Source organism: Acomys russatus, chromosome 2, assembly GCF_903995435.1.
Source record: "Acomys russatus chromosome 2, mAcoRus1.1, whole genome shotgun sequence".
Taxonomy (NCBI): Eukaryota; Metazoa; Chordata; class Mammalia; order Rodentia; family Muridae; genus Acomys; species Acomys russatus.
Genome location: NC_067138.1, coordinates 56,134,674 through 56,278,852, shown reverse-complemented (window position 1 = coordinate 56,278,852; position 144,179 = coordinate 56,134,674). Strand labels below are relative to the sequence as shown.

General features: G+C 43.0%; 1 pseudogene; it reads right to left on the bottom strand.

Moving 5' to 3' along the window:
* Positions 1-59,624: 59,624 nt before the first annotated feature.
* On the bottom strand, positions 59,625-60,032 carry LOC127206927 (transmembrane protein 216-like; annotated as a pseudogene).
* Between the last annotated feature and the right edge of the window lie 84,147 nt (positions 60,033-144,179).

The window sequence follows — 144,179 nt, the reverse complement described above, 5'->3', positions numbered from 1 at the left end:
GGTCCAGAGGGTCCTAGAAACCTACAAGAAGAACATTATGAGGGGAGGATTTGGACCCAGGAGTTCTGTCAAACATTGGCATCAGCCAAGGACGATATGTGCAGTAAACTTCGAACCCTGAACCAGATCTAACTAATGGACAGGACAGTCTCCACAGTTAAGTGGAGAGTGAAGAGTGGGGACTGACTTTCCTACGAACTCGGGTGCACCATATTTGACCATGTCCCCTTGATGGGGAGACCTGGTGGCCCTCAGAGGAAGGATAGCAGGCTACTAAGAAGAGACTTGATACCCTATGAGCATATACAGGGGGAGGAGGTTCCCCCCCCAGTCACAGTCATAGGGGAGGAGAGTAGGGGGTAAGCGGGAGGGAGGGAGGAATGGGAGGATACAAGGGATGGGATAACAATTGAGATGTAATATGAATGAATTAATAAAAAAGATATTTAAAAAAAAGAAATCAGCATCGGACATGAAGAAGACAAGATTTTCATAGCTAAGGGGTAGGGGTCTTCCAGATGGGAGATTTGGCAGGCAAAATAGGCAGAGTTATAGGAGCATGGATAAGCATAACAAGTTAGTCATAATGACCTCGTGGAACATGTGTTAAAGGTGATCATAACAACAGGTAGTCATAACAATGTGGTTGCAGATGGTCATATAACCCTTGAAACAAAGCTTGCAAGATGGTTATAAACCACTTTTCAAAACAAAGACACGATTGCCGTTCCTGGAACAGGCAGCACAGAACTCTTTGTAGTTAAAGGTACAGGTGGGGCACAGCCTAATCCTTTAGAAACAGTGGTTTAATCATAAACAGGAATGAGCCTAGTTTGTCCTTATTACAAGATGGCTTTCAAGTGTAAGATGGAGGCGGGCTGGTTCTTCACGGGCAATAGAAACCAGACAAGCAGTGAGACATGCCAGACCAGGTTCCTCTGTGGAGCTGTTGAAGTTCCAGCCCGAGGCTGGGGGTGTGGATCAGTTGGTGCTTGCTTAGTGTGCATGAAGCCCTCGGTTTGAATTCCAGCAGGGCACAAGCCAGCATGATGGTGAATGCCTGTAATCTAGTATTCAGGAGGTACATGCAGGAGAATCTTCCAGGCCAGCCTGGGCTGAATAAAACTCTATCTTGAAAAGAAAGAAAAAAAGACCAGAAAAGTTACATTCTCCCACAGTGGAAAAAGGAAGTCTTTGTTCCTTCAGATCTCTACCATGATAATTATGAAATTATAAGGGAACTGAGATAAAGCAACCTTTGCTGCTTACTTGGAGAAGTGAGAAGCCAATGCCAGAGAAGGAGCTAGGCTTGTATCCACTTCCTGCATCATTGGGCAATTGTCTTTGGACATGCAGAATGTCAGAAGAAGCATAACAGCAAAGTGAAGGAGCCAACTGCATTGGTCTGGTGTCCAAGGAACACTGTACTTGGAGGATAAAATTGCCCCTGTGTCCCAACAGTTCAGGCAAGGGAACCTAGCAGATAATACTTGGAATTCAACAGAAGAGTGAGCTGGACCAGATCTGGACAATAAACCGTTTGCTTATTTTATTTTATACGTATGAGTGTTTTGGCCTGTGCGAATGTGTGTGCGTCCTGCTCCTCCCTGGTGCCTGTGGAGTCCAGAAGAATATAGCATATCCTGTGGAATGGTTGGGCTCAGTCATGTGGGTTCTGGGAACTGAACTTGGATCTTCTGGGGGAAACAAAGCGTTCTTAACTGCTGGCCTATCTCTCCAGCCCAAGAGCTAAGCATTTAAAAATGACGTCTAATTTTGTCTTTTTGCTTCAGTTGTGTGCTTGCTTGTTTTAGCTCTGCTGAGGAGATGAGGAGGTAAATAACCACCTCTCGTGTTCTAAACAGCATCTGTGTAGATGACACAGAGGGCCATCATCCAGGTACCTAGCATTTGGAACTAGCTACGTCATACTTCGTTCTTGATGAAAGCCAAGAACCACTGTAAAAAGTAATTTGTGTCTAGCTCTTGGGGCAGGGAAATATTTGCGTGATGACAAAGTCAAATTCTAAATTTTACCTAGCACTGTTTCCTGATACTGTTTATAAGGAAACTCACGTGACTTTTAGTAACTCCAGCTTCTCCAGAGCATAGCAACAAGCCAGCCATTTGTCATTAAGCAGAGTCACACATCATTGCTTAATTTGGAGGAAAGCAAAGACAGGTCAAGGGTTATTTATTTCATCAGCGTCACAATCACAGAAATCACTGTGGCTAAAAAATGATCTATAATAACCCTGCCATTTATACTTTCCTCTTGCTTCCAAATTGCCATGTTTAAATGTTTGTGCATGAGCACGCATGCAGGTCTCTCTCTCTCTCTCTCTCTCTCTCTCTCTCTCTCTCTCTCTCTCTGTGTGTGTGTGTGTTTGTAAACTGCTTTTTCTTTTTGGTTTTTTGAGACAGGGTTTCTCTGTGTAGCCTTGGCTCTCCTGGACTCACTTTGTAGGCCAGGCTGGCCTTGAATTACAGCAATCCACCTGCCTCTGCCTCCCAAGTGCTGGGATTAAAAGCGTGCGCCACCACGCCCTGCTTGTAAACTGCTTTTTAAAAAAACATTTTATTAAAAAACTGCTGTTTTTTTTAAACATTCTTCCTTCTGCTTGTATCACTTTTAATCTTTCCCATTTTCTATTAATCAAAATGGGTGCCCAAAAGGTAGTGAGCAGGCTACTAACCCAGAAGAAAGCAACAAACAAAAATAAACATACATTATGAAGATGAATGGAAGGTCCTCCTACCCCAGAAATCAAGAAACCCAGCATTTGGGACTCAATGCTAGGACACTTATGTAGCATGTGAAAGGTTTGGGGCTCCATTCCTAGACTCCAAAACTAACAAAGAAAAGAAAAGAAAAAAGAGACAAACTCTCAACCACATTCAATCAAATGAAACAGCAAGAGCTGTAGATTACAAACCACAGTGAAGGAAAGATGAACTCTAGTCTAATGGCTTGACAGAGGAAACCAAGCATCAAGAATTTCAAGATGTGTCAGTTGACAGCAGAAGGTGCAGCACTTGACGGGTGCAATAGCTAATAGAGCTTACCTGGTGGTCACTGCTCCAGTCATTTCACATATATTCATGTATTTCACTCTCAAAACACTACTAGTAGACATAACCATTGTTATCCCCAGTTTTCAGATGAAGAAACAGGCACAGAATGGCACTGGTACTATACACGGAGATGGGTTGCCGGTCCTCCCTCAGAGGACTTTGTATTCAGCTGCCTCCACTCCTTCACCTTCAGGACAGAGGCAAAGCATAAATGTCCAGTCACCTTAGGCCACCATAGGTCAGTTCGGGTGGGGGTAAGTCACACAGACCTCCCTGTGCATTAGGAGACCCTTTGATGACCCTGCCTGGTATTTCACCTAGGCCTTGGCTATGGTTTCCTCAAGACTCTTGATTGTAGTGGGAAGTGTCTCCCTCCTCGGGAAACCTTCCCATGCAAACAGGATGACTGCTTTCTTCAGCTTCCTCTTGCTCCCTTCCTCCGTCCACAGGTATTCACTACTAAGGAATATTTCCACTCCAAACTCTATCTCAACATCTCCTTCTCCAGAAGCCTCCCATCCCAGTCCCAGTCATGACCATAGGGATTGCTAAAAGCAGGAAATGCTACAAATGGGCATTTCAGAACCAGACTGCAGCTCTCTCCCTCAACATAAACATTCTTATCACTAGTCAAGGGACTCTGAGGGCGGAAATAGTTAAATGTGCCAAGTGATAAGCTGGGTGCTTTCTCTGTGAAGGGGACTCTATCAACACCCTTAGCCTACCATTGAAGTACCCCGTCCCTAGACTTCAACTTAGAAGTACTGATAAAGCAGAATAGCATTTTCCTATTATAAAACAAAGTGGGAGGGATGTCATTTTTGCTAGTTTGTTTGGGGGAATGGAAGTACCGAATAGGTTCAGAGTAGGCCATTGAAGATGCCAGAAGTGCCAGTGAAATGGGAGGGGCTATAGCTAGTTTCAGTCTAAATTGCCTCCTCCCCCCCAAAAGAGGAGTTTAAGAAGGATAGTAAACATTCACTGTAAGTGCTTCATATTGTAGTGACGTACTCCCCTCTCTTTGCTTTTGTGATGGTTTGAACAATATTTGATTTGAATGTTTGGTCATTAGGGAGTGGCCTATTAGGAAGTGTGGCCCTGTTGGAGGAAGTATGTCACTAGGGATGGGTGAGCTTTGAGGCTTCTTTTCTTTTTCTTTCTTTCTTTTTTTGTTTTTTGTTTTTGTTTGTTTTTTGCTTTTTGTTTTGAGACAGGGTTTGTCTGTGTAACCTTGGTTGCCCTGGAATCTCTTTATAGACCAGGCTGGCCTCGAACTCATAGTGATCCACTTGCCTCTGCCTCCTGAGTGCTGGGATTAAAGGCTGGGCCTTGAGGTGTTTGATGCTCAAGTCAGGCCCAGTGTCTCTCTCTTCCTGTTGCCTGTAGATCCAGATGTAGAGCTCTCAGCTCCTTCTCCAGTACCATGTCTGCCTGCACACTGCCATGCTTCCCGCCATGATAACAATGGAGGAAACCTCTGAACTGTAAGCCAGACCCAATTGAATGTTCTCCTTGACAAGAATTGCCGTGGTCGCGGTGTGTCTCCACACAGCAATAGGAATCCTAATTAAGACACCCTTCCCAGCCTTTCACTCAAGACTGGCCTATATGGGCTTCATTTACTGTGTTCAACTCACAGAAGGCTGCCTGAGCAGAGAATAGGGGAAGGCAGAGCGAACCTTCTGGTGCCACGTGATAACCCTCTCAAAATTCTTCTGATTCCCACAGAGGTGGAAGCCACTGGACACAAAAAGACCCAGAGTAGCCAAGCCAGTCCTGAATAATAGTACTGCTGGAGGAATCACCATTCTTGGTTTCAAGTTATATTTCAGAGCTACAGTAATTAAAAAAAAAAAAAAAAAAAAAAAGCATAGCAGGGCAAGGTGGCACACACCTGTATTCCAGGACTTAGGGAGACCGAGGCAGGTGGATCCCTGTGAGTTCAAGTGATAGTACATTTGAAGTTAATAAGTTGACTGGACTGAGACATTGCTCAGTGCTTGCCACATGTGTGTATATGTTGCTTAAATGCATATATTGAGTTTGCTTGTTGTTTGTTTGTTTGTTTGTTTGTTGAGACAGAGTCTCTCTGTGTTAACCTTGGCTGTCCTGAATTCACTTTGTAGACCAGGCTGGCCTCGAACTCACAGCAATCCGCCTGCCTCTGCCTCCTGAGTGCTGGGATTAAAGGTGTGTGCTACCAGGCCTGGATCATATATAGATTTTAAAGTGCTTACATGGTCTCCATAACCAGATTTACCACATCCTCCTCCATGGTCTAGCCTGGTGAGTACCCCACCATCTGATACTTGTTTTTCTGCAACCTGCCAGATCTAGATTAGGTCCCACAACCAGTGCACCGACCTAGTCTGGCAACCTCTAGGCTTCCACAGGATTCCAGTCCTTTGCCCCAGCCTAGTCCCACCCCAGTCTCTTGTGCTATAGTCATTATCTAGACTTCTGGCAGGATCTGCTTTACCTGCATCCACCCATGGTACCCTTTGCATCCCCTCAGCTGGTAAGTAGCCCTGACCTCTTCGCTCACACCTTTTTCTTAATCTACCAAATGTAGCCTGGGCCTCAGTGCTTCTGCAGGATTCCAAATGCCTTGCTCCAGCCTAGTCCCATCCCTTCCCCTGTGCCGTAGCCATCATCCAGACTTCTGCCAGGATCTGCCTGGCCTCACAGCCAATCCACTAGCCTAATCTGGCCTTCCCTGCCTTCCCTGCCCTCTTCTGGAGTGCAAGCACACATGCAGGCATGACGTTGTATACATAATAAATAAATAAATCTTTTTTAAAAAGATGGCTATCCTAAAGTATTATATCCAGCAAAACTATCTGCCATGATTGAAGGAGAAAGAAAAATATTTCCATGACTACGGTGGTTTGAATAGGAATGCCCCTCCCCCAGAATCATGTGTTTGAATGCTTGGCCCATAGGGAGTGGCACTGTTAGGAGGTGTAGCCTTGTTGGAGTAGGTGTGACCTTGTTGGAGGAAGTATGTCTCTGTGGAGGTGGGTATTGAGATATTATATGTTCAAGCTACACCCAATGTGGCACACAGTCTCTCCCTGCTGCCTGCGGATCAAGCTGTAGAACTTTCAACTCCTTCTCCAGCACCATGTCTGCCTGCATGCTGCCATGTTTCTTACCATGATGATAACAGACTAAACCTCTGAAACTATAAGCTAGTACCAAATAAATGTTTTTCTTTTTAAGAGTCGCCATGGTTGTGGTGTCTCTTCACAGCAATAAAACCCTAACTAAGAAAATGACATAAACAGCCTAAAACATTTATATCTAACAAAGCAAATCTAAGAAAAGCAGGAAACATTATTTCATACTGAAGAGAGGACTGAGCATAATGGAGACACTGTAGAAAGAAACATAAAGCCATAATTATTAAATGCAAAGTACTACTGAGAATACAATAAACAACACCAAAGACTGCCACTATCACACACATGTCAATAATAACTTTAAACATCAATGACTTCATTCTCTAATCAAAATCCACAGACTGACTATCTTATGGTTTCCATTATGGAAACTCTTTTAAAAATTTATCTATATTTTATGTAAACTAGTGTTTTGCCTGCATGCATGCTATGTGAGAGTATCAGATCTTGGAGTTACAAACCACTGTGAGCTGCCATGCAGTGCTAGAATATGAACCCAGGTCCTCTGGAAGAGCAGCCAGTGCCCTTAATGGCTGAGACATCTCTCCAGCCCCGACCATGGTAACTCTTGTAAAGCAAAACATTTCATTGTGGCTGGCTTACAAGTTCAGAGGAAGAGACTGCCACGCTGGGCCTGGCTTGAGCATCTGAGACCTCAAAGCCCACCCTCTAGTGACACACTTCCTCCAACAAGGTCACACCTCCTAATAGTGCCACTCCCTCTGAGCCCGTGGGGGCTGTTTTCTTTCAAACCACCACATTTCACTCCTTGCCTCACATAGGCTTGTAGCCAAATCATGATGCAAAATGCATGTTGTCCAACTTGAAGTTTCTGTAGTCTATAGCAGCCTCAACCCTGTAAAAGTCCAGAGTCTGTTCTGAGATTCATGATGATCTTTTAACTGTAGTCACCACTAAAACAAAAAGCACGTCGCAAACACTCAACATACAATGTCACAAGATCTGCGTCACCATTCTAAAAGGGAGGCAAGGGAGCACAGTGAGAAAATGCTGGATCAAAGCAAGACCTAAAACCAGTTGGGCAAACTCCAAACTGCATCTCCATGTCTGATGTCTTTAGGTCACTCTTTAGCTCTTCAACTCCCTTCAGCTCTGTTGACTGCAACACACTTCTTTCTTTTCGGCTGGTTCCACTCCATGTTAACAGCTTTCCTCAGCAGGTTTCCCATGATTCTGGCATCTCCCATATCTCGGGGGGGGGGGGGCTCCTAGACAGTCCAGGTTTCACCTTCACAACTTCTCATAATGGCCTCTTTAAGTCTCCTTGAAGGGACACTCCTGCCACATGCCTGGCCTCAGTGTCGTTCCTTAGTCACAGAGCGAAGAGTCCATCACTTCTTTCTTATATCCTTGATTCTAAAGCCAGAACCACTTGGCTGAAGCTGCCAAATTCTGATTTAATGGCCTGGCACCTGTCCCTTCTTGTTCAAATACATTTTCACCAGATTTCTCTTCACTTCCTAAGTCCTGTTCTTTTTCACAAGTCTGAAGCTTAGCTGGATGGAATCTTGCCCTGAGCTCACCACTCTCTTTATTCCATTTAGCATCAGACTTTTCTTTAATCTGTTTCTCTCCTTGAACCAAGGACTTAGCTCCATTTCACTTTCTGGTGCCCCTTCCTAGTCAACTCACATCCCAGAAAGAAGCCAAAAATCCCCTTCTGTAGAAAGAAGAATTATTCTTTCTGTATTAATCAATACAGTAAGTTATTAAAGCAGCAGTTTTCTTTAACCAGTTAGGTCCCTAATGAGTGACCCAGAGAGACTATGATTTATTTTTAAGCTGTAAGCACTATGCTGGGCACAATCTGAGCTGCTCTAATCCTAGAACCTTTAAAACCCACATAAAAGCCAGTCATTGCCAATCTGAGGACTCCCAGGGCGGCTTCTGCTCCATCGGTCTGTTCCTACAGCCACGTGCTCAGCGCCGTCTTCTTTCTTCCAACTCGTTTCTCTCTCCTTCTCCCTTCCTACTGCTCTGATGTTTTCTTTCTCCTCTCTAATCTCTAATCTGGGCACCTAAAACTCTGCCTACCTCTCTTCTAAGTCATAGGCTTCAGCATCTTCATTTAGCCAATTACGGAAAATTGGGGAACATTCCTTATCATCACATGGTTACAGGAGGTAGTTCAACATTCATAACAATGCTTATGACAAGGTGGTAACCAGATCTCAAGGCACTGAAATCAGCATTTGAGAACACAGTTGGACCATCCTCCGACACTCTTCTTCTCCATGTTGTCTTTTTTTAAAAATTTATTTACTTTTATTTTACATGCATTGGTGTTTTGCCTACATATATATCTGTGTGAGAGTGTCAGATCTTTAGAGTTACAGACAGTTGTGAGCTGCCATGTGGGTGCTGGGATTTCAACCAGGGCCCTTTGGAAGAACAGTCAGTGCCCTTAACCACTGAGCTATCTCTTCAACCCCCTCCACACTGTCTTAAAAACCCTTCTCTCCATGTCCGTTCTTTCTGTTTAATCCTGTCAGGTGGTTTCTCGCTCTGCCTCTTGACCTAGGGTTGACTTTATTTAGCTCTTGGATTGAAGGTGTGTGCTAGCACTGAGCCACAACACAAGGACATGTTTATAGTAAACAGAAAGCTCTTGGGTTAAAGGTCTGTGTTAGGGCTGAGCCACACCAAACAAGAAGCAGGATTTTATAGCTCATATCTTGGGGCTTACAATGGGATCAAATATCCTGCAGTAGCCCTCTCCAAATGAAGTTTTCTGAATTTAGCCCAGGTACCACTCCTAACTGTTGGGTTTCATATGGATACCATGAAGTTATTATCTTTTCGAAGTGACAGAGGTTGGAGGCATCTCTCTGCACCCTTACTGTGATGGAAATCAGTGGGAAAGGAACTTCAAAACCATTGGGTGCCTGCCGCTTTCATCCTGTGCTCCCGACAGTTGAGTGCTCACTTTCCCGTGTTCACTGACACTGTGATAGCAAAGGCAACAATCTACAAATGGAGTCGAGAGCCTTTTTGGTGGCCCCAGACCCACCCACCCCCATGCGGCAGGCTATCTCCTGATTAACACTTACCGTTTTATTTGTGAAGGTTAGTTCCCTGCGAGCCCGCGTCCCCCACCCCCACAACTCAACAATAAGCTAGGGACATCTGAGAAAAGAGACTTTAAATTGAGAAGATTCCCCTGTGGTGTTTTGAGCAGGTATGGCCTCACAGATTCACATGTCTAAATGCTTAGCTATAGGGAGTGGCACTAGTAGAGGGTGTGGCCTTATTGGAATAGTTGTGGCCTTGTTGCAGGAAGTGTGTTAATGTAGAAGCGGGCTTTGAGATATATGTATTTTTAAGGATTTATTTATTTATTATGTATACAACATTTTACGTGCATGTACAACTGCACACCAGAAGAGGGCACCAGATCTCATTATAGATTGTTGTGAGCCACCATGTGGTTGCTGGGAATTGAACACCGGTCCTTTGGAAGAGCAGGAAGTGCTCTCAACCTCTGAGCCATCTGTCCAGCCCAAGCTTTGAGGTCTTATACGCTCATGCTACACCCAGGGAAGCTCAAGTCAGTCTCTTCCTGCTGCTTGTGGATCAAGATGCAGAGCTCTCAGCTCGTTCTTTAGCACCAGCTCTGCCTGCGTGCTGCCATGTGCTTGGCATGACGATAATGGACTAAACCTATGAACTGTGAGCCGGCCCCAATGAAATGCTTTCCTTTGTAAGAGCTGCCACGGTCATGGTGTCTCTTTACAGCAATAAAACCCTAACTACCACTCCCCATCAAATGACCCATAGGCAAATATGTGGGGCATTTCTTGTTTAATGGTTGATGAGGGAGGGCCCAGTTATCTGTGGGTGGAGTCATCCCGGCACTTGGTCCTGGGTTGTATATAAAACAAACAAACAAACAAACAAACAGCCCTGTAAGCCTGTAAGCAGCATTCCTCTTTAGTCTCTGCTTCTGTTCCTGCCTCCCTCTAATACGGACTGCGCCTGGGACATGCAAACCAGACAAACCATTTCATCCTAAGTTGCTTTCAGTCGTGGTGTTTATCACAGCAATAGAAACCTGGCCAGGACATTACCGTGCCTTTCATACCCAGCCAATCAGAGCCCACTTGAGCCTATTTCTCTGGTGATTTACTTTCATTCCACTCTGGCCTGCCATCCATCCTCACTAATGCCTTGCGGACAGCTCCCACTATTGAGTCATCATTCCCAGGAAATAAAATTCTCTTTGCTTCACTCACCCTTAGTGGTCCATTCACTTTTTTTGTCTTGGTCATGAGCTAAGAACCTGGCAGAGAAGGAAGAAAAACTGCAACGTCTTTGGCAGATATTCTGGGTGGTTATTAGAATTCTAATTTCCAGGCTGTGAAAAAAACAAAAACAAAAACCAACAACTTTAAATACCTCTTATTTTCCTGGGTTTAATCTAAGTAGCAATGGCTGCTGCTTAATGCTTCCATGTGGCATTAAGCATCAGAACCTTAGGATCCGAAGGGAGGCGATGATGTCCTAATTTTGCAAGTTGTTAAGCCTCTTTCCTTAAACCCCAAGCCAAGTATTTATTTATCCATACACTCATTCATTCTTTTTTTTTTTCATTTTCAATGTTCTTTTTAATGTCTCATTCAAATTGTGAGTTCATGAGAATTCCTTAGTTACAACTCAATTAGAACATGTCAATCAATGAGGGTGTAGCTTATGTTGTCCTGGGCTGTCTGGCACTCACTATGTAATAGGCCAGACTGGCTTCAAATTTAAAGCAAGTGTTAGAATTGCAGGCATGCACCACTGTGCCTAACTGTACAGCTAACTTTGTGGTACAGACTTTAAACATCTTAATTAATGTAGACATCCTTTCAATATACACTTTGGTGATGATGTCCTATTACAGGCCCCGTTTTTTTAAAAATCAAACATTTTTTTAATCTTTTACATATACATGTATATTATTACACATATATACAATAAACTACCTACAGCAAGAAGAATTACGACACAATCAGGAATTATATAAATGTTGCATTCACAGTGTTTTGGCTGTTTGTATTTGACAGCCTTGAAGAAAACATCTTTCCTACCTTGGTGTGTCTAAAATTCTGAACGTAAATCAGTATTCATCACATCACATCTTGTCATTATCAACTTAAAACACCCATCTAGACCTAAAAACATCTTAACCCCTAAAAAACTAAGCTTCATTGTAAAACTAAGCTACCTGGTCTTCAACTCCATCAGACTCGAGAAGGAATAAACTGGATTACCTGAGTATGCCAGGAGTGCAGGTTAGTAGCTTTCCAAATGAGAAGATGACAGAGACAGTTTGCTACCTGGAGAGTCACCCAAAACTCTCTATAATGTTGGAGCATCACCTCAGCCTGGCCACCGAACTTAGCTCATTCACTCTTCCATTCACGAGCTTTATGGTGCACTTGCTATGACTCAGTCACAGCGCATGATAAACAAGGCATGGCAGAACCTATGGAGAAGACAAACGCATGAATGTATAAATTCTCAAAGTAGAAGGTGTTGTTACAATGGCATGAACAAAATACAAGCACATAGAGAACCAAGCAAGTAATCGTGCCTAGAAGAGCTAGCAAGTAACCAGCTGGGTGGATCTTGAGTGACAGGTAGGGCTTTTGTGTTTGGTTGTGTGTTGTCTGGCATTATGGGGACAATAGCACAGGCCCTTGTGAGCAGGGTGAGATCTGGGAGTCTCAGTTCATATCTCTTGGAAGTAACCTTATTTTAAAAAGTGTCAAGTAGGGGCTGGAGAGATGGCTCAGAGGTTAAGGAGCACTGGATGCTCTTCCAAAAGTCCTGAGTTCAATTCCCAGCAACCACATGGTGGGTCACAACCACCTATAATGAGATATGGTGCCCTCTTCTGGCCTGCAGGAATACATGCAGGCAGGACATTGTATACATTAAAAAAAAAAAAAAAGTGTCAACAAAGAGGCAGAACGACCCTACCTAACTTCTCATTTTCCTACAGTTAAGAGAATTAGATCCACGGGTGGAGAACAGAGTAGTTTTTCTGTAGGGTATATGAATGTTCAGTCTTAAAAGTCAGTGCAGCTTTTAAGACTTACTTTAAAGACACTATGTTTAGCGCCTAAGTTTACCCCAACATGTATATAGTATCAGAGTACAATTCCCAAAGGTTGTTTTGAGGCAGGGTTCCACATCTTGTTCATGTTGGTCTGGACTCCACCATCTCTCACTCTGAACTTTAAAAAAAAAATATTTATTTATTTATTATGTATACAGTGCTCTGCCTGCACACCCACACACCAGATGGGGGCATTAGATCACGTTATAGATGGTTGTGAGTCACCATGTGGTTGCTGGGAATTGAACTCAGGACCTCTGGGAAGAGCAGTCAGTGCTCTTAACCTCTGAGCCATCTCTCCAGCCCCATCTGAACTTCTTAGTGATCTTCCTGCCTCAGCTTCCCCAGTACCGGAGTGACAGCAATGAGCCACCATGTCCAGCACCCAAAGAGTCTCTTTAAAAAGCAGGTTTATGAGTTAATAAGGAAAAAAATAGATACCAAAAATGCAAATGATAAGCTAACCCATTGGGAACACTCAAAGACTGCTGTAAAATGTCTCCTAAAGAACCATGTGTAGTAAGCTTGGTTGCCAGGTTCTGTTGGGAGGCTTAGTAGGGGGTCTTTAGGTCCCTGGAGTGTGCCTCGGATGGGCCTGGTGTGGTCCTATCCCAGACGTCCCCCTTTTCCTTCTTGGGTATATTAGTTGCTTGTCTTGTTGCTGCGACAATTATGACAAATGTTCAACAGAACTTAGGGAAGGGAGGGTTTGTTTTGATTCATTGTTCTCAGGGTGCAGCCAATCATGTGGGGAAGACACTGCTTCTGGATCAAGAGGCACATTGCTTCACAGTCAGGAAGCGGAAATCAATGGAATCCTTGTGTTCAGCTCAATGTCTCCCTCCAATTCACTCTGACTGAGCTTCTTGCCTAGGAAGATACCATATTTAGGTTCTTCAACCTTAATTAACCTAATTTAAATAATTCATTACAAACATGTCCACAGAGTTATCTCAATGGTGATCCTAAATCTCACCAAGTTGACAGCTCAAGATCATCTGGTGGCGTGCTCCGTGCTTGCTGCTTCAGTCTCTGTGATGAGCCCATATGCACTCTGCTTAGCCATACGCACTCTGTGGGCCATGTCCTCCTGGTGTCCTTCGTCCCCTCTGACTCCTACAATCTTTCTGCCTCTTCTTCCACAGGATTCCCTGAACTTCAAGGGGGAGGGACCCGATGGATACCTCCGATTTAAACTCCACATAATGTCTGGCTGTGGGTTTTTGGATCCACTCCCATCTGCTGTCAAGGAAAGTCTCTCTGATGACAACTGGACAGCGAACCAATTTATGAGTGTAGCAGAATATTATTAGGAAACTTTTTATTGATTTTTTTTTTTTTTTTTTTAGACCAGTTATGTTTGGTTCTGCCCTTGGTCTCTGGGCTATCCAGTCTCCACTTCCTGCCATGCAAACTGTCAGGCATGGGCTCCCTCTTGTGGAGTGGCCTCAAGTTAAATCAGACATTGGTTGGCCACCCCCACCCACAAGTTCTGTGTCTTGTAGGCAGGGCAGATTGTTGGTCAAAGGTTTTGTGGCTGGGTTGTTTCTTTTTCGGTAGCCTGCAGAGTACCTTTTTGCACCGAAGAGACTAGAATATAGGAGTGAAGGCTGGCACGCAGGCACCAGATCAACTTATGTTGGTGAGCTGTGAAGATGTCCTCAGCAATGGGGCACCGTTGTCAGTTTGCAGAGAGCAACCCTCTGCTTTAGTGTCAGCCTGGCTTGTTTGGGGGAATCTCCACTGGACCTCCTTGGCCAGCAAGTCAACTGAATGCAACCCTTGCCTGGCTACAAGAGATGGCCAGTTGAGACTCCTCATTCTCCATTACTATGAGTCCTCACTAGGATCATCTTCACAGATTCCAGGACAATTCCACTCAACTAGGTTTGCACACCACAACTGGTGTAGGATATTTGATCATACTGCGACTCCTGAGCTCGTGTACTGGAAAGAATCCGTCTCTGGGTGTGGTGTGGCTCAGGCCTAGAACACACACCTTTAATCAAAGAGCTAAATAAAGTCAACCATAGGTCGAGAGGCAGAGCAAGTATCTCTCCAGCCGAAAGGGAGAGGACATAAGCAAACAGAAAGAAGGGACATTGAGTTGAGGGTATTTAGGACAGTGTGGAGAAGGAGGGCTCTGGTACATGAGCTGAGTAGGAAAGGCTTTTTCTTTTTTTGTGAGCTGAGTAGGAAGGTCAGCTGGGTGCTTTCTCTGCTTCTCTGAGCCAGCAGGTTTTCACCCCAGGCAGCATCTGGCTCCTGAGTTTTTATTGGTAAAATTGAATAATTGGGATTTTCTTTCTTTATTACAACATGCAACCCCGCCCCACCATGACCTCCAATTCCAGTCATTTCTCCCTGCACTCTTTCCTTCCATCCTGATCACTGCTACCAAAACAGCACTTTTCTTTCTTTCTTTCTTTCTTTCTTTCTTTCTTTCTTTCTTTCTTTCTTTCTTTCCTTCTGGTTTTTGAGACAGGGTTTCTCTATGTAGCCTTGGCTGTCCTGGACTCACTTTGTAGACCAGGCTGGCCTCGAATTCACATCAATCCACCTGCTTCTGCCTCCCAAGTGCTGGGATTACAGGAGTGTGCCACCCTGCATTTGTTTTTCTTTAAAAAAAAAAAAAAGCCATATATTTCAGCTCTTATATATATTACAAAACAGCCATGAAGGAAGAAGTAAACCTTTTTTTTTTTTTGTTATCTTTTTAATCTGACAGTGAGCAGGCTATCAGCTGATGAGGCCTGTTGACTTTGTACCTTCAGAAATGTAAGATAAAACAGCCTTCCTTAAGTACTTCAATACAGCAGTAAAAAACCAGATTAACACAGTCCCCTCCCTCCATTTCCAGAGCCAGCTGGATAACATTGTCAAATCACCTCCTGCCCTCATCTGGAACTTTACAAATAGTTCCGTGATATTTTACATTATGGCCACCTGGATAATCCATGCTGTCTCCCCTTAGCCTCAATGTCATGGATGACCTTTGCAATTCTTCTTTGCGATATATGTCCAGGTTTCAGGGGTAACCCTGGGAATCTATTATTCTACCTTCCACAGAATCAATGTATGGGTACATAACACATATTTCTTTATCTAAATAGATTTATTGAAATTCTTCACTTACTTGGGTACCTCTGATTCCAATTCATTCTACATCTGTTTTACTACGTCGAATTCCCTTCTGTAACAGTGGAAACTTGCCTTCCATTCTCTCCGGTACACTGCTTATTGGATTATTCTCCTGATACGTTGAAGGGTATCCCCCTGCTCTGCCTGGACTATGGTTTCTCACACCTGGCCACCCTTTGTGGGGATCCTCCCTCAGCCTACTTGGATCATGGCACTTTGATCCAGGCTGCCCTGCAGAAGCACGGTCCTACCCTTCTGGCTCTGACCCCAACACTGAGAAGCCCTCTATGTGGACTCCCCCTCATTCCACTAAAGCCCCGACATTAGCCCTGGACTACTATGGCTCTCTCTAGTAGATGCACATGTTACCTTATCACACTCCATCGAATGGTTTTAGGGTCTAAGCTCTTGGGATAGAAAAGAGAAGAAAGAAAAGCCCCAAAGGTAAGAAGACAATTTAGATGGTTCTTTCCCTCCACCCGTGGCTTCTGAGGACCGAATTCAGGTCATCAGATTCAGCAGCAGTGGGTTCCTTTACCCACTCACCTATCTCCCCAGCCTAATTACAAAAAAAAAAAAAAAAAATCAATTTTTTGAGACTTGGTCTCATTTAGTGTAGGATAGCCTCAGATTTGCTATGTAGCTGAGGATAGCCTTGAACTTCTGACCCTATTCTCTACCTCCCAAGCACTGGGATTACAGGCTTACACTACCATGCCTGGTTTCCCAGGTGACAGTGTAAGGAGGGAGAAAAGGCAGAGAAACTTTAATGCAGAAAGGGAAGTGAGGAGCGCCAAGGTACTGAGATGGGAGCTGAGAAGGATGCAGCTGAGGACGTGAGGCGACTGTGATTTTGCTCTTGTGCCTGTTTGCATGTTTGGGGAGCCCACTCCTAATTCCCTGGGCTGAAAATAATGCCTCCAGCCCGGTGCTCACCGAACTGTTTATGCTATGGAGCCATCCTTTAGTTCTAGTCGTTTGTATGCAGACTAATGACACAGATTCATAGATGAGGATATGAACTAAATTTTAATCCCCCCCAAGACCATTGAATGGAAGTGTCTTAGATGCTCTTACTATAGAAAAAGCTCGGGGGCTGGAGAGATGGCCCAGAGGTTAAGAGCACTGACTGCTCTTCCAGAGGTCCTGAGTTCAATTCCCAGCAACCACATGGTGGCTCACAACCATCTATAATGAGATCTGATGCCCTCTTCTGGAGTGCAGGTGTACATGCAGGCAGAACACTGTATAAATAATAAATAAATATTTTTTAAAAAGAAAAGAAAGCTGGGAGGTGGTGGTGCATGCCTTTAATCCCAGCACTCGGGAGGCAGAGGCAGACGGATCACTGTGAGTTCGAGGCCAGCCTGGTCTACAAAGTGAGTCCAGCACAGCCAAGGCTACACAGAGAAGCTTGTCTTGAAAAACAAAAAAACAAAACAAAACGAAAAAAAGAAAAGAAATAGCTCATCACATTTACCCTAACAAACAAAAAAACCCAGTGTCGATTGCATTTGTTCTTTGACAGTTTCAGGCATGTATAACGTGTATTCTGATCATTATGACACACCCTCTCTAATCTTCCTCCCTGCTCTATCACCACCCCATCTCCCCACAAGTCTCTTTTCCACATGTATGAGGTGCTGCTGTTTTTGAGATGCATGAAGCTTAGCCAGGGTGTGTGACCGTGGCTTTGGGACTAGTCACTGGAACCTGGTAGGATCCTCTGTGGGTACTCTCACCTGAGAACAGGCACTGCCCTTTCCAGGAGTGGTCCATCGGGGAGGCATAGCATCCTGGAAGCCCCTGCACAATCTGTAATGGACTGTCGTTGGCTTCTTGTGTGGTCATGGCTGCTGTGATGTCACGACTGCATTGGCTGTGCCATGTCCAGAAGACAGGCAATTGCCCTTTTAATCTCTCCTTCATGCTCAATGTCCTTAAACTGCTTATTCGATTTATCTATCTACTGAGAAGGGTATCTTAAAATAGACCAAAGCTTCTTCTTTTCTTTTCTTTTTATTTTATTTATTTATTTATTTGTTTGTTTATTTATTTATTTATTTATTTTTACACTAGTCAAGTGCAGTAGTAAGAAGGGGGGAAACTGTAGAACAGGAGTTCAATCGGTAACTGACAGTTAACAATCAATTGTGCTAACTCACTACCTTTGGACCAGCCAGCTTCTTCTTTTCTTCGAGAGTGGGAAACATGGCTTAGGTCTTCTGTCTTCACTCTGCACCCAGAGTCACTAGGTGGTCCAGCCATGACTGCTGGGGCTGTTTCTGGGTAGGAGCAAGTTTAGCATGTCTACTCTATAGCTATGTAAAAACAGAAGCCTATCGATTCTATTCTGAACATCTTCCTTGGACTCCTGGTGACTTTGGGAAAATCTTTAAACGCCCGTGTTCAGTCTACCATCTGCCACACATAGGTTATGCTCTTCATCTGCTTACCTGAGGGGGATATTGTAATGCTTGGTTAGTGAACAGGGTCTTCTAGCCAGAATGAGATAAAAGAGAGCGAGCTCATGAGCCCAGAGAGCTCTTTCAATCAGAGGTGATCTTTTCCTTCAGGAATGAGCTATGCTCACTGTGCTGGTTTTTATCTGTCTCTCTGTTGGTCTTATTCATTGGATATGTCACTATTTATATCTATTATTAATTACATCCTTAATAATATGTTTGGATTAAAAATGCTGAAGTCATTTATGGCACCAGATGTGTGTGTGTGTGTGTGTGTGTGTGTGTGTGTGTGTGTGTGTACCTCCTGTGTGCCTCAAACTCTACAAGTTGGAGTGGAAAAACCCAAGTAAAACCAGATTATGGCAAAGTCAGACAATGGGAAAGCACCATGAGCCAGTTTGTGCTTCTCCTGCTACCCTGATGATTACTTGTTTAAGTGGTGACTTTTCACCATAAATTGTGAGAGAGATGAGTAGTTTTGTGTCTGTGATGGATATATCTTAGTTTTTTTTAAAAGGAAAGATGTCACATTGTCTGACTTGTTACAGACAGCAGTCCTACTAAAGTCATGATATTTTACTTAATGAGTTTTCACACAGGGCTCCTAACTGAAAAGGACATTAACTTTGTACTGTCAAGAACATATTACACATTACACAAAGTCATTACCATTTGATTGTGTCCCATATAGGTAATTTAAATAAGATTATCCATGAACTCAAGAGATAACTAAAAATGTTTTCTTCTTATTCTTGGAAAAACCCACATTTATGCACACAGGATGCAATGTACACTATACTGGTAAATTGTCATGTGCTGTTTACATTTATTGAAATCAGATTCTGGGAGCAAAAAGTATTGTCCTGTCTCCTTCAAACCCTCCTGTCTTGGGCCATGTTAGCACCTTCCCCACTGCCCCCCCTCCCGCCCCCCAGCTTTGTAACATAAAGAGTGAACAGCAAATAGCCCAGGAGCATGGTCCCTCTGAGAGCAGGTAGAGGTCACTGCTGTTTGCCCTGTGGTAGGAAAAAGCCTGCAGTGGGAAGAGCAGGTGGGAGTTCCCATGGGGAACTCAGAAAAGCGCAGGCAGGAGCTTTAGCTGATGCCCTTAACTTCCCCGGACAGGTTTTGTAGGGCGGGATGTCTGTAAGCCCCCGGTTTATTACATTACTTTTGTTGCTTTCTCATTCGCAGTCCGCCAGTCTTCCTGCCGGCCGTTGTGTCTGCTCAATTTGATGATGTTTTTGCCGTCTGTCAGCTATGGATCTCTAGCCACTTCTTGATATTTATTCTTTTAGTTTTGTTTGCTATATAAATCATAAGCTCGGTCCCTCAGAAGCACCGCACAGCTGTCCGAGAGTGCTCTCTGGATCTTGGGGGGCGGGGGACACACAGATGGAGCTCTTTCCCTCAAGCATCCTCAGATGCCCATGCCTTCGGTGGTGGCGCCATTATCTGTGAGCTTGGAACAGCAGGAAGACTTCATGTTTTTTTCATCAGTCAGAGCTGTCATCTAAGTGTAAAAGGCCAAGGGGAAAAATGCAAAGCACAAAATAAAACAACACAGAGTGGTAAGTAAAGCAGCTCTGTTTCCAGTTGTTGGCTTTGGTTCTGGGAAGGGCTTCCGGTTGACAGCTGTAGGAAGACTTTGGGATTATATTCCACATACACAAACCACATGAAATTTCTATTACCACTCCAGTTGTAGCTATCATTAGCATATAGAACTTTCGGTCTCCTGCTGTTCTGAAGGTGGCTCTGGACATGAGTATGCCATGAAAGCATATCTTGGGACTGTTGGCTTGCGGGGGTGGGGAGTGGGGGGGTGGGGCGGAGGGGGGGTGGGGATGACGACTCTGGCATGCCCTTTGCAGTTCTGTAGCTATTGACACGTGTAGAGGACAATAGGGCTCCCGCTTGGGCTTCCTTTTCTAGGCTGTTATTAACTATATCAAAATCTAAGGGAACAGCCAGACAGATGAAACAGAGATTGCGAGATACAGCCTTCCCTTCAGGCAAAGCTTACTGCAAACCTTGCAAACAATCACAGAGTAATATGAATATATGGACGAACTTAGACTCCAAGGAATTGAAAATGAAAACCAAATGCCTATTAAAAAATCCTGACTTTGTGCTCCAAACTCTCTTACTCCCTGCACACTGTCCAGTTGTTGGTCTCTGCGGAAATTTCCATCTACTGCAAGAAGCTGCCTCTCTATTGAGGCACTGATCTGTAGGCACAGCAGGATGTAGTCATTTTATTACTACATTCCTTTAGCAGAATAATGCAGTAGTTTCCTCCTAGACCTATGACATAGTCAGTTTCTGGTTCTTGGACATCTTGGGATGGCCTTCAATCCAATCAAAACATAACTGGTTACTCACATTACATCATCAGACCCTCAAGGCTCAAGGATTTATGTCAAAGAGGAAGCGGAAAGCTTGTAAGAGTTAGAGGTGGTAGATGACTCCGAGGAAACAGCATCTTTCAGACACAGCAGGACTGATGCACGTATGAACACACAGAGCCTAAGACAGCAAGCACAGACCTACGCAGGTTTAAACCAGACAAAAAGTTTCAGTACTGAGAAGGAGGAATGACTATAAAGTCCCACTCAAACCAAGACATTATTTGCAATTGATACATGCTGAGAGAGAGAGAGGAAAAAAAAAATTTAATTTTCTTCAACGTAGTGACGCTGTGTGTGTATATCAACCACCTTCCAGGGCAGGCCCCATTCAGGGGAATTGCTGGCCAACACAATTAACTCCATAATTTTCAAACTCTGTGGGTTTTTTCCCTCCAAGACAGGGTTTCTCTGTGTAGCCTTGGCTGTCTTGGAAACACTCTGTAGACCAGGCTGATCTTGAACTCAAGGAGACCCTCTTGCCTCTCCCTCCCGAGTGCTGGGATTAAAGGTGTGAGCCACCACTGCCCAGCCTGAACTCTGTGGTTTTTGTTTGTTTTTTACTTGGGTTTGGCTCAGTATTCTTTGTTTGTTTGTTTTGATTTTGTTTTTGTTTTTGTTTTTGGGAACACAGAGAGAAAACAAGCATGAAGTTGGGTGGGTAGGGACTTAGGGAGGATCTGAAGGAGCTGAGTGAGGAGAAAGCATGATCAAAATACATTGTATGAAACAATTTAAATGAAAAAAGAATTGGAAAAGAAAAGAATTCCGACTTGTTAAGTGTATCTGGAGCCGTACTATGGATAAAAGTGTTGTCAAATGTGTGCTGTAAGTGGCTGTGCTTTTACAGTGTAGAAGAACAAAGTAACAAAACAGAACCTACCTTAGCTACAACCAGGAAAACATTTCAAAACAAAGACTTGAGGGATACGACACCCTACACTGTTCTATGGAAGTTTTGGGTTGATCCTTTTTTTTAAACAAAAAAAGTGTTTTTAATTGTTTCTCTGTATGTCTCTCCAGCCCTTGAGTTGACACACACACACACACACACACACACACACACACACACACACACACACACACACATATATATATATATATATATATATATATATATATATGCAGTATAACTTTATCTTTCCTCAGTTCTGAATGTTGCAAGAGAAGTAGATAGGAGTTAGAGGATTCTAAGACTAAGAAATATACCTATGCCTTGTTCTTTTGAGGCTACAACCAAGGATATGGATGTAGGCCAGCATCACAAATATCCAAACAATGAGCAGAGCCCCTGGAGATTTTGTGCATTTGTCTCTAAATTGAGGCAGGGATGGAGGGAGGTCTCCTTTCTGAGGGCTGCAAATATAAATGAAGGCAAGTGAGCTGGAGGGAGTGACTGGAAAGCCCAGGCAAGTAGAAGGAAGTCAGCACTGAAAGCTGGTTTTCCTGCATATTCTTTATTCTGGAGTGGCCCTAACTGTGTCATGAAAAATCAATTCCAGCTTTTCCTTAGGAAGCTGTTCCAGAGTTTTTCCTCAGTGATAATCAACAGATCTGCTGTCATTACCAGGACATAATGGAGTGCTTAGTTGAAGCGACACTAAAATATAGTTCAGTGCTAGTGAATCATTGGCGGGGTTTGGCCATCAGTTCAAAAAAGGAGGGAAGGGAGGGAGGGAGGAAGGGAGGAAGAAAGGGAGAAAGGGAGGAAGAAAGGGAGAAAGGGAGGAAGGAAGGGAGAAAGGGAGAGAGGGAGGAAAGAAGAGAGGAAGGGAGAGAGGGAGGAAGGGAGGGATGGAGGGAGGGAGGAAGGGAGGGATGGAGGGAGGGAAACTCTTTCTTACTCAGCATGATACACAGGAAGGAGAGACTCTGGTCTTCCTAATTGGAAAAACCACAGTTTTATTTTACCGGCTGCATGAACTCTATCACCCTTATGCCTGAATGTAAATTTTGTGAGTTTCTGCTCATTGATGAACCAGCACACAGTGGTCACACAGTGGTCACTCAGCGAGGACATAAATGGTTGGCATCAGTTGTATTTTCTGAGCCTAGCTTGTTCCGTATTAAAAAGAGAAGTTAACTTCAGTGCCTCAGAAGGTCATCCATCGCGAAGACACTGGAAGCTATGACGAGGTACCTGAGCAAGGAAGACAGTCTGAGTTCTGAGTCCTGGATGAGTGAAATGTCTTGTTGTCTTTGGGTACAGCTTGTTCTAGTTTCTTTTTCTCTCTTTCAAGTTTTTATTTTTATTTTTATTTTTTTTTTACAGTTTACTCATGAACCTTTCATGTTTCTGCCCTAGTAGTGCAGCCTTTACAGAGATTTTAGCTTCACTGAAAAACACAGACAATTCTTCGTTAAGAGCTGTCAACCAGCAAACAGAATTCTCTTACATGAGCTGCTGCTAGTCAAACTCTTAGTGATGAGCCAAGAGGCTTTTTTTTTTTTTTTTTTTTTTTTTTTAAAATAGAAATACAGCGTGCTGTTCTCTTGGCGCTTCTGTGCATCTAAACAAATGTTCTGGACGAAGGATAAAAGGATGTCCTTTTATCTCCATGTCTGCCTGTCACTCTCAGTTTCTTGTTACAGCTGCGCTCAGCTGCTCCCAGTTTCTAAATAAGCCACATGCTTCCTGGACTTCTAGCATTCCCATGTCAATTTCCTGTCCCTGAAATTCTATAACCTTGCCCTGTCCTTACCAATAATCTTTTATTTATTTTTTTCTTCTGGGTACTGTGGACAGAACCAAAGGTCTCACACACTAGCACTGAACTGTGTTCCAGCCCCTAGGTCTCACTAAAAAAAAAAAAAAAAAAAAAAAAAAAAAAAAAAAGTTTCTGTTTCAAAGATACCTTTTCCAGTTTTTCAGAATAGCTCTGGTCTCTCATGTTGAATGTACAGCTTTATTAGAATTTTCACATACTTAATTAGCAATCAAAACCAACATACTTTCTACTTTTTTTTTTTTAACTTTAAGGGATCACAAAGGTACAGTGATCCTATTTTTTCAAACTAGAGTCAGAAATTTCATCCCTGTACACCTTTGCTATTGTACTGTGAAAATATATTCCTAACACGCTTATTTAGATTACCCCTCTTTAATTCAAAATTATTTATTCTGCATCATATTTTCATGCAACTGGGTGAATTATGCTCTGGAACAAAGACAACATTTTTAGAGTAGCTTAGGAGACCTACCAACTGCTCCACTGACTAAGCAAGCGTAGGCTGGAGTGTGGAGGGGCCACTTCCCAGCCTTGCTCAGGACCCAAGGGCTTCTTGCAGAGTGAACACGTGGAAAAACTGAGCTTGCTTCTGTTGCCAAAGACGTTTTATTCAGTCTTATCAGTATCTATTAACTTTATAATAATGGGTTTCATTGTGATGTTTTCATGCATGCATAAAATATACTTTGATTGGAATGACCCCTCTACCCTCATTACGCTCTCGTGTTTTTCTTGTCATGGCTCTCTTCCTGATAATGCCTATTTTTTGGGTTGTTGTTTCATGTCATGAAGGCACTTAATTTCTACAATCCTAGGTGAGTGTCAGTTATTGAATTCAGTGCTTTTAAATTTTATTATTAATATTATTTACTTATTTTGCATATTAGTGTCTACCTGCATGTATATCTGTGTACCATACATATGCCTGGTGACTTGGTGACTGTGGGGTCCAGAAAATGGTGTCAGATCCACTGGAACTAGAGTTACAGACAATTTTGAGCCACCATGTGGATGCTGGGACTTGAACCCAGGTCCTCTGGTATGGCAGCCCATGCTCTGAACTACTGAGCCATCTCTTCACCCTCTCTGTTTGGTTCTTTATTCGAAGGACACTAATCTATTCCAACAATGGAGCAAATTCTCGCTGCATAATTTGTGGACGGTATATAATATAGTGATCTCCAACATGAGGCCTTCCTAAGGAATCAAGGGTGATTTTTTTTTTTTTTTTTGACTATCCAGAGCACAACTATACAGACACTGTCTTTAAAGAACTAAATGAGGCTTTATGTTTGCAGGTTAATTTTTCTTAATAGCTTCATGGGTCAAGTTACTGTTTACTTTCCTCCAAAATGTTCGGATGATTGCCTTGAATTAAGTTTACATGTAGCGATTTAATATATTCTCTTAACAAAGTACTAATGTTGGAGGGGGAAAAAAAAACTGCCTTGTGGGTTTAGTTTCATATATAGTAGAGTCTCTCAAAGAAGGACACACAGTTGGAGCCAAATGGAATCCTATGCTGAGTTAAAGCATCCAGTTGGCTGAACACAGTTGCCAAGGCTTTCTTTGGGCAGTAATCTTAGAAGGAGGGCGCTGGCAGGTGGGCCCGTTCCTAAGTCTCAACAGACTCTGGGCTCTAGAGTATATAGCTAGGCATTTCCCCTTCCTCTGCTGGGTGAAAAGAGGAATTCAGTGTTGATATGCTTTTTGTTGTTGTTACTCAGGATCTGCCTTGGTTTAAAATTGAACCTTTATTTACATACATTTATTTATATATATTTGGATCGTATTTTCCCCTCCCATTTCCCCAATTCATGTTCCTTTTAAAAAACAAAACAAAACATCACAGATACACACAAAACCCCAAAACATAATGAAAAATATACAAACCAACCCACCTCCAAAGAAGTCTATTTGGCGTTGGTTCCTGACTATGGGGCCTACTTTGGGCTGTGGTTGGTACATCCAGTGTCTTTCCACCGAAGGAAACTGATCTCCTCCCCCACTAACAGCTACTCATTGCAAATAGCTTCTTGGATAAGGGTGGGACTTCGTGCCCACTTTCTCCGCTCTGTGATGGGATCTTGTCTAGCTTAAACTTCTGCATGCTGCCACAGTCTTTTCTAACTTCTATGTGCGTCAGCCTTGTTTTGACTGGAAAACAGTGTTCCCTCCGGCTCCTACAGTCTTTCCGCCTCATCTTCCACATAGGTCCCTGATCCTCAAGGGAGGAGTTTGATATAGATATCTCATTAAGGGATGAATATTCCAAAATCTCTTACTGTCTACATGTTGTCTTGTTGTGGTCTCTGTGTTAATTACCATTTACTGAAAGAAGCGTTTCTGATGCGGGTTGAGTGATACTCTGGTTTATGTGTATAGCAATATGTAATTAGGAGCCGTTTCATTTTCTATGTTCCTTAAACAGAATGGTCCATGATCTTTCTAGACTCAGATTCTTAGCCTCTTTAGCGGCATCACATATGGATCCCGTCTCATAGACCAGGCTTTCAAACACAATCAAAAGATGGTTGTTTACTCAATAATATCTGTGCCACTTATTATACTAATATATCTTGCAGGCAGCTTGATATTGTAGCTTGCAGAGTCATATCTGGGTGATAGTGAGGATTACTTTTCTCCCCTAGGAATGTGTGTAGCACTTTCCAGCACTGTGAATACTAGTCAGGATGAGTGACTAGCCTCAATTTTTCCATGTTCAATGACTTAAGGGTCAGGTTATGGAGGATAACCAACAGCCTTGGCAATACAACCTGTGATGTTTGGCCCATGACTTAAAAAAAACAAAAAACTATTTCTGGTACTGGTGGGGATTTACTTAGTACTGTAAAATAATATCAAGTTGGGGCATTATATCACCCACTGTATGATAAATCCAAGAGCATTTAATTTGGAACTCATAGTTCCAGAAAGGTAGTAGACTCCATAACCATCATAGTGGGGAGCATGACAGAAGGCAGGCAGCTGTAGCTAAGAGATTACATCTTATCAACAAAATTGAGAGAGAGAGAGAGAGAGAGAGAGAGAGAGAGAGAGAGAGAGAGAGAGAGAGAGAGAGACAGAGAGAGACAGACAGAGACAGAGACAGAGAGAGACACACACTTACACACACACACACACACACACACACACAGATGAGATGATAGAGAGAGAGAGAGAGAGAGAGAGAGAGAGAGAGAGAGAGAGAGAGAGAAAGAAACTAAAAAATGTCATGGGCTTTTGAAACCTCAAAACCCACTCCCAGTGACACACTTCCTCCAACAAGGCCACACCTTCTAAATCCTTCCCAAATAGTTCCACCAACTAGGGATCAAATATTGAAAAAACAAAACAAAACAAAACAAAAAAAACCCCAGCCTATGAGGGCCATTTTCAAACCATCACACACACACACACACACACACACACACACACACACACACACACACACTTTAGGAAACATCTATAGTGTCTATAGTATTAGAATTAAAGACCTTTCCAAAAACTTTTTACTATTAATTATTCCTCCCTATATTCCCTGCTGTAGTGAGAATTTTGTAATTTTGGTTTCTTTAGAGAACACAGAAATATCGTGGGGATATGTTTTTGTTTTAATCCCAGGTGTGGGGTTATGAGGTTGCTTTGGGCAGCTGACTATGATTTGCCTCATGCTTTGGTGAGGGCATGAATTTTCCAGCTACAGATAGTTTCTGTGATTGTGGGACATTTGGAATTCTGAGGACTTTCCATAGGGTATATAAATGCTAGAGGCCCATATGTTGTGTTGTTGGTAGATTGCTAGTTGGTGTTTGGATGCTGTTGGCTGGTGTTGGTCTCGATTTGTTAGGTATTCATGCACAAAGAAGAAACAAGGAAAAGAAGAAGAAATTAGATATTCTGATGCCAAAGATCAAACTTGCCTCAAGGGGCTTGATGCCCATAATTAGCAAGAAGTAGTCTAATAGTAACATCGCCCCCTTTCCCCTTTTCCTCCTTTATCTTTTTTCCCCCTCTCATATCCAGTGTTAGAGGATTGAAAGGATGGAGAAAAAAATGTGGAGACGGGTGGAAGAAAAAGGAGCCTGCAAAGTAGCAACTGCTGGTTACTAGGTGCGAGAACAAGGGGCTGGGCAGAGTGGGACGTTTGGTTTCAAATGCCATAGAGGAAACAGCAGGGGATGAGGGATGGATATTTTGTTTCAAGACACCAGCAAAAAACCCTGCAGCTGCTGCTGATGGGACAGCCCCTGCTTTGCTCCAGAGGAGATTTTTTGTTTTTGTTTTTGTTTTTGCTTTTTCTTTCCTTTTCTTCTTGTTCTTCTTGTTCTTGTTCTTCTTCTTCTTCTCCTCTTCCTCCTCCTCCCCTTCCTCCTTTTCCTCCTCTCCCCTCCCCCTCCTCCTCTTCCTCCGCTGCCTCCGCCTTCTTTTGCTTCCTATATTCTCAAAAAAGGTTGGGAGCATGGCTGAACAGTTGGAAACGTTGCAGGTGGTAATAGAGTAATTTGGGAAACACACAAAAAATGGCTGAAGTGGGAAAACAAAAGGGTTCGTTCTGCTTTCTCATTTCTGAAATGGCTGCAGAGTTGGCTGTGCAACTGGAAAAAAAAAATGCAGGTAGAAGTGGGATCATGTGGGAGTGAGGTGCACCAGAAAAGGGAGAACAAAAGGGCGCAGTCATGGCGACTGAGCAAGAGAGCAGGAGTTTCCTGGAAAAGGGAATGGGGGTGGTGGTGGGGGGGGCGGAAGAAACTGCTCCAGAGGGCAGCTGGGTCAGAGAAAGGCTGGAAAAGTAGGAAGGACAATCTGGTGAAGCAGCCCATTTTGAGAGAAAGGGTTAGTCTTGAACTAACCACACCACCAGAGTGGGAGAAGGGGCAGCCTGGGATTAGGAAATCATCGTCAGTTTCCAGGCAGTTGTACAGCATGGGTCTGATAAAGGGGTGGAACCAGGTAATGACAAGATAGGGTGGCATCCCATAGAACTGATAGATCTAAGGCATTTTAGAGTCCATGATTTCATGTGGGATGCACTTGCCTGTAGTGCCCTTTTTGTTCCTTAATGCCTCTACCTCCCTTCCAACCCCAAAACCCTAGGTAGGAGAGAAAGAGGGTTATAAGGGAAAGGAGACATAGGTCCCTTTAGACTTAGTTATGACTGATTAGGTTTGTCAGGTCTTAGGGAAAATATCAATCTCAGTCCTCAGGTTATTCAGCAGGTCCATCAGAACCAGCAGCCTTCTTCTTTCTCCATCTGTCTCCTCAAAGCATGCTCTCCCCCCCCCCCCCCCCTCTTTCTCTCAGCATCTCCTTCAAGCCTCCTTCCTATCTCTGGGGCCTGATATTTATACCTTCTCAGAGTCCCCAGAATTAAACTAACTGCAGCTGAAAAAAGGCCGTGCTCCTTTCTGAGCTGCACAAGGCTGTTACCAGATGTAAAGATACATCCCTCTCTGAGCATCTCCACATATCTCCACTTGGGATTAAAATAAAACCTGTTTGTAGGCTTCACCTTTTCCAAACCTACTTTATTTGGGATCCTTTAATGTGTATACCTCCCTTTTAACCTACCTACCCTAGATAGGAGAGAAAAGAGGTTAATGGAAACAGGAGAAGTAGACCTTATTGAGTTCAGTTCCTGGGAGCAATTCCCCTGGCATAGGCAGGATTTCAGCAGACCAGCAATTCCACCGAAGTTGCTGCTGGAACCTGGATCAGCAGCCGAAAAACAGAGCCTCGAAGCGTTCCCTGTAGTAGTTCTCTCTAGGAGCATCTCAAAGTGGAGTGATAAACAGACAAACAATACTAAGACCCAAAAAGCCCTAGCTTCCTGTTTTGGATACACACACACACACACACACACACACACACACACACACACACACACACACATCCTCTTAGAGTCTATGCTAGGATGTCTTTTTGCTGGCAAAACTAAGCCCCCTCCCTCCATGAAGTGGTTTAACTCCTAAGTAGATAAATATCACCTGTTCTCTCACAAGTCTGTTCCCCATCCCATACTTGGGATCAAAACAAAAACATGTTTATATCCACTACACCAGCTTACATAACATAACTGAGGTTTGTTTTGTTTTGTTTTTGTTTGTTTTGGTTTTTCAAAACAAGATTTCTCTGTGTAGCCTTGGCTGTCTGGACTTACTTTGTAGACCAGCCTGGCCTCTTACTCACAAAGATCTGTCTGCCTCTGCCTCTGCCTCTGCTTTCCCAGTGCTGGCATTAAAGGTATGTGCCACCACACCCAGCATAAGTGAGATTTTTAAAGAACCCAAAACTTGCACTACACTTGCCTTACGTGAAACAAATTTTAAATAACTGGGCTACTCAAAAATGGAATTATTCCCCAAGACTGGAAGGGGTTGGTGACAGCTGTCCTAGATGCTGGTCTGCAATTGCAGTGGTTAACATGTTGGTGGGAAGAAGCCTCAAATATTGAACAGCAAAACAGAGTGAGGGGAATGGATATAGCAAAAGACCAGTTGCTGGATGAAGGGCGTGGTCCACTGACCTAGAAGAACAGGTTCAGTTTGATGGTGCTACTACAAAACAATGCCACTTAGTGGCCTTAAGAGCTTGGGACAAAGTTGAGGGGCCCGAAAAAACGTCCACCTCATTTACAAAGATTATACAAGACTCTGGAGAAGCCTTCTCTGATTTTTTTTTTTCTTAAACAGAGATTCGTCTCAGCTGTGAACAAAGCTGTATCAGACCCTTGTGGAAGACAGGTGTTGATAGAAACATTAGCATATGAAAAAGAAAATGATGGATGTAAAACAATTATTAGAGCATTAAAAGCACCGGCGGTGCCCATGAATGGATAAGGGATATGAGGTGTACCATACATCATAGGTCAAGCTGAAGCTAGGGGTCTCCGATATCAAAACGCCCGGTGCTTCAGTTGTGGGAAGTACAGTCATTTGCAAAGAAGCTGTGACCAAGTTGCTAAAGGTCTCAGGTCTCAAAATCCCCAGTGCGCTAACTGCAAGAAATATAGTACTTTGTACTGGAAAAGTGAACAAGCTATTTCTAGCAGCAATGGCTTTTTTCTAAATATAAATCAGAAAGAAGGCCTAGGCTTCCAGGGGGTGTGTGGGCAATGTGGTAAGGACTGCCGTTGGACCAATGAGTATCGGTCCAAGAAAGCTATCCAAGGCAATGCCTTCCTGTCAGGAGACAGCTTCAGGGGACTGGCTCAAGGCCTTACAGCAAGAAGTACGAGCCATTTCAGACAAGAGCAACCAAGAGTCGCCAGCTTATAGGGGAAAAAAATGGTGGAATGAAATTCTGGGGAATTTTCAGAGTGTATATAAATGCTAGGACCCTCAAAGTTTTCTTGGTTGCTGTGGGTTAAGGTTTGTTATGTAGTTGTACACAAAGAAGAAACAACAAGAAGAAATTAGACATCTTGACAGTGAAGGGCAAACTTGCTCCAAAGAGCCTGATGCCCCTAATCAGCAGGAAGTAGTCTGACAAACACTCCCCACCCACTTTATCCTTCCCTCTCTCATAAATAGTGCTAGGCGGTGGAGAGGGAGGAGGATAAGTAGTGGTTAAAGGTGGGAGATAAAGGTACCAACAAAGTAGCAAACAGCAGTTACGCCCTTCTCTGTCTTGCTCTCCTGTCCCCCCCCCCCCAATTTAGCCCTACTATTCTAATTTCCTGGAAATTTTATTTTTTAAAAAGTCAGTAATATGTACATTGTTTTCAAAAATATTTACTGTATCCAATATTTTCATATCTCCTAATTTTTGTCTCTTTCTCTGTTCTGGGACTTAAACCCAAGATCCTACACGTGCTAGACGGGTGCTTTACCACTGATCTCTATTCTCCAAACAGAGGACTCACTAGGTATCTCAGGCTGGCCTGGAACTCACTATTATCCCTCCTAGGCTGGACCCAAATCTTCCTGTATCCCTCTTGCATATGCTGGCATCTCAAGTGTATGTTACCATGCTCGGCTCTTATTCTTTCTTCTTTTTTTTTTTTTTTTTAAGTAAAAACATCAACATTTCAGCTCGGCGGTGGTGGCACACGCCTTTAATCCCAGCACTTGGGAGGCAGAGGCAGGTAGATTGCTGTGGGTTCGAGGACAACCTGGTCTACAAAGTCCAGGACAGTCAAGGCTACACAGAGAAACCCTATCTCAAAAAACAAAACAAAACAAAAACAAAACAACAACAACAACGAAAAACAAACTTTAAAAAAAAAATCAGCATTTCAATTTTTTGTAATGCTTTCGAAAATAGTTTAAAAATCAGTGCTTTCCTGACGTTTGCTTCTATATTTGTAAATAATATGCTGTTGTTGCTTTTCAGTTCCCTTTCCAACAGGGTCTCATGTAGCTCAGGCTTGCCTGGAACTGGCTATGTCGCTGAGGATGAGGTTGAATTCCTGACCCTCTTGCCTTCAACTCTCAAGTGCTAGGAGTATAACTTAGAACTATGTCTCACCACACCTGGCAGTGCTTGGATCCACAGTTTTTTTATTTTTTAATTTTTATTTTTAATTTATTTTTGAAAATATATTTTATTAATTTATTCATACTACATCTCAATGGTTATCCCCTCCCTTGTATCCTCACATTCCTCCCTCCCATTTTCCCCTTACTCCTCTCCCCTATGACTATGACTGAGGGGGACCTCCTCCCCCTGTGTATGCTCATAGGGTATCAAGTCTCTTCTTGGTAGCCTGCTATCCTTCCTCTGAGTGCTGCGAGGCCTCCCCATCCAGGGGACGTGGATCCACAGTTTTTTATATGCTTGACAAACCGTCTGCCAGCTGAACTGCATCCACAGCCCTTGATAGGTGCTGCTGAAGGAAGGCCTAGAGGCAACAGCGTTTAGAAGACGAGAGGAGTCTTCACTTGCAGAGTATAAGAAAGAGGGATGGAGATGGATGAATTACCACATTAAAAATATATGTTTAAAGGAAAACAAATCCCAAAGCCCTCCCACTTCCAAGTTTACATTTTTTTTTTTTAACATGGCGTATATATGAGTGAGTCAGTCTTGACAAGAAAATAAAATATAAATCCAGAGAAAGTTGGCTGGGGGACATAACTCAGAAACTCAGTGTTACACGATGGATCTGTGACGTCATCTAACTGACGTCTGTGTGAACCAAAGTTGGGTACAATGATGAATTAGCATAAGTGAAGTGCAGATTCTAAGTGGCTGTGTGAGGCACGCGCTTCAGTTCCAGGAAAGGAACAGGGTGGGAGGGAGGCCAGGGGTTTGACGGGACTTGAGGACTCACAGACAGCTACTCCAGACTTTATTCACTCTAAACTATGGCTGCTGTGCAGCACCTAGTGGTCAATACCCAGGAACATGGCGCCAAGTGAGCATAAGGGTAGACACAGGCCTTGTCGGTGTTCTTTTGCTGTGAAGAGACACCATGACGAAGGCGACTCTTATAAAAGAAATCATTCACTTGAGACTTGCTTGCAGTTTCAGAAGTTTCGTCCATTGTCATCATGGCGGAAAGAACGGCAGCAGGCAGGCACACGAGGTGCTGAAGGAGCTGAGAATTCTACACCCAGATTCTCAGGAAGCAGGAAGAAGGGAGCCACTGAGCGTGGCTTGGGCTTTTGAAACCTCAGAGCCCATCCCTAGTGACATGCCTCCTCTCAGATAAGCCACACCTACTTCAACAAGGCCACACCTCCTAATCCTTTCAAACACTACCACTCCCTGGTGACTAAGCGGTCAAATAAACAAGGCTGAGGGAGGGGCCGCTTTTATTTAGACCACTACAGGCCTAGCCACAAACATACACAGGGAGGCTGGTGAAGGTGGAGGTTAAGGTTAAGACAAGGCTTCAGGCCTTTGACCTCAAGGCTTATGCCCTGGCTAGTTTTGTATCAATTTGACACAAGCTAGAGTTATCTGACAGGAGGGAACCTCAATTGAGAAAATGGCTTCATAAGATCTGGTTGTAAGGGGAAAGGTCCAGCCCATTTTAGGTGGTACCAGCCCTGGGCTGGTGGTCCTAGGCTGTATAAGAAAGCAGGCCGAGCAAGCCGTGAGGAGCAATCCAGTGAGCAGCACCCCTCCGTGGCCTCTGCATTAGCTCCTGCCTCTAGGGGCTGGCCCTGTTTGAGCTCCAGTCCAGACTTCCTTCGACAATGAACACCTATGTGAAAGTGTAAGGCAAATAAATCCCTTTCTCCCCACAGTGTTTTGTTGAAGCAACAGGTAACTAAGATACCCTATTTATATAGACCCTAACTAAGACACCATATTTATATAGAACCCGCCCAAAAGTATCACTCTGCTAGGAATAGTTTACATCACAGGAACAGATTACATCACTGTTTAGTTTTGAGGTTCCCTGGACATCTGCTGTGAGCTCCCTGGATTGCCAATATACTAGCTACTTTCTTTTTCTTTCTTTTTTTTTTTTTTTTTTTAAAAAGATTTATTTATTTATTTATTTATTTGCTTATTTACACAGTGTTCTGCCTATATATGTGCATGCATGCCAGAAAAGGGCACTAGAGGTGGTTATGAGCCAGCATGTGGTTGCTGGGAATTGAACTCAGGACCTCTGGAAGAGCAGCCAGAGCTCTTAACCTCTGAGCCACCTCTCCAGCCCTAGCTACTTTCTATTGCTATAATAAAACAGCAGAACCAAGGCAACTTTTAGAAGAAAGTGTTTATTTGGGTTAATGGTTCTGGAGAGATTAAGAGTTCATTGCCATCCTAGAGTTGCAAGTGAAGCCCTCAGAGCTTCAAACACAAGCCGCAGCCAGAGAGACTGAACTGGGAATGGCTTGAGGCTTGAAACCTCAAAGCTGGCCTAGCAGGACACATTTCCTCTAGCAGGGCCACACCTCCCAGCCCTCCTCAAACAGCACAACTCACTGGAGATAAAGTATTCAAACACTGGAGTTTTCATGGAGTTGTGTGTTGTGTTATCAGTAAGGTGTCTGATGTCAGGACTTAGGGGTAGAGGAAGGACAGTTACCTGTCAAGGGAAAGCCAGAACAAGGTTGCTGCTGTCTGGATGCCGTCACCTGTAGCTAGCTCCACGGCCTGAAGGTTGTGGAATCCGAAGGCACGAGATAGTTGGTTACAATGTCACTTAACGTGCTACCCTGGAAGAGGGACTGAGAGCTGGCGATTAGAGGAGGGCTCTCAAAGCAGGCTTTGAACGAGAAGCTGGTTGTCTTGACTCACTCATATCCTCTTGTAAGACATCGGCTTCTACTATTAACAGAAAGCATGTTTCTTATGTTTCAGTCTGTACAGCTGTAGCATATCCCATTTCCTTGCCTTCTATATCTACTAATACCAATGAGTTCAAGTGAAAGCTTACTGCTCCTGATGTCATTGCATGCAAGCAATGTTTGCCTCGTTTATCGCCAATAAGAGGAAACTTACTGTATTCAGATCAATGAGAAACAACCTAGCAGCAATCTTATCCCAAGGGTCTGCATGTAAGGTCTGTCCTTGATACTAGTGCAGACTAGGAAGATAATCTTCAGTGGCTCTTGCCTGCCTGCTGCCCCCCTCCCTCCCTCCTTCCCTCCCTCCCTTCCCCACTCCCTCCTTCCTTCCCTCCCTCCCTCCCTCCTCTCTCCTTTCCTCCCTCCCTCCCTCCCTCCCTTCCTTTTTGTTTTTGTGTTTTGGGGCAAAGCTCAAATGTAGCCCTGGCTGGCCTGGAACTAACTATGTAGACTGGGCTAACTTCAAATTCACAGAGTCAGCCTTCCTCTCTCTCCTGAATCCTGGGATTAAAGGTGTGTACTACAACACCTCAGCTTTATTTTATTTTATATGCGTGTGAGTATTTTGCCTGCACATATATCTGTGCATTCAGTGCTCACACAGGCTAGAAGAGGCTTTGGGTACCTGGGATTGGAGTTGTGTGTCACCATGTGGGGTCTGGGAATTGAACACTAGTCCTCTGGAAGAGCAGCTATTGCTCTTAACCACTGAGCCATCCTTCTAGCCCCTTGCCTTTCTATAATACATTTCCATTGAATGTGGGTAAATTTGTGACTACGTTACATTGCAAAGAAAGAAAAAAATATTTCCAATGAAATTAGCATTTTAAATTAGTAGACTTTTGGTGAGAGATCACACAAGTAGGTTTTGCTAATAAAATGTATGGGTTAGAACTCTATACAGAGTCAGAAACAGAGAGGTCAGAGGGATTTGCCATAGCAGGAAAGCGATTCAGCAAACTGTTTCTGGCTGTGAAGATGGGGTGAACCTCACAGAAAAGCATGCAGGTAGCCTCTAGTAGCAGAGCGCAGGCCATAGCTGGTTGTGGCTGTCCCTTGTTCCTGGGGTTGTTGGCCACCAGTCCTCAGGGACAAGGGAGCAGGAGCAGCAAAAGGGGTTCTGATGGCCACAAGCATGGTGGACTGGCCTCCAGGAATGACCTTAGTGAGACAGCTCAGCTTTGTCTGAGGTAAACAAAAAGATATAGTCCTTGGGGAGTGGGGGGTGGGGGATCTCCCAGGATAGGTGCACAAAATTGGTTAGAGCTAGGAATTCCAAGGATACTTCATTTGCGTTTGGCAGCACTGACCTATCATATGAACAGGAACACAGTACCTAGTTATCCTATAGGTGCAGGGAGGGAGGAGTGCTAATAGGGAACTGTGCCGAAGGTCATATACCACATATGGTTAAGGGCATCTGTGCCTAAGACACTCTCCAGATGAGGTCAGGCAGAGAGGAGGAGGCCCTGATGGGGAGAGGGAGTCCTCCATCTATCCAAGGACTCAGGAAGGCTATCCGGTCCTGGAGGAACACCACCTCAAATAGCAGGGTTCTCCAACAGCTGCTATTCACAAGAAAATGGGAACCTTGCTGCTATGGTTACAAGGAACAAAGTTCAGACAAAACCACACAGGTCGGTACAGGATTCTCAGCTCCTCATGAGAATACAACTCAGCCTATACCTTGATCTTAGTCTTATGAGAACCCTCAGGTATAAACCAACCACCGTAGATTGTGACCAACAGAACTGGGAACTGGGGAATGGGTCTTAGGTCATAAAATGTGTGGTCATTTGTTGCACAGCAAAAGAAAATAAATATATTCTGAGCCCGTGAGAGTGTTTATTAAGGGCAACTATAATTTTGAACTTGGAGGACTCTCTTTCCCGTGTGTGTGTGTGTGTGTATGTGTGTGCGTACACAGTATTCCCATGTAACAAAGGAGGTGCTGTTGGTTCAGGTTTCTCTTTGGTCATAGATTCTCCCCACTGGGTTAAGCACTCTGTGCTTCCTGAATAACACACAAGAGTCTGTCTTTGGGGCCTTGTATGTTAGCCTCAACTGGAAGACCGGAAGGCATATGGTGAGGGGGGAACACACAGTGAGGAGCGTACAAGCAAAGCTGGCTGCCACTGACTGAGCTGGAGAAGGCCAAAGGTCTCAGAAAAGGGAATTCTGGGATGCTGAAGCTTCTTGGTGTTCCTTTTTATGTGGAAAAAGCCTAAGAAATTTTATTTTATTTTATTTTGTTTTGTTTTGACTTCATACTGTCCTTGACAGAGCGCACTGGCTGCAGTTGTGAAATCTATCACAGTATCTGCTACAAACAGGACACCTACTCTTGCTCTCTGGGGAATATCCTGCAGCAAAGTCTTCCCTATCGACTTTCCTTGCAAGGAACATGAAGGACTTCCCTAAGAATTTTTATTTTTCCAAGCCTGGTCTCTCGATTTCTTATTTCCCTTGGCATTTGGTTTGGCGGGTGTCTGATGTGGGTAGATGCAACCCTTTGATGTCTAAGGCATCCTGTAAGAGTAAACACACATTTTTAATATCAGCTCTTCTGAAGTGCAAATTACACTGGCCTTTGCCTACACTTGCTTTGCAGCGTCTCACTTTCCCCTTTCAACCTCTGCCCAGGAACAGCTAAACTTGCTTCTTCTAGATAGCAACATTGTTAATAGGAGTGTTCACAGAAATATTTTCCCAGAAGTCTCTCAGCACACTTCTCCTTATGTTCTCTGGGCCAGAACAATACTGCCCTTTAACCTGAGCCCCATGGAGGCTGGAAAAGGCAGGACCTGGTCCTTCCATGGGTACCTGATAGCAGCAGGGAGGAGGGAGGAACATCTTCCAGAAAGGCACAGAAAGGCACCCAGACGTGAGGTTTTTCTGTTTTCTTCACTTCAAACAGTCCTGTCCCCCTGAGACTTTACCACACTAAGGTTGGAAATGATGAATCTTCCGTAGGCCATGTGCACACACACCAATTACGGGACAAGAAATTAAAAAAAAAAAAAAAAAAAGTGTCTCCGTGTGTACAAATGTGTGTGCAGTTTCCAGCAGAGGCCAGAAGAGGGAGCTCCCTCCATGGAACTGGAGTTACAGGCAGTTGTGAGCATCTGATTTGAGTTCTAGGAACCAAACTAACTCGTTCTCAGAAAGAGTAGCAAGTGTTCTTAACCAGTAGGCTGCCACGCTAGCCCTAAGAACACGTGATTTCTGTTCATAGTTTGTCTTATGTGTAATTATAATTATGTTTACTTCCAGGGAGTGACCTTACTACTAAGTTCATAGGGAAATGCTTTCCCTTAAACATTGACTGAGATGGGGTTATTACAGGCTTTATTTTGACAACTTTAGACATTTTTAGTTTGAGAAAGTGTTGTTCTTTAAGATAAGCTACTTTTTATACTTTATTACTTGTTTGACCTCTAGATCAGTTGACCTTGAAAATGCCAGGAAAGAAATCAATTACAAATTCATTTGGTAAATTGTATATAATGTGGTCCAGATTAAGTTTCCACAGCAAACATAGGTATTCCTTAAAGCATCAAACATTTCTCATTTTAGTTCTTTTGGATAGAAACCTTTCTATATGAAGGTTTTCCACATGTTCCATGGCATGCTTGGAGGTCACCGGACAACTCCCAGGAGACACTGCTCTCCTCCCACCATGTGGATCCAGGGGACTGAAGCAAGGTCATCAAGTTTGGTGTTAAGTGCCCTTATTTTTTTAGTGGCATACAATATCACAATATATAAGCATTTTTGTGGCTGTGGGGGTGTGCAATCTAGGGTTCAGGCTTGCTTTTTCACTATAACCCATTCCCATGAAAACTTCATTAATTTATTCTAAAGGCAGTTCCTCTAATAACTTAATTACAAGCCTCAGTGCTTAAAGGTTTTGTTACCTTTCAATATCAGCACACTAGGACCCAAACTTCTAGCACTTTTTATTTTATTTTTTACGTTGGGTGGGGGAGGACACTATTAAATCACACTCTTTGTGCAGGGATGTCCTCTGAGCCAATGGTTGCCATCACCAGGAGTCTGGCTGGGTCTGTTCGCCATGGGCTATAACAGCTGGGCCTGTTGGCTGTTGAATTCCCTCCTTGAAAGAGAGGTTGTAGAGGGTCATGACACCGTCAATGAAGTCTCCAGTCATTCCTCCCAACAGTTGTATATAATTCCTTGCTGTGGTCTTGGGGTCTCCAGGAATGCTGAGGGGATGTAGGAGCATGACACCGCCCTCTCAGGATGAAGCCTGGCCCCCACTGAGCCATGTTTGCAGAAGCTTTCCTTAGCTGCTGCTTTTTAGAAGCAGAAAATTCCTCAGGACTTCCCATTCTCAAAGTTGGATGCTTATCTGGGTCGGATCTTGCCCTAGGGGCTCCCTTCCCCTTTTTCTATTTTAGATCAGGCTTTTTTTTTTTTTTTTGAGGCTTATCTTTCCACACAAGCATTCGCCTTCATATTAAATTTTTCTGGTGCTCCTTTTCTCCCCACACTGTACATTTCTCCCCCATTTGTTCTTTTTCATTGTAGACATGTATAGGAGTGACTACTAATAACCACACAATACTCACTCTGTTGTTGGAATCTGTCTTGAAATCTCCTCCGCCAAGGAAATTATCCCAACACATTTCAGTTTAGCCCCAGCCAGATTGTTAGGGCAAGGGCAGAAAAGCAGCCACATTCTTTGTCAAAATACCACAGGAATGGGCTCCAGCTCAGTTGCCAATACCGTTCCCTCTGAAACCTCTTGAGCTGAGCCACGCCATCTTCAGCACTACTGTCTCCAAACCATATACTAGAATGAATGGTCAATTAAGCCCTGCTTACAGTGCTCAAATGCTTTCCTAGTCAAAAATACCAGTACCGGTTTTCCACATTCCTCCAAGTAACCTCAGGCCTATCAGAACAGTAGCGTACTCTCTGGTATCAACTTCCATCTTAGTTACTTTTCTGTTGTTGTCACACAACGCCATGGCAACTTATAAAAGAAAGCGTTTGATTTGGGGCTTACAGTCTCAGGAGATAAGAATCCGAGAACTGAAGCAAAGGCGTGGCGGGAGGAACTGTTCTTCAGCTTGACCATTGATCCTCAAGATGGAGGCAGAGAGGGGGAGGGAGGGAGGGGGCAGGGGAGAGAGGAGAGACTATTATGATGTGAGTCTTTTTGACATCTGAAAGTGCACCCCCATTAATACAGTTCCTTCAATAGCGCCTCCCAATCCTTCCTAAACAGTTCTACCAACTGAAGACCGTGTCTTCAAACACGAGCCTATGGGGCCCATTCTCAGTTATCCAATGCCCAGTGGTCATCCCTGAGAACATATACATACAAGTAACATTATACAGACTGAGCAGGTTGGATTTATACATATGTATGCACATATATAGGTACACGTGTACACTGTACACACACACACACACACACACACACACACCATAAATCAAAGAAAATGTGGCCATGAACTTGAGAGAGAGCAAAGAGGCTGGGGTACATTGAAGGGGTTGGATGGAGGAAAAGGAAAGAAGTGATAATATAATTATACTATTGTAGGCTCAATTTTCTTAACACGTATATTTTATTACGAACTTATTAATGGAGAGTACCTCACTTATGACTCAACTAACCTAAACAATAGGAAAAGAAGATTAAAGAATACAATAATGAAACCGTAATGATATCAGTTCTGAGGAACAATTCTCCTGGTGTGATAAGCAGGATTTCTTCTGCTGGAACCTGGAGTAAGCAGAAGCCGGAACCTCAGCCGGAACCCGGAGCCCCAAAGTGGTTCTCTCTAGGAGCATCTCGAAGTGGAGCAATGAACAGCCAAAAGTATCCCAAGTCTCCAAAGGCCCCGCCTCTTGTTTTTGGTTCACATTTATACTTCCTCTCAGAATTTGTTCAAGGATGTTTTTCAGCTGGCTAACATTCAATCTCCCCAACATGGTGGTTCGACTTCTAAAGGGATAAAATCACCTGTTCTCTCACAAGTCTTTTTCTTATCCCCCACTTGTGATCTAAATAAAAAAACATGTTTATCTCTCCTTTATATAACCTCAAAAAATTAAAAAATTATATATAAGAAAACAGCAGCTGAGTTTGATTTTTGCCTTGTTTTTCCTGTCCTTTCTTTTATTGTCTTATTTTTCTTTTCCTTCCTTCCATTTTGTTTTCTTTTTGAAGAAGGATCTCCTTCTGTAGCCCAGGCTAGCCTTGAACTTTCAGCAATCCTCCTGCCTCAATATCCCAAATTCCGGGATTACAGGCATACGCTACTATACTTGGCTATAATCCATTTGTTTATTTTATCTGTAATCATTTCAAGACTCAATATTTCAGCTGGGTGTGGTGGTGCACACCTTTAATCAGGGTGCTCAGGAGGCAGAGGCAGTAGGTCTTTGTGTTTGAGGCCAGCCTGGTCTACAGAGCATGTTACAGGACACCCAGGGCTACACAGAGAAATCCTGTCTCATCAAAAGAAAACAAAAATGGAGTGATTATTTTATGAGAAAACTGTAGACATCTATTCTTCCAGAGAAGATCTTAGATTTCAGAGTGATGTTCCCACCCAGCACACTTACCTTGTATCTCCTTGCCTCCCTTTAATTTTCCCTATAATCCACGGTCAGCTTTTAACAGCAACACTGGTTAATTCATATTGATTCTACCTGCCTTTGGGTAATTTAACAAATCATACAGTGTCAAAAATGACTCCATTTCAAAATAGGGAGGGTTTGCTAATTTGTTATATGGGCATGGGTTAAAATTAGTGTGCATTTAAAAAACAACATACTGGAGCTGGAGAGACCCCTCAGGGGTTAAGAACACTGGCTGCTCTTCCAGAAGTCCTGAGCTCCATTCCCAGCAACCACATGGTGGCTCACAGCCATCTATACTGAGATCTGGTGCCCTCTTCTGGCCTGTAGGTGTATGTGCAGATAGGACACTCATACATAAAATAAACTTTAAAAAGACCAACCAACCAAACAACATACTTTGAAGGTTTCCAGAAAGAAGGTGCCCCTTTTACTGACCCAGTACCAGGATGGCTAACTGATGAGTGGTTCAATGACCCTTGAGAGGTTGGAATGTTGCAGGTCCAGAGCCTAGTTACAATTTATCCTGGCCTATCTTAACCCCTGTATTAGCCGCCCCTTCCCCATCTCCGTGTGCCGTAACGCCCTTGTGACTTTCAATGTATTAACTTGGCAGACCACGTGCTTCCACCAACCCAAAAGCTAATGGGGAAATCTAACAGCATTTGAGGCTTACAACAGACGGGCTTCTGCTTTGCTGTAAACCGCCTGCCTGGCTTTCCCAGTGATGCATCTGAAAGAAACTATCTTGCTTTATGACCTTCTTCATTCTGTTTTTATAAACACTTCATGAGACTGCTGCCCTGTCAAAATGTGGAATTTGGGGTAATCAGGATAAACTCTCTTTTATGCTCCTTGAGGTAAGAGTTGTGCTTTTCTATCAACAGTGCTAAATTTTGGGTCTGAATAAATCTCAGTCTTTTTGTACCACCCGTTTCAGCTAAAGAGTACTTTTATTTTTGGCGGGGGGGGGGGGGCTTCTTCAAAATATTTCAGAGCCAGTTGGCGTAATGTTGAAAAGTGGTATCTTCAAACTGTTCTCAGCTCTTGTGTCCCTTTCCTACGACTAAAATACAGGACATTTGTGTTGAGGGTGGGAGAGCAGTTTCATCATCTCTAAACGTCCTAGCAAAAGTTTAGCTCATTCACATGTGGTGACTTGTAACGTCGGGTCCTTCCCAGGCAGCTGGAAGGGCAGGCGCAGACAGAGAAAGAGTATGCTTAAGACAGGCAAAGTGAAAACGGCACAGCAACACACAAGGGTTGTGCAAACTCAGCAGGCAGGAGGGAGGAACAACAGAGAAAGAGTCCCCTCCAGTAAACACCCGGGATGAGCAGGTAGAAGAAGAACGGGCGGGGCGGGGGGGGGGGGGGAGGGAGGGGAAAGGGAGGGCCCTTCCGAAGTGGTTCTCAACCTGTGGGTCACGACCCCCTCCCCACAGGGGTCACATCTGTATCCTGTATACCAAGTATTTACATCACAATTTATTACAGTAGCAAATTTACAGTTATGAGGTAGCAGCAAAATAATTTAATGGTTGTGGGGGGGATGGGGGTTGGGGGGTTGGGGGGATCACCAGAACATGAGGAGCTGCACTAAAGGGTCGCAGCGGTTGGAAGGTTGAGAAGCACTCCTAGAGGCTGAGCAGACCGAAGGAGCCAGAGCGTCCCCTCTGGTGCTGCGTGGAGCCTGAATGGACAGGATTCAGGCAGAGGCTAGGCCGGGAGCACCGGTTATAAAGATTTGTATTCTTGCCTGGATTGTTGTTTCTTTCCCTACGTGCTGCTTTGTTCAATAAGTAAGCCCTTCAGTAGGCGAAAGCCAGTGAGCAGCAATCAATAGGCGGCGAGGAGGAACGGGTGGAAGTCACACCTGGCTGCCTACTTTGATGGGCTGCCCGCAGGCTTCCTAGGACTTGTTTAACAAGCCTCTGATAGGTGTAGAGGGGCCCACAGGAAAGCAATGAATCACACCTGGGAACTGTGGTGAGGTCGTCTGAGAGACCGTGGGGAGCCTAGGAAATGCAATATCTTGATCCTGGGGAGCATCCCCTCAAGGGTGTCTCACCCACCCAAGCCTTCGCTTTCCTACAGTATGGCTCTGCGTTACAGCCAGTGCCACCAGACTACTAGTCCTTTCCTTTGTTAGCCTTTGCTAACACGTCTGGGTCCTAGGGAGGTAAAGGTTTATTTAAAGACACAGGGATATAAAATTCCTCTAGATTTCCTCCAGCTTCTCTGAGACGAGTGAACATGACTGAACAGTTAGTTGCCCTGCAGCGTCTTGCAAGTGGCTACTGGCTAGCCACTGTTGCATTCCTCCTGCCCTCCCGCCAGCCCCCACACAGCAATCTAACGCTCTGAATCAATTGAGATTTATTTTCAAAAAAGCAAGAGATTTAACTGGCAGTTTATCCAGGGGTCTGTGGTGGGAGAGCTCAAACCCAACAGACTAACTCAGGTGAATTCTAAATCGCAATTAAGCTATCGTTACTGCCTTATTCTTTCATCTCTAGAAGGGTGTCACTTTCTTACGCAAGCCTATCGCCTCTGCTCTCAAGGTAGAAAAATAGGGGAGTAAGTTTTTGGTTTTGTTTTATTTTACACTCTAAATAAGTCAGGGCATTGTGAACTTCTGTCTTCCTGTACTTTCTGAACTTGGCACAACCTGAATGATTTGTCCTTTACATTTATTATTATTTTTTTAATATCAAAACACAGAAGGAACTAAAGAATTAAAGAGATACCGACATGATGCAGAATAAAAACGAGGAATGTCCTCGCCAGGGCAGGACGGAGGAGCTGGCCCTGGTTGTGTAGGAATGAGAGAGCTGGTGGGAGGGTGTAAGCTCTCGCCAGCTACCACTTGCAGGAGAGCTGTTCCTGCCCCATTGCCTGGGCAGAGTGGGAGAGCTGTTCCTGGTGGCCCAGGCAGAGGAGAGCTGGTGGGCTGGACAACACAGCCACCACTCAGGCTACCCTACCATCTACTCCATCTATGAGGTGAAGGGGCTGGTCCTACAGAACCAAAGCTGCAGGATCTCCATGACACCGGGCAACAGCAGGGTATCCGAGAGGAGTCCCAGCAAGCATCCACTGTTGATAGTCCCAGCAAGCATCCTCTGTTGATGGTCCCAGCAAGCATCCACTATTGATGGTGTAGCAGAAGCCAGAGGCCTCAAACCAGACCAATGACTCATTGCAATGAAGATTTGCAAGTAAATGCATGGTACATCACAGATTCCACAGTGAAGTTTTTTTTTTTTTTTTTTTTGGTTTTTCAAGACAGGACTTCTCTGTCCTGGAACTCTCTTTGTAGACCAGGCTGGCCTCGAACTCACAGAGATCTGCCTACCTCTGCCTCCAGAGTGCTGGGATTAAAGGCGTGCACCACCATGCCTGCCTGGCGAGATTTTTTTTTTAATGTTATTTTTTTTTTCTCTTTCTCTTATTTTGGTCTCTGTTTTTAACTTTTGTTTTCTTTTGAGAGAGAGGTTGCAAGGGTGAAGGGTGAATATAGGGGGAAGGAGAGATGAGTAGGACTCAGGTGCATGATGCAAAATTAAAAAAGAATCAATAAAAATTTTTTAAAAAATGAGGACTGTCTGCATGGAGGCTGGGATGTATGTTAGCAGCAGTTTAGGGTGACACTGGCAAGCGCTGTCAATAGAAATATACAGTCAGTTGCATATTTAATCTGAATCACCTAGCTGCTACATTACAAATTATAAACAGAAATGCATACATTTGATTTGAGTAATTTTATTTGGCGTAATATATAAAAAATATTAATTCAGGGCTGGATACCATGGCACATGCCTATAAATATGAGCACTTGTATTTTCATCTAAGGGGGAGGTCTTGATTGTGTTTGTATTCTCTGCCGGGTAAAGAGGTCAAAGGCAGGAAAATACCGAGAGTGACCCTAACCCTAACCCAGCAGACAGGAGTGGCCAGCGAAGAATGGCTTTAATGGGAGGTGAGGCAGCACCCAGCAAGGACACAGAGCACAGGAGGGGGACACACAGAATCCAGAAGGCCAGGCTATCCTTGAGGTCCATGGGCTTTAAGGGCCTGAGCCGCGTCTTCCTCCCTTAATTTAGAGTTGGTAATTTAAACAAAGACAGGGAGGCTGGTAGGCACACAATGTCGGGGTAACCCCATCCACGGGCAGAAGGATCCTACTGGCAAGAGAAAAAGCCCGCCAGACTTAGGCCTTAGCTTTCTGTCGGGAGTATTAGGAAGAGGCTGGAAAGTTTCCACTTTCATCATTTTTTTTGTGGTCTCTCTATCTGCCTGCCCATTGGCATATCTAACTCCTGGACCGCCGGCCAGTAATACTTAAGAGACTGAGGCAGGGGGATAGAGTTGAAGGTAGCCTGGGTTTACATAGCAACCTCTTGTCCATGTCGCTGGAATAGGAACTATTAATGAGGTAATGTCTTTGTTCTGTGTTGTCTTGAAAATCTGTTGTTTATCTTCCAAATACAGCAGAAGTGTGCTGAGAGCTGCTGCAAATCTCAACGGCTGCCCAGGTGCCTGTGCTGAACTGGCTCCCCTCTGCATCTCACTGGCTTGGTTGTGAAACTGGGGCTAAACATCGTGGAAAACCAAGGCTTCGCTTTGTGGATTTTAAAGGCATGCTGTTGGTTCCCTTTTTGGCTTTAATCTTCATTTCCTCTTGGCTCGGCCTATGTGTAATAATATCTTAAAAGCTGATACTGGGTGGAAGAGGTTAAGGAAGGTGGATTGTGTTGACGGATCAAAGGGAGGCTTCTCGGTGTAGGCCTCCTTTCTTTCTCCCGGACTGTTAAGACTTCTTAGGATGCTGATGCCCTAACGAGTGAGGCTCAGCCATTTATCCTCATTAGGCCAATTAAACAGACAAGGTAATAGTCAAGCCGAGACGATTCAGCGCAGCTAGCTACATTGGGAAAAAGAACAAAGATGCTCACACTCCGAGTCTACCTTTTGGGTCCTGACATGAGATTTTGGATTAACTGAAAGGCAAGAAGTATTTATTACTAAGTATTGTATGCATACAATATACTGTGTGTGCACGAAGTAGTGTGCCAATCACCGTTGTCTGGGCTCCAGTCTCTCCTGTAAGGTGACCTGATAAGTTCTCAGAACTGTGTGAAATCTCTTTTTCCTCCTCCTCCTTAAAGATTTATTTATTTATTAAGTATACAGTGTTTTGCCTACATGTGCACCTGCATTCCAGAAGAGGGCACCAGATCTCATTATAGATGGTTGTGAGCCACCATGTCTTTGCTGGGAATTGAACTCGGGACCTTTGGAAGAGCAGGCGATGCTCTAACCTCTCAGCCACCTCTCCAGCTCCATGAAATCTCTTCTTGAGAGACAAATTTCTCCTCTGCCTGGGAGAAGGCTATTCCTTCTCCCAGAATGAGGTTTCTGGGGGGAAATTCCAGTTCCTTGGAGACAATTGTTTTAGTAGTCTGGTATTAATAGTTTAGTAGTCAAGGGGAGGGAGAGTGTCCTTTTAGAATCTCTTCATTCATTCCAGGACAACTAAACTTAGAGCTTCTTCAGCTGGTTGCTGCATAAAAAGATGTTTATAACTTAACAAAGTTTTTTAAATTTCTACTGTGAACAGTGCAATTGAGTTTTGTGAGTTAATAAATACTCTCCTTTCTGTTTCCTCCTTCCTTCCTTCCTTCTTAACAAAGTTTTTTAAATTTCTACTGTGAACAGTGCAATTGAGTTTTGTGAGTCAATAAATACTCTCCTTTCTGTTTCCTCCTCCTCCTCCTTCCTTCCTTCCTTCCTTATGGTCTTACTATGTAGCCCAAGCTTGCATTAAACCCAGGGTTCTCATGCTCCAACCTACCAAATGCTGGGATTCAGATATATTGCACCATGTGAGGTCACACTTTATTACAAGTTATCATCCTGCCAGGCATGGTGGTGAAATCCTGCAGGAGAAAGAGGCAGTAAAAGAGCAAGTTCAGGACCAGCCTGGACTCTATGGGGAGTTAAAGCTGTTGGAAGTGAGAGCCCGCAGGCTTGGGACAGGCACTTCCTTAGGACATCACTGTCCACGGCACCTTGGAGCCATGGGAACCATGGTTGGGTCTGAAGGCAGAAGAGAGAAGGAACAGTGTCACCACTGGACACATAGTAGGGCTGCGAAACTGGGAGAGATTATAGACATTGTAAAAGCGCCAAGAGTGGGAGAGCTAGCCACTACGGACAGCATGGTGTACATGTGTGGTGGACCTGCAAGAAAGGAAGTAGTCCATGACAAGGACAGGGACAGGGACAGGGATAGGGGCAGGGAGAACAGAGAACGACCTTAGCTTTGTAACTCTCCTCACGGTGGGAGCTGCTGACACAAACCCCACAGGGAATACGACATTGTATTCTGTTGCCATTTTGAATGACCATGGCCCAGGAACATAGAATTAGGGTACCGCGGAATCTTGGAGCATAGACACTCTGTGATGAGCAGCCAGGGTGACTTCCTTCACTATCAAGAACAAGGGGGGGGGGCTAATGGCCCCTTCTCAATCTTGTTTTAAACCTCACATACAAAAACCTAAAGCGTATCTTGATCAAATCTTTCTATTCGGGTCTCTTGCAACGTTGACGGAGGGGATGGAGGTTTTAGGATTCTGACTGCATGGTGGCTAAAGACGGAGTGATGCATCAGGCCCCCTCCCTAGTCCCTTTCCACCCGTGTTTGTAAAATGTAGTGTCCGTGCGCGGCCTTCTGCTATGAACGTGTCCTCCCAGCCTTCCATTCATCACGCCAGTGTGACCCTGGAATTCAGGTGAGATTCGATGGCCAGGGAAGGATCTGGGGGACCCTATTGTTTCTGCCAGGACATTGCCTTTTGATGTTATGTGCCCTTTCACACACACCCCCTTTCCATGATATCTCCACAGCTACTCTCACCTCCTAAAGCCCTTGCTTCTCCTAGCATACACCCATGGGTCCAACTGGTGTCCTCTCATAAGCCGTTTTGTATGCAAATCCTCAGACCTTCCTCTAGAGACGCAGAGCTCAGCAAGCGCGTGGCTCCAGCCACGTAGCAGCATGTTTAGTTCATTTTTAAAAGCCATTATTTCACCATGTCGGTGGCGTCCCCTGCGAGAAGGAAATGTAGCATATTTCTCTCTGTCGTCCATGTCTGTCATGATACCCTGCACTCACTGCTACTACCGCTTCAGTGGGTGTTAGACTGGGATTGAAGGGGGTGTTGTGGAGATAAAAGAAAGACAGGCATCTCCGGAGGCAGACTCTCGTGCCTTTAACCGGAACAACCGAAGGACCACTGTTTCCCTGTGGGAGTGGAAACTCTGCAGGCACGGTGCCATGGGAGGGAAGAGTCCACCTGAAGCTCAGTTCCTCTGCAGCCTCAAAGAGGTAGATTCCCGCTCCAAGAAGTCAGCTGATCCTCTAGTCAAAATCGCACCTGAGACTTTTCCATCTCAGTGGGCGTGTCAAACGGCTTTCGGTTGGTAACAAGATCCAGTCATTAGCCGCCCCCCCCCCAGAACCTCTGTTTACCATGCTTTGTTGAAAGCTGGGGTCTCTAAGACAAATTAGCTGCCTTCTATGTATGCGTGGTAAGTAATAGAAGCCTCGCGCCTGGTGCCTCTTTGTTCAGGTGTCCTCGACATATCAGGCTTGTTAAGAACCCCTTCTTTCCTCTCTTCCCTCTGCATTTATCCATTAGCATTCTCACCACGCAATCTGTATTTTTAATAATTTAATTTTTTTTTACAGAAAATTTCAAGCATACATAGAGTGGCAAATGATGACACCCCCAGCCCCCCACCCCTCACCACCCCTCCCCCCACCCCCGGTTCTGGATTATCTATCTCTCCAATTATTTTTCCTGGAGGAGAAACTTAAGGTAAGTAAGTTCCAGATATGGTATCATTTCATTCGCTAATGCTTTGTAATCTATATCTAACTGGTGAGAGGTTTTTGAAAAGCATAACAACAAAGCAATTCTCATACAACAGCAACAAGTTTCTAATGTCATGTGGTACCTGGACCACGTTCATTTTGTTCAATTGTCCCCAAAGTATCTACTTAGAAATCTTTTTTCTTTTCTTTTTTTTTTAAGTTAATCTCCTTTTATTATCCAAAAATTCTCTTTCTTCAAATCAATATTAATTAAGTATACTACAACAAATGGACTCACAACGGAGAAGTAATCAAAACATGCAACCATTTGTGACCAACTCCGCAGAGCTTAATCACTGACATATTGGCAAGCCAGCATAAATATTCAGGCAGAGTCCTGGGTGGAATGGTATGCTTTTTGTAATGAGTTTTGTTTCTCCTTTCACATAAATGCACATGAAACAAACATTCATTCATTCATTCATTCATTCATTCATTTATCCATTCATTCCATAAGTAACTGTTGCCTCACTGCTTCGTAACAAGTACCATTATAGGTATAAGATATATAATGTGGATGGTCCAGTCCATAATCCAGGAACGATGACAAAAATACTAACTGTAGCAAAATGAGGTAAGTGCTACTAGAGTTAACACAGTGCAAAGACTATGTTGACAATGTCAAGAGAGGTCCTCTAGGCAGCAGCCCCGGGAAGTAAATTCCAAGATCCTGCTTATAGTTTTCTACGGCAAGATACAGAAGAGTGGTCTCCAAAGAGCGGTCAGCATGGCGATGGTTGTCACGACCGTCTGTGTGACAAATACTACACAGGCCTGAGGCTACAACCCCAGCCTCCTGGACTGGGGCTGATGTTTCTGCCAGGAGAAACTGATCGCAGTTTTTTTTTTTTTTTCTCTTATTATGCTGGAATCTATTCTTTCTCCTTAGCTTTACTCCCAAGTCAGGACTTTTCAGGCATGACCACGTTGCTATGAAACGACCCTAACGTGGGACTGCAGCCAGGGACTGTCCAGAGTAGTTCTACTTCACTCCCACTTATTAAAAGAAACATGACTAGGAATTAATCACTAGCTAATAAGTTATATTACGGCTTACAAAGAAATAAAGTGTTTCAAAACACTCCAGATAGTGATGCTTAGATACTAGAAAAAGGGACTTAAAACAAACAAACAAACAAACAAAATGTCCTGGCACACAGGTGCTGGGCACAAGTTTCCTTAGGGAGAGAACACTGACCCTGGACAAAGGGAGCACATGCATATTGATACCAAGCCAGTAACTTAGAAGTGATGACGTCTTTGCTGTGTGTTCTGTACCCTGCATTGTTTCATTTAAAGTTGTAACTCAAAATATGACAGCACAATAACTTTGCATTCTGTACCTGTACTGTGTATGCTTCATTGCTCACTGACTTCTGTGAATCTACTCTGTGGAAAAATTTAACCACACCCCACCCCCACACCTTGCTGTTTTTGAAATGTATGTATAAAAGTTTAGACTGCTTACTTGCAAAATACACTCAGATACAAACTCAATCCTGGGTTTTTGTCTCTGTTTGTCACCTGCCTTATCTATGCCCACCGACGCTTCGAGAACTCCTGATCCCAAGGACCTATCCCCGACTGAGCCAGTCTGTGGCAGATGGTGGGTTCTGTTACTTTGTGTTGAGATATATATATATATATATATTTTTTTTTTTTTTTGAGTTTTACATCATGTACCCCATTCCACTCATCTCCCCATCACCTCATATCTGTCATTCACCTTTACAACCTCCCCCCAAATAAAACACAGAGAGAGAGAGAGAGAGAGAGAGAGAGAGAGAGAGAGAGAGAGACAGAGACAGAGAGACAGAGACAGAGAGAGAGGCAGAGAGAGACAGAGAGAGACAGACAGACAGAGACAGAGAGATAGAGACAGAGAGACAGAGAGAAAGGGGGGAGGAACGGAGGGGGAGAGAGAGAGGGAGGGAGGAAGGGAGGGAGAGAGAGAGAGAGAGAGAGACAGAGAGAGAGACGGAGAGAACAGAACATGCCTCATCGTGGAAGCTGTAGCATGTCACAGTGTGTCCCCCTGTCCACACATCTTCTCTTGCAAATGTTCCTTACAATGAGTCATTGGTCTGTTTTGAGGTCTCTGGCTTCTGTGACACAATCAGTATTAGATCCTCATCGAGATTCCTCCCAGTTATCCTGTTGTTGCCTCGTGTCAGGGAGATCCTGCAGCTTTGGGTAAACAGGACTGGCCCTTTCATTCATCTCAACCATTTGTAAATGGTGAGACAATTCAGAGGCCTAGATCTTGGCCTGGGTGGTAGGTGAGATGGTTAGGAGGCCAGCTCTCCCCTGTCCACACCACCATGGTGAGCTCTCTGGCACTGCTCCAGCTAGGCCACCCAATGCCATCGACAGGAGGCAGGGTTCACTCTCATGCTCTCATGCCCTCGGGCCCAGCTCATATGCACCCACACCTAGTCCCTACTCAGTCCTTAGTAACCAAAAAGTTGTGAGTGGCTTTGCCTGGGTAACTGAGCAGCAAGCTAGTTCCTGTACGGCAAGCAGATATTCTCAAGGCAGATGATGGAAAAGACATTCCAGGGAGCAGGCTCAGGGAAATCCCAGAGTCTGCTTAACCCGTATGGTCTGGGTCCTTAGGAACCGAGGAGGTATCCATCCAAAAGCAGTTGCATTCACTTTAGGCTTGGTGATTATGTGGACAGAGAATATGTCAGGTAAACAGTGCCCTGCTCTCTGGTTCCTTTCCTTATGCCTGGCAGGCTTGTTAGGTGGAGCCACGTGCACCCATGTTTGTGGGTTTATAGTACAGATTCCATGGTTAGACTGCTTAGCAATGTGTTCATTCTGCAACTACAGAACATTTTAACTCTTTTTCTTTTTGTCTCTGGTTAATGATGCCGCCTGCTTAGGTCTGTTGTTCTGTATCCAGCGGCAGTGGCCCTGGGCCCCACGTCTGGCGGGTGAGTCCAGGTGCTGCTTGCCTCTGGACAAGCGCGGACGGACCTCGAGATCGAGGGTCCCAAGGCCCCATTTCTTGCTCAGGGGCAGATTAGAGTGCTCGGGGGTGAGGCTCGTGGCCTGAGCCCTAAGCCAGATTCCCAGCCTCTCTGGGGGAGGTGGAAAATGAATTTCTACACCGGGTGTTATGGTTAGCTCTTTTTAGAATGAGGCAGTGGAGACTTGGGAGCTCCACAAGTGTTACAGCTCCTGGTATGAGCTGCTGTGCCTCCCTTCTCCCCCCCCCCCCCCCCCCGCAATAAATGGAGTCTCAGACAGCCATGAGGGAAGCATGGCGAGCAGGAGACCATGAGCACAAGCAGGAGCGTGTGTGAGCACAAGCATGTGTGAGCAGGAGCACGTGTGAGCAGGAGCATGTGTGAGCAGGAGCACGTGTGAGCACCAGCATGTGTGAGCAGGAGCACGTGTGAGCAGGAGCACGTGTGAGCACCAGCATGTGTGAGCAGGAGCACGTGTGAGCAGGAGCACGTGTGAGCAGGAGCACGTGTGAGCAGGAGCACGTGTGAGCAGGAGCACGTGTGAGCAGGAGCATGTGTGAGCACGAGCATGTGTGAACACCAGCATGTGTGGACACCAGCATGTGTGAGCAGGAGCACGTGTGAGCACCAGCATGTGTGAGCACGAGCACACACAAGCACCGCAGCAAGCCAGCCAGCCTTTATTATGAACTTTAGGCAGTGGGGAGGGGTTTGGAGGGCGAGTGTGTCTGATTCGGTAGGGCTAAGGGTGCCAGGACACTTACTCTACATACAGTGGTACAGCACCTCATTTACATGCCGCAACACGGGGCCCTATCACAAGAAGGAGGAAACAGTACAATTATCCTATGTGTGAGGGGGTGACTTCTAGGGCCATGTGACAGCCTTTACAAAATCTGGGATTACCAGGTCAGGTGGCGTGAGAACCCACCCCGCTAAGAAAGAGAGTCTGCCTTCATAGACCGAGTGCCAAGTGGCTATCCTAAGAAGGCAGACTTCACGCTTACTCAGCAGCATCCCACAGCTCCCCTGGTCTATTTTTACAAAGGAGAGGTGTCATCAGAGCCTTCGGCTTCTAATCTGGGGACTGTTTGGTACTGTCACCTGACTGGCAGTGACCTCAGCGATATTGCTCACTTTTAAAAATCGGATGAAGCAGGTGCACACATTTAAGTAAAACACAGCATTATCAGATAGCTAGTAAGGCGTAGGGGTCAGGAGCATAAGGGATTACTGAACTAAATTAACTGCTTAGAGGGTTGACATCTCAAAGGCAAGTTTGTACCCCCAAAAAAATCTTTTTTTGAGGGTGGTAACAATGATCTCAAATAACAGGACTCATCTATGTAGACAAAGCATTTTCTAATGCTCATGTGAGAGTCTCCCCATGAGTGGCTGTTATTAGGTTTAGGTCCCCTGTTTTGGAGCTATCCAGAGAAGTCAGACTTCACCCTGATCCAGCAGAGTTGCACGCGGGCTGCTCGGTATTCAAACTCCAGACTCTTGGTAAAGGAAAAGTGACTCCAGTTAGTGTGACTGGGAATGTGAGGCTTTTAGAGATGCTGAGCGGCCAGGGAGCCCATTGTGTGCTTGGGATATGCCCTAAAACTCAAGACAGAAAAGCAAGAGTTCCGGGCCTGCCGAAGGGAGCAACTTGAAAGATTGCTGAGCTGGAGATCAAAGAGCCCTTCATGCTGCTGGCTTTTGATGTTACCATAACCACAGCAATTAATTAACTTATCTCAGAGCTTGGTGCGTCTCTGCACCCACAGCCTCGTAATCAGCGAGGAGGGGAGGCCGCGCTCAAGTCCAACATGACCATCGTTAATTCCTTCTGCAGCTAGCAGGGTCAGGGACGTCGACTGCAGCAGGCTTGTGCTGTGGTTGGAAAAATGCCATCCCCTCCCACCCCTAAGAGTTGGAAGCCCGCTTAGGAGTCTGTAAAACCAGAGAAAGATGGACATCAGAGCCGCCTTAGAAATTATCTAGGCCAACTCTGGGGCTCCTGGTGTGCTGGTTGGAGAAAGTGGGGTTTTAGTGGGTGGGGGGAAGTGACTATTTTCATTGCATAAAAACTGGATTTGTAGTTGCGGGGTATAGCGGCACATGCCTTTCATCACAGTTCTCAGAAGGCAGAGGCAGATGAATTCCTGTGACTTTGAGACTAGCTTGGTCTATATAGATCAGGACTACACAGTGAGACCTTGTCTTGAAAACAAACAAACAAACAAACAAATAAACAAACAAGCAAAGGACTAGTTGGTAGCCAAGGCGTGTTTTGGAAAGGACTGTATTCTTCCGTTTACGCTGCCTTTGTCCTAAGCCCTACGCCTCTGTTTTATGTTCTCCTTGCCCTGAGTCCATGTATTTTGCCAAGGAGGTCTTGACAGAGGGGCCGATTCAACCCTCAAGTCACAAGCTCAGAACAAAAGACAGACAGGTAGGAAGAGGGAAACGGAAGAGCAGAGGAAAGTTCGTCTGCAGAGACAGATGAGAAGAATGTCCTCAAATGGAGAGGGGGATGTTTAGGGGGGCCAGGACACCTCCAATCTTGGTTTTGGTGGTACTTAACATGAGTGAATTCATCACATGGTGCACTTACAGTAGGTATACATTGACCAATTGCACTTATTTATTAAGAAGGTAGTTAGAGGGCTGCCATTTACACTGGCCATTTGTCCTTTTGCTCCCATCTTCTTTGTGTGGCCAGTGTCTCAGGAACAACACTGGGTCTTCTTGAAAAGCAGCCAGTGACCTTAACCTCTGAGCCACCTCTTCTGCTTGTTAAGTTTAAAAAGTTGCTATGTGCAGTGTGTGTATGAGCCTGGGCATGCACATGCCTCAGCACACACATGGCGGTCAGAGGAAAACTTTCAGGAGCCAGCTATTTCCTCCTATTGTGTCTTGTGAGGATCAAATATTAAATCTGAGAGTGGCGACAGAAACACCACTTGCACATTTTTTTTAATTTAGAATTTTTTATTTTTTAAAGATATATTTATTTATTATTTATACAGTATTCTATCTGCACGGATGCCTGCACACCAGAAGAGGGCACCCAATCTCATTATAGATGGTTAGAAGCCACTGTGTGGTTGCTGGGAATTGAACTCTGGACCTTTGAAAGAGCATACTTTTTGAGCCAATCTGAAGCAAGATTTAATTAAACACTGTCCAGGATGATGGACTCTGGCTGGGGCCATTCCAGGGTGGCCAGAAAATGGCAACAAAGTCACATTCTGCAGAGGCTTACAAAGGCAAAACCGTAAGGTCACCTTATTTTCCATCAGGTCCAGTCAGGGGAAAGCACATATCCTGAGGATGCTTCCTGCTTTCCTGCTCTCTACTCTCCCCGGCTCGCCCCCTCACCCCCCCCCCGCCCAACAACGCCCCCCCCACCCAGCCCCCCCCAGCCAGCCCCCCCCCCCCCCCCCCCCCCCCCCCCCCCCCCCCCCCCCCCCCCCCCCCCCCCCCCCCCCCCCCCCCCCCCCCCCCCCCCGCAATCCAGTCAAGCTCATCAGGTGTAGTGGTGCAGTTGAGTCAAACAAAACAAAACAAACTTGTTTATGGGAGTGAAAACATGTACCTTATTATCTCACAGCCCCCAGCATCGGAGGAAGCCATCTGTCCTTGGGCTGCTGGGGCTTGCAGGTCACCTTAAACAAACTCAGGTTGTCAGGTTTGCACAGCCAGTGCTTTTACTTGCTGGAGCTATTTTATATTTCAATTCTAGTATTCTCATAAAAAGGAGTTTCTGGGTGTGGTAGCAGAAAGGCTCCAAGGAATTGTTATTCCCAGCACTCTGGAGGTAGAGGCAAGCAGATCTCTATTAGTTCTTAGGCCAGGTAGGGCTACAGAGTGAGACCCTGCCTCAAAAAACAAAAACCAATTATCCAGTGTCATATCTTTCCTCTAAAAACTATCCAGAAGTGATAGTATGTGTCTGCTGTTTTAGTTTTCTGGAGGCAGAGGCTGGAGGATGGCCACAAGTTTGAGGTCAGCAAGTTTCAGGACAGCCAGGACTAAAAAGCAAACAAAACAAAGAAAAACAAAATTGAGCACCTTCAGCTTTTATATGCTTTTCTTTGCCTTCAAATGGGCTTCACTAAATTAAAATTATTTATTTATTTATTTATTGTGGCTAGCTGTAGTTCATAGTAGATTGACCTAGTTATAGAAGCTAGTCTGCCATGACTGGGAATGAAAACTTGCCATCTAATTTTGTCTGATGATTGAATATCTTGATTTATTTTTCATAAAAAATATAATAGGGTAGATCTGAGGTAGAAGGACAGAAATCCTGGGGGACATGAGAAAAGAAGGGGGTTGGTTGAAGGCTCTTGACAACAGAGAAACGAGAATTTTTACACAATTAACAATTCCTTGGAGAGCCTTTCTGCTTTCCCAACAACAAATCTAAAATTGTCTAGGAATCTCAGCAGAAACCTGTGTGTAGAGAAATGACACATACCCCACCTCTCATGCAAGCCTAGCAACTTCTAGTTTTATCTCATCAGCCTATAGCCCCATGGATTCTCTTCTCATTCATCAAAATGGAGAGAAATGGGGAAGGTTTCTTAGCAGTCTTTCAAGTGGACTTGAGAGCCATGGAGAAAGGTGTTTGTGGCTAAGATAACTAGTGGGGAGATCATTTCTTATTGAGTATGTCTTGCTTCTTGTGACTGGCTCATACCTGCATGTCTGTCTGTCTGGAAAGAAGTTTTAGAGCAACAACAACAACAACAACAACAACAACACAAAAGAATATTCTTCAACTTAGCTGATCATAAATTGCCAATATACAGAGTTAGTTCCTGGCTCCTTACCTTGTCCTGCTAATTCATGAGCCTGGGTTCACATTGGATATCATGGGCCTGGGCCTGGGCCTGGGTGCACACAGAGGGCCATGTTTCCTTCTTTCCATGTGTATCTATTGCCTTTGGGGAAAGACCTTTGCTGTTTAAGGCCAGTCAACAAGATTCCAAGAAATGCTGTTCTGTTTCATTTTATATGAAGACATTGGCTTGGAGTAAAGAAAATGAGACAGTGGTTTTTTGTTTTGTTTTGTTTTGTTTTTAATCTTCAACCAAAGGCATGTAAAACACAACTAAAGAAACTTTCTAGGCACACCTGAGAATGGCTGTGAGTTCTTATTCTGGTGGGATTTGACAGGCAGTTAGCATTACAGAAGGACTCAGAAGTCTCTTCCCTTACCTCCTCCGCCCCCACTGATCTGGAATAGAATGGAAGAATAAAGAATGAAATTTAGCATAAAATTGGATTTTAAAGTAACCAATCAAAAAGGTATCTTCCCCCCAAATCTTTTGACCAAGGCACAGCACAAAAGATTAGGAATGGTTCTTGTATTGCCATCGCTAGGGCCAAATGCCTTTTAGATTTTCTATGAGGCATTTTCCAGACTGTCTCAAGGAGCTGATTCACAGCCTACGTAAGCTACAGGGACAGAGGGTGACTCAGGTCTCCTTCCTTGATCATCGTGTGTCCAGTAAAGATGGTGGCGGGGACATTTCATGTCATATTTACCTGTGGGGTAGGGACAACTGAGATAATGAGCCACACGCCATCACATGTCTCTCCGTGGAAAGACAAGGTCACCTTAATGGTGTTACCCTTAATACTTGATATGCTAAGGAATGAAAAAAAAAAAAAAAAGACCATGCCTGCAACAAGAGGATAGGCACCGGAGATGCAGCGTCAAGATTAATAGACAAGAGGCCAGGTGGCAGGGAATTACTGGAAACCCTCCTTGGCCAGGGCTTCATACAACAAAAGGAACATGTGCAGGCCAGCCTGAAGAGACTGGGGGTCCTTCCTCAACTGGGCTTCATCTGAGGAACAGGTCACGATTAAACAAAGCCCGTAACACACAGATGTGGGGACAGCAGGTGCTGCATAAATTTCCAAGAGGGTCCATGCACCTCTGACAGCTGTGAGAGGCGGGTGACACAGTTCTGTATCGCCAGTCACTAGACTCAGGAGCTCCCTGCATGTTCTGGGTTCCATACACAGGCCAGACCTTCAATGCTGAAGAGAGTTCTTAACAGTAGGTTGTTAGTGAGGCCTAGTTGGAAATTTTATTAGTGACATTTTAACACAGCCTTAGGTAGTGTTTTAGAAGAAAGAAAGACGTGCCCAAGTGACAGGAGGGTATGGCTCTCTTAAAGGAGAGCAGGGGAAAATAAGACTTAGCTAAGTGTGTGCACGTCTGTTACCGGAGAAGAAGCAGTTAACAGTCTGTTCCCCCCCCCCCCCCCCCCGAACCCACCCCCACAAGACCAGTGCTTCTCTGTGTAGCCTTGGCTGTCCTGGACTTGCTTTGTAGACCAGGCTGGCCTCTGCCTCCCGAGTACTGGGATTAGAGGTGTGCGTCCCCACATCCGGCTGAAGCAGTTAACATTCTAAGCACTGTCTACATATATCATTTTAGTGGCTCACGGTGCCCCCCCCAGCCCCCGCCAACCCCACCATTTGATAAAAGAGATGTCTGAGGTGCATCCAGTGTGGTGGAACTACACTCTGATGAGGCAAAACCTGCAGTCTCTAAGGCTGTGCACGGACTTAATGCATGCCGCTCCGCTGTAGATGGGCTTTTGGGTGAAGAGTTCCTATAAAGCTGTGGGTTCATGGCTGGGAAGGGAGAAAGGCCTCCAGCAGTAGTGACTGTGCTGGACTTCTTGCTCGCCTGCTGCCAAGGGCTTTACCCAGATTTCAGAGTAAGGTAAATTCTCCCCTTTTTTTCCTGCCCCCGCCCCCTTTCCCGTTCCTTTCCCTGCCTCACCTCAGGGCCTACTGAGTTTAGGGCTTTTCCCCTCAGCCCACTAGCCCACTTCTGTTCTGGGGAGTACTTCCCATGCCTTAACAGTATCCATTTCTATTTTTAGCCACGTGTCCCTGTTCTCATTCTTTGCTGTGGAACACCAGAGCCTGGACATCTCCACATGTTCCCGGCCCCATGCCTCTTACATCAGCAGGCATGTTGGACAGCCGCTGTGTGTTATAGCCACCATTTTGCTGCCCTAGCCACATTCCCAGCAAGTAGGTTTCATTACTGTGGATATTTAAAAACGAGCATAAAAGACTTGCATGGAGTCACACAGCTAGTTTTTTTTTTCCTTCAGAAAAAATTTTTTTAAAAAATTATATAATTGTGTTTGCATCATGATCAGAATAGAAGAATAATACTACTAAAAGAGTTCTGGATTGCCATCTCTTTGAGCAGGGCAGGGGTGAGGGGATGACACAGGGGCACAGAACATTTGAATCAGCCCCGGAGCCCACCATGATGAGTGGGCTATTTCCATGCTTATAGAACAGATGTGGTACAAGAACAGGATGCTGTGGCTCAGGTCCTGCTGGAAGCCCAGCAAGCGTGTGGTCCACACAAGGAGCTCTGGCCATGATGGCCAAGGAAGAGAACTTGAGGTCAGTAGGAAGCTGTTAAAAGAAAGGCCAAGATGAGGACAGACTTGTTCCTCCCTACAACAAAATGTAGGTGTCTCCTGCTGATGATCCCGGTTTAAGGATGGTGCCCCTGACCTCAGGTAGGTAGGTGCTCAATGTCCAAAGTCTGTGCTGAGGAAAAACCACGCACCCTTTCCCAGACCAGCTTGACCTAACCACTTTTTCTAAGTGTGTTCTGAAGTACCGGAAGGATATGTGTCCTCACGCTGATGGGCTACCAGCTGGAATTCTTGGACTTCAGACTCTGTCCATATGGGAGAAGGTGGCCGGCGTGAGCCTCTCAAGCAGCAGCTCTGAGCCATAAAAGAAGAGCAAGATGCTGTTCGTGATGGCTTCTAGGCAGAGCAGGTTATAGGAAAGCCATCATGGCATGGGAAGGTCAAGGCCACACGAATGCCAAGGTGCATCTTTCACTGGCAGGTTTCCCTTTGCACCAAAAAAACGGTCGTATCACTTCAATGCCAAGATAAAGGGAGCAGCATCACCACGCCCAGGTCTAGGTTGGCCGTTGGGTATGGCAGCAGGAGACCTTGGTACAGGAAAATAAGGAGCTCCAGCAGGAAATAGGTAGCATAATACCAACCCATTCAGGAAGAACAGGACTTCGAGAGGGGTTGAAGGCAACCTTTCATCTCCCGGCACCATGTTCAGTCTCCATGCCACACAGCTAGTTTTTAGAGGAGTTTTAATTCCACATCTTCCTCGTTCAGTGAAGCTCTTTCTAGGAACTGCTACATCCTATCAACCCTAATGAATACATTCATTAATCAAAGTAATAAAAATCTGATTAATACGCCAAAACAAACTGTTTGAGCCCATCTTTATAGAATAAGAAAGGCAGTACTCCTGAGAAACCAAGCTGCTTTGTTTAATTGTTCACTTACGTGCAGGTAGCAGGTGATTTTCCATATAGCTATCCTCACAGGGTTGAGGGGGCCTGTGTGCTTGTAAGACTAAGTCATTATTTTTTCCCCTCATTTCTTGAGAGTGCAGAGTTTAATGCATGATATCACAACAGATTAAACGCTGAAGGAAATGTGGCAATATACCTGCCCTCTAAAAACCTAGACAAAAAAATAGACTTTCAAAAATATGAAATGTTGCTCCTCTCATAAAATAATTTCTTGTTCAGTAAATGGAATGTTTAGAAATATTATTTATATATAAACACAAAAAAAAAAACCTGAGGGGTTTGTATTTATTTTTATGATGAATTAGTAAATATTTTAAGCATTTCTCAGTTTTGATGTGTGCTTTGGTAAATATCAGTAGACACAACTCACATAGACAAAAGCTTATGGGGGAGTCTCTCATGAGTCACTGTCCTCAGGTGGTCTCCTGGCAGAACATCACTGCACTTGGGGCTGTTGGCACCTCTCTCCCTCCAGTACCCAACTACTAACTGGCACATCTTCACATGTCCTGGGAGACTGGTAGAGTATACATACAGGCCAGGCAAGGCTATAGCCGGGGCTCCACCTGTGCAACTAGGAAAAAGCCGTCACCTCTGCTAGGTAAGGCTTTCCAGGTACAGCCAGCTGAGGGGAGAGTGCCTATTCCCCAAGTAACCAATGGCCTCTGCTCTGTAAAGAATCCTAGGAATCATGCCTTGGGTTTTCAGTGAGAGCTTAGAGAAGAGGTAGATGTTGCCTAATGTCCGCCTGAGCAGAAATTTTAGCAACCAGGTCATTAATAAGTTCTCAGCACGAAAAAAACAACGCCAGGGTCCCAGTCTGTCTGTGGTGTTTTGAATAAGAACACCCCCCCCCCCCCCGCCATAGGCTCATACAGTTGCATGCTTAATCTCCAGGGAAGGGCACTATTTGAGAAGGATTAGGTGTGGCCTTGTCGGAGAGATATAGTCTTATTGGAGTAAGCGTGTCTCTGGGGATGGGCAGGCTTTGAGATTTCAAAAGTTCATGCCAGGCTCACCTCTACCCCCACCCCAACACCCTTCCTCACTTATGGGTCAGGATGTAGCTACCAGCTACCAGCTACTTTTCAAGCACTGTGACTGCCTGTTCTATATTGGACTAAACCTCTGAAACTATAAGCAAATCCCCCATTAAGTGCTTTCTTTTATAAGAGTTGCCTTGGTCATGGTGTCTCTTCATAGCAACGATGACTAAGGTACCATCAGTGAGGAAAGTCAAGGAAGGAATTCAAGACGGGAACCAGGAGGTAGGAACTGAAGGAGAGGCCATGGAGGAGCACTGTTTACTGGCTTGCTCTGCCTTGCTTCTTCAGTCTGATTTCTTATACAACTCAGGACCTCCTGGCCAGGAGTGGCATGGCCCACAGTGATCTGGGTCCTTCCACATCAATCGTCAATTAAGAACATGACCCATAGATTTGTCTGTGGGTCAGTCTGGTGTGTGGAATGGGGAGGGGGAAAGAGGAAGGGGGGACTTTCTCAGTTTAGGTTCTCTCCTCCCGCATGTGTCAAGCTGACAAAAAAACTCAACAGCCTACATTTTCTTTCTTTCTTTCTTTCTTTTTTCTTTTTTTGTTTTTCGAGACAAGGTCTCTCTGTGTTAGCCTTGGCTGTCCTGGACTCACTTTGTAGACCAGGCTGGCCTCGAACTCACAATGATCCACCTGCCTCTACCTCCCGAGTGCTGGGATTACAGGTATGCACCACCACACCCGGCACAGCCCACATTTTCAATGCTCTCCACAGTTTACAGTACCTCCCAGAGGGGCAGGATTCTGGTTCCATGTTTGCATAATGGATAACAGCTCTCTGTTGCTGTCAGCCAGCTGAAGCAGGGTAAATCTAAGGTGAGGGCAATCTGGGGTGAGGTAAATCTAGGGTGAGGCAGCTCGAGTCTGGAGTTTGTCTTGTTGGGATCTAACAATACAGTGGCTCTTTAGGTCCTGAGCTCAGGAGGCAAAACCTCAGGCGGTTGGGAATCATACAGGGGATATGGTTTAAAGAAGACGGAGAAAGAGCCTGAGGTGGAAAAGGAGCATTGTCTGGGCTCCAGGGACTTTGGCTGTGTTTATATGCCTGGCTTTTGCGAATGGCCCTTGTAGCTTTCTTAGCATGAATCTGACTTTTCCCTTAAGCTGCTCAAGTTGATTCCTACGATCAGATCTTCCCTAAGGCTCTCAGGTCCCATAAAGCCGACGTTCTTGTGAAAGCTACGGGCTGTTCTTGTCTAAAGGTATAAGTGGAAAAATCCCAGAAAGAGCCAAAGATAGTTTATCATCAGAGAAGAGACAGGAGTAGCAACAAAGCTGGCCATATCATCCTTCCTAGGAAATTCAGCAGTGTTTGTAAAAACGACTGGCTTCAGAAAAGCAAGTGAAACCTACCTGTGGGACCCAGGAGACCTAGTTATCTAGAGTACACTCCAACTGGAGCGATTCCCGTGGACCATTTTAGCATCACTGCTCTGATTTCTATAACTTCTGTCATACTTATCATGGTTTCCCCAAAGACTGAGCTGGAACACCAAGGACGCTTACTACACATTTCCTGAGCAAATAAATGATTGCTTTAAATAGTAAAGGTAATTACACTACATGTTTAAATAGTGACGGTAATTACATTACATGTTTATAGAGCCCAATCTTGTTGATTTTGAGGTTTACGCTCAATATGTAGTCTTCACTGAGAGACAAATGTCTTCTTATTAGAAGCTCTTTCCCCATCTACAACTTGTGTTTCTAGAAGTTGTCTCACTTGATTCTTGCCTTGAACTAATCCTTACGTTTTTTTCTTTTCTAATCCCTTGGAGTTCTGTGTTTGCTAGTGATGGTAGGACATCATACCTCCTAAGAAAAGCCTTAGAAAATTATGAAAACAAAATTAAGACTCAAATGAAGCAGTCGAGACTAGAACACAGAGGGACAGGGTCCCGGTGAAGAGTCTAGGCATGTCTTAGGAATGCTGGGACTCCCTTAAGCCCAAGTTCTGCTCCTGCCAACCCTACTTCCTCATTTTATTTCTGAGATACCTCTCACTTATTTATTTAACTTAAACATTTAAAAAAATTATTTTTAAGTTGCTGCACAAACTAGCAGATTTAGTGATTTTCATGCACGCGTATCTTTATATTTTGTTGTAATTTGTCTCGCTCCTCCATAGCCTTATCTCCCTTACGCCTCTGTTCCCCTCTTGTGTATGCGTGAAGCAATGAGTTTAAGTAGGGTTCCTTATAGGTTCTTGTAGGAGTATGGGAAATTTAGCAGTTGTGTTGGTTTGCTTGTTTTTGCTTTTTGAGACAGGGTCTCACTATGTAGCCCTAGCTGTCTGAAACTCATTGTGTAGACAGGCTAGCTTTGAACTCACAGAGTTCTGCTTGCCTCTGCCTCTGGAGTGGCATTAGAGGAATGAGCCATCTCACTGAAACTTAGCGTCCTAAACCATAGGCAATGATGCCATATGTGGTCATATCACTAAATGTCACGGTTGTGAAAACTTTGACAACAGTTAATGGTTTCTGGATATGCAAAGAATAAAAGTTAATTAAACATCGAACATGTAACGAGTCTGAGGTGTGCCTGCAGTGCTCACCTGTGTTGTGCTGGTGAATTCAGTGTGTGCAGCCTTGCCTCTGGGCACAGACATATATATATTTTGCACACCACCCAGTACCAACTAATGATGCCTGAAATACCTTGGCTCAGGTTCAAGACTAGTTATGAATTACAATGTTTTCTCTGTATGTACAAAGTTTTTTGCCCCTATAGAAACATGATTTAATTGTGGAAGAATTTTAATCTATCGTCATGGCTGCTCTGGCAGGGCATCACATCCAAAGCTTTCGAGGTCTTTGTCATTATTCGGCTGGAATGACACACCTTTAATAATTCTGGCTGGAATACAGACACGCCCTTCATACACACCTTTAATCCCAAACAATCAAGGTAAAGCTAGTTTGTAGAAGGAATCATCCATGTCTGAAAGTGATGTCTAATTGAGGAGCAGAAAAAGTGATGAGTCAGAGAAAGATTTGACAGGTTGATTCAGAGATAGGCTACACCAAGCTTTCATAAAATCAGAGAGGAAAGAGAGGGGGCTTAAGAGAGCAGTGCAAAGGGTGGGGGGCAGTTTCATGTGGAGAGTTTTACAGAGACAGTTTTACAGAGAACAAGTGAGGCACAGGTGAAGCCAGACAAGCCAGACAATAAGAACAAGCCAGAATATTAGAACAAATTGCCATGTGTATGTGACGATAATGTGTGTGTGTATGTGTACACGTGTTCCATGTGTGAGTGCAGGTGTGTGTGGGCCACAGTATGCATGTGGAGGTTAGGCGACAACTTCTAGTGTTCATTTTTTTGCCTTCTACTTTGTCAGAGACAAGGTTATTTTATTGTTTCTTGATAGGAACGCCAGGTTACCTGGCCCATGAGACTCCCGGGAGTCTCCTGTTTCCGTCTCCCATTTTCTGGACGAACACTGGAATTGCAAATAAGTATTCTGTTGCCTGATGCTACATGAATTTGGATAACTCAAACGCAGCTCCTTATATGTAGCAGCATTGTTTGGTCCTTTGTGTTTGATTGTTAACTGTGTTACTTGCTGTCTTTTAACATACCCCAGGTACTGCAAAGTACCCTTGCCTCCCTGATTGGCTGAATAAAAGGCCTACAAATGGGCAGGGCAGAAGGAAGGGGCGGAGCGAGAGTTTGCGGGCTTGGGGAAGAGAAGGATCTTGGGAGAAGTGGAGAGGAATCCTCGGAGGATGAAGAGAGCCGCCTCGGTGGGTTAGCCTGGAGAGGAGACATGGCCGGATTGGTGTGGATGGGGGAAAGCAGCCAAGAAAAAACAAGTATTTATGGGATTATGGGTGGGAATAGCCCCGATAGACGTGGTTGAAGCAGAGGCATGGGATAGAGGAGGGGAGATAATGGAAGGTAGTTTACGGGGTTAACATCTGCCATGCCCCAGGCGAAAGAAGGCTATTCTAAAATATATTAGGTGTTTGTGTTTTCATTGATTAGGAAAGTGGGCTAGATAATACCGCCATAATAATAGAGCCTAATAATAAACATTTATTAAGCCATATCCATAAATAACTACAACACTCATACTTACGTGACACTCAACCCATGGTGCCGTATTCTTAGTCCCAGGTTTTATTCCTTATGTAAAAATCAAGACATCTATCTTAATTGTATGGAATTGTTTTAGTCTTTAAGAAATAATAAAACTGTATGTAAAGCAAGTAATTAAACATTTGTGATTTATTATCAGTAAATATTTGATTTGTGTGTTTACTATGTTTTTTTTTTTTTTTTACTATATATTCTTATATACCCAGATGTGATGGCTAGTTTTATGTCAACTTAACTTAAGCTGAAGTTGTCTGAGAGGAGGGAACCTCAATTGAGAAAATGGATATTTTCTTAAATAGTGGTTGATGGGAGAGAGTCCAGTCCACTATGGGCAGTGCCACCTCTGAGCAGGTGGCCCTGGGTTCTAAAGAAAGCAGGCTGAGCAAGCCGTGAGGAGTAAGACAGAAGTAGCATCCCTCCACGGCCTCTGCATCCGCTCCTACTCCAAGTGCCTGCCCTGTTTGAGTTTCTGCCCCGACAGCCTTCCGTGCTGAGCAGCGACGTGGAAGCCTGAGTTTGCTTGGATCATGGCGTTTCACCGCAGCCATAGTAACCGTCACCAAGACAACAGAGTTACAGGGGAAACTTTTTCTCAGGGGACCCAGGGGTCCCACGTGGGGAGACTTTAAGAAGCTGCTTTACTACAGCTGCTTTGATCGTTCTTCCGGGCGGCACATAACGTTGCTGTACAGCCTGCCACTTCTTGCAGTGTATTCAAGAAACCTGTTTTCTTAAAAAGAAAATCATTCTACTCCATTAAGTCTTTCTTCCCCAAAGAAATGCATTTTGAAAGAGAATCAGTAAGGTTTCACAGCAAAGAATAGACTGGAGACTGTGAGTCAGTCATAGAGTCCTCGGACACCGTCGTGTCAGTTGGGGTGGGGTTGGTGGGTGGGAATGGAGTGGGGTGGGGCTGGTGAAAATCGGTCACTGTGGACTGGCTTCTAACACTGGCTGACATGCTCAGGAGGAGAAGCAGGGTTAGAATTCCTTTTGGAGACACCTGTGTTAAGGTACTGTGGAAGGGAATGCACGTGTGACTCAGGAACTCATCGAAATGTATAGGTTTTTGTTTTTTTTTTTTTTTTTTTTAACAATTACTTTATGTGCCTGTATGTAAGTATGTACACCATATGCATGCCTGGTGTCCAAGGAGGCCAGAAGATGGCATTGGAACTCAGTGACAGGTGGTTGTGAGCTACCATATGTGTGCTGGGCATTGAACCTGGGTCCGCGGTAAGAGCAGCCTGTCTTTTTACCTCTAAGCTGTCTCTCCAGGCCCTAGCAGAAGGTTTGTGGTTCTGATCTGATTTTTGCCGTTCTTCTGTCTAGGTGGAATGGCACCTTCTTCTCTCTCTCTCTCTCTCTCTCTCTCTCTCTCTCTCTCTCTCTCTCTCTCTCTCTCTCTTTCTGTCTCTCTCCTGGAACACCCTTCACTATTCAGACCCACTTCCTTGCAGTCACCCCCTAAAGCCCACCAGAGCTATGGTCTTACAGAGACAACTTTTAAAATAAATCAGGAGGCTTTTTTGTTTTCGTTTTTTAAAGCAGAGGTTATGTCATTACTACCTCTTACCAAGATGTGGACTTCTAGAGGATTTGCCATTGGAAAATAAGCAGCCTGCCTCTAGGTTACTTAGCAACCTCTGACATCATCACCTGCCTCCAGGTGTGTGCCAGACTATAAAGGGCCGACCTGTCACCTTGTCTCTCTCTTACTTTGTCTCTTACTTTCTGTCTCTCTCCCCTCATGGCCCAGTCAGGTCCTAACTCTTCTCCATTTCCCTTCTCCTCAAATAAATCTCTGTTGTGTGCCATCTCATTTTAAATTCTTACACTTGCCTTTGTATTCCCCTCAGCGCCTCACCCGTGGCTTTCACCTAGAAAACAGTGGAAGCCAGGCAACGGCACTTTGAGGTATGGTTTCAAATGAAGGTGGAATTTCTACTCTACACCCTTGGTACCTGAGAAAACACTAGATGAGGTGTTTTATTTGTACACAGCGGTCACAACTTGTAAAAATGTAAATTATTTCAGCGAAAGGTGTGAAAATCACATACTCTGTGTTTCCACCTGCGGTTTCCAAGCTGCCATGCTGCTGTGAGTAACCAGCACGCGGCGGCTCACTTTCCTGAATGTATAAACACTAGGATTATAGGGGAAAGACTCAAGTGAGTGCTTCAGAGCCGAATCTCACCCATTCAGACTTCCCAGGTTGCTTTGGGAGGTTGGATGGCATGTGAGTTAGCTGTGTGGGACTAGCGCAGTAAGTCTGCATGATTTCAAAGGAGTCAGTAAGTGACTGCATCCTTCAGGACTTAACTAGGACTCACTCAGTGAGACGAATTGGTACCCAGGAGTAGGTTCATGACTCATGATGCAATGCTTGATTGTACCAGAGGAGAGGAGGCAGCAGAAGCAGGACTCCTGGCTTGGGCTGACTTCATCCTCCGTCCTGCTCTGTGCACTGAAGCCCTTTGCAGCTGCTGTGCAACCACCTGCCAGGATAGGTATGGCTCCGCCCCTTCTTGGGAGAGTAGAAAGGAAGGCAGACACATGTGAAGCTGGGCACACAGTGAGGCCCGTTGCTCATTTGCCTTTTGGGTTCAGAAAGCCCAGTTCTTCTGTATAACACTGAGGAAAATGCCAATACATAACATTTTTCAGTTACATTCAAACAATTCTTGGAACTTGACAATCACAAAGCGGAGTCATGGTGAGTGGCAGCAAAGGCCTTATTCGCCCCGAAACTAGCAATTTATTTCTACACTAAAGGCAGGTGTGTGTGTGTGTGTGTGTGTGTGTGTGTGTGTGTATCATGCACACATGATATGATATCTACTTTCTGTACCTCCTGCCCTCTGTAGGAAGCCTGAGCTATTTCTTTTTTTTTCTCAGATCTGAGGTGTTTTGGAAGGGAGGCTACAAACGAGCACAGAAAAATCCCACAGCAAATTACACAGTTTTTGGAGCAGTTACGCTCTGGTGGCCTCACCGTTTTCATGATCACAGTTACATTGTGTCTGTGGCCAGCTGGGTGTGCTATGGAAGCAGTAGGCAGGACAAGGAGGCAAGTATCCCAGTCAGCCTGCAATCTGGCAAAACCATGGTGCCCATTAGTGAGCAAACAGTACTCACCTGGCTTAAATTCCATTTTGTCATCGGCTTATCAGAATAAAAAGAATAATTGTTGCCGCTTTTGAGGAGCTATTGCTGTAGCAATTCTTATTTAAAGTAGGCTCAAGTTTTTTTTTTCCTAGATTCATTGACATGTAATTTACAAACAAATATTTTAATATTTCAAGGCATGTATTGTGATTACAGCTGTAAGCTAATTAACTGATACTAACCGAGCCTCTCAGGGTTGGAGAAGACATAGGAGGACTTCTGGGTCCTCTGATGTTTTCCTATGATCGCCATGGAAGGCCCTGACAGGTCTCCACAGGAATTTGTTTATCAAATCAGAGCCAGGGGTTAAGTTCTCTTACCTGGGCCTAGTCATGGAGCTGGTGTGTGTTCTTGTGTGTGTTTGTGTTTGTGTGTGTGTGTGTCCTTTCTGAGTGTGGCTGGAGGTATTGTTTTTAAAATTACATGTATTATCTGTAGGCCCGGCTAGCGAGCAATTAAGACACAGACACTTAAAACACACACACACACACACACACACACACACACACACACACACTTGTTATATTTTAGAATAGCCTTAGTTAACCTGGGGCAGGGCAGATATCAATCCTCTAAACTACTTTCTATAGTAGGGCCTCAGGCATGGGATCCCTGTCTCAATCCCATGCCATCTGCTTCTAATAACTTCTATCAAGCTGCCTCCCATCCATAATCCCATATACTTGCTATGTTCTTCCTCTGGGCCAGATTCTCCATCCACGCCGGCAGCCATGTGCTTCTCCTCCATCCAACCCATGGCGGCCTTCCTCTTTTCCCTTCAGGCCTTTCTCCTTTCTCCTCAAGCACTCTTTCTTCTTCCCAGAATTCCTCTCTCTCCTAGCCCCACCTCTCTCCTGCCCTGCCCAGGTGGGATATCTTTTTATTAAACAAAAGGTAGGTCACATAGACGGCAAGCAGTAATTAGCATCAAAATACATCAGACCATCCCCCCAACATGCAGGGATGGCATTGCTGAGCTTTGGTTACCCCTCTGCTACACTGGTCAGCTGAAGGCAGCTTTCTTCTCTGGATGATAGCAACTGGAAAGTGGGGATCATATAATGTTAAAAAGTTTGTGGCAGAGACTCTTGGTTGGGAAAACTTTGCTGTGAGTCCTTCTTTCTCTCATTACCAAGGCATTTCCTGTCATTTCTTTTGTGTTTGAAACATATTATACCAGCTTGGATTAGGTCAGCCTGTCTATGACAATAAAGGCCTAGGTCAGCTGGATATGGTCCAGCCCATCAGCCAGCTCCTGAGAGACTGTGGGAGGAGAGTGGTGAGTGTGAGGCTAGCCCGAGTCATGCAGGGGAACGGCATGTTTCCTGTATGTCCCCGTACTTTGCTTTTCATAATTTTTCATTTTCTTTGCTCGTTTTGTCTAGATCTTCTTTATCTTCAAGTCCCTTGACTTTTCTAACTAGGAGATTAAGCTTTTCAGTTCCGTCTTCGTTTCAGCCCATGCTCTCTTCAGTGTTTGTATCGCTTCATTGAATTCACTTTCAAATCTTGAATTAATTATCCTCGCTGCTTCTTTCAGATGTGTATTTGCATTTTCTTGGATATCACTCAAGCATGTATTGTTATCTTCTTGGAGTTCAGCGAAGTATTTGCTCTTGGCTTGTCTGAGTTTTTTTCAACTCTTTCATAAAGTTTGTGATTGTTTTAGATTCTGTGTCCTGGGGTTCATCTAAGTAGTCCTCATTAGAGAACACTTCTATAGGACTAGTGGGTAGGACAGGAGAAAGATGTGCTGCTAGACCCATTCATTTTGGTTTTGTTTTTGACCTGGGCATGTGAACTTCTTTGGCTGTGTGTCTGATGTGATCATTGGGCCTTCCTTAGATTGGGCCAGTACAGGAAATGAAAGACCTGTGCTAAGTGAGGTAAGTCTGGTGGATGAGCTACTTAATTGGACCAGGGAAAGATGGCCCCCAAACCCCAGGTCAGGCAAAGGTGGCTCCCAGATGCTGGATGTGGCTGTGATTCATAAGCCCTACAGCCAAGTAGGGTCATGGATTGCTTTTCCCTTTGGCAGCTTGCGCATAACACCTGCCAGTGCTGTGAGTGCTAATCCTCAGTGAGGGTGCTTCCTGAACAGATCCAGCTCTGTTCTTCCAAGTCCCTGGGTCTAAAGTGTGGGATCTCTAGAAAATTATAGAAGGCAACCAACCACAATCAAAGCAATAGCCTATATTCTTTTGGTGTGTCTTTTGAATTCTAATAAATCAAATGGAGGTTTCTCATGCCTGGTCTTGGGGGTTTTGGTAGATAGCCTATGGCTCTTGGGGGAGCATTATCACATCAAGTGCCATAATTTCATTTAAATTACACACACACACACACACACACACACACACACATATATACATACATACACACATACACAAACATACATACACACACTCACACACACACACACACACACACACTATATGTAATTTAAACCCTAAATAATATGATTCCCAATGGCTTTTATAAACAGTCTTAGTGTTATTTATCTCCCTCTCTCCTCTCTCTGTATTGCCCCGCCTCTCTTTTCTCCCATTAAAATCCTCCCTGATTTTCCCTTTTATAGTTTCTGTACCCTGCTATTCTCTCTTGGTCTCTTCTTTCATGATCCAGTTTTACTTCCCTTGGTTTTTCAGGTTATATGCTCATATCTAAAGGTTCAGAGCTTGGATCTACAAATAAAAGGTAACTTTTTTTTTCTGGGTCTGGGCTCCTTCATTCATTATCATATTTTTAGGTACATCCATATATCTGCAATTTATTATTATTATTACGTATATAGTGCTCTGCCTACATATACATCTGCAGGCCAGAAGAGGGCATCAGATCCCATTACAGATGGTTCTGAGTCACCATGTGGTTGCTGGGAATTGAACTCAGAACCTCTGGAAGAGCAGTCAGTGCTCTTAACCTCATCTCTCTAGCCCCTTATCTGCAAATTTTTTTACTTCATTTTTTTTAAAGAGTTGAGCATAATCCATTGTGCATATGTGCTACATTTTCATTTTCCCTTCAACAATTAAAGGACATTTAAGTTGTTTCAGTTTCTTAGCTAATTTCAATAGAATGACAATGAACATGGTTAACAAGTATCTGTGGAGTGGAATGCCAAGTCCTTCAGGCCCATGCCTAGGAGTGATTTAGCTCCTTGGTCATATGGTAGATTGATTTTTAGAGTTTGGACAATTCTTCATTCTGATTTCTATAGTGGTTGCATTAGTTTGCATTCCCACGAATGGCTGTTGCAGTTTCTCCTCCTGGCTCTATGCTTCCGGAATAATGACTCATGGGACTCAGAATATTTTTACAAATACCTAAGCCATACAGCTCGGCTCTTCTCTGACCAGCTCATAACTTAAACTAAGCCCTTCATACTAAGCTACATTCTGCTGTGTGGCTGGTTCCCTCTGCTCAGGTCCCTTGTGTCTGTTCTCATATCTTGCTGGGCAAATCTCCTGTGCCTGGCTCTATCTACCTTTATAGTCCTTTCTGCCTGTCTTCTATTTGTGTACATGTTGTGGAACTTGAAATTTAGAATGGTATTTCCTCCATAATTTTTCTTTTGGCTCAGGATAACTTTGACTATTCTGAGTCTTTTTGGTTCTATATGAATTATAGGACCTTTTTTTTTTTCCTATTTCTGTGGATTTTGGTTGAGATTATAGTGAATCTGTAAATGCATTTGGTAAAACAGTTCTTTTTACAATATTAATTGTACTAATCCAGGTGCATGGGAAGTGCTTTTGTTCTCTGGTCTCTTTTTCAATCTCTTTTTTTCAGGGATGTAAAGTTTTCATTGTAGAGGCCTTTCATCTCCTTGCTTAGGTCTATTCATAGTTATTGTTATCTGTGCATTTGTCACTGGTATCTGAGGCCATTGTGAATGGAAGAATGTCTATGATTTCTTTCTTGGTCTATTTGCTGTTGCATATTGAAGCTACTGATTTTTGTAAGTTGCTTTTACATCCCATCCCATTGATGATATTGATTGTTTCTAGACGTTTTCTGGGGGAAATTTTGGGATCTCATATATTATACCATATCTGCAAAAGAGATACTTTGACTTCTTTTCCTATTTGAATCCTTTTAATTCCCTCCTATTACTTTATTGCTTTAGGTAGCGCTTCTAGCACTATAGTGAAAAGGAGTTATAAGAGTGGGCAGCTTTGACTCAGTCCTGATCGCAATGGGATTGCTCTGAGGTTTTCTCCTGAAGGATAATGTTGCATGTGTAATTTATAAACTTTATTATATTGAGGTGTATGCCACTCAGTCCTGATCTCCCCGGCATTTTTATCTTTGATAACATTTATGATTAAAAAAACAAAAGTTCTGTGTTCTGGGATTCATCTTGGCAATTCTCAAACGTATCTGGGGGTGAGACATACTGTCTTGGTCTTTGATATTGTTTGTGTATTTCTGATGAGAATTGGATATGTGGGCTTCCTATACTGTCTTTGCTGCTTCTGCAGAGTGGAACTGTGTTGCTGTTTTTCTTGTTGTTCAAGCTTGCTTGAATTCAGGTCAACTATGAGATGTTGGCACGTCAATCCTTCAGACACGCAGTGCTGACTTTGCATTTGAGGAACAGGGTGATTTCGATTCAATGGCAAGCAAGAAAGCATGTGAGTGGGACGAACACCTGTGTCTGCTTTAGCTGGTGTGCAAGCTGTGCTGCCCAAGCTATTCCTGGGACTGTGAGGTGGTGTGAGTGGGCTGGGGTTCGGAACATTCACTAGATGAGGCGATGCATCGGCTGTGTGGCTGAGGCAAGGCTTGAGGAGTGGGGATAGTGAGGCAGGTGAAGTTCCCATGAATCTCCACGACGGATGGGGACTCAGATGTTCTTCCTGAGTTAGGCCTGGAGGTGGAGTATGCTACAGGCAGGCTAGACTCTTGAAAATTCTATAGACTAAACTGGCACATGGGATATGCAATAGGGCCAGGCTGGGAACTATTCCTAGTTCCCAGGTAGGACTGACGTTACTAGGCTGGCCCACAAGAGGTGTGCCCTGTAGTATGTCTTGGGATTGGGAAGGGTACAGGCAGATACAGTTCAGGGACAGGCTGTGTGACCTCTGCAAGGCCTGAAGGTTTGATGTTATGTGTGTGGGGGCTAGAGTCAGACAGTCACATGGGTTGGCACAGAGGATGTTTGACCAGGGTCGAACTTGGGGAGCAGGGATGGTGCAGGCAGGATTAACCAGGCTGGGCTGACACACAGGATATGGGACCTGAGATGGGTCTAGGGGTTGGAGAAGGTATAGGCGGGATAGGATTCAGGGAACTCACCAGAAGGGACCTGGGTACAAGATGAGTGGCCTGGGTAAGGCCTGGAAGATGGGTATGGCAAGAGAAGTTTAAAGTCACGTGAGGTGATGGGTCCAGGCAGGGACACAGGAAGTACAATTAAGGCCAAGCATGGGGGTTGGGAATGGTGAAAGTGAGATGAATCAGACAGGCCATTCTACATGATATGTGCCCGAGACAAAGCCTGCAGGGGTGGGGGCGGAGGAGTAGGGGCTAGTTGTTTTGTCTGTAAGTGAAAGGATGGAGTGATTCATGAGGTAGAAGGGTGATGTGCATGCTGTGAGGTGGGTCTCTGGGACCCGAAGGAAGATGACGATAGCTGGTAAAGGAAGAAAAGGTCGAGAACTTGCGAGAACTTGGAAACATCTTTTCAAGAGATCATTTCGATTTGACACCTGGAGGTTAGTGTTGTGTGTCCTCAGTGCCTAGCGCTCAGATATGTGTGCAGACCTAGCTTCTACCGCACAGGCTATATTTTGAACTGGCAATGATCTCTTTCTTTTGAGGCACCACAAAGAGGAGATTTGTGAAAGGAGAGGCTAGGGACATCCCAGAACAAATTCCAAGTTAGAAGCAGGGGCAGAAGCAACAGCAGTGAGTGCTGCACCCCTGCAGGTGGCATCCTGGTAGCCAGTCTGTAGCAATCGGCCCCTGAGAACTTCTGAGTGCCAGGAACTCACTGGCCTGGAGTCCCCCGAAACAGACACAGGAAGGAAGGACTTGGTGTTCTCCCAGGAAGTAATCTTAGCAGTGGCTGCAGTCGCTGAGCAGAACTTTCTCCTGTGGATGGTAAAACCATTGGATGCCACTGGAGAGTGGCCATGACTCACTGTTTAATGATTTCCAGAAGGATTACAAAGGATTTAAAAGTAAGCTCGAAGCTATTGGGAACAAACAATGTGCCAAGAATATCTGAGTGGTTTTTGGGTTTTGGACTTTGAACATTACTTTGTAAATTTAGGGGAAAATATAACTAGTTTCTATCGGTGCTGGAGGTGTGCTGTTTGCCTAATGTTATTTGTCTTGTTTCAGCAAGATGCTACACACACACACACACACACACACACACACACACACACACACACACACACGAGACACACTATACACTACGCTCCCATATACCTTCTCTCTCACCCTCCCCAATGCTAAGGGGAAGGGGGGGGGGAGAACCAAAAGAAAATTTCCAAAATGTAGTTAGGCAAATCTTCTCAGAAGACTGGTAGAATCAGGGAAGAACAATTTGTAGATTTGGTTGGGTTGTATGGATGGGACATAAGAAAGCAAAATAAATGGAAAGGAACAGGAATGGTGGCTCCTTCCCCAAATGCCGGAAATGCCGGGAAGTAGTAAATAAACCTTTTTTTTTTTTTTTAAATAAAAGGACCCTTAAATCTATGACCCTTTGCAATGTAACATTCTGTCTCCTTCCCTGAAGATAGATGGTGGGTGTTACCCTACGATGTGATTTGCTTTGGCCAAAGGAATGCAAGTTCAACTTGGAGCCTTTTCTTACTTCTGCTCTTCCTTTTGGAATTCCACGGAGCCATCCGAGAACAAGCGTGGGCCGGCCTGCTAGACAGTCGGCCAGGGGCCCTGGAAACGGAGGTCAGGCTATGTATGCCCTGTTCTAATTTCCCAAGCATCATATCAGCCAGTGGTTTTTTCAGGCGGTTCCTTGTCCCAAGAGTCTCCATCACAAGCAGCTCTTGACTGACTCCATTTTGAGGGAGAAGAATGACTGCAGACCCTGGGGGGACCATCCACTGCTCTGTCTGTAAAGCGTCACCATCCAGCACAGACTCAGTGACTTATTCCTTAAAGTCTAAAGACAATCATCTAAAGCCAGACGTTGCACACACCTCTAATCCCCGCACACAGGAGGCAGAGGCAGGTAAGATCTTGGTGAGTTCAAGGTGTTGTTGTTGTTTTTTGTATTATTGTGGTGTTCTTGGTGGTGCAGCCATTGTGTTATTGGTTTTTTGTTGTTATGTGGTGTTCTTGGTGGTGCAGTCATTGTGTTGTTGTTGTTGGTTTTTTTTTTTTTTTTTTTTTTTTTTTTTTTGGTATTATGTGGTCTTCTTGGTGGTGCTTTGTATTTTAGTAATTGTGGTTCCCTATTTCTTTCCACAGTCTCTCTGCTGTGCTTATCTCTTCAGCTTTAACTAATGCTTCTGTGTTTTGTTTTCCCTTTCTTTCTTTCTGTCCTGGCAGGGTTTCTCTGTGTAGTCCTGGCTATCCTGGATTCACTTTATAGACCAGGCTGACTTTGAATTCACAGTGATCCACCTGCCTCTGCTTCCCTGAGTGCTGGGATTACAGGCTTGTATCACGGTGCCCGGCCCTGTGTTTTTTTTAAGTTTGGCTTGGGCTGTTTATGTCATGGAAAGTTTTTATTTTTTCTTCAATCATGGCACATGGTTTTTCTAGACATATTAATCAATGCTGGCTGTCATTGTCTTAACGTGTTGAATGCATTGTTCTAGGCTCTTTTGGCTTTTAAGGTTTCCATTGAGAAATAGCTGTTATTCTCATGGCTTTTCCTTTGTATGTGGTTTGTGATTTTTCTTTTACAGATTTCAGTACTCTTTTGTTGTTCTGTATGTGCATTAGCTGTGACATGCTGTGGGGAGTGACTTTTCTGCTCCCATCTGGTGCTTTGTCCTCTTCTTTCATGTGTATGGCTGTGTCTTTCCATAGTTTGGGGACGTTTTCTCCCATGATCTTGTTGAAGATCTGGTTTATGCCATTGATTTGGGGTTCTTCTCGCTCATCTATACATATCTTTTGAACACTTGGGGTTTTTATGGTTTCCCACACTTTCTGTATGCTCCCCCCTTCTCTCTGTGTTTATTTTTTCCCATTTCTTGCTTATTTGGCCCAGATCCTCTATTTTATATTTGAGTCGTGATATCCTACCTTCTGGTTGATTAGTTCTCAAAAGTTTTTTCTTTGAATTTTCTAGTTGGGCTATTGGATTATTCAATTCCGTCTTCCAGCCTCTCTCAGATCCTCTCCACTTCCCACCCCCTCTCACAACCCCATTAATAAAACCCCATTAACCCCACTAAAATAAAAATAAACAATTAAAAACCCCACTAAGACTGAAAATACTAAAACCAAAGCAAAAAGTATACAATGTAATCCCCGCCCCCAAAAACAAGCAAGACCAAAGCCCCAGCCAACCAACCAATGACAATGACAACAACATAGAACATAGTGTGGTCTGTTCTGTGTTGGCCAATTACTCCCAGGCAAGGACCATGTCCTGGAGTGTGGTTGATTGTCAGGATTTTATCACAGCAACAGAAATGGCACTAAAACAATCCCTATAAGTTTATTTGAAGACACAATTTTACCTTGTTGTGAATGCACCTAAATCCAGTTTACCTTAGACAAGCCTCTTCATTCTTTTTGTACTGGGAATATTGGAAATATACTTAAATAGAAACTATCTAAATTTTATTGTTTTTAGGGGTGGAGAAATCTTTCTTATTGTGTAGCCTGATGCAGGTAGAGGCTCAGGGGGTTCTGAGGTTTGTGTGTGTGTGTGTGTGTGTGTGTGTGTGTGTGTGTGTGTGTGTGTGTGTGCTATGAAGAAGCCAGATCTGCGCTCTCAGTTACTTTTCCGTTGTGGTGGTAAGACCCATGAAGGAGTTATTTGGGGTTTGTGATTTCAGGCATGTTTTCAAAGCACCTCACCAGCAGTAATTGGCTAAGCCATGACAGGACTGTGGGAGGTAGAAAAGTCTTTGCCCCACTTCTCTTTTCACTTGAAGGTGTCTGTTAAGAAAGATGAAGATAAATATCTATATCTCGGAAAGCTTATGTGGGTGGAAGTAACAAGACAGACATGGTGGGGTGAAACTGTAGCTCGCTGGCAGGCTGCATCCGGTCCTGGTCAGCCCTCTCCATGTGATGAACAGTGGGCAACATACTTAACCTTTTTGAGATTCAGATTCTTGATCTGTTAAGTGTGGCCAATAATAGACTTTTGACAGTTGTGCGAGATTAAAAAGAGAGAGAGAGAGACTGTTTGTATGTACAAATGCGTGGACTCAAATATGTACCCAATAATCAGCAAATACTGTCATAATGAGAGAGTGATGTGTGGGGCTTGCCACGACCAGCATGGCCTTAGGGATTGACCTGTGTGGGGCAGTGTGGAAATGAAAGGACAGACACACAGTCACATGCACAGATGGACTGCACACTGGGATGGAGGAGCACCAAGTATGCAACAACACAGAGCCTCAGTGCACTTCCTGTGTACAGCACAGAGGGAGGAGCTAGTCAGTCTGTGTTGGTGAGAAGCCTCGGGTTGTACGCATCTGCCAGAAAAGCTGCAGAGGCCAAACTTTGCACACTGGTCAATAATCCATAAATGCTCAGACTTTCAGACACTGCCAACGTTCTGACACAGACCAGCGGAAGGCTTTACCCTTCCCTCTGAACCACACCCTGTGGATAGTCTTCACCACATTTCCATGAGTCTGATGAACTGGTTCCTGACATGGCTGTGCCCATGTCAAGCAATACACAGTCACTCAGAACTTCCTTCCTTCCTTCCCTTCTTCCTTCCACATTCACTTAAGGCTCTTTCTGCTTGCCACAGAGCAGTGCTCGTTTGTTTTATATACTCTGTAGGCAATGTACACCAAAGTCTACTCTTAAAAGGTTCCCAAGGCGCTCCCTATGTTCCCTGCATTGCCACCACAGTCTTATGGATCATGTTTCTTCTTCTCTGCCTTTTCTTCCCTTGACAAGGGATTCTACACTGCTCCCCCCTCCCCTCGAGTCAGCTACTCTATTAGCACAAGGCTCATCAATTCTCTCGATCCCCATTTTGATCACAGTTAGGTTTGAGACCATCGGAACGGATCCACTTGCTCAGTCGTGGGAACCCGACCAGATTACTGACTTCTCTTGCTTAGTCTGAACCCAAACAGGAGGGACAGAACATAAGTAAAACATGCAAGGTACTCTCTTCATTTTTACCTTTAAAAAGATTTATTTATTTTATTTTTATTTTGACGTACGTGTATGTGGGTTTCTCCCACGTGAGTTCGGAGGGAGGAGTTGGATACTAAGGCTTGCACCTAGAGCCTCAAGCGTGCTTGCTAGGCAAGTGCTTTGCCGCTGGCTCTGTGCGCAGCCTCAAATGATTATTTTCTTACTGAAGATACTAATTAGCACTTTCTTATTATATGTGACAAATATGTTTTTTTCTCTATATTTTATACTACAATAAGTAAGTGGAATAGATAACAACTTCCCTGAGGAAAAGCAAAGTGATGTTTGCTTCCTTCCAGATGAAGTATACTATCAAGAAGACAGAAGCTATAGTTCTTTAAATTTTTATTACATTTTTATTTATTTATGTTTTGTGTGTAGGTGTATATACATATGTGGGTTTTGAAGTTGGAGCTTTTCCCCACACGGGTTCTGGGGACTCAGCTCAGGTACCCAGTTTGGCAGAATTAACCCTCGTGCTCTTATATAATAATTTTTTCTTTTTTCTTCTTTTTTTTCTTTTTTCTAGACAGGGTTTCTCTGTGTAGCCTTGACTGTCCTGGACTCGCTATGTAGACCAGGCTGGCCTTGAACTCTTAGTGATCCACCTGCCTCTGCCTCCCAAGTGCTGGGATTAAAGGCATGCGCCACCACTGCCCGGCTAATTTTTTTTTCTTTTCCTTTCTTTTGTAACCTCTTAAAGACTGTGCGGGTAAATGTGTACATGCACATGCATGTGTATGTGTATGCATGTACATGTGTATGTATGTTTTGTGTGCATGTGTGCACATGAGTGTGTGTGTGTGTGTGTGTGTGTGTGTGTGTGTGTGTGTGTGTGCTACAGTACACATGTAGAGGTCAGAAGACAAGTTGTCAGGTAAGGGATGGTATTTTCTCCCACTCGACTTGAGGTAGGGTGTCTCTGGTTTCTCTTGTTAGGCCACCTAGGAGGTTTCAACCACTTTCTGCTTCTGCGTTCTATCTTACTATAAAAGTGCTGGGGTTACAAATGTTTGTCACTGCATCCAGCTTCCTCTGTGGTCCAGTGATAGAACAGAGTTATCAGGGTTGCAGAGCATGCACTTCAGCTCAGGAAGACCTCGCCCAGACCCAAGTATAATCTTTTCTTAGAAAATGATGAAAAGTCAAATGAGCTATTTTTTTTTTAATGTATGACAAAACTTAAAGTTTAAATAGGAAAAAGCTTACTTACTTCCCTCTTTTATTTATTTATTTTTATTTTTCACTTCTTGGTTTTTCAAGACAGGGTCTCTCTGCGTTAGCCTTGGCTGCCCTGGACTCACTTTGTAGACCAGGCTGGCCTCGAACTCACAGCAATCCCCCTGCCTCTGCCTCCCCGAGTACTGGGATTAAAGGTGTGCGCCACCACGCCCAGCTACTTCCCCCTTTTAAACAGTAATAAAATAATCAAATGCATTAGCTTATTTGACAAAGAACGTGAAATTAGTTACTAATATCACAAGAAAGTATTTTTGCATAATTTTATTATCAGGTAGTAGCTATCGATCACTAACGGGTTTCATGATGAAATTTTAATACATACGTTTATAATGTATTTTGATCACATTCATTCTTACTAACCTTTTTCTGTCCCTGCCGTTCTTGCTGATGCCTTCTTTCCAACTAGACCCTCTTTTAGAAAACCTGTTTTCAAATATGCAAGTCTGTCTGTGTTGGTGTAGGTCCACTTTGTGCTGCCACAACAGAAATCCTAGGATTGATAATTTACAAAGAATGGAGGTTTACCTCTCTCTGGCTGCAGCGCTCAGGAGAGCAAGCCCTGCACCTTGCCCAGGCAGCACAGTAGGGCTGACCCTGGTGGTGGTCGTGGGGCATGGGCGTTGGCCCCGAGGGGATGCATGCAGCGAGATGGTGTGGGTGAAGGACATCTCCCCCTCACCCCTCACCATCTGCAGCAGGCAAGAGTGCTGGTCTGGAGGGCATGAGAGCTGGTCCCACACATCCCTGACTGCAGCACTTGGGTGAGCTAGCTGGGGCCAGTGCTGGAGAGCTGGCCCTGCTGGTGAGGACACAGGAGAGCTGGTGGGCTGGTCGACTCAGCTACCACCGAGGCCCAGATCCAGGGCTTTGAGTTGGCCTACCCCAACCTAGATCCCGTTTACGAACTGCGTGTGAAGGGGCCCTCCCGCAGATCCAAAGCTGCAGGATCTCTCTGACACAAGAGGAGTCCCAGTGAGAATCCAGGATTGATAGTGTAACAGAAACCAGAGGCCTCAAACCAGACCAATGACTCATTGTAATGAACATTTGCAGTAAGGCTGTGTGGATGAAAGGGCGTATTGTGTGACACATTGTGGCACATTGCAGCTTCCATGGCAAGATTGTGTTTGTTTTTGTTTTTTTGTTTTTTGTTTTTGTTTTCATGGGAGATTTTTGCAGGGGTGGTGGGCAGATATGAAGGAATGGGGAGCTAAGTGGGATTAGGGTGCATGATGTGAAATTCACGAAGAATGAAGAAAAAGTTAAAAAAAAAAAAAAAAAAAAAAAAGAGAGAGAATGGAGGTTTATTTCTCCCAGTCCTGGAAGCCGCATGAGTTATTCACATATTAAGTTCGAGTCACCAACAATGCATCAGTGTCATATTAAGAAGGAAAGAAGCGCATATCCCCTTGGGGGTCCAGATCGAATTCTCTTGTCTTCTTTCCTTTGCCTCTCTGTTGTATGAGCGTGAGTATGTGCCTGCCTCAAGGCTGTCCTGTGATTCTGCTTGTCCCTGTGTCTGTGTCTGTCTCTCTCGGTGTCTGTGTGTGGCTCTGTATCTGTCTGTTGTATGAGCTGTGTGTCTCTGTCCCTAACAAAGGGTGGGCTTCTCTCTGTGTTTATTAAGCAGCATAGGGAGTATCACCCGGGGCGAAGGGATGAGATAATTTACTGAAATCTATAGCAGAGCTTTGCAAGGGATTAAGTACCTGACTCCGACGGATCTGAACTGACCCAGATAACAAACACTATTGTTTGTCAACCAGTGCCTATACCTCAACCTCTAGGGCAGACTTTAGGAAGTTGCTCTCACTTTCTGTATTTGCTGATTTCAGCAACTGATTCCTATTTATTATCTGGCTCGGGGACATGGAAAAGTACATAACTTAAGATCCCAGCTATGTATTAGCTTAGGTTTAGAAGTTGATTGCATGGGAAAGCCAAGGCAAATATGTTTGATTGTTCCATTGGTCTCATGAAGGCAGGTTAGGCCAGCAGTGTGGGTATGGAGTAGGCCAGCAGTTGTAAGTCTCGAGTGACCTCAAGGTGTATTATTAACTCTGGCTGTGAGGTCCAGCAAAGATTTCAGTCTGTTGCGTAAGGGGTGTTTTCAGAACATTGCATCACCACAAAGATGGAGGAGTAGACTCTGGGGAGGGTTTTCTTGATACATAATTAAGTGGCAGAAGGCAGAGAACAAAAATGTGTGTGTGTGTGTGTGTGTGTGTGTGTGTGTGTGTGTGTGTGTGTGCGTGTGCGCACGCGCGCACGCGCATGCTCCTGCCCAAAGGTGAAGGCCAGAAGTCAACACTGGATGTCTTTCTCAGTTCTCTATACCTTAGTTTTGGAACAGGGTCTCTCACTGAACTCAGAGCTTATGACACAACTACGCTAACTGGCAAGTTATCTTCAGTGATCCCTCTGCATCCAACTCCCGAGCTTTGGAGTTACTGATCCTCACCACCATGCTTGGCTTTTTACATGGGTGTCAGAGACCAGAACCCAGATCATTATGTGTGTGCATCAATATCTATCAACCAACCCATCTCTCCTGCCTCTTATGTCATTTTTATAATCAAAATCAACTTGTTGAGCCCCCAGGGCCTAAAAACCTTCCACTGGCCTCTGCTTATCTCCTGGCACTGTCAAATTACGGATTGAGTTTTAGTTTGTGGACTTTGAGGACACAGATCATATCATCTCCCAGATAAAAATAGTAAAATACCTTTCAATGGACAATTGCCATTGAAGAATTTGTTTTATACATTTATAGTTCTTACTTACATACAATTGAATGGTTTTCTAACTTGAATTTATGCATACTCTGTTCACATCTGAAAAAGATGCACGTGGTTTCTCTACTGTTTACTATGGGTCAGTATCAGGCTTTTGAGCATATGACTAGAAATTATGAGAAATATGTTGAAACAGTTGACATGATGGTTATGCTATTGCCATGCCAAAAGCACAGGGATGGAAAATGAAGTAGCAGGACACACCCTTGGCTCTTATTTTGCCTCATCATCCAGGATGTCCTCCTGCACCCGTAGTGGCCAGGTATGCCGATAAAGGGAACGCATTATGTCTAGGCTTGGAAACAGAAAGGGCAGAAAATAAACTCAACCTAGTGAAATCTCAACTTTACTTACTTTCAAGTGTGTAATTTCTCTTCTTGTGGAACACATTTCTTAGAATTTTAAAAAAGAAAAATCCCAAAGGTCAAGGCAGCAGTTATTTTGTAGAAATATGTGTGTGGAGCTTGTTTGGTGGGTCAGTGGGTGATGACCGAAGTATAGAAAGTGATAGGACTCAGAGATTCCAGACAATCTAGCAATAGGCTGCTTTCCTAGAAGGACGAACATTTAACAGACTGTTAAGTAAGTATCGAGGTGCTGAGATGCTTCTATGAAAATGAAATTGCCACCACCTCAAGGAGTAGAGAAGCCTGAGGAAATTCTTGTTGGAGTAGGGATAGAATTAGGTAACTACAGTCTGGCCTAGTCGTTTCAATAATTTTGGCGTTTTTCTTTTTTAAAAAGAGGATGGGGGCTGGAGAGATGGCTCAGAGGTTAAGAGCACTGACTGCTCTTCCAAAGGTCCTGAGTTCAATTCCCAGCAATTGCATGGTGGCTCACAACCATCTCTTCTGGCCTGCAGGCAGAATGCTGTGTACATAATAAATAAATAAATCTTTAAAAAAAATAAAAAGAAGATGACTTACTCTGGAGCTTGTCTAGATCTTTCAGCAAGCCTCCTGCCTCTGCTTTTCAGTGAAGCTACCATACCTAGGTATAGCTTTGCCTTTCAACAGCAGAAAACAAAGCTGGCATAAGAGTCATCTTTGCCATAATCAACTCATCAATTGTGTTAGCACAAAGCTGATATTCTTCTCTTCCTTGTTTTCTGCCTGTTGTCTTCTGCTTAAGGCTAAATTTTGAACAATAACTCAACAGATAAAAGCAGCCAAAGGAACTGCAAAGAGAAGGGGGAAAGAATGGGCATTAGTTCTGCATCCTTAAGAAAAGGCTTTGGGGAGGCTGGAGGGATGGCTTAGAGGTGAAGAACACTGGATACTCTCCCAGAGGTCCTGAGTTCAATTCTTAGCAACCACATACTGCTTATAGCCATCTAAATTGAGATCTGGTACCCTCTTCTGACTTGCAGGTGTACATGCAGGCAGAACACTGTGTACATGATAAATAAATAAATCTTTAGGGGCTGGAGAGATGGCTCAGAGGCAGAGGTTAAGAGCACTGGATGCTCTTCCAAAGGTCCTGAGTTCAGTTCCTAGCAACCACAAGGTGGCTCACAACCACCTATAATGAAATCTGGTGCTCTCTTCTGGTATACATACAGGCAAAACACTGTGTATATATTATAAATAAATAAATCTAAAAAAAAAAAAAGCTTTGGGAACGTGGTCCTACCACCCCTGGACTGTCTGGAGAACAGGATAAGTACTGTGATCAAGTGTGTTTCAGTGAAGTCCCCATTGTCCCCTCATATCCAGTGAGTGCTGCATAAATATTACTGGTGGATTAAGCCAGGTGTCATGGCTGCTCAAGTCTATGATATGAATAAAAAGGAAATATTCCGTAATATTGGGCAAGTTAAACTTTAAAGACCCCAAGGACCTGTCTCACTTTTGGTTTCTGAGTCATTGGATTATAGCTGCCAGGTAGTTCTTCCTGAATTCTCTTTCCCATGTTGGGTATCAGAATAAGTTTTTTTTTTTTTTTTTTTTTTTTTTCCACAAAGTAGCCACGTTACTTCAGTAAGTTTCTCTGGTCTTAATGGTGTTCTCAGGTTGAGGGAATGCCCTGTCTGCTCCCATTCTGCATGATTCCACGAGGGATGGACTCTACCACCCTGGCTTGATGGAGAGACACAGGAAGAAGAAGAAGCCTCTTTGGTATTCTGTGGTGCTCGTGAAAGAGGCTTGCTCTGTACCTTTGGCTGTGCAGCGACTGCTAAAGAGAGAAAGTAGGATTTCCTGTGTTATGTGCACCTTGGTCTCTAGTCCTGACACAACCTCATTAATAGCTTGCCTGTCATTTGAGAGCGTTGACTGTCTTCCAAGTGTATTACCAGGCTCTCATTCTCATGCTTTAATTGTGGTATTGTGCACTTTGTTACAACAAAGAAGGGAAGTATGCGCAGCACATGAATAGGAAGTGGTTTCCTTAGCAACAGTTGCTGGGTGAATACTATCTCAAATGACACGGGTTTCCCCCTCCATTCACCATCCCCAAATGCGGTCCCCTAGCCTATTCTTAATCTCCGTTTCCCCCCCCCCTCAGAATTTAGAATCGTGTACTCCTTCAGAATCTATTATAATTATGAGGATAAATCAAGATTTTATGCATGCATATAACACATGGCGTCCACGCTGTTGTCTGAGTGCTGTATTTGGGCACTTTATCTGGCTTAGAAACATCTGGGAAAACCAGGTGACCTGTGCAGGTGGCTCTCGTTCCATGCCTGGATTTCCTTACCCGCATGGCTGGTTCTGCTTGATGTCGTTTTGAATTGCAAACACTCAAGACCATGAAGAATACAATTTGTAAATGTTGAGGAAAATCAGATTTTTACAGGAACTCATAAGGACTGGGAGTGGATGCTGGTGTCGACTTCTAAAGTGATGGCTGAGCTCTGGGGCAGCAGCCTCCTCTTTCTCTCTGTCAGGGAAAGCACCATAACATGGAGCAATCACTAGAATCTTCCTAGGGCTTCTATTTTTTTTTTAAAGTGGTTAAACATTTTTTAAAGATTTATTTATTTTATGTATACTCTATCTGCACATAGAACCTGCATGCCAGAGGAGGGTATCGGATCCCACTATAGATGGTTGTGAGCCACCATGTGGTTGCTGGGAACTGAACTCAGGACCTTTGGATGAGCAACCAGAGCCCTTAACCACTGAGCCATCTCTCCAGCCAGGTTAAACATTTTTATTTCGAGTCCTGGAGCTGGAGCTACAAATGGTTGTGAGCTGCCAGAACTGGAGGGTGGCAGGTGGGGCTGAGAACCAAGCTCAGGTCCTCTGGAAGAGCAGGAAACCCTTTTTACCAGTAAGGCAACATTCCAGTATAGATAGTATTGCATAAGGTGGCATGAAAACTTTCTGTGGATGGAAGTCCCTACCTAGCATCCCCAGGGATGGCCTCATAGCACACTGAGAAAAACAGTATTTCTAGTTTTTCAGCTGCCCACTAAGTAAGACTAATTTTCTTTTTCTTTTTTTTTTTCTTTTTTTTTTCTGAGACAGGGTTTCTCTGTGTAGCCCTGGCTGGCCTGGAACTTGTGTAGTCCAGACTGATCATAAACTCAGAGATCAGCTTGCCTCTGCTTCCTCAGTGCTGGGATGAAAGTTGTGTGCCACCCCACCTGGCTATATATAATGGTTTTCTTAATTTTATTCATCTGGATGACATAAAATGAGTTATGAGAATTTTTTTTTCTCTCCATGGGATCATTGCTCATGCATGTTTTAAAAACATATGGTAACTACATAGTTTTGATTGAATTTCTTCTACAGCTGTTTTTCTTTCTCGCTATTGTTACTGCCTTGCTTTCTGTTGCTGTGATAACATAATGACTAGAACCAGCCTGGGGAGGAAAGGGTTTATTGCATCTTACAGGGTACATTCCATTCTTGAGGGAGGCCAGAGCCAGGGTCCCAAGCAGGATCTTGAAAGAGAACATGGAAGAACCGTGTTTACTGGTTTGTTCCTTCACTTACACAGCAGAGGACCAACTTGCCTGGAATTGTACTGCCAACAGTGGTCTGGGCTCTTTTGTAGGAATTTGTAATTAATAAAATGTCCCACACATATGTCCGTAGGCCAATTTGGTAGAGACAATACTTCTTTCCTCATTAATTTATTTAGTTATTCACTTTACATCCTGATTGGGGCGGGGGTTGTATTGCTGTCTCCATCCCAGTCCTACTTCTAAGATTAACTAACACAACTCTACTCCTTATCAACGTCACATACAAACACATCACCGTTAAACCATAACTGCTCCTTTCTTGTTTGCCTCCAAGATCTTATGTCACTATCCCAATATAAAATACTTGAAAGTCCCAAGGTCTTTTAAAATGTCAAGACTTTAAAACTCTTTAAAAAAAAAAAAAACAAACTCAGAGTGTCTTAACTGTGGCCTCCTTTCAAATAAATTAAATTTGTCTTATTCCAAAAGGGGAGACCCAAGACATAAAAACAATCATGCTAAGCAAAAAACAAGGCCCAGCCGTGTAGACCAATGTCCAACATCTTGAAATCACTAGTAATCTTCTGGGCTCCAAAATGGCTTGTGCAGTTCCACTTCTCCAACCACAAAACATACAGCTTGTCTTACAGGCTCAGGACGGCTGCTTTACACTTAACGCTGTCTCACAGGCTCAGGACGGCTGCTTCACACTTAACGCTGTCTCACAGGCTCAGGACGGCTGCTTCACACTTAACGCTGTCTCACAGGCTCAGGACGGCTGCTTCACACTTAATGCTGTCTTTGTAGTCATCCCAAGACTCTGGCATATGTCCTGACACCCCACCATTGCAGCTAAGGCTGAGCCTTCACCAAGAGCCCTGCCTGGCTTCTCTTCAGGGACTCTGACCCTGCCACACAGCATCAAGCCTCAGCAACATCTTAAGACCCCTTCATGCCTCATAAATCTCTACCAGGTCGTTGACTCTTACATAAGCCCCAAGATTGGCTTTCAGTTTGAGATGCAGCCTTGGCTTCCCTGGACCACAGCTTCTGTGTGCTGACTCAGAGGAGGTACCTGCTAGAAGATGTCACCAACAATGCTGACCTCCTGTCAGTCACAGCTGCGTGTTAGCCAGCAACCCTAGTCCTTGTGAAGCCAAGGTCTGACTTCAGTGATGCTGTGTCTTCAGTCCCAGCTAGCCACCTACCACAGATTTTTAGATATATCACATGAGTGGGTCTGAATGAGTTGTCACTTCCCTTTAAAACTCCACATGCCAGGCCTCCATTGTCTACATTTCTCTCCTCATTCTTGCCTTCCAAGATCCCACAGAACAATCCGTTATGCTTTTGGTACTCAAACCACATGGTCAACAATATGAATATATTAAGTCGGCCTACATATTGACACAGAAGCACAGCTGTTTCACATCTTAGAGGCTGGTGACCTGGCAGCAACAGAGGCTGGGTACCTCAGAAGTTGTAATCACGCAGTAGCTTTTTCAGGATGGAAAGGATGATAGCCCAGTAGTTTCTCAGTCTTTGATGCTGGATGATTCAGAAGTTTTAATACAATGAACCCTAACTTGGTGGGTTCCTGTACAACCACTAGTCCTTAACCAGCTATGGAAACCTAGAAACTTCAGTTCAGCAGCAGCAACACCAGGCCAATTAACTTGATAGACTAGAGGGAAGGCCAAGCAGGAAAACTGCAGATCAATCCCCTCCTGCCTTGCCTTCTTTTATTTGGGTTCCTCCCAGAAGGCACTGCCCACGTTTGGTGTGAGCCTTCCCTCATCAATTAAGGCAATCGGGACAATTCTTCAGTTGAGGATCCCCCGCTCATGCGATTCTAGTTTGTGGCAAGGTGAAAGTGGAACCAGCCATGACAACTCCCAGTAAGTGTCACATGAGCCCTTTCCTTCTGGAAGAGAACACTGCTTTCTGGCCACTCTCTGCTGCTTCTGTGCAGAAGGGAGGCACATGCTGCCTTCACTTACCTTGTGTGTTCAGTGCTTCAGGGATCTGAGGTACGTGCTCCTCCGTTCCTGTTGAGAGTACTCTGCATTTTAAAGAACAGCAAAACAACTGCTGGTCACACAGCAGCAAGACAAATGAGCCGACAGTGAGAAGTATGTCTCTATATTTTTCCTGTGGCAAAGAAATGAGACAACAACTCGGAATAAACTGTGAAAAGAAAGACTTCCAACCTTGGGTCTCTGACACAACCATAGCTCAGGGCCCGTGTGGAAACAAGGGGGCTGGGGGGGGGGGGGGGGGGGCTAAGAATGTCTAGAGTCTTGGCTAGCGTTGTTTCTACTTAAGATCGTGTGGTATTTCTGAACTCCTGTACAATTGCGGGGTTAGTGCAGACAAGCGTCCACTGTGAAGCCCAACGGTCTTCACCATTATACCACTACTGAGGCATTGATTTGCCTATATGGCCATTGTGAGTTGAAGAAATCCTAGCACAAGAGGATGAAAGAGAGAAACTAACTAGCTTTTGTACTTTCTGTATTTGTTGAGATTTTGCATTTTCCTTGGTATGGATTTGTCTAAAGGTGACCTTTACTTTTATTTAGATTTTATTTTTAAATTAACATATAAGGCTTACTTATGGCATTTTGGCATTTTCATATATAATTTTGGCTAATATGCCCTCCATCTCCCCACCCTCTCTCTCCATCGCACCGTTACTCTCAGCATTCTCCTGTCTATTTTCATATCTTATGCAGTCTGTTTTTCTCCCTACCTTTAAAACCTCTTTTGTTCCTATTCATGGGTCCTTTTCTAATTTTATGCTCCTACTCACATTTCCACATATATAAAAATTAGAATCTAGGATGCACAGATGAGTGAATATGCAATTTGTCTCTCTGAGCTCCTGTTATTTCCTTCACTTAATAGGTTTCAGTTTCATCCATTAACTGGAAAATTTTGTGTTTTTCACAATGTACCACATTTTCATTATGTATTCATCTTGTTACAAACATCTACAGTGATTCCATTCCCTAGTTACTGTGACTAAGTCATCAATAAACATTGATGTGCAAGGGTTTCTATGGTAGGATAGAAAGTCAATTTTATATATGCTCAGGGATCGTATATCTGCACCATATGGTAGTCCTATTTGTAGCTTTAAAAAAAAAATCCACACTAATTTCCGTACTGACTACATTAATTTAGACGCCCACCACAGGGAATAAAGGTTCCTCTTTTTCTACAACTTTGCCAGAATATGCTGTTATTTGTCCAAGGTCTCTTCTGAAACTCAAGGCAATCTCTTAATTGTAACTCCCAGTAAAATCAAAAAGCAAGTTGTATAATTCCAATGTACAGTGGCACAGAATATACATTGCCATTTCAGAAGGGATGGATACGGGCATAGTGAGGAAATACTGAACCCAAGCCAGATAGAAACTCCGCAGGGCAATCTCCAAATTCTGTAACTCAATCTCAAAGTTTGCAACTGAGACACAGGACACATTTCCTTCTCTTGGGCTGCTTCCACTTTCTGCATGCAGCTCTCCTTAGCAGACACCCTAAGGCTGTAGCACCCCAGTATCTTGGGGCCTCCAACCATTCTAGGCGTCACTTTTACAGCTTCAGGCAACGACTGCTCAGGACCTGCATGCAGGAAGACCCCCTGCCAAATTCTTGGTCTTGGCAGCTTTCCGAACCCTGAAGGAAGCGTCCACGACCTCTTTACTCCTGTAGCCTTTGGTCTCTAAAGCCAGAGACACATGGCCAATGCTGGCAAGTACTGTTTCCTGTTTGAGATGGAAATCTAGCCCTCTCCTTGAATTATATTTGCATAAGCTTTGATTTGTTGATGCTTTTTAAGTGGAAAAAGCGGGCTTTTTCTTACACAGGTTGCAGGATTAACTGACCAGGGTCTTGCCCTGAAGGTGCCACTCCCTTTATTCCACTTAGTATCAGATCTTTCTTTAAATGTCTCATCTTCCTGAGCATAGGGTTTAGCTCCATCCTTATATTCCCTGGTGTTCTTTTTCTCATCAAACTATATGTTTTCTATTTCATTTTGCCCACTTGTTCTTTTTCATGATACATCTGCATAAGAATGGTCGCTAATAACCACACAACAGAGTCAACATTGGGTGTCTTGAAATCTCCCCTGTTAATAATAGTAGTCCAACGTCCTTCAATTCAACCTCTGGATGAGTTTTTTGAACAGGAAGAAAGCAGCCACATCCTTTGTTAAAATATTACAAGAATGACCTTAGGCCCCGTCATTGATACTGTTCCCTTCTGAAACCTCTTGCATCAGGCCCTCATAGTTCACCTGCTTTCAACACTACTGTCTTCCAAGCTTCTATTAGCCCATAAAGCTCTGTTTAATAGTGTTCCATTTTTTTTAGTCCAAAATCCCCACGCCTTCCATATTTCTCCAAAGAACAGTATAGTCAGGCCTAGCACAGGAATACCCCAGTGTCTGGTATCAATTTCTGTCTTAGTTACTTTTCTGTTGGTGTAAAGAGGCACCATGACCAAGGCAACTTATCAAACGAACCATTTCATTGGGGACTTGTTTACAATTTCAGAGGGTGAGTCTATGACTGTCAGGAGCCATAGGACCTTGCCTGACCTGCCCCAGTGGCTGAGAGACCCTGCTGGCTGAAAGCCACAGCTGTCTGCATACTTGAGATAATTATTCTGCCTGGCAACCACAAAAGATCCAGCCTGACCTTGAGAAAGAGAACATTCGGTGTATCGCGACTTCTGAATAATTGCCCCACTCCACACCTGCTGTCCTTGGGCCTGGCCCAGAAGATTTTGTAACTTTCCACTGCATTCCTTCCTACCCCCCGCCCTCTCAGAAGCTCACTTTAAATTTGGATACCCCCTTACAATAAACGGCCCTCGACAAGCAATGTTTCCCTGGGCCCATGTCTCTTTCTCGCCTAATTCTTTATTCACAGGTCGTGACCCTCCTCCCCACTCCATGAATAACTGAACCTGTGGATTGGGGACATATGACCATCATGGTGGGGAGCATGTTGGCAGGCAGTCACAGTACTGGAGTATTAGTTGAGAGCTTACATGTGGTCCACTGAAAGGACTAGCAAACCAGACTCCATTTAGCCTGTCCTCCATCTTAGCACACACATAGCCCTAGCTGACCAATAACCATAGATCCTTAATCTAAAAATATCACATGGAAAACCTTGGCATCATCTTTGCTTCCCTCTGAAACCTCATGAATCATGCCCCATGTCTTTGTCTCCATTAACATCATATTCTAAACTCCCATGACAGCTCACTAAGCTCTGAGCACTCAATAGCTTTGCCAGGCCTGGGTTTTAAATGCTTCCACAATACCCTTCCCCTAAAACAACATAGTTAGTCCCATCACAGCAACAAACCTCTTTTTCTGATACAAATTTCTATTGTTTATTGCTTTTCTGTTATTGTGATTGTTAAGATACTGCCCCAGTCTGCCTAGCAACATGTGACATCATTGCCTACCTACCACTGGGTGTCCCACTGCCCAGGAGTATATAAAAGGACAAACCCACCTACCTCTCTCTCTCTTACTCTCTTAGCTTTTTTTTTCTCTCTTCCTCCATCTCTGTCTGTCTCTCAAGGGTGCCCCTTCCCCCTTCCTTTTCCCTCATGCTTATATATATATATATAGCCTGGCATCTTTTTAAAATCATTACAGTGATAAGAAACTCTGACAAAAAGCAACTTGATAGAAGAAAGTTAATTTGGTTTACACTTAACTCAACTGAGATTCCCTCAGATAACTCTAAGCTGTGTCAAGTTGACACCTGAAGCTAAGTAGGGCTCATCTTTTAAAAATTAGGAATTCCTAACCGTTTTGATTTATTTCTGAGTACTCTATTATGTTCCTTTGATGTTAATATATGTTTTTTGTTTGTTTGTTTGTGGTACTTCATCATTGACTGTGTTCTTTCTGTTAAGGATTTTTTTTGGCTATTCTTTGTGTGTGTGTCTGTGTGTGTTTCCAAATGAAATACAAAATTTTAGGGCTGTTCTGTAAAGAATATTACTGGAATTTTGATGAGGATCCCATTGAATCTGTAGATTACTTTGAGTAAGAGAGCCATTTGCACATTACTAATTTTGCCAATTCAGAAGCCTAGGAGATATTTTCATAATCTTGTTTGTGTCTCTAAGGTTTATCATGTGGAAAACTTTTACCTCTTTGGTAAGATTTATGTACACACACACACACACATACACAGATATTATGGACTATTTATTTTCCTCAACAAATTTATTATTGGAAAATATAGTTGGAATATATGAAGGCCAATAATTTTTATACACTGATTTTATATCCTGCTACTATAATGAAGAACCTGAATAGTTTCAAATCTGAAGCTCTTCCGTGGCAAACTTTTAAGTACAGAATCATGCTTTCTGCAAATAAAGATAGTTTCTTTCTTTTGAAATTGTATCCCTTTTATAGATTCCTCATTTTTTTATTTATCTGGCAAAAACTTCAAGCACTATATTGAATAGAATATAAAGAGTATGAATTCTAAAAAAAAAAAAAGTATGAATTCTTGTCTCATCCCAGATTTTAGAAGAACTGATCTTATTTTCTTATTTAATATGTTTGTTATAGGTTTGCCACATATAACTATTTTATTTCTATGTACATTGCATTTATTCTTAACTTCTTCAAAGTATCTACCATGAAAACACATTGCAATTTGTTAAGTGTCTTTTCTACATTATGAACTATCATGTAATTCCTATCTTTAAGTCTATTAACATGGTATACTAAATTTATTGATTTGAATACTGTCTCAGGATTCTATTATTGTGACCAAAAGTAACTGCAGGAGGAAAGGATATATTTGTCTTACTTGTATCAGTCAACTACATTGTTGAGGGAAGCTGATAGGAACTAAAACAAGGCAGGAACCAAAGGCAGGAACTAAAGGCAAGAACCAAAGGCAGAGGCCGTAGAGGAATCCTGCATGTAGACTTGCCCCTGTAAGTTTCGTCAATTTGCTTTGTCATATACCCTAAGGTCACCTGACAGAGATGGCTCTGCTCGCAGTGAACTGGGCCCTTCCACATTAATAACCAATCAAGAAAATGGCTGACCAGTTTGTATAGAGACCAATCTGATGGGGGTGTTCCCTCTTCTCAGATGAGTCTAATTTATGCCAAGTTGACAAAACAAAACAAAACAAAACAACAACAACAAAACTATCTAGCACATATTTAAATAAAATTGCATCCCTGGGATGAAACCAAACAAATAAAAATTTCCAAGAACTAAATGAAAATGAGAACACAGCACAACAAAACCTCTGGGACATGTTAAAAGCAGCGCTACGAGAATAGTTTATGGCTCTATGTGCCTACATTAAAAAAATCAGAAGGAGCACAAGTAAATGACTTAATGACGCAACTCAAAAGTTTGAGAAAGCAAGAATAAACAAAATTATAACCCAGTATATGACAATAAATAATAAAAATCCAAGCAGAAATCAATGAAATAGAAACAAAAATAATAAAAAGATTCAACAAACTTAAGGGTTGGTTCTTTGAAAAAATAAGCAGAATCCATAGACCCTCAGGCCAACCAACCAAAAGAAAGAGAGAATTGACCTAAATTAACAGAACCAGAAATTAACAGGAAAATAGACATGAGAAAATACAGAATATTATAAGGGACTGTTGCAAAACCCTGTGATCTAATAAGTTGAAAAATCTTAAAGAAATGGATTAATTTCCTGATATATCTAAACTAACAAACCAGGAAGAGACCAACAAATACAAACATAGCTGTAATACAGGAGGAGATTGAAATAGTAAGAAAAATAGTAATAAAAAGCTTTACAACTTAAAAAACAAGTCCAGGGCCAGATGGATTCACAGCAGAAGTCTACCAGACTTTCAAAGACAATCTATAGCAAATCTTCCTTAAACTCTAGACCAGTGATTCTCAACCTGTGGGTGGCAACTCCCCCATCACATATCAGATATTCTGCATATCAGATATTTACACTTATGATTCATAACAGTAGCAAAATTATAGTTATAAAGTAGCAATGAAATAATCTTATGGTTGGGGGTTACCACAATATGAGAAACTGTATTAAAGGATCACAACATTAGGAAGGTTGAGAACCACTATTCTAGACACACACACACGTGCGCACACATGCACACACATGTGCGCGCGCACACACACACACACACACACACTCATATACAAATCATTTTAAATGGAAAAAAAGCTTGAAGTAATCCCAGTAAAGTCAAGAACAAGAAAGGAATGTCCAATGTCCTAACTCCTTATCAGTACTGTGTTAGAAATACTACCTGGAACAATAAGGCAAGAGAAGGAAATTTAAAGACATACAAACAGTGAAAGAAGAAGTCAAACTATCTCTATGTGAAGAAGACATGAAACTTGTCGTGGTTTGAGTAAGAACAACCTCATAGGAGTTGGAGTAGGTGTGGCCCTGTTGGAGGAAGTGTGTCACTAGAGGTGGGCTTTGAGACTTCAAGAGCCCAAGCCGGGCCTAGTGTTTCTCTCTCTTCCTGCTACCTTTGGATCCAGACGTAGAACATTTCGTTACCATGTCTAACTGCGTGGTACCATGCTCCCTTGCTTGAGCATAATGGATTAAACTTCTGAAACTGTAAGCAAGCCTCAATTAAATGCATTCTTTTTATTTTTTATAAGTCTTACCATGGTCAAAATGTTTCTTCACAGCAGTAGAACACCAAGACAATACTATACATCAGAAATCTCAAAAGTTCTATGAAGAAACATCTAGAAATGATGAACAAATTCATCAGTGTGATAGGATTCAGAGTCAACTTGCGCAGATGAATAGCTTTCCTGTACATTAAAAAGAAATACACAGAGAAGGCGATCATTGACACACTCCAATATATTCTGAAAGGACATAAAACACGTAGGAATAAATCTAACCAAGGAAGTGAAGAACTTCTACAATGGAAACTTTAAACCTCTAAAGAAAGGGATAGAGAAAGACACTAGAAAGTGGGAAAACATTCCATGATCATGGATTGGTAGAATTAATATTGTGAAAACGACCATCTTCTTAAAGCCTAGTAACTGATTCAAAAGAATCCCAATCAAAACCCCCATCTCATTTGTCGCAGAAGCAGAAAAAGGATATTCTGAAATTCATATGGAACCACACAAGATCCTAGATAGCCAAAGCAATCCTGAGCAAAAAGAACAATGCTGGAGAAATTATAATTCCAGATCTTAAGATACATTACAGAGCCATATTAATAAAAACAATATGGCACCAGCACAAAACAAATGTAGACCAGTGTAACAAAATAGAAGACCTAAGCATGAGTACATGTAACTTCAGCCATTTAATATCTGATAAAGATGCCACAAATATAATCTGGAGAAAAGAAAGCATCAAAAACTGGATGTCCACATGCAGAAGAATAAAATTTACTCATTGCTGTTACCTTGTATAAAACTAACTCCAATTGAATCAAAGACCTGGAAGTGAAGCCTGAAAGTGCTAGAGGAAAACGTAGGCAGCACCGTCCATGATATAGGAAAGGACTTCCCGAATAGGACTCCATTTGCCCAATAATTAAGGCTAACAATTGGCAAGTGGTACTTCATGAAACAAATGGCCTCAGCACATCTAAAGACACAGTCAGAGGAGGAGAAGGCCCAAGGAAAGAGAGAGAATCTTTTGCCCACTATACATATAACAGAGGATTTATATTAAGGATATGTAAAGAATATAGAAAGGACCTGAATGGAAAGTTCTAAAAAGACAAAAAACAAAAACAAAACAGAAACAAAAACAACAAACAAAGGATGGCTAGGAAATATCTAAAAAATGTTCATTGTCCCTAGTAATTAAGGAAATGCAAATTGAAACAACTTTAAGATTTCCTCACATCTCAGTCAGAATGGCAAAGATGAACAGAATAAGAGACAAAAAAGTGCTGGAGAAAAGGTCACTCTTATTCATTGTTAGTCATTCAGCATCTGGCAGGCAGACTGGGTTCCATCAGTGGGTGGGTGGGACCAGGTGCTGCTGGCTTCATGAAAGAACAAAGGTGTTTGAGGTCAAAGGTCCCAAGGTCATATTTCTCCCTCTGGGTGGGTCTGCCCAAGGCACAGATACTAAGCCAGGTTCTTGTTCTCGCCAGAGGGAGGTTGAAAACTTGGGGGTGTTACAGTTTAGCTCTTTTAGAATGAGATTGCTGGTATCAGAAGGCAGGGAAGACGAGAGCTCTACAAGCCTGTGATGATACCCAAAGTGTTACAGTCCTTTCAGAGGAAGCAAGTGGATGGATATCTGGTTGGCAGACAGGTCTGATAAGATACAGGCCTGGGCCAGTGTGCCGTTTTCAGTGAGCACAGTGCCAGTGATGGCAATGGAGCAGGCCCTAGCAGTTGCAAAGGCAGCTCCACCATTGCTGCCTGACCACCAGGTGTCTAGTGGTGGTTCTCCCTCAGAATAAATGGAGTCATGGTGGAGGAGTGGGGAGCGGGGATGGGGGTGGGGTGGGGAGAAAGATGCCAGCCAGCTTTTATTATAAACCTTGGGCAGTGGGAAGGGGTTTGAATGAGTCTGAGCCATTGGGGCTAGAGGTGCCAGGATACTTAATCTACATACAATGGTACAGCACCTCATTTAGACGCATGGGGTCCTACCTCAAAAAGGAAAACACAGTACTTAATTATCCTGTTGGTGAGAGAATAATTTCTAGGTACAATCAAAGGCCATTTGTTGGAGGCTAGTCTCTCCTTAGCATAGGGTGGGGTTTGCTAAACTTGCTTTATCCCTAAGGGCTATATGATGCTCCTTACAAGATCTGGGGTTACCAGATTAGGTAGAGGTAGAGAGAGAGAGAGAGAGAGAGAGAGAGAGAGAGAGAGAGAGAGAGAGAGAGAGAGAGAGAGAGAGAGAGAGAACCCCACTGAGAAAAGGGAGTCCACCATCATAGACTGAGCACAAATAGCTATCCTGGAGATGAGCTCCATAATGGAGTTGTAAACTGGTGTAACCATTATGGAAATCAGTGTGAAGAATTCTCAAAAAACAGATCCCTTGGAACTGGAGTCACAGACAGTTGTGAGCTGCCATGTAGGTGCTAGGAATTGAACCAGGGTCCTCTGGAAGAGTAGCCAGTGCCTTGTTATTTTTTTCTCCACCTAAACTTCCTGTTATGTCATCATCTTACCTATGATGGGGATGACTTGTTTGTGAACTTGAGTTTAACTCAGTTTATTACATGCACGAATCCCTTTTGCTGGACATTTTGATTACCGAAATGTTCAAAGAAGGTGGTTCTAGAACAAAGGCCAAGTCTCTTTAAGCAATCAGCAAAAACAGTAAAGACCAGAAATATTTCTTCTATGCTGACTTTCATGTTTGCTCTGAGAAGGGATTTTTTTTAAGGCCTAGGCTGGATTAATACAAGGACAAGGGGGCTTCTGTCCCTATCACTGCACTAAACAGGCTCTGCAAGGTCACCTGTAACCTTGACTTTGTCAGATTTGATGGTCACTGTTGTGTCTGACTGTCGCGACCCTTCCGACCAGCGGAAAATAAGGACACAACCTGAGCGTTCTTCTCCAGGCGGTTTATTCAGGAACCTTTTCAGCAAGCTTCTTCTCTGTACCCCAGCGCCCCTCTTATATCCTCTGCCTCACCCAATCAGCAGCTCTTACGTCGGTAGCTCCAATTGGTTCCCGACAAGGCGGGATGCATACATCAGAGCAAAGCACGGCCCACAACCCAAATAAGGACTTGTTTACCAGGAGCAGAATTGCAAGTCATTCTGCCTGGCCGGTTGCCAGGCGCCATCTTAGCGAGGGTGATAGCTTCAGCTTCCCACAGTTTCTGCCTTTCTTTTTGCTGCTGACCACTTCCGCTCAACCTCTCTGGCTGGTACTGATACCTTCTTTATTTAACATGCGGGTGCCCAGTGCCAGTGTTTGGCCTATTCATTTTGCCATCCAAATTCTCTCTCCTTGGATGATCATTCGTACCCTGGGATCATCTAAATATAGACCACACATCTGGACCTGTCTCTAAGTTCCAAATATCTGACAGAAAGCGCTGTAGTCATGCAGAAATCCCCAGGTGACAGAGATCACCTGACATTTTATTTGGAGTGGACTCATAAATTGAACCACAACCAACTGGAGCAGAACCCACTGCCGCTCATCTTCCCAATAGGTTTTCTTCCTGCATCTCATTCTACTGAGTGGTCATCACTGGCCATCTACTCTGCTGCTCAGCCAAAGCCCACTCCCAGCATGGCTGTGGCACCATTTAGCTCCGCCTTTAAAATAAGGTAGAGGCCTATCCACTTTGTGCAACCTGGCTGCCTTTTTCTTGTTTATAACCTGACTTTCCTAGGCTGTAGGTCCGCAATCATTTCCCCAGGCGTTCTCTGTGAGTCCTCTTGCCCTTGCTGTGGCCCTTTCTCTACGTACACAGTCCCGAGGATACTTTTCACAAATGCCAATCATTCCTTTTGCTAACAGCCTCTTACAGTGTCCTCTTATCCCAACGATGCCCCACGCCTAATCTTTACATTTTCTAGTACTTTGCTTCCTCTGTGGTTGGACCTCTTGAAGAGCTTAGACATTTTTATGCTTCCTGGATCTCCTCACCTAGGTAAAATAAGAACAAGTAATTAAGCCAGGTATGACGGCACACACTTTAATTCCAGCACTCGAGATGGACCTCTGAGAGTTTGAGTTCATCCTGATCTACATAGTGAGTTCCAAGACCATGAAGAGAGACCCTGTCTCAAAACAACAACAAACAACAATAACAAAACAATTAATTGTGGATCTGACAGTTCTTTAAGGTGTTTATTACTGTATAAGGTGTAAGTGTCCTGTGCAACCTTTTTCACTTTTAATAAGTCTTAAGGATTAGAACTTCCAGGATGGTGTTCGGTTGCCCAGGGTCTGACAGGCACACTACTGAAGAGAGCTATGGGAAGTGCTGTGGTTTAGGGTAGAGAGAGGCAGAGCAGCGGGAGCACAAAGGGAAAGCAAAACACAAGGGGAGGTGGGAGGTTTTACAGCGAGGCCTAAAGAACAATCTCTTTCTTATTTTGTAATTCATGTTATTGTAAAGTGTTATAAACTGAGTTGTTAGAGAAAGAGGAGTAATGAAATGATATTAGTTAGCATCATATTAATTATGCTAAATAATCCTCCTGAAAAGATCTAAGGATGGTTTAAAAGGAGCTAATGATGTTATATTATCGGGCAATGTGTCTATAATAAACATTAATTATATGGTAGTAAACCATCCCATAGAGCTTTTGAAAGGTACAGCATGCTAATAAATCAGCAGAAACCTAATTGCTGCTCTTTTAGAATTGAAATAAGATAATGATAAGAAGCATTTTAGTAAGGAAAATCATTCACAAAACACTTCATATGACATAGTGTTTTAGTGTAAGGAAAAAAAAAAAAAAAAAAAAAAAAAAAGAAAAGAAAAGAAAAGTCAACAGAACCAGAAGAAGGTCTGAGTAGACTCTGTAGCTCAGATAATGCTGTTGAATTTCCTCTCCTTTCTCACATAGCTTGCTGTGTGGATTTCCGAGTCTTCTGTAAGTCAGCCACTAGAGAGCAAACTTCTTCTTTTTATCAGACTGTAGCTTTACTATTATTTTTTTTCTCAAAAAAAAAATAAAAAAACAAAACACCTCATACCATATATATAGGCAGCCTCACAATACCACATTATTTGACTATAAACTCTGATGATATGGCTTCTAGGTGCCTGGGGCAATGGTGTGGGGAATGGAAGTGGAAATTTTAAGGCCATTTATATTAAAAAGCGTAAGAAAGAACAAGTGAGATGTGGTTATGTTGAGCCACCTTCCTGGGGTGAAAATAAAACCTACTGCTAATGGAGGCTAAAGTCTTAGATTTCATCCCGTGTATGAGATATGACAGGCACTGTTGGCTCTGACAGGCATCTTGGGCCTTTTTCTAGTCTAAGTCTCCAGAGAGCTCAAAGAAAGGATGCTGTTTCCGGATGAGGTGTGGGTAGATTACACTGTCTGCTGCCTCTGCCGCTTTCAATTCCAGAGGCTCTGCCTAGGAGAGAGAGCGGCTGCTGTAAGAACATTTGCGTCTGAGGACTAAGCTCCACTGTGGATGTTTCTTTCAAAGGTGAGTATGGTACCCAGGACATCAGCGTGCAGCCTGCTAAAGGACACCCTGGGGGCAGAAGAGAGGGCACAAAGAGCACACAGACACCTCCATAACCAGGCTCCCGAGTCTCGCTCAGCCTGTTCTTTCTTTGCCTGAATTGAGAGATCGCCAACCAAGTCAAACCCTCTCTTTTCTCGCAGCTGTTTAGCAGTTGGCTGGAGGGATTCTTGGTAGAACAAAATGACTGTCATCAGGTTTTTTTTTTTTTTTTTTTTAAATCACTGTTGTGGTTTTATTTTATTCCAGGGCTTTGGGCATTGGAGAGTGAGTAGCCTACACATTTCACATAACGAACAGTATCTACGACAAGAGGTTTCAAAATCTTCAAGGGAACATTTCACCAAGATTGATTGGCTGCTCATGTGATGCTCATTTTCTACGTTGAAAGACATAAGTGAAGCCATCCATGCGTAAGCTGTTTGTCTCAGCAAATTCTTCCATGTTACAAGGTTTAGCCCAACATTTCGTACTCCAGGACATTTTGTGGAGAACCTTCACATGTGCCCTGTCCTATATTTCATTGTCCCTCAGCATAGAATCGTTTCCAGCGAGCCCCCAGGATGCCAACACCTCCCACAACGGCCACATGCTGCAGCCTTCTCAGGCGCACGGTGACCCGTGAACATGCACTAGGCGAGGTCTTCAGCTTCAGGGAGAAGCTGAAATTACTGTCCCCTAGGAGAAGCACACCAAGCACTGTTCTCTGAAGTGCTGTTGGGAGAAGGGTAAAGGAGGACAGGTAGCAAGCATTCTTAGAGTCTTCCTTGTGAGCATGACACCTGCATGAAGGGAGAGGTGGGTTCTTCCACAGAGAAAGGGACACTTAACCAGGGCTTAGGTAAGAATTCCTACCCTGGAGCCAAATTTGTCTAGATGAAGGGACTTTGAACAATTTATTCACCTTCTCAGCACCACAGAGTCATAAAATGCAGGCCAGTACTACCTTTTTATGTTCTCTTCGGGAACTTAGACTTGACTGTGCGTTTCTACAGGTCAGTGGGGGTGGGGGTGGGGGGAGTCAGCTAAATTCTTTCCTGATACACCGAGGAGTTTCCAAGGAAAGACCTGATTAAACCTGAGGAAGTCAGGCTGGCAAGCGAGTCCGGCTCAACCTTGACCCTCCATGGAAGAAGAAAACTGTTGTGTGGTGTGTTTTCCTTCGGCCCAGTTTCCTGCAGAGGACTGGGAAGGGAGAGAGAATTTCAGTAAAGAAAGCCGGAGAGAATTCTGTTTACCTCCCATCACTAAGACGCTGGGCCATGACTGAACAGCTTCCACAGCCTCAGCTCTGCTGTAGCTTGGCAATGAGGTAGGGCAAAGGGAGATTTGAAGGCTTGACGGCTCTAGCGCCCATAGGCCAGCACACCCATCGCCATGTCTCTATGGCTTCTGCTAGGGTCTGGGAGGGGCCAGAGGGGAAGTGTTACCTAGCAAAAACAGCAGCTTCATTTTTGTCAGACATCATTTTTCTTGGGTACATTCCTGAGAGCCCCCCCCTGCCCCTAATGGGCCTAGGGGGCCATTTTCATCTAAATCACCATATGCCACTCCCTGGCTCCCATAGGCTTGTAGCCGTATCATAATGAAAGCTGTATTTGGTCAAACTTCAAAAGTCCTCATAGTCTGTCATTGTTTAAAAGTCCAGTGTTCCAAGGCTCTCCTGAGACTCATGCAATCTCTTAACTGTAAACCCCAGTAGAATCAAAACGAAAAAGCGGACCACATACTCCCAACATATAATAGCACAAGATTTTATATATATATATATATATATATATATATATATATATATATATATATATATATATATCTTCCAAAGGGGTGGGAAGGGAGCATAGTTAGGAAATGCTGGACCAAAGCAAGACCGATAACCAGCTGGGCAAACTCCAAACTGCGTCTCCATGTCTGACGTCAAATGCTCTTCAGGTCTCTAATTCCTTTCAGCCTTTTTGACTGTGACACACTTCTTTCTCTTGGACTGGTTGCACTCTCTGTTAGCAGTTTCCTTTGGCAGGTAGCCCACAATTCTGGCATCTCCAACATTTTGGGGTCCCCAACGCAATCTAATCTTCACCTTCACAGCTTCATGCAATGGTCTCGCTAGGCCTCCATGCAGGGACACTCCTGGTTTCAGCAGCTTTTTTTTTTTGTTTTAGAGGGATATTCCAGAACTCTCTGAAGCCAGGGCCATGTGGCCGAAGCTGCAAAGTTCTATTGCTTGCTGGGGTTGGAACATGGCCCCTTTGTTCAAACACATTTTTCACCAGCTTTCTGTTCATTGTGGTTTTCTTCACTGCCTAAGTGTGGCTGTCCTGGAACTTGTCCTGCCCTCAAACTCAGAGTGTCCTGCCTCTGCCTCCTGAGTGCTTGGCATCAAAGGCATGCAGCCCATGCCCTGCCCTCGGCTTTTCTTTACTTCCTTTTCACAAGTTGGAAGCTTAGCTGGGTGGGGTCTTGCTTCGGGGGTCACCACTCCCTTTATTCCACTTAGTGTCAAGCTTTTCTTTGATTTGTTTACACTTCTTGATGCTCCTTTTCTTCCTCAGATGTACAGTTTGTATTTTCCCTTGCTCAGCCTGCTCCTTTTCATTTCGGATCTGCACAAGACTGACCACTGTAGCCACACAACACAGCGGATGCTAGCTTGCTCTAAACATCCTCTGCCAAAGCTGATAGTCCATAACTCTTCTGTTTAGCCTCAAGAAGGCTTTTTTTTTTTTTTTTTAGACAAGGGCAGAAAGCAGCTATGTTCTTCACCAAAGTATCACAAGAATGGTCTCTAGGCCACATATTAATATTCTGCTCTGAAACCTCTTGAGCCTCGCCCCCACTGTTCACATCACCCTCAGCACCACTGTACTGTCCCCCATGCTCCTGCTAGCATGATCCATTAAACTCCACATAAAGCATTTAACTGCTTCTCTAACCCAAAGTCCCAATGTGTTTCATATTCCTCCAACAAGCAAAAGCATGGTCTGGCCAATCAGAGCCATTCCACCAGTCCCTGCTACCAACTTCTATCTTAGTTGGGGCTTCTATTGCTGTGAAGAGACACCATGACCATTGCAATGCTTACAAAGGGAAACATTTCCCTGGGGCTGGCTTACAGTTCAGAGGCTTAGTCCATTGTCATCATGGCGGGAAGCATGGTGGCATACAGGCAGACATGGTGCTGGAGAAGGAGCTGAGAGTTCTGCATCTGGATCAGCAGACAACAGGAAAAGAGTGAGACACTGGGCCTGGCTCGAGCATCTGAGACCTCAACGCCTACTCCCAGTGACACACACCCTCTAACAAAGCCACATCTACTCCAACAAGGCCAAGCCACCTAATAGTGCCACTCTCTATGGCCTTATGGGGACCATTTTTATTCTAACCACCACACCTTGGGGATGCTCAGAAAGGTTAAATGTACGGCTGTTGTGCAAGGGGAAGTGGAGGCTGGCAGAGTGAGAGCCAGCAAATAACAGCTTATTATTTCTTCCTTTACCTCTTGAACCATCTTGCTACTCCCATAATTATATTTTAAGTTTTAGTTATATGTTGTTTGTTATTTTCTTTATCATTACGTTGTAGATATTGTCCAGTACCAACCTCAGCATTACAGTGTGGCTACATTTGCCTTTCTTCTGTATATGTATCGGGTTTTGTATGTTAATGCTGGTTATGGTCACTTGACTCACTTTATTTTTTGACATATCAGAAGTCTTCTCCATATGGAAAGCTTTATAAAATGGCTTTTTATGTAAGTTTCACATGGTCAAATTTGTCATATGAGTTGTTATTCCTATTTTATTCATAGGATTCTTTCTGAGTCTTCAAACCTCCATTCCATTCCTAGAACAAGTATTTCTAGACTTTTTCATAGGGATGGGCTGTTGTCAGTTTTGTTTTGGGCACATTGTAATGCAGCCAGCTTTCCATATCCATTGATTTTATACCTGCAGATACAACCAGCTGGGTAAAAAAAATTTTAAAAATTGTGTCGATAGTGGCCAAACTCCTTTCTTGTTATTATTCCCTAAATAATATAGCAATTATTTTATGGTTTATATTAAATCAAGTTTAATATATGACCCAGAGATTATTCAGGGCTTAATTATGTGCAAATTAAACAGGATTTTATATAAGGGATGATTTTAATGTCTGTTGAAAGGAGTCATCAAAAGTCTTCTACAAACAGAAATAATTGTACCTCTAATATTTGTATCATTTATTTTTCTTTTCTGTAAATAAAATAGAATGTGCATTGTGAAACATAAAACATTAAAAGGCTAAAATAAAATAATAGGAAAGTATCTTTTCTTTTCTATGCCCTAGTTTTTACCTTTCACTTACAGAGCATGGCATTTTCTCAGGCTAGCTCATACTGGTTGTCCCAGGACTTTTCTTTACTACTAACCTTGGGCTTCCTCTTTTTTGCATTTCTTATAGTGTGCCTTGTTTCCTAGGTTTTGCATTCTCTTCTTTATGTCCATACTAGCATCTTCTAGTAGCTTCCATAGAAAAAAGGTGCAAGGGAGACAAGTTCCCAAATACTACCTACCCAAAATGTCTTCACTGTCAAAGTATGGTGATTTGAGATAGCAGTCACATATGGTGTATTTCAAAGAGCCAGAAGAAAAGATTTGGGAAATTTTTAGCACAAATAAATTATAAGTGCTTGAGGAGATAAATGTGTTTAAATGTTATTCAGTGGGTACATGGATTGAATGTTACATGGGATCCTGTACATATACACATTTTATATGTATCTATCTTAAAAGGTTTTTATTTTTCAAAATTTAATTTTACTATTTTACATCCTGCTTTAGTTTCCCTTCCCTCCCAGTTTCTTCCCTCATATCCTCTCTTCCCCTGACAAGAAAGGCTTTTATTTTTAAAAGAATGAGATAATAAGTCATAGTCTAAGAGGAAATATTTACAAAACCTGTATCTGATAAAATACTTTATGCAAAATAGGAAAGTCAAGCGTGAGAAACAAAGAACCTGATTTAAAAATCGGCAAACTGTCAGGACAGAAGACAGCTTATAAAGGAGACATGCAAAACACCAGGTAGGCACATGGTGTCCAACATCATATGTCAAAATCACTGCACACATGTGATATCCTCTAAAGTCCACTCACAGGCACCACGCGGTGCCAGCAAGGACATGGGGCAACAGGAATGTGGCAGACACAGTCACTTTAGAAGATGAGTGTTTGTTTCTTGTAAGAGGAAACGTAGTTTTAGCACACAACCCAACAGTCCTGCTTCTTAGCCCTTGCCCTAGTGAATTCAAAATTGAGCTTGCACAAAACCTTCATACGAATATTTTATATCAGCTTGAGTCATACTCGCCCAAGCTTGGAAGCAACTGTCCTCCAGTAGGTGAATTGGTGAACATCCCATGGAACCGCCATACAGTTGAATACATTAGCAAAATAAAGAGGTGAAAAGGTGAGAACAGACGTGCGTATTCCAACTGAGCAAGGTTTGGAAAGACTGTACTGTTCTCACTACATGATATTCTGAGGTAAAACTGTACAGACAGGCAAAAGACTGGTGCTGTGAGGAGTTAGGGGAGGGGAAGGGTGAAGGAAGACAGTGAATCTACTCCACACAAAACTGCGGTATACATACCTATACCATCTATGTCTAGGTCTATAACTGTATCTAATTTGTACATATCGTTATAGGTTTTCCCAAACCCACAGATGTGCACATCTTTTAGTAAATATAATGTTGGCGGCAAAATTCTTCATGCATTCATAGATTGTAGCAAATATGTCACATTGATATAAGATAATAAAAATAAATTATGGTGGGGTTGAGATGGGAAGGAACTAAGGAACAAGAGCTATGGCACTCTAGAATGTGTGTTCAGCTTTTCTATAAAGTTATAAATCATATTAGAAGGGGCAAGAGGCTGTTTTCATAAAAACAAAGTCTCTTAAAGTATCTCCTATTTATCTGGAGCTGTAACTGGTGAACACTTTCCTGGCATCAGTTCCCTTACTGTGCAATTACTGTTGTTAGGCCTCTTGCTTGCTTGTGTGACTTGTTTTCCAATCCTCCACTTGGTTTCTCTCAGTGTCTTTGACATTTTCTCCTGTTTTTGATAGTGTCTCAGTTTCCTATGTGGCTCATACCTGTACTAAGTGTTTGCCATTCATGTTAGAAGCTTCCCTCAAATTTCTGGCATAATTTGCTTGCCTGCTTGTAGTTAAGAGCAGAAACTAAAAGGTTCTTTGGAAGCCTTGTGTGCATATGTGGGGCTGGCTGGTATGAACAGTTGAGCCCAGAGCTTGTTAGAGCTACTTATGTACAATGGTGTTCAGAGAAGGATGTAAAATAGTAAAATTAAATTTTAAAAAACAATTGAAAAATAAAAACCTTTTAAGATAGATACATATAAAATGTGTATATGTACAGGATCCCATGTAACATTCAATCCATGTGCCCACTGAATAACATTTAAACACATTTATCTCCTCAAGCACTTATAATGTATTCGTGCTAAAAATTTTCCAAATCTTTTCTTCTGGCTCTTTGAAATACACCATATGTGACTGCTATCTCAAATCACCATACTTTGACAGTGAAGACATTTTGGGTGGACAATGCTCTGGAGTTGAGAGAGGAAATACTCTACTCTCCAGGACGCAGACTTTACCTGGCCCCTCTTTTGTCAGCATGGAGCTGCCTCTCTTCTCTCTTCATCTCTACTTGGTTTCTTATGTCTAGAGACTTTTGGCTAAGTTAGTCTAGATATTACGGAGTGATGGAGGGGTAAGCTATTTCACCATACAGAATAGGAATGAGAACTTGGCCTAAGAATAGCTTACCTTGTCTCTAAACATATTTTTAAAAAATGAATCTCCAGCTTCTGTTTCCTCTTTCCAACTTGGTACCCAAGGTGTCTTGGTTATTTGCTTTCTGAGCTTCTTTTAAAGTTCTGTGGACAAGTCAGTACTTAATTGATGTCAGTTGTTATTGCTTTTTTAGTTGTTTGTTGCCATACGTAGCACTGTTATTTTCATTTGAAAATCTGTTTTGATTTTTCTGTTAAGTTGTTTGTCATGCCCTTATAATGAAAATGTTATGGTTGTTGAGATAAATAGAAAAATGTGCACCTTACTCCCAAGATATTCATGTTATATCCCAAGATAACCAGTATTCCTCATACTAGAATATTTGAGTGTAACCTTATTTGGGGGTGGGGGGGAGAAGTCTTTGCAGGTGTGATGAAATTAAGGATTTTGAGGTTAGAAGATTATCTTGATTATTTGGGTGGCTCTAAATACTAACATAAGTATCTTTATATTAGACATACAGAGAAGGGAAGGCAATATAACCATGGAGACGGAGAGTAGAGTGATGTCTTCTCAAACCAAGGGACTACTGATGCTCCAAGGTACCAGGGGTGGCCAAGAATGGGAGTCCCCTAGAGTCTCCAAGAGGCCTGCCAGCACCTTGACTTTGGACTTCTGGCCTCTAGTCTTGTAAAAGAATGTGTTCCTGTTTCAAGTTATCCAGATCCTAGAAATCTGTTAGAAAGTGCTACAGGACTATCACAAGTATCCATTAGTTTTTATAAAAGACAGGGTTTATGTTTCAGAGTTTTATTCTCTTGGTTAGTATGAGCAAGGGGCACTTACTATCCATGTTGAGCATAGAAGCAATTCAACGTGATTTAATATTTCTCCATTTTATTTTTAGATCCTTGGTTTCCTCTAGTTAGATTCCATTATAATGAATCACAGTGGACATTCTAGTGACGCAGACCTTAAAAACCTTACTGTGTACTGGGGAGCTGGTTCAGTCAGTGAAGTGCTTGCTATGCAAGCATGACAACCTCAGTCATGTGCCCAGAATCCATGGTGTAGAATAGTACACCTGTAATACCAGGGCTGGGGGAAGAGAGACAGGAAGATCCCTGGAGTTTGCTGCTCAGCCCAGTGTAGCTCATCTGGTGCGTCTCAAGTTCAGGGAGAAGCCCCGTGTGCTGGCTTGTTTTATGCCAATTTGACACAAGCTAAAGTTATCCGGAAGGAGGGAACCTCAATTGAGAAAATGCCTCCGTAAGATCTGGCTGTAGGATATTTTCTTACTTAGTGACTGATGGGGGAGGGCCCAGCCCATTGTGGGTACTGCGGTCTTTGAGCTGGTGGTCCAGGGTTTTATAAGAAAGCATGTTGAGCAAGCCTTTCAGCCACACTTTCCCAATGAACTGCATCAGCTCCTGTCTCTAGGTTCCTACCCTCTTTGGGTTTCTGCCCTGACTTCCCTCAGTGACAGATTATTATCTAGAGGCTTAAGCTGAAATAAACCCTTTCCTCTCCACATTGCTTTATAATAGTCTTTCATAAGAGCAATAGCAACTCTAAGACACTGTCTCTAAAAACACGCTGAAAGTGAACAGGACAGAGATCCAGTGTTGGTCTCTGGCTTCTATATACATTTGCACACACATGAAAACACACACCCAAGCATGCGCACACACACACAATTTCCTAGTTATTTGTACTTATTACTCAGTAGTTCATGTATTTGTATCCTTTGAGGGTTTTATTTTTTTCTTCAGTGTGATTTCTAGAAGGTAAATTATAAATTAGCAAATTAAAGAGCTTTAATTTTGAAGTTTTTATGTCTTAATAAAACACTTGCCTGAAAGGTTTTTGAGTTTTTAAGTTTATTTACCAGATAGAAATGCTTGCTCTACAGGCCTGATAACCCAGGTTCAATCCACAAAATGCACGTGAAGATGGAAGGAGAGAATTAACTCCAACAGCGTTCCCTGGACACGTGTACTGGGCATGCACACCCACACCTACATACAAGTAAATAAATTAAAGCTTATTTATTTTCTCTAAGAGCTATGTGAGAAAACAACTTTCATTCTAGCCTCTCCCACAATGGAAGTTATTATCTTCCATTACAGAATCTTATATTATGTTATGTATAAGATTGTGCACACAAAGGACCTCTGACTCTAATTTGCTTGCAGTTATTTAATAGCAGTGCGGACAATTCTCACTTGTTTATTATATAAAGACATGTTTTTCTATTTGTAGCTTGATCATAGCCTTTGCTCATTATCAGACAAGGTTTTAATATTCTTGTTACAAGGGTATGGTTGTGCACATTAAAGATATACTTTAAAATATAAGTGTGTCACTTCCCTGCTTTCTTCCGTCCAACTCCTTCCATTTTCCCTCCTCTTCATTCCCTCTCGAATTGTTGATATCTTTTCTTTAATAATGATAATAATGATAATGATAATAATAATAATAAATAAATAAATAAACACAACCAAATGAGTATGTTTTTGTGTTGTGTGTATATGATTTCAGGGTGATAATGTGTGAGAGCCCAGTCCATTGTGAGTGGGGCCACCCCTGGGCTGGTGGTCCTGGGTTCTATAAGAAAGCAGGCTGAACAAGCTATGGGGAGCAAGCCAGTAAGCAGCACCCCTCTATGGCCTCTGCATCAGCCCCCAGATTCCTGCCCTGTTTGAGTTCCTGTCCTGACTTCCTTCAATGATGAAGAGAATGTGGAAATGTAAGCCAAATAAGTCACTTCCTCCCCAAGTTGCTTTTGGTCACGGTGTTTTATCACAGCCATGATAACTCTAAGACAGCTGACCAGTTTGTATTTGATAACCAGTTAGAAGTCTCCTCCCTGGGAGAGGACCGCACTCCCTCTGTTGGGAGTCATTAGCTGTTGTCGGTCGTTCTTTGTCTAGGGGTGAGGATCACCTGAGATTTCCCCACTTCCTGTTTAGCATGTCTGTTAATATTGCCGTTGTGCAGGTCTTGATCAATCCCCCGTTTCTAGAGGACACAGTCTCACAGCTGACTTCTCAGTTCTCTGCCTTTTACAGTCTTTCTACCCCTCCTTCCGTGACGTCACCTGAGCCTTAGGTCTTACGTGCAGGAGCTGCACTGAAGCTTTATCCATTGAGTCAGGGCTCCCCATGATCCAGTGACCTCTGCATTGTGTCCAGTTGTGTGTTTTGTTGTTGTTGTTTGTAATGGCCCTTATTAGCAGGTCAAGAGAAGCTTCTTTGATGGGGTGTCAGAAGTGCATTTATCTGTGGATATAGGTTTTAGGACACAGTAAGAATTTATGCTGGTCTAAAAGGTGGCAGCAGTGGGTCCTCTTCTAAGATCCATGACTTCATTAGCTGTGGCCAGGTGGCTAGGTTTCTAGTATCTAGCATGAATTCCCTCCCATTGAGTGGTCCTTTAGTCTAAGTAGACAGATCTTGGGCGCTGTCAACTTATGAGTTGTCACTATTGCATGCTCGGGAATATTTTGTCTTCCTAGTCATTGTTGTGGTATGTAGGCATCACAGATGGGCGAGACAATTGGTTGCTTCCCTCCCTTGGCAGCTTGCATAGTATTTTCTGGTACTTTGGAAGCTAGACCACAGGAAGAAAGCTGTTAGGTTGGATCCAGAAAGAATTATTCATGTTTTATGTCTTAAGGTGATTTCAGATATAGGACTGTACCTTCACTCTATGAGGGGTAAACAAAGAAACAAAATCAGCCTATATTATTTTGAGAATTACATGGACTACTCTGACCAACCATTTAAAAAGAGATTTCTCAGTCTTGTGGGACTTGTGGGAAACATTTGTCAGACCATGTGGAATATGTATAAATATTGTGTATGATTTTAGATAAACATAAAATAAAGATTCATTGAGGGTTTTTTTTAATCAAACAGCCTTTGTGTTATTTGTCCCTCCTTCATTCATCTTCTCTATCAATACCCCTCCTTTCTTCTCAATTAGAGTCCTTAGAGCCCCATGCCTGTTTTTCTCATTTCCCCTTTCCTATCATCTTATATTTCTTCCCTATTCCCTCTTAATTGCCTTATGAATGGTAGCTTTATACTTTTCTGCTTTTTGCGGTTACTTCATGTTTTATGCTCATACATGAAGACTTAGAGATAGATCAGAGAGAACGTGCTGGCTTACTCACTCAGTGTCCTACTTCCTAGTTCCATCCATTTGCCAGCAAATTTCATTTTTCTTGACAGCTGAATGGTACTCTACTCTGTATATGTACTACATTTTCATAATCCACTCACCTGTTGCAAGACATGTTGTTTCCCTTTTCTACATATTGTGATCAGGTAGCAATGAACATGGTCGAGCAAGTATCTGTGGAGTAAAATGTCAAGTTCTTTGGGGCATCTGCCAAGGCATGGTATATTGGGTGACATGACAGATTTATTTTAAACTTTTTGAGGGTTCTTCTTATTGATTTCCAAAGTGGCTACAGCAGTTTGCATATCAACGGCAGTGAACGAGGTCTCCCTTTCTCCCACACCCTTTCTAGCATTTGTTGCCAGTTTTTAAAAAAATTGATCTTAGATGTTCTGGTTGGAGTAAGATGAAATCTCAAAGTTATTTTATTTCGCATGTCTCCAGTTGCTAAGGATGATGAGCACTTTTTAAGGTATTTCTTATGTTAGAAGAATTCACTGTTAAGATCCATGGCCCATGTTTTAATTGGGTCATTTGTTTTCTTGACTTTTTTTTTTTTTTTTTTAGGTTCGTTGTGTATTCTGGATACTAATCTACCTGGCAAAGATTCTCACTCACTCTCTGAGTTTCTTCTTCACTCACTTGATTGTTTCCTGAGCTGTGCAGAAATTTTTTAGTTTTATGAAGTTCCACATATCTGTTTTTGACCTTAATTCCTAATCAAATAGAGTCCTATACAGAAATCTCTTTCTTACACTTGTATTTTATAGGGTACTGCCTATGCTTTTTCCTAATGGTTTTAGTATTTCAAGTTTCAAATTGAGGTCTTATTGCACTTAACTTTTGTACAGGATGATAGATGCAGGTCTAATTGTATTCTTCTGCATGTGAACATCCAATTTTTCCAACAACGCACTTATTAAAGATGCTATCTTTTCTCCAGGGTAGGTTTTTGGCATATTGTCAAATATCAGACAGCTATAGTTACATGTATGCATGTTTGTGTCTTCTGTTTTATTCCATTGGTTTATGAGTCTATTTTCTGATAGATTTTTAATAACATAGATTTAATTGTTTTCTTCATTTAAGATATGTTGGCTCTTGGTTTGTCCTACACAGCTATCTTAGTCACCGTTCTATTGCTCTGACCATGACCATGGTAACTCTAGTAAGATAAAGGATTTATTGGGGGCTTATTTATAGTTTCAGAGGCAGAGTACATTATTATCATGGTGGGGAGCATAGCAGTGCGCATGGAAGGCAGTGCTAGAGAAGTAGTTGAAAACCATATCCTCATCTGCAGGATGTAATTTATTCAGATTACATCCCAATTTTTATCCCCTCACTTTTATCTTCCCAGTTCCATATCCCTCCCTCTTTTGTCCATAGCATGGGCTTTGAAACCTCAAAGCCAACTCCCAGTGAGAGACTTCCTCCATCAAGGCCACACCTCCTAATCCTCCTAATCCTTTTAAATAGTACCATTCCCTGTCCACTAAACATTCAACTATATGAGCTTCTGGGGGTCGTTTTTATTCAAACCACCAAAATTTTCTTTATTATTTTGAGGCATTGTGCTGTTTAGTTTTATCTCAACTTGGTACCTGCCAGAGAAATTTGGAAAGAAGGAAACTCAATTAAGAAAATACACTCACTAGATTGACTTGTGTTGCATCTTCTTGACTGATGACTGATGAGGTAGGACCCAGCTCACTCTGGGTGCTGTCACCTGGGCTTTTGTTTCTGGATGCTATAAGAAACTAGGCTGACAGCTGGGTGGTGGTGGTGTGTGCCTTTAATCCCAGCACCAGGAGGCAGAGACAGGTGGATCTCCAAGAGTCTGAGTCCAAACTAGGCTACAGAGAGAGTTATAGACAGCCAAGAATACACAGAGAAATCATGTTAAAAAAATAGAAAGAAAGAAAGAAAGAAAGAAAGAAAGAAAGAAAGAAAGAAAGGAAAACTAGAATGAGCAAGCTGTGAAGAACAAGCCAGCAAGCAGCATTCCACCACAGTCTCTGCATCAGTTCCTGCTTCTGAGTTCCTCTTTGGGGTCTTCCCTGACTTCGCTGGATGATAGTCTATAAGGTGTAAGATGAGACGAACCCTGTCCTCTCCAATTTTCTTTTGGTCATGGTGTTTTATCACGGTAATAGAAACCCTAAGGCAGATATGTTCCCTCAAGTCCTATTCTCTACAAGACTTTTATAATGAAATAACTTTTCATTCTGTCACAGGCTTTTTCTCTATCTATTGAGAGGATTATGTGACTTTTTTGTCTTTATGTACATTTATATATTAATATAATTTACTATATTGATTTATGTATGTTGAACTGTATCTTCATTTTCAGGACAAATCCAAGTTGCTAGTAATCTTCTTAATATGTGCCTGCATTTGGTTTGCTACAATTTATTTTATTGAGGATTTTTGCATTTATGTTCAAAAGGGATATTAGGTTATAGTTTTTCCCTTTCTTCCATCTTTTTTCTTTTAATTCCTTTTATCTTTCTGTCTTTCTTGTGTTTTTTACATGGTTTTGGTATTAGATTAATACTTCTTAGAGTGAGTTTGGGAATGTTTCTTTTGTTTCTACATCTGAATAATTTAAGATATATTTGTTCTAAGTCTTTGAAAAGTCTGGTAGAGTTTTGTGGAAAATACACCTGAGCCTAGGCTTTCTTCTTCTTCTTCTTCTTCTTCTTCTTCTTCTTCTTCTTCTTCTTCTTCTTCTTCTTCTTCTTCTTCTTCTTCTTCCTCTTCTTCTTCTTCCTCTTCTTCTTCTTCTTCTGGAAGAGTTTTAATTATCTGTTTATATTGTGGATTTAACTTTGGTAGTTTGGGTAAATAGAGAAATTTATCCATTTCCTTTAGATGTTCTTACTTAATGGATTACAGATTTTTAAGGCATTCCTTTATAATATGAAATTTTTCCCTGTGTGCTGTAATTTCCTTGTTCTTTCCTGATTTTGTTACTTTGGGTCAAGTCTTTATTTCTTCAGGTTAATTGGGCCAAGGTTCTGTGGAGCTTCTTTATCTTAAGAACCAGCTCTTAGATTCATTTATTCTTTGTATCATTTTGTTTGTTTCTATGTCATTAATTTCTACTCTGATTTTTAGTATTTCTTGCCACTGCGGTAGTTTAAAGAAGAATGGCCCTTATAGAGTCATATACTTGTATATTTAGTTGCCAGGGAATGACACTCTTGGAAAGGATTAGAAGGATCAAGAGGTACAGTCTTGTTGGAGGAAGTGTGTCACTGGGGGCGGGCTTTGAGGTTTCCAAAGCCTGTGTCAAGCCCAGAGTTTCTTCTTCTGCCTATGGATCATGATGTAGCCCTTAGGTCCTGCTTTGTAATCTGCCTGCATGCAGCCATGCTCTCCACCATGATATTAATGAACTAAACCTCTGAAACTGTAAGCAAGACTCCAGTTGAGTGTTTCTTTTATAACAGTTGCCTTGGTCATGTTGTCTCTTCACAGCAGTAGAACAGTGACTAAGACAGCCAGCACCTAAGATATTTGGGGTTGATTTATTCTTGTTTCATTTTTTTTCTTTTGTTGCAATTTTTGTGTTGCATAATTAAGTCATTTACTTGTGTTCTTTCTGATTTTTTAAATGCAGGCACTGAGGGCTGCAAACTCTCCTCTTAGAACTGCTTGTTTTTCATGTATTTTTTAAAAAAAGATTTTCATTTTTAAGTTGTGTAATCATCTTTTATTTCTATGAGTATACATGAGGCTCTGTGAGCTCATGTGCCGCACATGCATGCAGCAGCCTGTAGAGCAGAATTGGGTTCCCTGGAACTGGAGCACAGTTGTGGCTTGTTTTAGAGAAGCTGCCATGGGCCACTGCATAGAATGTAAGTTCCATGTTGTCTGTGTGGACTGTTTTGTAAACATATGTTAGTTCCATTTTATGTAATTTTATTTAATTCTGTAGTTTCTGTTCAGGTGACATCTATTGGAGAAAAGAGAGGGGACGTTGAAATTACTGTTATTGAGTTGGTGTTCATCTGTGTCTTTAAAGCAAGTAGTATTTTTTTTTTTTGAGACAGGGTTTCTCTGTGTAACCTTTGCTGTCCTGGACTCACTTTGTAGACCAGGCTGGCCTTGAACTCACAGCAATCCGCCTGCCTCTGCCTCCCAAGTACTGGGATTAAAGGCTTGCACCACCATGCCTGGCTTAGTAGTACATTTTTTTTTTTTTTATGAAATTGAGTGCACCAGAGTTTGATTCACATGTTTAGTATTATAGTTTTTCTTTTTGATTATTATATAGTTATATATATTTTATTTATATATATTTTTTATTATAGTTTTTTATTATTATTATAGTTTTTCTTTTTGATCCATTGATTATAATGAGCTGCCTTTTGTTGTTGTTGTTGTTGTTGCTTCTAATTAGTTTTAGTTTGAAGTCTATTTTGTCCTATATTAGTACGGCAATGCCTGACTTTTTTCCTTACATCATTTGCTTGCAATTCTTTTTGTCATTCTTCCACTTTAAGGGGTACCTATCTTTAAAGATTATGTGAGTTTCTTTTAGAAAGTAGAAAAACAGATTTTGTTTGTCAAACTAAATGAAAACAGATTTTATTTTTCAACTATACTATGACTTTTGATAGGAAAGTTGTGATCATTTATATTTACAGTTATTATTGAGAGTTTTGTGTAGATATAGCCTTTTTCTCTGTTTGTGTTTTTAGTTGTGTATGAGTTTTAAAAAAATTATTAATTCATAGCTTCATTTGTTTTCTTTCTATGGACTATTGGCCGTGCTTACTTCTCTCTTCATTTTGTTTCCAATATTACGTTTAGGTTGTTCTGGTTGACATGAATTTGTTTAGGCTATTTGTATTATAGAAAGATTTTCTTTTTTCTTCCACTACAGCAGATAGCTTTGCTGGGTATGATAGTCTAGGTTGGAAGTTGTTATCATTTAGAACTTAGAGGATGCTGCAGGCTCTTCTGGGTCTCAAATTTTTCATTGAGAAATCAGATGTTGCTATGATGGGTTTTCTTTTATATGTAACTTGTGGTTTTGCTCCAGAATCTTTCAATAAATATATTGTTCTATATATATTTAGAGCTTTAGCTATGATATGCCACAGGGAGTTTTGTCTTGTCTAATTGGAGTTCTGTGTGTTTCTTGCCTCTGTATGGATATGTCTTTCCTTAGTTTGGGAAACTTTTCTACTTAGATCTTGTTGAAGTCGTGGTCTATTCCACTGTGACCTGCCATTAACTTGGGTTCTTCTCCCTCATCTACCCCTATAATTTGAAGATTTAGTCTTTTAATGGCATCCCACATTTCCTGCATGTTCCTTTCTGTGATTAAAATCTTATATTCTTTGCTTGTGTTTCTTGTTCAATGTCTCTATGTTATCACTAGGTGCTGATACTGCATCTTCTGCTTGATATGTTCTATTGTAAGATTTTCTTTTGTGGGTTTTAGCTGGGTTGCTGAGTTTTTCAATTCCATCTTCCTTTCATTTTTGAGCTCCATTTAATAGTTGATCTCTTTATTGAATTCTGATTTTACTAATCCTGAATAGTCTTCATCATTTTATTTAGCCATGCATTTATACTGCCATGGATATTACTCAGGTCTTCACTTTTATCTTCTGTAAATTTAATGGAGTGTTGTTTGTATCTTTTTAAAATTTCCTTGAATTTTTTTGATAAAGTTTTACTATTGTTCTTTTAAATTCTGCATTTTGAGGTTTCTCTAGATAATTCTTGCTTCAGAACACTTCTATAGGACCAGTGGGTTTGATGGAAGACATGCTGTTGCTGTCTTGAACATGCTGTCTTGTGGTTTTGAGGTGTGACCTAGGCATGTGGACATCTTCCCTCAGTTGTGTTTCTGATATGAGAATCTGGCCTGCCCTGGATTATAGCAGTGCAGGGACTGAATGACAGCAACTAGGTCAGCTGAAGCGGGTGCATGAGCTATTCCATTGGACCAGGCAAAGGTCTCTCCTGAGCTGGAAGTCTGGATCTAGGTCTATAGGTGTGAAGATGTCAGAGGGTGGAGGCAAAGGAAAGAGAGCAAAGGGCTGGAGTAGGTCTCTGGATGTGGAGATGGCATCAGGCAGAAGGAGGGATCTGGAACCAGGCTGTGGGTATGGCGATAGCATCAGGCAGAAGGAAGGGTCTGGAACCAGGCTGTGGGCAGCAGGCAGAGCAAACATGAGAAAAGGAAGAAGGGACCTACCTGGCAAAGGCAGCTCACAAACTGGCTATGCATATTTCTGCCACATTATCACAAAGATTTTTCAAGTTTGCAGTTTGCAGTTATAACTTTATAGTACTGTAGAATATATAGAAGTTTAATATTCGTAATGATGTTTTTACATTTATTTAGTTTTGTGTAGGACATGCACATGCTACAGTGTACTTGTGACATCAGAGGACAGCCCACGGCAATTTATTCTTTCCAACTGTGTGGGTTCCAGGGATTGAATTCAGATCTTCAGTCTTGGTGACTATTATCTTTACTTGCTGAACCATCTTGTCCAGTGGAATATTAGTATTTTCAAGTCTCAAATTTTATTAGTATTTCCATTTATTATTTCTATTTTTACTTTATATTTTAATAAAGTTACTGTCTAAAAAAGGACAATTTTTTTGTAATGTAAATGCCTATATTTAATCTCTGAAGATTTAGTATTTGATATGAATATAAAATGCTTATGAAATATTAAGTATGTAATTTTAGTGTGTTATATTAAGTGGTATTCTACTCCTCTCACATTATAGTCAATAATTGTTCTAAACTACTTATTGCATAATTGTTCCTTTCTCTAGTAATTTGTGTTACGGTTCATGTGTTTAGTCCACTTCACATTTTACAGTTAGATAAACAATCTTAAAATTCTTATCAATTCTGTTATTTCTCAATTAAAATAACTTTAAAAAATGTATGAAAAATCCAATTTATAATTTTTACGTTTGACTATCTATACCTGCCACTTCAGCCTTATAACTACCCCGTGGCTCACCTGTACAGATTTGAAATCTTGATTATGGTGGTCTACAAACTCAGATTTGCTCATTACATAAAAATTCCCATTCCTGAAATGTCTTTTTGTGTATGTTTAAATATATCAGTCCCTGATATATTTATATATTACAAAAACAGATTAAATGGATCTACCGCCCATTTAGTTTCTATTCAAAGTTGGTTTGGCTGTGGAAACAGATGATGCTAGACACTCACTGTGAAGGTTTCATGTTTTGTGTGGAGATGAAGCTGGGCTCCAAAACTTACCCCACAATGTCTTGAGAGAGCAGGGAAAGGAGATTAGGTCAGCTTTAATTATGATTAGGGAGTGTGCTTTGTTTCGGGGTACCCACGTGGGATGGGATTTACCCATATAACTTGATACGTGCTCACAGCAGTGAAGAAGAGAGCTCATATGTTTTTTCCTGACTTGGGTGTAGATAGAAAGGGTATGGGAGACGCGATGGTCTGAATGGAAATGACCCTCATAGGCTCATTGTTTAAATGTGGGACTACAGCTGGCAGAACTATCTGGGAAGGATTAGGAGGTGTGGCTCCATTGGAGGAGGTGTGTCACTTGGATAAGCTTGAGGTTTCATAAGACTCATGCCATTCCCATTGTACTCTCTCTTCCTCCCGCTTGTAGGTCAAGATGTAAGAATTCAGCTGTTCCTGTTGCCAGGCCATAACAGACTCTAGCCCTGCAAAACCTTAAGCCCAATTAACTGCTTTTTATAAATTGCCTAGGTTAAGGTGTCTCTTCACAGCAATAGAAAAGTAACTAATAAACGAAGTCAGGGTTACAATGAAGTGGACCATTACTGAAAATCTGACCATGGATTGTCTTTGTTGTAGCTTGAAAGATAGTAGTTCTGAAAGCAACATGGACTGTGGAATATTAACTCAAGGCATTTCAGAGAGGAACAACATTAGCAACTTGTCCAGAGGCCAAGAATGTGGCTGCCTTCTGCCCTTGTTCTACGAAGTTTTCAAAGGTTAGATAGAAAGCTAATTAACTAATTTCTTTGACTAATTTTAAGACAGTCTAGTACTGATTCTGTTGTGTGATTATTAGTGATCATTCTTTTTCAGATCTACAATTAAAAAGAACAACTGTGGCAAAAAGAAATATTAAAAAGCACAGTTGAAGAGAAAAACAGCACTAGGAAATTTAAGGTGGCAGCCAAGGCTTGTGCTGAGTGAGCTAAGTAGATCAAGGAAAGGCCCGATCCAAATTGGGATAAAGGGAGGAGAGCCCTCAGAGCAAGACCCTACCCAGCTGACCCTATCAACTCAAAAAGAAAAGACCTCAGGAAGTGTCTCCTTCTCAAAAGCAACGACTAATGACATCTGCTGCAACCATGATTCAAAGGGTCAGGCTCCACCAAACAGGAAGCTCAACTTGGTATGTTGTCCATGTGGTTCTGACTTTGGAGTCATGAAGGACACCCAAGGAAAAGGCTGTGAGCTCTTTCTTCATGGTTAAGGAGAGCCATTGAGGCTATTGTGTGAATTGTGTGGATTGCAACGGAGACTCCATTTTAGGGGTTCCAGAGCCATGGGATATCTGCCAAGGGGAGCTGCATACAGAGGTTGAAACCAGCCTGAAAGAGGGGTGTAGCTTGCTTGCATCCAGCAAAACTGGAAGGGCAGAGCCATCTACTCTTTGATGCCACAGGATTTGGAGTTTGCCTTGCTGGGATTGATTCTTTACTATGCCCCATTTCCTCTCTTTTGGAACGGTAATGTATATTCTGTGCCATTGTATGATGGAAGAATACAATTTCATTTTTGTATTATAGGGTGTGATGGCTAGTTTTGATCATCAACTTGACCACATATGGAATAAAGTACAAGCCAGAAATGACTTTTTTTTGGTTTGGTCTGAAGTGGGTGGATCAACTTCTAGTCTGGACATTTGAAGTAGGAAGATATACCTTTGATCCATCTTGAGGAGGCAAGTCCCATTTTTAATCTGGACCACACCTTCTGCTGGAATCCTATACAAGGATAAGGAAGAAGGAAGCGTTTGTTCTTTGCTTTCTTGCCTCTCTCCTCTCCCCAAGGTACCGTTGCTATCAAATCCATTCCTTCACTGGCATTAGAGTCTACCTCTTTGAGATTCTAGCTTCTACTGAAGACCAGATGAGGCATTGAACCTTGTGGACTGAGCAACTACTGGATTCTTGAACTTTCTGTTCACACCCAGCCATTGTTGGATTAGCTATACTGCAGACTCTAAGTGTAAGACTCTATTCGGGAGAGTCTATTCCAGGAAGCCCCCAAATGAGAGACAGAGATCAGGTTGATGCAAAAGCAAGAGGTTTATTAGTCCAGTGCGTTGAGGTCGACCTGCACCACAAGGAGAGGCGACCCCGAACAGAAAAAATCTATTGGCTAGTTTAAACAGTGCATTTCTAAATCTCTAAGCCGGGTGGGGTGGGGGGGGACGGGGACGGGACACTTTCTGCCCTGGGGCTTTTCGCCCTGGGGGTAGGTGGTCGGGGGTCAGTTATCAGCCTGTGGTTTTTCTTGGAATTGTTTTAACATTCTAGTTACTAGTGGGGAGGGGGCAGTTGAAACAGCCTGCAGCAGTGGAAATTTACAGAGACCTTAATTGAGATTCTTGAAGAGGGAGGGCTGGTTCCTTCATTCCCCACTTCTTGTAACTGCTTCAATCTTGAAGCAGGTCTGGACAAACATAACAAAGTATATCATATAAAAGGGGTACAAAGCACGACTTGGAGAAACAGAATTAAGGGTCTATTTTCTCATAGCCACTTGTCTCTCATGCTGGACTTTAGCATTTCAGCCTATAAAGTGGGAAAATGGGTGCTGTAGTCTCTTTTGTAGCTTCTTCAAGCTGACATTAGGACGTGGTTATCAGGAACCCAGGAAGGCTGAAAAGCTAGTCAAGGGCTAGGTAATGAGGCACTTAGCAGAAGCATCTGCTTAGCCGATCTAGTTGAAAAGACAGGGAGCAGTCATATCTGCCGGGGCTGGTTAACATCAGCTTTCAGCAGGTCCAGATCTCAGCAGCTTGTAATCTACAGGCTATCTCTGCATGGAGTCTGTTAGCCAGGTAAAAATCTGCTGAGACAAATATAAACCTAGAACAGAATTTAAATTATTTAGTAATTGGAGAAGGTGAAGAATCCCAAGACCAGGGAAAATCTCCGTTTTCAGAAGCAGGTAGAAGTGCTTATCTGGAGTTCATTTGATCTGTGGCAGGTGGATCCCAGTTCTTAGGACTTTTTGATTCTCTTGAACCTTATATGAATTTTAACTTCCAAAAAGAAGCATATTAAGATTACAATTGTAAAAGATAACAGCAGTAGACTCATACATACCTTTGAGAGCCAGTAAAAGCATGAACATTCTTTTGTCCTCAGTTCCAGTTGCCTTGATATATATAGTGCACAGGCTTGTTTTTCAGCATAATGATAAGCACCCTTAAGTCTATATTCAAAGGAAACCAAAGGGAAATTAGAATCATGAGCTTGTGACTGATTAATAAGCAGTCGGTGCTTCACCAGCTTATCAGAACTTTATTGATCTCATTTTTTATGTGCCTTAAGTCATTTTTGTAGCTCTACAAAAGGTGCATTTATGTACCTTAAAACTTTCCTTAACATCCTCTAACCTTTGTCACTTGCACTTACCATTTAAACACTTTCTTAGACCTTCAAATATTTTTTATTACCAACTTTTAAATACATTTTTTAGACCTTCTAGTATTTATAAAACACCTTCTTAGTCCTTCTAATATTTTAGATCCTCTTAACTTAAACCTTAATATTCTCAGACCTTACATAAGTTTTACATTATTTTTTCTTCTCCAGTTACTCATTAAGAGACATATGCAGTTGATTACTGGGAGCAGTCACCACTAGAATCTGTTTACCTTTTAACATGAAGCCTGTGATCCAGGCAAATTTGTCTTTTTAAATAAGAGAAGAGACCTAATATCTGGTAGTGTTAACTAGCTAATGAGTTGACTAATGAACTAACAGTGGGTCTAATTGCCCTCTAGCTGTCAAGCTACCATTAGCTTAGCTGTCAATGTGATCAGAGACCTGAGAAGGAAAAATTGTAGTCTAGATGAATCTATATATAAATTAAAATGGCAGAGATGCCTAGCCAGTCCACCACCTAGAGAGTTGTCTCACCCAGGCTCTTGTGGTTTCCTGGTATCATGGGCAAAAGCAGTCTGGCCATCAGGCACAGCAGATGAGAGGCTGTTTCTGTGGAAGAAGAACATGAGAGACTGACCTCACCTCGTTTTCAGCAACGTGAGACAATAACTCTCCAGATGCCCACCTTGTTGTCCACAGTACATGCTGGGCCTAGCAGCAGGTGAATATTGGGGCAGTTTTGCCCAGTGGTTAGAATACCACAATCCAGCATGATAGTCAACTTCCATGCCAAAAATCTTCTCAGAGACCTTTGGGGTTACTGCTAGGATGTAGGATTCTCTGTCATAATTAGTTTAAATATACTTAATGCCATATCCAACAGACCTCTGATAAGCTTGAGGACCAGCATATCTGAGTTGAATCCTTGTCTGTCCTTAGCTGCCTGCTGTAAACTACATCCTACAAACATAAGACTGGTTGTCATGACTTATGACCTGCAGATAAGTGTCTGCCTACAGGATAATCTGTCTATTTTTTTTTTAAGCATATCTGGGTTGTTTACATTGACAAATTTAGAAAACACCCATGGTTAACTGAACTAGCACCTAATGACACTGACTACCCTAAACAGTTTTGTGATAGTAGCTTTTAACTTTAGATATGTCACAGTTAAAGTACCAGTATGCCTTAAGAATGTTGATTATTAGGCTTATAATTATTATTACTGTAGTTATTTACTAACCCACTAGCAATCAGTCAAGACACAGACACCTATTATATTTTAAAATAGCCTTAGTTAACCTGGGGCAGGCCAGATATTAATCCCCTAAACTATTTTCCATCATGAGGCAGATATGGGATCCCTATCCCAATCCCATGCCATCTGCTTCTAATGATTTTTATCAAGTCATTTCCCATCTACAATCCCAAATATTTGCTAATATTCTTTATCTAGGCTAAGTCTCTACTCATGCCGGCCATGTGCTTCCCCCCCCCCCCCCATCTCTCAACTCTTTCATATAACTCCTGGCTCTTTGCCCAGAGTCTGGCAATGACTCCCAGTATCTGTCCCAATCCCCTACCAGGTGGAGTCTCTTAGAGGACATCTATACTGGGCTAACATCCATTTATAAGTGAATATATGTCATTATTTACTGGAACACACATTTTCCTGTACTCCCAAAAGTACCTGTTTTTTTTTTTTTTCCCCCTACTGGAATGGATTTGCCCTTAATGTAAGGAAACAGTAACAGTTGAGCAATTCTATCCACTGCATTAATTTGCATCTCCTGCTTTACACACCCCATGATTTTGATTTCCTCCCCATAATCCCCATCTATAGTACTGGGATGCACAATAAGACCTTGAGAAGTCACATACCATTTTTAAGAATTACATACAATACCTTAAAAGAGTTGATACATAGTATGCTGTAATCAAATATAACCTTCCTTAACTGAAAATTGACCATCAATTTGTATCTCCCAGTTATATGTAATAATTTAGTTATTTACCTCTGTTTAATTTTGAGACAAACATAGGAGGTCAAATAAATGCCATCTTGGCAATCATTTATGACCATAAGCACAATCAGAGATATTTTAGGAATACAATCATTCATGAGGCAACTGATAATCTGTACTTCTCAATTATTGTTAACAGTTAATAATAAAATGACAATCATTAAATTGGAGCTCCTTTACTTCAGCATCAAGATCTCTAAATATAGGGGTTGGGAACTTTTCCGACTCCCATATGGTATATCATTATAGAATAAACAGTTTTCTTGAAAGAAAATTTACCAGTGTTACTAACATATTTAATTTACAATTTACAGATGTTTCCTTTAAGTCACTAATACTCTGTATTGACTGTAACATAATTAATACAAATGAGTCTTTTTACGTTTGTTTAAGAATGAAGTCATAGAGTATAATCATAATTTTCAGAACTCAAAACAGGATTTTTCACAGTGTTTTGAACTAGGATTGAATCACATAATATTTGTGTTACAAATGCACATGCACTCATATATTTTAAACAAGAGTTTGAACTTAAAATTTAAATATCACATTCAATAAGCAAATTACTAATCTTTAGATAAAAGTTCACAGATATATGCTGAAGGTACAGTTTCAATACCTTTTATAAGTCTAGTACTGCTCAAAGTTGGCTCATTTCATTTGCTGTTTAGAATGGTGCCAGCCTCAAATTATAAGCTTAACTATTTGTTATAGATTTTAAAGATTTTTCAACCATACCCAATAACAAATAATTTATAACCAGGATATACAGAACACAATACATTTATACCTTTAAAGCCAATAAGAAACAAACACGTAGTAAAATAGACAAAACTCTTCTTTAATTTTTTTTCCCTAGCTCTAGTTTCAAGGGAGGAGCATCTTGCTGCTTGTCTGGTTAGCACATTACAGTTCCCATCAATTTTATAGCATAATTTTTAAAGGATTTTACACCTAAATGTTAAATGCTAAAGGCAGAACCTGTGGAAGATAATAGAGAAACCAGGACTATCTGAGTTGGGCACTCTGCCTAGAATGTTTTTGCACACAAGTCCCTGTTGAAAGTGCACAGTCCCCATAGTGAAAGTTATTCAGAGCCCATGGCTAAGGAATTCAAGGAGTGACTAGGACTGAAAAGGACTTTATCAGTGGCTTCATCTGGCCACTGCTTACTACTCAGTCCCGGGAAAGGCCCATCACATTAGCTCCCACTGCCCAGCCCCCCACCCCACCCCCCATTTCTTCCCTGCACTCAGCATGTTGAGGCTTCTGGGCTTGCTGGAGTTCATTAGGAGTTCAGGCAGCCCTGGGCTTCCTGCCAATTTGATCTAAGCAGGAGACTCCTCACCTGGCTCCAAGGACAGAGCTAGTTTATCAGTTTTTACTGCCTTTTTTTCTTGAGAATCTTTGAAATGAGTTAGAACTAACGGCCAGCAGGTGAAGTTTGGCCCCTTTTTCGTCCCACCAGATTATAAAATATAAAACAACATTTAAACACCAGACAAAGACAAGAGTAACAGAAACTGCGTGTCCAAGATCTGATCGGAAGCACAACCAAAACTGGGACACCGACCCCATGCTGACTGACAGAAGCGACCCGCCTTGCCCTGTGTCCAAAAATATCAACAGACAGCCTGCCACTGCCACTGGCAGGGTATTTCAAAACCAGAAGGACAATAACCCAGGCCACCGACGGGCGCTCATACCGTCCACTTAACCAGAAGGAGCAGAGTTGACTGGACTCCCTCCAGAAACAATTAACAACAGACAGACAGTCTGCCACTGCCACTGGTGGGGGGTGGGGTGGGAACGAGACCTGTACCAAAATTCAGCATGGCAACTGTGTTTTTGAGAGCCAGCGGGGCTCCATCGTGTTCAGCTGTCCAAATTCCAAGCAGCCTATCCTGTAACAGGGCTCTGCCTGAATCAGAAAACCAGACCTGGTCTGGAATTCCTACAATTCTGGATTCTTAGTCACAAGAGTCACAGAAAGACAAAAAGGAAACAAACCACAAACTCAGTCCACACGCAAACAAGAGAGACAGTAAAGATCGCCACTGATGGTGGTGAAAAAAACGCAGACTGGTAACTCTGCCTGATCAACAGACAGACCCTGCCTGCAGTCCTGGGAGTCAGTCAACCACTTTCCTGGAAGAAGTGGAATTTCTCCACTTCCGTCCCGCTCCTCCCGCTCCAAACCCTCTGGAGCTTCCTCCAGGTCCCTGACAGTTGCTACATCTTGCGGACGACTGTCCACTTGGGACTCTAACCCAAGCATTTCCATTGTTTGCGAACAAATCGAAAGTAAGACAGGAGATGTTGGCCTGACACATAAAGGCAGTGAAACACAAACACAGACAATGTGGTACCTGACGGATGAGCTCCAGCTTTCCCTCTGACCTTAGTTTTCCCCTCTCACAGGGCCTTCACTTCCTGGCCAACTCACCAAATATAAGACTCTAGTCGGGAGAGTCTATTCCAGGAAGCCCCCAAGTGAGAAACGGAGATCAGGATGATGCAACAGCAAGAGGTTTATTAGTCCAACGCATTGGGGTCGACCTGCACTACAAGGAGAGGCGACCCCGAACAGAAAAGTTGCACAGTTTTTATACTTTTACCAACAGGCGGGCTTAAGCAGCAATGAGTCACCAAGCTGCTATTGATAGGTGAAGCTGACTTCTAAATCTATTGGGTAGTCTAAACAGTGCATTTCTAAATCTCTAAGCCCGGGACTTTTGCCCTCGGGCAGGTGGTCCTGGGGGCAGGTGGTCAGGGTCAGTTATCAGCTTGTGGTTTTTCTTGGAATTGTTTTAAACATTCTAGTTACTGGTGGGGAGGAGGAAGTTGAAACAGCCTGCTGCAGCAGTGGACATTTACAGAGACCTTAAAATTAAGTCATCTCGCCAATAATCATTCCAATAATATCTCTCTCTCTCTCTCTCTCTCTCTCTCTCTCTCTCTCTCTCTCTATATATATATATATATATATATATATATATATATATATATATATATATCATTCTATAAGTTTTGTTACTCTAGAGCAGCAATTTTCAGCCTGTGTGTTGTGACCTTTTGGCAAAACTCTACCTTCAAAAATATTTACATTATGATTCATAACAGTGGCAAAATTACAGTTATGAAGTAGCAACATGAAGTAGGTTGGGGTTGCCACAACCTATGGCACTGTATTAAAGGGTTGTAACATTAGGAAGGTTGCTATGGAAGGCAAGGAGTAGAGTATGGTGGTTGAATGAGACATGACCCCACAGGATCATGTTAGAAAACTTGGTCCCCAGATGTTAGAACTGCTTGAGAAATATTAGAAGGTGTGACCTTGTTGATGTAGGTGCGTCACTGGGGGGTGAGCTTTAAAGTTTCAAAAGACTAGTGCCGCTCCCAGTATGCTCTCTGTTTCCTGTTTGTGAATTGAGATGTGAGCGCTCAGTTACAGCTCCAGCACCATGCTTTCCTATCTTCTGCCATATGTCCCACTATGATAGACTCCTGTTGTTGAGGGCTGTTTTAACTTTTTGTATAGCCATAGGCCCTCTGTTGAGACCTGCTTCAGATTTGAGCATAGCTGCAGCACCTCTGTTGATGCCTGGTTTCTACCTTGAGCGCAACCGAAGCCACTTTGTCTTTAGTCTCCGTTTTGATCACACAGTGAGTTCAAGTTCTCAGGCTCTGTCTCCCAGACACAAGAATAGCCTTTTACTTACAATCAATGCTTGTTGGATGTTCTGCTTGAGTTAAAGACAACTGAATGTTCTGCAATAGTTAAACCACAAAACCCTGCTTTGTTCCATTCTCCTGGGAAACTGGAAATTCCTCAAGAGTTCCCTCACCCTAAACCCCAGCCAATCAGCTTAAAACTCTTTTTCTAACTATCTAGGTACCTTGTACCTGGAATAAAATCGATTTTATCCTTTCTGCTTGGTTATGACCTTTTTTCTTTATGAGAATGGCTCAGTGTTACAGTCTTGGTTTCTGAATCCAGACTGTGTCCTAGACCACCAAGAATTGGCTCAGCATTCAATAAACTCCCATCTATCTGAGTCTGGTATATGACTGGTCAGTGTGTGGCTGTTCTTAAACCTCAGCACGATCTCTCTGGAACTGTAAGCCCCAATAAAGCCCTACTTCTACAAGTTACTGTGGTCCTGGTGCTTTATCACAGCATTAGAAAAACAAATAACACGGAGAACAAAAGCTGCCAGCAATCCAGCAGCATCAAAGATGTAATCACAATTAATTATATTATATATAAATTATTATATTAATTATAGAGACCCAATCCACACCCCATCTGCCTCTCTAGTTCCCAGTTACTATTTTTACTTCTGTCATTTAACATTTATTACTATTATTTCACTTTTCCTATATTGACTTATGGGGAAAAATGACTTCCGAGTCATATATACAAAGTGTAGCCAAATTTCATAGAGCTACAGGTTTTGGAGTTTGCCCTGTTGAGTTTTGTTTTGCTTGGCTCCAGTGCCCTCACTATACATCAGTTCCTCTCTTTTGGAATTTTACTGCATATTCTGTGCCATTATATATTGGAAGTACATTATTTGCATTCTGATTTTTACAGGGGATTAGAATTAGCAGATTGCCTTGAGTCTGAAAAGCCGAGAGCATAACTATACACATGAAAAATAATTAAAAATAAAAAGCCTGTGAGAGGCTGTGCTTATGGGGACTCTGAAGATTCAGCTCCCATAAACATAAACATAGGTTTATGTTAATAATCTTGTGTGTGTGTGTGTGTGTGTGTGTGTGTGTGTGCATTCTTCTGTACTTAAAAATGAATCATTAGTGAAGTTGACATCTGTTGGTTTTGTTTTGTGAGTTTTTACACACGCATCCATATGTTCTTAGAAGCACTATGGTGGTTGGACAACCCCTGTGTGCTACCTGTACTCGGGCTCTCCTGTCCTCTGGTGCCTCTGACTTTTCCCCTAGGCTTTAACATCCTGTAGCAGCAGCTTTGTTATATTATTTTTCCCAAGAACAGTCCTCTATTGGTGGTGGGGTCTTGGTAAGGGTATCATTGATAATAGGATTATCGTTTGTTTTGTGGTTCTTACTAATGTAGATTCTTAATAATGAATCAAGATGCCAAGTATATTTTTGATAAAGATTAAGTAGGAAGACACGTATTAAACTAAATCAGAATAAAAAAAAAACAGTCTGTGGTGAAACTGGTAAAATTTAAGTGGTTTCAGGCCTGACAACTTGCTTAACTTTTGGCCTAGGTAGTGAGGCAGAATGATTTAAACATATAAGTGCTTAGTAAGTGGCTGCTTATATAAATTCATGGGCTCACTGCCAGAATCAGAAGTTACTGTGGCTAATGACAAGCCATGGTTTTTTTTTTTTTTTTTTTTTTTTTAACCTTTTAAGGGAAGCAAGTTGAAATGAGAAAACAAGCAGGCTTTTGCTAAGGCATCAGTTGAAACATGAAATAACTCCCTTTGACCTCAGTGCTTCCAACCAAATGTTTCTGTGACACTGAGTAGGTCAGTCCTGCCCATTTGGGATGGATGCGCTTCAAAAACCACTGTTCTGCAGAGTGGACGCTCCTGGTCCTTACACTTTGACTTAGCCTAAGACTGAAAATGGCTTTGCAAGCCAGGAGAGGAAGATGCAGAACCCTGAAATCCTGAAGACAATGTGTTGTCAAGTATCTCTGTGTTCTCAACTTCCGGCAGAAAGTAACTGTGGGGCAGTCTGTCCCTTGCAGAACAAAGGAATGGGTTCCAGCTAAAAGTCCAGTTCTTCTCAAAACACTTCTCACAGAGGAAAGAAAAGCAGCGAGAACTCTCAGACTTCAGCTCTGAGCCCTGCCTTCTGCTCCCTGATGACTTGTGATAACCAACAGAGGGAGGCCGGAAGTTCTGGGCCCCGAGACTTCCTGCCTGTCACCTGATGTCCAGCCACTGTAGTCTCGTCAACAGCCAGGAGGTGGTTTGCGTATTTTTCAGGAAAGCAAAGAGAAGCCTGGGTGAGATGGTGAAGAAAACACAGCAACTGGCAGTCAGCCAACATTTAGTGGAGTTCTCCCGAGAGCCCGAAGCCGCTTGTATCCTCTGCCATAGGCCTCGGGATTGGAAAACAGTGGCGTCGCTCCTGGAAGGGCAGGTTTGCAGCAGCATCTTCTGTGGTGGTGCCATGCAGCATTGTTTAAAGTGGCTAACAATCACTGCATTCACCTTTACGTGACAGATTTATCAGCGCCGAGCAGACTTTCAACTGTGAATTGCTTCTCACTGTGTCTAAGATGATAAGACTAGTTATTTTTTTGTGTTCGATCTTTGTAGAGAGTGAGGTAGCCATTCGTTTGCTCCTTTGGTTTCACTGTCTTTAGTTCCCAGGCATTTATAGTCATTCGAATTGGGTTTGATAAGCGTAATTCAGATTTCCCAAATCTATTCCCTAATGTGCCTCTTCTGCAGTCAAGTCCCAGTTGGCTGTTCTGAGCTTCCTCCTGTTCATCGGATCTGTCATTCAAATGGATTCCAAAAAAAGATCATCAGCGCTGGTAAGGATGGAGGGATGGGGCTACACCCTCCATCGGAAGCCTCAGGAACAATAGGCAGAATAAGGCGGTGGTAGGTTTTTAAAGAAGGAAAAGAAGAAAAAAAAAAAAAAAAACCCTCTAAATGTAAAATAAAATAAAGGCTTTATTTAAAAAGCATGCAAACAAATCTTATGGCTGTCCAAGGATGGGGGCTACAGAGTCAGGTTACTGACTCTTTTTCAAGAGCACGTGGCTTTAAAAAAAAAATTCATGTTGTTTCTAGAGATTAACTTTTGTTTGTTTAACTTGAAACCTGCTTTTTAATTTAAAAAAATTTATCCATTGAGATCTAGTTGGAAGCCTGAACAATGATCTTGAACACTCTAGGAATTACATTTTTCGGGGAATCAAACTCAGGGCCCTGAATAAGCTATGCAAATCCTCTGTCCCAGTCACGTCCTTCGCATGCATGTTATATCAGGTGCTGGGTATCCTGTAGACTTCATAGTGAGCGTTTGCACTGCAGGCCCTGTGAGGACCATCCCCACCAGGATCTATAGACAGAGCATTAGCCTGGCTTACTTTCCAAACACATGCCCTGTTACCTGTCCTCCAGTCCTGCTCCATCTTTGACCTCATGGTGACTTTCTCATGGCCTTGCAACCTTCTTCCTCTCCTCTTTTTTGCTCTGCTCTACCTGGGACACTCCCCACTGGTATTGTAATATTGAGATCGCCCAGTGTAATACCGAGATCACCTAGATCTTGAGATTCCCTAAAATGACCACCAGGGCTGGATACTGATGCAACATACATGGGGTCCTGTATTATGGGCTCAGAGCTCAGGTCACCATCCTTCCTGGTGCAGCAGGATAGGAGAGTGACCCAGAGCTTCAAGAGAAGTACACAGGGAAGTACAAAAAAAACCATAAGTGGGGGTTGTGGGTCACAGGAATATCAACCTTTAGGCAGGTTGGGTGGAGACTGCATCTGAAGGGAAAGTTGTAGGTCTCAGGAATGTAGACCTTCAGGCAAGTTGGGTCCAGGAGGCTGAATCTCCAGGGAAGTTGTTTTTATCTCAAAGGATAATTGGGAGTTAATTGTATCTAATCACTCCAGTGGAGTTTCTGGAGACTGCTGGCAGGTCTAGTTGATGGTGGTACGTGGTCATTTCCGGAATGCAGTAAGAAGCAAAGTCGCCTGGAGGACAAGTTCTCACAGAACATTCACAGACCATGGCATTAGTTGCAGAATATACATTACATATAGAATATGGCATTAATTTTGCCCTTACAGTATTACAAGTCCTGCCTTAACTCTCCTGCCCGCTATAGGCTGTTCAATCTTTATTGACCAATCAGAGGTGATGGATAACAATTTTCACACAACACTGATGAAGGAGATTCTTCATAGAAATGGCAATGCCCATGCCCGGACTGCTACAGATTTCGGGGTACAGAAACCAGCATCTGGATACTTAGTGCAGAAGACCATCCCCCTACCTGTCTCAGTCAGGGGGCTGTCTGAAAGATGAGTGTTGGAACATGGTTTCAAGAATGGAGTCGTGAGATGGGAATTCTGAGCGTTTGTGAGAAAATTCCAAGGAAACAAGAGTCTGGTGACCCTGGTTTCTTAGAAAACATGGACTTGTTCTTGGAATGTGCTTCCGTGCCCCTCCCAGGTGTAATGGATTGGAGTGGGTTTACTTCAGATTTTTGTAACAACTGGCGATTGTCATTGGTTTATGTGACTCTACTGAGAAACACGTTTTTGCCACCTGCAGTTTGCCGTTGTGACTGTAATACTCGTGTGATTCTTCTTAGTCGTTAGAGCATGAATTGTCTGATGCTCTGAATAAAGTTGGCTATTACATGAGATTTTAGTCCAGCCCACAGACTTTAGGCTCCGTTCTCCCAGGTCCCACCGGCAGTTAGACTGGTAAACAATGAGTTGAGTCCCATCATGTTTCTACTTTGTGAATGGCACCGTGACCCTTCTCGATTCTGGTGGCTTAACTGTGTTCAGAGTTTGTACCTTTGGGGATTCTAGCTCACTGAGGCTCTTTGTGAGTAAGGCTTCTTTGAGCCTACATCAGTCCCCACTCTCACTGCTATTTGCCTTTACAATGTAATTCTGAGGAGAGTGAAGGAGAGAAGCCTGTTTTTTAGTATCCCAAGTATGGGATCGGAACAGTGTCTTGAGAGGACAGGTGATGGTAATTCACTAGAAGAGCAACTACCTCGTGCAGGAGCTTAATTGTTGCCAGCTGAAAAGATCCTGTGAACAGACTCTGGGAGGAGCTATATAAATGAGCCCAGAACTGGCGGCGGGGCGGATTGGAGACTTGGGATAGATTTGGTTGTTCATCGCTGCCCTTCAAGATGCTCCTAGGGAAGGCTTCAGCGCTCCGGTTCCTGCTGAGGCTCGGGTCTGGTTACCCCAGGTTCCAGTGGAAGAAATCCTGCTGCTCCCAACCGGAGAATCGTTCCTTGGAACTGGTATCTTTAAGGTTTTGTTATTGTGTCCATTAATCCTCACTTCCTACTATTTTGGTTAATCGAGTTATAATTGACGTAGACTCGGTAACTAAGTTGTTAATAAAATATTTTGGTTAAGAAAATTGAGTCTATAGGAGAGGAATACAGCATTCAATTTCAACAGTGTAGGTTCATAGGTCACTACTGTTGTGATAGGGCCTGCCTTGGGTTCATTCATGAGGGGGATATGTGGGTATGTATTGGCATGGGTGAGTATACAGTCATCTTTTACAAATATAGCAAGACAGTGGTCAGGCTGATTCTCAAAGGAAAATGTGTGTGTGTGGGGGTGGGGGGTGGGGGGAATCATACCATGCTTCTAATACAAACACCTGAAAGAACAATGTTCACCTCTTACAAGCCAGCCAGCCAATACATATTATTGAAGATATTTTCTATCATATCTCCTCTAAAGTGGGATGGATGCTTACTGAGTACTAACAGGATAATTGAAGGAGAATCTGTCATCAAGAATTAGTATCGATGGCCATGCTTTTTAATTCATTCAACTCTCTCTGCCTTCTTGGTGACCATGACGTTATTGTAGCTCCTATGTGCAAATCAAAATAGATTCATTAAGACCATTTTATTAACTGCATGAGCAATTCCTAAATATTAACAAATGTTCAGGAATTTATTTAAATGACTATTTGCATTGCCACACCAACACGCCGTCTTTATAAAGTAGGGCTCAGTGTTAACCTGTCTTGTCCCTCCAGCTTTTTTATAGCTAATTTCTTCAAATTATTGTCTATAGGCTCTGTCTCTGTTTTTCTGTTTCTACTCTCTTCCTCAGCCGAGTCTAGCACTGCATAGCAACGTTACGAGGACATAAGCTGGTCTGTTCTGTTCACTAGGCCAGACCCAGTATGAAGGATCGTGCCTAATACCTAACCAGCTCTCAAGAAATGCTTCTTAAAGAAGTGATTGGATGTAATAGGATATTAACAACCCATAACTTGGGGATACTTATGGAGAATTTTTAGTTTTTAACAATGTACTTATGTTACAATGCTTGGGAGGGAAAGGGCCAGACAATTATGTATTTTTTTAAACACATTTTTATTGAAAAATAAAATAATTCATATTACATCTCATTTTCTATCCCATCCCATGCATCCTCCCATTCCTCCCTCCCTCCCACTTTCACCTCAATCCCCCTTCCCTATGACTGTGACTGAGGGGGACCTCCTCCCTGTGAATATGGTGCTAGGGTATCAAGTGTCTTCTTGATAGCCCCCTATCCTTCCTCCGAGTGCCATTGGGCCTCCCCAACAAAGGGACATGGCCAAATATGGGGCACCAGAGATCCTGTGAAAGTCAGTCCTCAGTCTCCACTTAACTGTGGAGAATGTTCTGTCCCTTGGCTAGATCTGGGTAGGGGTTTGATGATGACTGCACGTTTTGTCCTTGGTTGGTGCCTTAGATCGAGCAGAACCCCTGGGCTCAGATCCACCCATCATAATGTTCCTCTTGTAGGTTTCTAGGACCCTCTGGATCCACCTACTTCCCTATCCCCTATATTTTTCTCACCTAGAGTCTCAATAGGATGTTCTCACCTCTATCCCACTTTCCTGGTAGGTGCAGACTTTCATGAGACCTGCCCCTTGGGCTAGTGTCCAGTTACAAGTGAGTATATACCATTTGAGTCTCTCTGCTTCTGGGTTAGCTCACTCATTATGATCATTTCTAGTTTAATCCATTTGTCCACAAATTTCAGGAATTCCTTGCTTTTAATAGCTGAGTAGTATTCCATAGTGTAAATGTGCCACAGTTTCTTTATCCATTCTTCTACTGAGGGACACTTAGGCTGTTTCCATGTTCTGGTGATTATGAATAAGACAATTATGTATTTTATGACTTCAACTACTTAGTGTATGTGAAAAAAGAACAAAAGGAAATGTGCTACTGTGGTAGCAGTGGGGTTCTAAAGTAGGGTTAGAAATGATGGTTTTTATTTTTGTGTAATTCTTAACACAGCCAAACTTTAATTCTAAATAATAATAATAATAATAATAATAATAATAATAATAATAATAATAATAATAATAATAATCACATTTCATGGCTGAGCTTGGCAGCACCTCAGGGCTTGGCCAGATCTCTGCGAGTTCCAGGCCAGACAAAGATACACGTGAAATCTTGCTTAAAAAATCATCCAAATAGCAGCAGCAACATTGAAACACACACACACACACACACACACACACACACAAAACAAAACAAAATTCACAAACACGGGCACTGAAAAGTAGGGGGGATATTCATCTGAAGATCCTGGCAGGAGGAAAAGACTACAGGGTTGAAAACCCATTTCATCTCTCACCCACCCTGCTGTACCCCCACCCCCACCCCACCCCTGCGCAGTCAAATTGCCCTCAGAGAATTATTTCCTTAGGAAAGACTATTTGAAAAGAATTAGCTGCGGTCACTCAAGTTCCACAAACATAAAGTCCATAATGTCGCATCTCAGTGCACTTCACCTTGAGGCTCAGCTACAGCAAATGCTACTGACGCTATTGTTATGGTCCAGGCAAGCTGAGGTGAGTGAGTCTACGCTAACTGTCCAGGTGATAGGTTCTTTGCTGCTTCTCGTTGTCTCCAGATAGCTCCTTGAAGGAAGGCAGCAATTGCAGCAGCAAGTCTTCATGAGAAGGTAATGGCTGTGTATAAAGTAGACCCGGCATAGTCGGTAAAGAATGAGACATGGGCTTTATCTCACCAAACTGCCACAGGGACCCTCTAAGGGAAGCACTATTATTATCATCACCATTGTGATTGGCATCATTATTACCTGCTTTAGAAGAGAAAACAGAGATTAGAGTGCATGTGGTGTTGGCCTGGTGCTAAACTGCTCCTAGAGATTAAAGTGTGTATAAAGTTGGCACGGTGCTGTTCTGAAAGGATGCGCAGTTGCAGTTGAAGTGCAATTCTTAGTTGGAGCTTTGGAATCATATCTTTAAAAAAATATTTATTTATTTATTATGTATACAGTGTTCTGCCTGCACATACACCTGCAGGCCAGAAGAGGGCACCAGGTGTTATCATAGATGGCTGTGAGCCACCATGTGGTTTCTAGGGATTGAACTCAGGACCTCTGGAAGAGCAGCCAGTGCTCCTTGGTCTCTGAGCCCTCTCTCCAGCCCAAGAATCATATCTTTTATTGATCAATATCCTTTTGTGTTGTTGGTTTTTTTTTTTTTCCCTTCCCAGATACGCAATGCCCCAAATGGTGCAAATGGTAGCTAGAGCTGACCGTTGCACTTCTGATAATTCTTATCAGCCATTGCTGTACACTGGGTTGTCGTGTGTCATCTTCCAACTATGGCAGACGGAAGCAGAAAAGGAGCCCCTTCTTGGCCTGGCTCAGACTGGGTACTGGGAGTACAATGAGAACCCAATGAAAAGAATTGGAGGGCTGCCATTATTCCCGAGGAACATATAAAAGCAAATCACAATGCAGTTCAAAACTATGCTTTAAAAACCCGTACATTATACAGCCAAAGGGTAGGCCAGAAAAAGGCCAGGGCACCTCAGGCATAGGTGATGGGAAAGACATGCTGCATAGTGACAGGAGCCACGGCCTTTGTCTCAAGAGCCTCTGAGGATGCTGTCAGGAAGAAGAGAGAACCATTCACCACTTCCCTATTGAGAGAGTTATATGCACGGGATTATTAAAATAATCCAAAGGCCCAGGTATGGTAGAGGCAAGACGATCAGAAATTCAGTGTCATTCTTGATTTCATAAGGTGTTTGAGGCCACCCTGGGCTATGTGAGACCTAGTTTCTGAACAAATAAATTAGTGAGAAAAGAAAACATAAAACAGAATGCAGTGAAAACTCCTTCTCTCCTCAACACTCTCTTTTCTCCAGAGGCAATCTTATTAACAGTTTCTTGGGCATTTTTCTCTGAAATATGTTATGCATAAAATTATATATTCATCAGTTGTGTGTATGCTCTTTGAAAAGCGTGTATCATATCAAAGCACGCCCACCTCCCGTTCTCCTGTAAGGCACTTGGCCAAGGGGAGTGGGAGCTGAGATTCGGTAAGGCATGTTCTTAGGTGGAGCCTGAGTCTGCCAGAAAGGGGAGCTGTTCTTTCATTGTGGTCCTCGCCTCGTCCTGTAGCACACAGCACCTCTTTCATCATTGCCCGGTAGCCCGCTGCAGCGAACAAGTAACCCTTTAACCAGCTTCCTATTGGTGGGCATACTGGTTCTTTTGCTTTTTTCTTCAGAAAGAAAAAAAAATTTTTTTTTTAAAAAGGAGCCAATTTCCTTGTCTGCACACTGTGCACAGCTGTGTGAGTGTGTCAGTGGATTGAGTTTGGTGTGCTGGTCTTGAGATTTTGAGATTCTCAGTTTCAGAAGAAAAACAAAACATGTTGATTTAAAAAGACTTACACTCCAGAGGTGTTTCTTCTTTGATTTTTGTAAACAATATTCCAAATTCTCATCATCTTCCGCCTTGGTAATTGCCTTCCAGCTGCTCTGAGAAGTGCTTGCTTTCTTTGCACGGTCCCCAATCATCTTAGCAGGGACCTGTCCTCTTCATCTTGTCCTCACAGTGCCCACCACCCCCTCAGCAGGGCCCTGGACATGGCAGCCTTTTCCCTCATTCTTGGGGGAGATTCTTAATCACTGACATTTGGAAGACTCAGTAGCTACCACTTGATATTTACAGAAGGGTCTGCTTCAGTAGTGCACATTTGAAGATCTTGGCTCTTTGGCATTAAGTTTCAATGCATTTTCTATCCCCGTGAAACACAAAAGACAATTTAACCTCAAATGAAGAGATTTTCATATAAGCATCTCAATTTACAGGGGAAATGATTATGGAGACCTTTCTGGGATGGTTGTGTGAACCTAGCATCTAAACCTTTGTCTCCCATGCTCTCTAGAGCCTTGAATGTTGCATGGTTCTGCGATAGAGGTCATTTATAAGTTTACTGTTAACATATTTATAGCCAGTTAAGAAACTAGCTATCAGCAGGTTAAGTAAGGGGAAACTGGACCCAGAGCCATTCTTCAGGATACAGGCACAGGATGCTCATTTTGAAGCGCATTCTGCTGTCACACTTAAATTATGTAAAAATATACGAGGGGGTTTCCAAGGTCTTCATCTCTTATTATAATTAGAGTTGTGTCTGCCTGTTTTTCCATAACGTTCTTCGCTGGTCTTGGTGCTGAATACTAAGTTGGTATTTACACAAGCGAAGCATCCTGAAGCCACACCCACTGGTCCTCCTCTCCAAACTAAAGCCTACATCCTCCAGCTTGACATATGCAAAGAACTGCAGGGAAAGGGCGCTAGGGAACTTGAGTGACCACAGCTAATTCTTTTCAAATAGTCTTTCCTAAGGAAATAATTCTCTGAGGGCAATTTGACTGTGCTGGGGCGGGGGTGGTGGGGGTGGTGTGAAGGGTAGGGTGTGAAGGGTGGGGTGTGAAGGGTAGGGTGTGAAGGGTGGGGTGGGGCTGGGTGGGGGTGGGTGAGAGATGAAATGGGTTTTCAACCCTGTAGTCTTTTCCTCCTGCCAGGATCTTCAGATGATTCTCCCCCCTACTTTTCAGTGTCCGTGTCCCCCCGCCCCCAGGAGCCCTCATATTCATTCCAGTTCCCAAATTAGTGCCTCCGGTATCCTGACAGCCACTGCTGAGAGCAGAAGGTAGAAATTAACTGTACAAAATACCCCAAAGGAAAACTAACCAGTTTCTTCCTTGGCTTCCTAACAAGCAGAAGGTCCTTGAGCATCATGGCAACGTCATCCTTGCCAGAGGCCAGAGATCGGGAGGTGTTTGGGGGGCTCTGGTGCCTGATGTGCTTCCTCAGTGATTTTAGGGTTAGGAAGGGGGGAAATGTTAGAGGGCTAGTAAAGGCCTGTTAAGAAAAGGCTCCTGCTGGTCTGGGATCACCCCCAGGAAGGCAGGCTCACTTTAAGGCATGCTAGAGAGATAGGTGCAATCATTTTTCCTTTAACCAGAGACTGTACTTTTCTTTCCCAGGGTTCTCATCCTCCCATACAGTCCTGTGAGTGAAAAGGCTCAACTGCGTGGCCCATCTTCCTTTTCCTTGTGCTTTCCCCATCCCTGTCTTTCGAAGCTGATCAGAACTTCATATTGTTGTGTTTTTTTGTATAAGGTAGCCTTCTTCCTGCCATGTCCCTGTGTGCAGTCATGTGCTGAGCCTCATGCTCGTAACGCAGATGCCTGGGTGGGCTTTGTTCCATCTCCACCTTCCTCCTCTGGGCAGCTGCCCGGTCCTTTTCAGTTGAAGTCTAGTAAAAAGATCTTGAGCTTCTGACTGGCTCATTCTTAAATTCTTCCATTAAAAATGAGATTAAGACCCTTAACCAGGGACCCCACTTCCCCGAGGAGAGTAAGTCATTTACGTAATAGTGTGAATCATGTGAAATTCAAGGCTGTCAAAGAGACAAGCCTTACTGGCCATACAGGAGGTCTCACTGAGCCACAGAGGCCAGAAGAGCCTTGGGCGCTGGAGACTTCTGAGTCACACACATCCCATAACTAGCTCTGTTTTTCTTTATTATTATTATTTTTTTTCTCTGCTCTAAGCCATGAGGGGAAGGACTAGTTACCGGGTCTCGTTTGCTAGCTCTAAGAACATATCAAAGCTATTTTCTGCTCTATAGTAATTGTCTCTGTGCTTGTGTTGCTCATGTAGGCAACGGCACATTGTAGTGTTGACTGGTGGATGTGATCCCTGCGAGGTTTTCATTATCACTGTGCACAGCTGAAGAAACGAGGGCATTAAAAAGTTAAATGAGGTGCCTAAGGCCCCACAGGGCAGCTGCTAGGTGGGAGAGCCAGCTCAACCCCGGCAGGCTGTGCTGTTCCTAAAAACTAGATTAGAAATGCAATCACTTGAGGAGATGAGCCTAATTATTTCGTTCTTCGCACAGTACGCTGAGGAACCTTGTGCATAAGAATGGTATAGATTCTCCCAGCATAGTTCTCTATAGAACTATGCAAGATCATTTGCACCGAGGAAGTCTGTGGATCGCATTGAATAGTTTGATCATTTTTCTTTATGTCTCCTTAGGAGTTCATGCCAAAGAAATGCGCTTCTAAGTTTGAAGTCTCATGTCTCCCTGTTTTCCCTGAAACTGTCAGGAAGCCAATCCGTGCATTGACAGGATCCCTTCTGTTATGTCTATTTGCATGTGAGTTGATTACGAAATAGAAGTTCAAGGCAAGAATGTGCAGATGATGTGGCCCCCAGGAAACGGCACTGTATCCTGTGATGTGGCCCCAGGAAACGGCACTGTATCCTGTGATGTGGCCCCAGGAAACGGCACTGTATCCTGTGATGTGGCCCCAGGAAACGGCACTGTATCCTGCGATGTATAACGGCACCAGTATGAGAATACAGCTCTTGCCTCAAAGGAGGTAAGAGACAGGCAAATGCTTTACCTCAGACCTATACTCTCGAGATTTTTTCAAAAAATATTTATTTATTTATTATTTATACAGTGTTTTGCTTGCATATACACATGCACACCAGAAGAGGGCACCAGATCTCATTATAGATGGTTGTGAGCCACCATGTGATTTACTGGGAATTGAACTCAGGACCTTTGGGAGAGCAGACGGTGCTCTTAACCTCTGAGCTACCTCTCTAGCCCAAGATTTTTTATTTGTTTGTGTGAACACTTGGGCATTTTTTTATTTTTATTTTTTGGTCTGTCTTTTCTTCTTGTTTGTTTTGATTTTTGTTTTTTCTGTTGTTTCTTTTGGGAGAGAGAAAAAAATATGAAGTAGGTTGGGTAGGGTGGTGGGGATCTGGGAGAAGTTGGGGGAGGGTAAAGAATATGATAAAAAATATATGAAAAAAGAGTTTAAATTGAAATAAAAAGACATACAGTTTATACCAGAGCTAAAATATGTGTGACCACAGCCTGGGAACATAGATTTAGGTCACTTCAAAGTCCATCTCCAGACATGGTAACAGTTTGAGGATATTTTTTAATAGAAACCAAGCAAAGAATGACATAAATTAAGGTACTTTCCAAATACATTGGTAGAAGCAATAGGTGGGTTGGTAAATAAAAGCAGGAAAGCTCTGGCCTGGGCTCTGGACACTGTTGTTGATACTCTTAGCTTTTCGGCTGGTAGAAGCTAGTTCTCATTTGTAACTGCAGGCAGCGTTCTCTGTGTGTGCTGTTTTCAATGTTGCTGTTGTGTAGTCCTTTGCTTCCAATTTCCAGGAGAAAACAGTATTGAACAGGCCAGTCTCCTACTGCAAGGCAGCTGTGTGGGTGTCTGGGACTTGCAAAGGTACTTTACTTTGATGTTTCTACTGAAGAGCATAATGTGTATTAGGGACAACAGGTGTGAGGAAGCCGTTCTGGGCGGGACTCCTGAGATGTTCATTAAGAGAAGCCAGCTATATCTGACAGACATGTTGGTGAGGCAGGAACTACTGAGGACTTGTTTACCCTGTCTTGGCAGAGTTTGGCCATCGACTCTGCCTGCATCCAAGCTTGCCCATTTTTAGGCAGAGTTCTGTCAGTGGCTGGTTTGCCACATTTGAATCCATCTCCATAAGGAGGTTCTTTGATGCTCATCTTCTTTGAGGTAGGCTGGGTGTTGCCAGGAGTTAACCTGTCTCATTGTCAAAGAATGCTTAAGATAATAAAAGCATCTTTAGATGCCATATTCTATAGGTGTATGAGGTTTCTGAAGACCTTATCTAACTATTTTACCTTATCTATCTATAAAATCATATCTATCTGTTAAACCTAGGATGTATATTTTTGTGATATATTAGGCAAGAAGGCTGAAGATGATGCTCCAACATTATAGAGAGTTTTTGGTGACTGATCAGGTAGCAAACTGTCTCTGCCATTTTCTCATTTTGGAAGCTGCTAACCTGCACTTCTGTCTACTCAGGTAATCAATTTTATTCCTTCTCAAGTCTCTGATGGGGTTGAAGACCAGATAGTTTAGTTTTACAATTAGTTGTTTAGAGGTTAAGATATTTTTAGGTCTAGATAGATGTTTTAAATTGATACAGATGGAATATAATAGATATTGATTTACATTTAGAATTTTAGACACTCCATGATAGGAAAGATGTTTTTTTCAAGGCTGCCAAATACAAATAGCCAAAACACTATGAATGTAACATTTATATAATTCCTGACTGTTTCATGGTTCTCCTTGCTGTAGGTAGTTTGATGTATGTATGTGTAATCATATAAATGTGTATGTAAAAAAATGTCAATTGGGACTGACATTTTCTTCTGGATTTCTAGGGAACCTGCACACATATGGACACCTACACATAAATAAAAGTGAAAGTAAATTTTTTTAAAGCGCGCACACACACACACACACACACACACACACACACACACACACACACACAAGAAATGTCCGCTACACACAGACTTTTTATTGCTTTTGTTTGTTTGGGATTGGGTGAGTGGGAAGGTTGGGTAGATCTGGGAGGAGTTAGAGGAGGGCACATTTGATCAGAATGTATTATATAACTTTTTTTTTTTTTTGATACTGCCTGGATGGCCAGGCTGGATAGCCCATTGACTTAGGACAGAACCAAGCATGATGGGCAAAAAAAAAAAAAAAAAGTCAATGATAGGATTCCTAATGATATTCTGTTACACTCAATAGATTGGTGCCTGGTCCAGCCATTGTCAGTGAGGCTTCCCCTAGCATCTGATGGGAGTAGGTGCTGATACCCAACAGCCAAACATTAGGTGGAGCTCAGAGTTCCCCACAGAAGAAGGAGAGGAAAGATTGTAGGCGCCAGAGGGTTGAGAACCCCAGGGCCCACAGAATCAACTAAGCAGGGCTCACAGAGGCTCACAGAGACTCACAGAGACTCAAGAGACAGCCGTGGAGCCTGCATGGGTCTCCACTAGGCCGTCTGTGTGTGTGGTATGGTTATTTAGTTTGGGGTTACTGTGGGACTCCTAACAGTGGGAGTGGGGTGTCTCTAACTCTTTTGCCTGCTCTTAGGACCCTTCTCCTACTAGTGGGTTGCCTCATCCTACCCTCCTGTGAGGGCTTGTGCCTTGTCTCACTGAATCTTGTTATGTTGTGTTCAGTTGACATCCCTGGGAGATCTGTTCTTTTCTGAAGGGAAATGGAGGAGGAGCGGATCTGGGGGAGACGGGAGGCAGTACGGGGGTGGCAGGAGGGGAGACTGAAGCTGGGATGTAATGAATGAGAGGAGAATAAAAAAGGTAAAATTTTTTTTCGGTTTTCTTTTTTAAATTTTGAACTGTTTCTAAGAGCCTGTTTGCTCACAGAAGAACTGCCTGCCATGGATGCTCCTGCCCCTCTTACTGTTAT